The sequence below is a fragment of the Chionomys nivalis genome, chromosome 6 (genome assembly GCF_950005125.1).
Source record: "Chionomys nivalis chromosome 6, mChiNiv1.1, whole genome shotgun sequence".
Classification (NCBI taxonomy): Eukaryota; Metazoa; Chordata; class Mammalia; order Rodentia; family Cricetidae; genus Chionomys; species Chionomys nivalis.
The window spans coordinates 33,689,626-33,833,804 of record NC_080091.1 but is presented as its reverse complement, the minus strand read 5'-3'; positions in this window follow the sequence as shown (position 1 = coordinate 33,833,804).

The following is a 144,179-nucleotide window of genomic DNA, read 5'->3' as shown; positions in this document are numbered from 1 at the left end:
AGAAATTTCAAGGACACAGTGATAACATAGCTTATTTCAAAGATACTGCATAAGTGGCATTTGAATGTGCTCATCACAAAGGAATAAAAATGTTTGAAGAAATGAATATGCTTATAGCTGATTTGAATTCTACACAAGTACATGCATGCAAAGATGCTTCATGGCGATCTATAAATATGGAAGTTTTATATCACCATTAAAACCTAAATAAAAAATGGTGAGTAAAAACATTCATTTAAATAGAGACTTACATATTCAGATCCAAGATGGGGAACAAGTTCCAAACATAATAAAACCAAACAAATCTCTACAAACTCACACCAGGGTCGAATTTCTGAAGACTAAAGACACTGAGTAAATCTCGAAAACAAGAGAGAAATGACATGTATGCATTGGAAAACATTTGGAAGACAGGAGATTTCTGCTAAATCCTTGGCAGTGCAACATAAATGGTAGCACAGAGAGAAGGCACAAAAACAGCTATGAATCCAGAATTCTCCAGGGAAACCTGACATTCCAGAGCATGGGATACTGTAAGAAGCTCTCCGCGTGGCTAAAGTATTTTTACGGAAAGAAAATTATGAGAGAAGGGATCTTCAAATGCAGAAACTAAGGATGAAAAGGTAAACATTCCGATAAACTCAATGCTTCCTTTTCTCACTAACACTCTTAAATAAGTTTGACAGGCAGAGTCAAAACCGTGACACTGTTGGAGGTCACATTTGATGTAAATAGCAAATTCATTTAAGATACAATATAAATTTCATAAGGTAGACAGTGAATTTACTGGAAGTTGCAGACGTCTGTCTGTACTGCCCTTAAGCAGGGTAGAGAGAGACGCTATTAGACTAACTGAAGGCACAGACTGAATACCCACAGCACTTGCTTACAAGTAACACAGCATTGCCTTCAGCCATAGTATGGATAAATCAAAATGGAGGCTGGGTTTCCATTCTCATTATCTAAAAGGGGTTTCATTCCTTGGTTTTGATGAATATGTATTTTTAAAGCTCTAAGTAAATATTTGTGATCCATTTAATGAAATTAAAATGTGGCTTATCTTCACAGAATAGGAAATAAAGTAGTTTTTAGTGCCAAGAATTTTTACAGTATTTTTAAAGTTGACATTCTTTTAAAATATGTGAAGATGAGATTACTAGCATTCCATATATTAATTTTAGTATTCAAGATTCTATTTAGGGGCCGCGCGGTGGTGGCGCACGCCTTTAATCCCAGCACTTGGGAGGCAGAGGCAGGCGAATCTCTGTGAGTTTGAGATCAGCCTGGTCTACAAGAGCTAGTTCCAGGACAAGCTCCAAAACCACAGAGAAACCCTGTCTCGAAAAAGAAAAAAAAAGATTCTATTTAATTTAGCAATAATATATTTAATTTAGTATCCAGAGTCCACTTGTGTCTTTGTCAAACTTGTCCATACGATGTTTTATTCACAGGTGTGTCCTTCACAAAACCTATGCTGACTTCTTCAGAGTGTTTTACAATCGAGAAATCATTCCATTTAGAGTGTCATGCAGTCTGCCCATTTATCATAGGCTTTGGTTTTGTTTACACATAAGGAAACTAAAGACAAGAAAGAAAAGCAAAAAAAGAGCTCAAGTTTATATGAATGGTATCTATGAGGTCAAACCTTGGGTATAAACCTCCTGCTTGCTGGGAAGATTTTGAATATTACTGTCTTCCTCTATGGTTTCAGTAATACAGAATCTCAAACATCTCTTCAAGTGCTTCAAATAGAGCAGAAAATTGACTAATAAAAAAATGACCAAAAGAAAATTTATTGTTCCTCCAATGCCAAGTCAAATATTGCATGTGCATTTTCAAGAAATATTAAATTTTATTTTTTGTGAAATTGATTCTAGTCATTAGATATCCTTAATGTGGTTGCAAGCTGCTTTTTTATTTTAGCTCAATTTTCATTTTTATTGCTTTTAGAAAAATAGAGCATTTATATTAAACTCTCTTCGGACGAAATTGACTAAACAGTTAATGCAGATCATTTCGTGTTTCCCAAATGTGTTATACTAAACCCTGGCACTAGTGAGTGCCACCGCATGACTGAGGAGTTTCTATGTTTCATTTTCTTCTGCTGCTTTCCTATGCAGAGAATGTAGCCCAGAGTAGAGTCAGCTATACATTTGTTTAAACAATTATCTTCCTTTTGTGAGCCACCAAAAGGAAAATGATGAACATGTGACATTATAAACAATGGTTATCAAAGATGTTTATAAATTCAATTATCAAAGAAATTTGCTTTAGCCAAGAGTATCTTTTCAACTTAGAGGCATGGGAGAGACTTCCTGAACAGGACTCTGCTAACATAGTATGATGGCTAGTTCTATGTCAACCTGACACAAGCTAGGGTAATTTGGGAAGCAGAAACCTCACCCGAGAAAATGCCACATCAGGTTCACTCACCTGTGGGCAAGCCTGTGATACAGGCTTTATAATGATGGCTTATTTCTAAGTGTGTTTGTTTAATTCTTACATATTTAAGGTATTTGTGTTTTAGGTTCATATTATTCATTTCTAATTTGAATCTATTATGTTGTAGGAGCAATTTACCATTTCAAGTTTATAATTTTGTTGGTGTTTGTTTCATTGGCTATTTTTTTTTAAAATGTCTGTTGAATATTTGAAAAGTGAGTATTCTTCTTTTGTTGGCTAGCATGTTCTACCCATCTATATATTTCTTTCTACATGTCTCCATCTATCTCTGTTTGTAGATCTTTTTAGGACTCTCTCAGACCTACTCGTGGGGCAACTCAAGTAAATCAAGGCATCTGAGAGTGAATCCTGAGATGATCCAAGAATCTGAGCATTACAGAATCACGGACGTCACATCCCCTCACCTTCTAGAATCATTTATACTGCCCTGGTCTTTAGGAACAAAACGTCTGCTACTAAAATAAACAGCCCTGACTCTATTTTCGGTTGCTTTGCCTAAAGAAACTGGTTCCTGCCAGTAATGGTTAAGCTGATACTGTCAAGAAAACGTCTTCATGTCCTGGCACAGGGCATCAATTTTATGCTTGCTTTCCCCTGTATAGAGGAAGGAGCTACAAGGTTGAAAGTAAAGAATGCAAAAACCTGAGGATAAAGAACCATTAGTTCACAAATGAAGGAGTCCACTTCACATAAAGACAGAAGCCGGCACCAATAGGACATAGGGTGTGTGGTCATTGCATCTCCACGGGGTCAGTGGTACATAAAGCCTCCGCAAATGATGCTACTGAGGAAAAAGTTAAACCACTGCTGCATCAGCCAGTCAGACATCATTTCCATTAGATGCAGTTAATACACTCGACAGGGTCTCAGGCAGCTCCCGTGGGCATGCAGCAGAAGCCTGATTAGTCTCCACCACATAGCTGTGTCCCCCTCATTAAGAGGTCCAGGAATACATTGTTAATGTAGCAAGAAGAGATCATTAAGGGGAACTTCTTAAATAAGAGAATAGAGTCTCTGATCCAGATGAAAGCCTTATGTTCAGTGGGGTGAGTCAACCTCCTGGCCAAGAGACTACCCCAAGGAAGGAGGGACCAACTTGATTAAGAGATAGGCTGAATAACTATTCCTGTACTTTTTCTCTCTGGAGTTCCCACCCCAGCCCAAGCCCCACACCAAAAGAAGGCGATGGGGTTTCTTAGATATGCCCACCTTTCTGATTCAAAATGGTACAACTTTTCTATCATTGTATTTTTTGTTTGTTTATTTGTTGTTTGTTTGTTTTTTGTGTGTTTTTTCTCCCAGAACCTAGGTTTTTTGTTTGTTTGTTTCTTTGTTTTTGTTTTGTTTTCTTATACTTTATACTTAGAAATCCTAGCTTTTGAGTTCCCAAAATGTTTCTGAAATTCAATGTATTTTGACAAATAAAAATCCCAATGTTTCTGGGCAGTGCTGGTGCACACCTTTGATTCCATTACTCAGGAGACAGGTAGGTGGAGTTCTGTTTGAGGCCAGGCTGGTCTACAGAGCAAGTTCCAGGACAGCCAGGATGGTTACACAAAGAAACCCTGTCCCTACAAAACCAAAATACCACCCCCCAAAGAAATCACATTATATAATTGCAATTTTGGTTGAAGGAATTAGATGCCTAGATATTTTGAATAAAAGAAACTAGACAAAGATTGGATCAAACTTGTGCAACCACTCTGGAAAGCAGTGTGGCAGTTTCTCAGGAAATTCGGGATCAACCTACCCCTGGACCCAGCAATACCACTCTTGGGAATATACCCAAGAGATGCCCTATCATACAACAAAAGTATATACTCAACTATGTTCTTAGCAACATTGTTTGTAATAGCCAGAACCTGGAAACAACCTAGATGCCCTTCAATGGAAGAATAGATGAAGAAAGTATGGAATATATACATATTAGAGTACTACTCAGCAGTAAAAAACAATGACTTCTTGAATTTTGCATGCAAATGGACGGAAATATGAGTTAGGTAAGCCAGACCCAAAAAGAGGAACATGGGATGTACTCACTCATATTTGGTTTCTAGCCATAAATAAAGGACATTGAGCCTATAATTCGCGATCCTAGAGAAACTAAATAAGAAGGTGAACCCAAAGAAAAACATATAGGCATCCTCCTGAATATTAACCTTCATTAGGCGATGAAAGGAGACAGAGGCTGAGACCCACATTGGAGCACCGGACAGAAATCTCAAGGTCCAAATCAGGAGCAGAAGGAGAGAGAGCACGATTAAGGAACTCAGGACGCTGCGGGGTGCACACACACTGAGACAATGGGGATATTCTATTGGGAACTCACCAAGGCCAGCTGACCTGGGTCTGAAAAAGCATGGGATAAAACCGGACTCGCTGAACATAGCGGACAATGAGGACTACTGAGATCTCAAGAACAATGGCAGTGGGTTTTTGATCCTACTGCACGTACTGGCTTTGTGGGAGCCTAGGCAGTTTGGATGCTCACCTTACTAGACCTGGATGGAGGTGAGGGGTCCTTGGACTTCCCACAAGGCAGGGAACCCTGATTGCTCTTCAGGCTGACGAGGGAGGGGGACTTGGTTGGGGGAAGGAGAGGGAAATGGGAGGCAGTGGCGGGGAGGAGGCAGAATTCTTTAATAAATAAAAAAAAGACAAAAAAAATAAATCTACATTCAAAAAAAAAAGATTGGATCATGTACAAGATGAAAGCCTCCTGTCAACAACAGCTACAGGTGCATCATGCTGGTACTTTATCAATAGCCAAAATTTCCCACCCCAAACCAGCTCCAACTAGCAAACATTGTTTATCAAATGATTTGAATTTAACCAAAAGAATATTCAATAAATGGATGAGCATTCTGTAACCCATACACACCTGAGCCATGGCTGTAGGCAAGCCCCACCTCTCCTCCAGCACTGCTGAATTCTTGTGCCAGCGATTTGCCAAGGGTGTGCATAAGGGGGCTGGTTCTGGGGCAGCAGCCACAGCGCAGTGATCTGGAAGCCAGCGCATGGTGTTGGTTTGGAGGACAGTGTTTCCACACTGACATGTCAAGTTTCTTCTCAGCCTTCAGCCCCTGAAGTGTTCCGCCTTCTCTGAACTCATCTGGGATTTTTTTTTTAAACTCTAATATAACCGTCCTCAAACCTCCCATTATCAGTGAGACTAAGAACCCCAAGAAGTGACCCCAATTTCCCTGGTATAACCGTCATTGTCTTAGACTGCACAGGATCTATTTCCAAATAGAAAAGAAAACGGTCTTGATGAATGGAAGACTGCCCACCTACAGGATGAACGTGAAGCAAACGTCTTCTGTAAGAAAATAAACTGTGTGACCAATACTAGAGTGGGACATCATGTACACACGACACATGTTTGTTGGTGGCACAAGAAGTAAATAAACCAACGAAAGGAGACAATTATTTGTCTGTCCCGCCCATGTATTAAAGCTCACTGCGTTCCTCTTATACAGTGTTACAGACTTGACCAGGTGAGTTTAAGTGGGGAGTTAAGCTTTGTGAAAATCAGTTTCTCACCTTGACATGGTCAAGCCTGACGGTCAATGGGATCCGGTGTACCCACAATGACTCTGAATCTAAATGAAGTGCCAAACTCCAAGAGACTCAGAACCTTCCAAGCAAACAGCATGGAATGGACCCATTGTATTTATTTCCAACCGTGCATGTGTTTGTAAGGGTGTGCATGCACAGATGTATCTGAAATGTAGGCAAACTACAGATTTCTGAATGTAGGAAAAGTGAAAGAGGGGTTTTATGTATGTAATTAGTAGTAACTGCAATGGATGATACAACCATCTCTTGAATATTTTAAAACAATACGATTTTTGAATAGTGGACCATATAACATGTTTATGAGTTGATTAAAATGTTTATTTTAATGAATGCACTTATATTTAAATTACATTTCCCATAAGTTCCTCAAACATTAAACATATTATTGACTTAAAATAATTAATACCTATGTTAAACATCAATATTTATCTAGACAAATTACTATTTCTTGGTTTAATGTGGAATCCTTTTGTGTAAAGAAGTGTGTATCTTACATTTATGAAATGTGGAATATTGGTCTTGGATATGTTATATTTGTTTATGCTGTGGGATATTTATTTAATGATGCAAAGATGTATTGCATTCTTCTATGTTGCATTTGTTTAAGTCTGTGAAGCTGTATTACTTTGCCTGCCTAGACCACTTGATTGGTCTAATAAACAGTTGAACCACCAATAGCTAGGCATGAGAGGAATAGGCAGGGCTGCCCGGCAGAGAGAATAAGTAGAAGGAGAAAAAGAGAATGGGAAGAGTGAAAGGAGAAGGAGAGAAGGATGCCGGGCCAGCCCACCCAGCCACCCAGCCACCCAGCCGCCCAGCTGCCCAGCTGCCCAGCCACCCAGCCAGACACAGAGAGGAAAAGAAAGCCAGATACTTAAGGAAGAAAGAAAAGACAAGTAGAAATAGAGAAAGGTAAAATCCCAGAGGTAAATCATAGTAAAGGAGAAATGGGATAATTTAAGTAAAGAAAAGTTGTCTAGAAGTAAGTCAAACTAAGGCAGGGCATTCATTAGAAAAAGAGTAAGTCTTCTTGTGATTATTCGGGAGCTGGGTGGCAGGAACTCCAAAGAACCAAGAGAGAAAAAAACCCAACTATTATAAAATATGGATGTTTCACTGAATCATCCTTTCCTTTTATTTTACATCATTCTATGTGTATATATTTATTAATTTACAGTTGTCACCTATCCACATACATATATTATAAATGCTGTTGCTTGATTATTTAGGCAATTATGTCCCAGTGAATAACAGACTTGGCTGTGACCTAGCCTAGGATAATGAGTCTTCATACTAACGTATCCTTTCTCTCTTATGAAAAGTGTGATGAGCAAAACTGCCATTTGGGGAAGCTGCTGTGGTCTCTTGAAATAGCTGCAGTTCATGGCCACGAACAGCAACATTCACAGTTAATACTGTATTTCACAAGTGTTAAGTAGTAGACTGTTGATGTATGTTGATGCAGTCAGTGACCTTACAAGCCAGTTGCCATTAATATAGTGATCTATAAAGAAGGAAGATTGATCCAGGAGAGTTAAATAACATGCTTACAATGTTTGGTGACATCAGAGCCTGGGAATTAACTAGTGTTCTTGAAGATTTCTCTCTGCTGTGTGTCCGTGGTCTGCTGCATGCCCTTGACCTCCAAGAAGTCAGTTCAGAAGTCAGTTCGGACCTGATTGCTATTTGCCCATTCAGCTGCCCAGGCCAGGTGCCATAGCAGTGTTTGATGCCAGTTGACTATACTTACTTTTGGTTTAAATCTTTGCTTAATTCTTTAGTATCATCAAATTTCCTGGGAAGTTATTCCCCAAAGACCATCTCTGGATCTTTGAGTGTACTTTGAAAAAAGAAAACAACAACTAACAGAAACCTCCACACACCAAAATCTCATCCAATATGTCCCTTAGCACCTTCAGTCAACAGCTCCAAAGCACTTAGGATTGTGGAGGATTCCAGGACTGGGTTTATTTGGCATTTCAGTGAGTTAATGATTTCTTTGGCATTTTCTGAGACTTTCAACAGCAATTGCTTTTAAATCTCTCATAAAATTCTTGAAAAGCCTTGGGACATTGTCATCAGAGAGGATAGCACCAGGGCCATATTGCAAAATGTTCTGAGGTTGGAGCCCAGATGCTCGGCCAGGGTCTGAACTTCAAACTGGGCAGCGAGCACCAGAGAACAGCATCCCCCAAAGTGTCATGATCCCCAGAACAAATAAGCACCAAGAGTTTCAAAGATAAAGGGAGTTGAGGAAAACACAGGTAAGGGAGCCAGTCATTTCATTGGGCAGAGGACAGCAGCTCAGACATGGGGAGAGGTGGTGTCATTTTTCTTTGTGTGACTTTGTATGGACAAAGATCAGTGTTAATGTCATATGATTTTTTTTAATCAAAATTATTCTCCATGGTTAAGTTGTTTTGAATGCTGCCATAATCAATAGCAAAGCAATAATAAAAAACTAATGTCTATTTTTGGCAATTTTGCCTGTTTCTAGGACAATACAATCAAATGAATAGTGAAGAATAATGTTGTTTACAAAGAAAAAATTAGACTCCTGCCAAGAAGCTGGATATTAAGGAGTCTTTAAATGTATCTGGTAGAGCTTGAATCACCTCTGATTGGTCATCACATCTAAAGACAACACACAGTGGTTGTTAAAACACATGTGCACATGCACACACGTGCGTGAGCACACACACATATACACACACACACAAACGCGTGTTGCGTACATGCACTCATTCTCAGCAAGCACAAGACTCTTTTCCTGTTTGGTCTTCTAATACTTAGCTCTCTGCTGAACATGCATGCTCCACATGGGAAGGGATGGATGGGATGGATGAGGCAGACATAGCAGCTAAGTGGACCAGGAGAGGTGGATTGATCGAGAACAAAGAGAAGCTAATAAAGTATAACAAACTCAACAGGCAACTCTCAATTTCAGGTTCAGTGTGTGTCCATATGGTGACTGAATGGGGTGTACCACAGGCAACTACAGAAATGATGTGACCGGGAGAAAGAAGAAAAAGAAAAGGAACTCAAAACATAAACTGGATCTGAGAGCTCACACTTAGAACCCCAACATTTGAGAAGCTGAGGAGTATTACTCTGAGTCTGAGGTGCCTGGGCTGCACGGTGAGCCCAGACGTACAGAGTGAGACCCTGTCCCAAAGAGGCAAGCATGCCTATCAGGAACGGGAAGATTCGAAGTTGACTGAACTTGCTTGTGAACATGGACATGACGGAAAGTTAGCCTAAGAAATCTGAACACAGCTCTTGACGATTACTTCAGCTTCTGCACTGAGCTATGGTTTCTAAGTGTGTGGCTCACCTTGTAATTATTACCTCAGATTGGCCCATTTGGAATAGTCATTTATTTTCTGGATTAGTGATGGACAAAGATGGGAGAGCGCTTGCATGGCTGTGCACCATGTCTTCCTTGTTGTGCATCTCTGAAGCACCAGGCTTGCTTTGCTTTTTTGCCTTTGGTTGTGTTCCTGCGTTGGAACATAGTGAGACTCCCTGCGGGCTTTGGACCGAATGACTGCCATGCTTGGTTGTCCTCTTCTCGTCAGTCCTCATGGGCCTTGCCAGGTCGGCACTGGATTAAAGAGCCTGCCCTTCCCTGTGGCTATGGATTGTCAAATCTTTTTGGCATGAACCATTTTTTCTCCAATATTAGTAATAACCAACGTGTCTCATGTGTCATTCAATGATTACTGTGGAGAGCAAGGCCCCTGACAAACTGTCATTAGCTCACCACTCTGCCTCCATCTCCACATTGGCAAATACTCTATTCACACCTGAAGTATTTGGCTTCACGTACATTTCCTGGAAAAGCAACTGAATGAAATTTTGAAATAAATGGCTTTTGGGCAGAGAATTCTCATCACACAACACGAGGTGTTCAATCTTTCTCAACAGAAACCAGCAAAGTTAAATGTTTTAATCAAATTCTAAGTAGAGAAAGAAGAATGCTTAATTCATTCACTTGTACAATTAGATAGCTCTATTGAAGTCATTCAGTAGTTTGACATTATTCTTTAGAAAAGAAAATGAGAAAGGGCTATGGAAAACTCGTTGGCTGATTATATGGGCTTTTACTGTTTTCTTTTCGTTGCCGTTGAGAATCATGTTGTATTCAGTGTTGCAGGAGGGACAGAAGTCCACAGTTTGCAAGATTCTAAGGGCAAGGCTGTCCTCTTGGTTCCGTCACACTGTGTGATGTCCCTTTCAGGTCCTTGCTGTCATCTTTCTTTCTGCATGCATCAGTATGCCCAGGACCAAAGGTTCTTCCCCATCCCTCTGTGAACTGGCCTCTGTACCTACCCCAAGCCATCAGTTAAATGAACTTCTTTGCCTTTGAGCTTAAGGGTATCCCCATTACAGCAGGAACCCAAGAATCCCAGTGACATGGGTCAGTGAAGTTTCAATCCAAAACAATAAAGATGAAAGGTCCCACTTCACTGCCCTTTCTTCCCAATACATAGGGATGGAGGCTGCCTTGAGGAATAGATTTACATTCTCAAGTGGGGCCCAGCACACTCTTACACAGCATCTTCAAACTCTTCTTTTTGGGAACATTGGCAACATGATTCATTATGTCTTTTTTTCCCTAAATTACATATTTCTGTGAATTTGAAAAAAGGGCAGGGCAAACTTCACCTGTGGCACACCTTTTTCTCGTAATTAAAGTTAGTAATCTATTTGCTAAATTCTATCTCCTTCCTCTGTGGATCTAATTAGTGGTCCTTCTCACTATGGTATGTGAGAGCTTCAGTAATGTGCATTATTGATTGTGTCCCTGAATAAATGTGGACTTTTTCCCAAAATGCCTGAACCCTAGATGACTAATTAAGTTGTTGAAAAGCACAAATAAGGTTTCATTAATTGCAAAGGAGTAGATATGTTCTCTAGAAGAGGATGAAAAAGGTTCTTCTGCCTCAGCGTTCCATGCTCAGACAGGACCTGTAGAGGGAATAGTCTTCCCAAGTCACATGGTCTTGACATAGGCTCCATGCCTCAGCGTCAGGGGCAGAGTGAATAAGTCCCCAGTCAGAATCCATTTGTGCCACTATAAGCTTCTTCAGGGAGGACTTCTCATTGGTGTGCCCAAGGGTCTGGCTATGATCTTTTCTCATTTAATTATCTACCTCTTTGGTGCTCATTTGAAAATGTCTCCTGGTATCTTGGCTTTATTTTTTTTTGGAGTAAATCCAACTGTTGGCCTCTGGCTCTTTTGAAACCCACACTTGTGTCCAAACACCCACACAGCATCTCAGATGGCCATGTGGTCTTTAGTCACTTTCGGGATGTCATGTTAGAATCCCAAAATATCTGAGGAAGTATCGTGTGCTATTTCTTGAGGTAATGTGAACTAAAAGCTTATCCAGCCCAGAAGAGGAACCAAAGACACATCAAAGAAACAAGGCTACAAAAGCCTCGTTTAGTGAACAAGATAGTTGTTGGGGTTACTTACAAAAGCATGGATAATTCAAAGGCAGCTGTATTGTTGAAAATTACACACAGAATGGGAGATGATTCGCAAAATCTATATCCTTGAAGTTCCCTGTACAACTTGGAGGCAGTTCTGCAGACCAGAAAGCTTCTTTTCCGTTGAAGTTTCTGTATGTATAATGTTAGAGAAAGACTACCTGAGACTTACTTGTGTGAGAAACATTCTGAGATTTGTTAATTATTATCCTCTTGAGCCTTGTAGGTTCGGTTTCCTTTCTGAGACTTGACTTCTCTCCCCACGGGGTGGAATATTTAAATTCTTACATTTTTCTTCTACTCCATACCCTAGTCTTAGAGAGGGTAATGGCTGTCTTATTAGTTTCTTCTATATGTATCTAAACATTTAGGGACTATGCCACAGAAGAATCACTTGTTCTTAGGATCTTGGCTGATCATGCATTGCTGTAGTACACTTTCCACTTGGGGTGGGGATAAATGCATCCAAGATCAGTTTAGGATGATAGCAATAATGATCTATGGCCATAAACACAGATGTGGAGAAGACAACTGGACAATCACATGACATATATTTAAGCAAATAGTAGTAGTGGCCTCCCCACTGGGCCTTATATAACCTCTCAGTCATGGCATTTTGCTCTGGTGTGCAGTACCAGAACTGGGTTCTCTTCTGTAGGGTAGGTCTTCAGTCCACTAGGAAAACAGTTGGATGCAACTGTAACTGTTACGCCATTATTGCAGCAGTGGGCACATTTTGTCTGGTGTGTTGGTCCATAGCCAATAAGAACTGTTGGAGACAATCTTCCCTCAGTAACCTACATCACACCTTACTCTACTATAGAAGCAAGCCAACAGGGAGGGAGCTTCCATTTCAGTAGCAGCCTTATACTTCATGACTTATGGGGCATCTTCAGCAACAGTTGTTGAAAGGCATCCAACATTAGCTTCTGAAGAGTTATATGACTTCTTGGCCAAACGACTCATAGGGATATAGCCAATGCCTAACACTGCTATTTTTACCCAATAGTCTTGTGGCTGCTGGGAACATCATTTCTCACTGTTGTGGGATAGCTTCATTTAAACTCCTTAGCTGCTTTCTTTACTGTGGTGCTAGTTAGGATTTTGTCAACCTGACACAAGCTAGAGTCATCTGGGAAGAAGGAACCTCAACTGCGAAAATACCTCCATCAGATTGGCCTGTAGGCAAGTCTGTGTGGCATTTTTGTAATTAATAACTGATATGGGAGGGCTCAGCTCTGATGGGAAGTGCCACTCCTGGTCTGGTGGACCAAGGAAGTGTAATCAAGATGGTTATAACTGAATCTGAGGAATAAACCAGTGTGCAGTATTTTTTTCATTGTCTCAGCTTCAGTTTCTGCCTCCAGCTACCTGCCTTGCTTGATTTCCTTCCTTGGCTTCTTTTGGTGATGATCTGTGACGGGGACATGTAAGACAAACTTTTTCTTCCCCAAGTTGTATTTGGTCAGAATATTTTGTCACAGCAATAGGAGGCAAATTAGGTCAACTGTTCATTGGGATGTTTTTACAAATCCATTAGACATGTAAGTTTAGCATTGGGTAATGAAACATTACTTTTTTTCTTCAGTGAATGGGCAGAATCAATGAAGAAGGATCACTGTTATCCATTCTAAATAAGTGTAAGTTGGCCTTGGATACTCAAGTGGATTAAAAAATATATATTAGCAAGAGCTAGTACATTACAAAGAGATATTATCATTTCTATCAGTTGCGTCATCGAAATGCTAATGCTGAGTACTGAAGCTTAGACAGGGAATCTGCTCACTCTAGACTTCCATAGTCCATAGATACTTTTCCATTCTGTGCTCTCATCCTGGCTTGTAATTATTGCCATGGTGCCACTGTATCCTTCCCCATCCTAATGGCCAGAGTGTTTGTCTTGGGGGGCCTGGATTGGCTTAGGCTCAGGGCCTACTTTAGCTTGCTGTGCCTGTGCTGCTCCTGGAAACTCAGCTCTTGACAGGCACTGGGCCAGCACCGTGACTCTTACCTTTCTGTCAGCCACACTTGGCTGCTGAAAGGGCTCTGAGCGGGACAATCTCCACCTTAAATAAACTTTCTTTCTCGGGGGAGAAGGGATAACTGCCCACCCTTAGGTCAGTCTTAAGTTTTGTTTCTGCCTTATTTTATCCTTGATGTCTTTTGTGGACTATTGCTCAGGCTTTGAAACATTCCTGAAACTCCCTTGGAGAGCATTTGGCTTCTTGCTATTTTTCCCAAAGAACTTCAGCCACACCCAGCATCTTTGCTTCTGTGTGACCCATACAGACATCTTTGCTTTCCAAGCCTTCATCCCCTTTACTGACTTTGAGATTTATGAACTGACAAGCCTGGCAAAGTGACTCAACTCTGACAGACTTCTTCTGGCTTGTGAAGACTACATCCTAGCTGGGCAGTTGTGGTGCACACCTTAATCCCAGCACTCAGGAGGCAGAGGCAGGTGGATCTCTTTGAGTTTGAGGCCAACCTGCTCTACAAGAGCAAGTTTCAGGATAGGCTCCAAAGCAGAAACCTTGCCTTGACAAAACAAAGACTACATCCTAGCTTGGGCCTCCATAGAACACCTAGAGTTCTCTCCCAGTCTTGAGGCCCCTGCGAATCAATCTCTATTTGCATCTCCTGTGAGCAAAGTCCTATCTGACCCAGTGGACAGCTCAAAATTACCTCTGTCCTGCCTTGTGTTCTCAGCTATGCTCTTCCTTCTTCCTCTTTCTAGTACTTATGGTTTACATAGTTCAGTCTATCTGGGACTGATTTTCCTCTTACTCCTCCAGGCTACATAGCTTATATCTCTGAGGAGAGATAAGCACTTAGCATATTTGATTTTTTTCTGCTTTATAGCACCCAAAATGAACCCTTAAATGTAGGGTTTCACAGCCTGATGAATCAAGACATGAGAGATTTCTTTCAAATTGTGTTGGCAAGGTCTTCTCAAGGCAAACAATTTGGAGGAAAAAAAGAGAGTATTTCCTGACTGCTATTATCTCTTGCATTAGGCCATTCATTATTAAGGCCCCAAGCTGTTTTCAGGATCATGAGTTTTCATTTTCTCTGCACTAAAAGTCATATCTGATGGGTATTGTCTTAGTCACTATTCTATTGCTGTGAAAAGACACCCTGACCAAGGCAGTTCTTATAATAGAAAGCATTTAATTGTGGGCCTGCTTACAGTATCAAAGATTAGTTCATTATCATCATGGCATGAAGCATGGCAGCGCACATACAGATATGGTGTTGTCGAAATGGCCTACATCCCACCCATTCCCAGTGACAAACCTCCTTCAACAATGCCATACATCTTAGTCCTTTCATTCCTTTAAAACTTCCTACTCCTTGGTGAATAAGCTTTCAAACATATGGGCCTATGGGGGCCATTCTTATTCAACCAACCATTGCTATCTTCTATTACTTCTGCCGTGTTCTCTTCCTCCTCCTCCTCCTCTCCTCTTCCTCCTCCTCCTCTCCTTCTCTCTTCTCCCTTCTCCTTCTCCTTCTCCTTCTCCTTCTCCTTCTCCTTCTCCTTCTCCTTCTCCTTCTCCTTCTCCTTCTCCTTCTCCTTCTCCTTCTCCTTCTCCTTCTTCTTCTTCTTCTTCTTCTTCTTCTTCTTCTTCTTCTTCTTCTTCTTCTTTTTTCTCATCTAATGGATAATAACGAGATTTGGATCCCAATAAAGGCTCTTTAATACAGATTGAACTTTTTCATTCTCTCTATCACAGATGCTGCCAATTTTAAGAAACAGCAAGCAAAACAACTTTGCTTCAGTCTGTATTCTAGTTTCCTTTCCAAGCCAAAGAGAAGTGCAAAAGCTAACAACTGCATGCCTTTTACCTGTTTTATCCAGGCAACTCTTTCCTTGGGAGACAGCCGAGACTCGGTCGCATGACATATTGCCTATAATAAAGGTCATGCAAATGACACCACGGCCTGCTTACAATCATGCCTCATGCATGTTACTTTTGGCAATGCAATGTTTTTTTTTTTTCAATTTTCTGTCACTTCATTCCAAGTAGAGGAACATGCCCATCCTTGGAATCGCCCAGTGACTCTCTACTCACAGGTTGGCTCACCTTGATTGTATATCCTATCACTCATCTCAGCAAAAAGGAACACTAGCCCACAAAAGCAGAAAGAGAGCCATGCTGTGATTGCTCTCATGGATGCTCCACCTTCACCTGGATCAGCCTCAGTCACAACAGGGTCCATCAGCCACTGCAGAAGGCATGAAAACACTCCTTCCTAACTCATTATGCTTCTGTGGATCCTTGTTTGGGCACTCACTGCATTGTAAACTTTTGGGACTAATTTGGGATTTCCTGGGACTAGAGAAGAAGGAACAACTGTCCCCTTTTTCCAAATAGGACATTGGTAGTAGACCCCAAAAGAGCTTCATCTAAGCCTAGCTTAGTTAGATAGTGGATTTATTTGTCTCTCTTGTAGAAATACTTCCTATAGGGGCATGAACTCAGAAGCAACTGTTTCAATGCAAAGACCACCCCAGTATTGGTGATGACTTACAAAAAGCAGTAGTCCTGGAGCACCCCACAGGACTTTCAGTCAGTTCAACAGAGTGGATAGTTTCTTCTCTCCAGCCACGGTTAGCTTTTATATACTCCTGGGGATGGGCTGTGTGGACCATGCTGATTTCAGGAGCTTTTTGAGACGTGCAGCTTGTTTACTTCCTGGGTTTTAACAAGCATCCTTTAAGATAGACTATTTCATTCACGTTAGAGGAGATTTCTATACAAGATCTCAGCTTACTCCATGCTTCTAAGAACCTGGACAAACCATAACAACCATTCATGCTTCTCATCTTGTTCTCAGTCTCCCATACCCAAACCTTCGGGAAGTCATTTTGCTCAACCTTCAGGATATATTCAGAACTGAGCACATTGCAATCATCCTTGGTGTCCATGTGCTACTCAAGGTCCCCATCCTATCACGGCCAGATTACTTTTTGAATAGTCTTTTTTTTTTTTGTCTTCACCTCAGGACATATTAATGTGTGATTCACAGGATAAGAACACTGCAATAGTATCTTACATGCCCTGGAATATAAATCGAAGTCCTCAGGAAATTTTTTTTGGACTGAGTTTCTGCTGACCCCTTTGAGCTCCCCTCCACTCTCTCTCTCTCTTTCCTGATGATGGAAGCTGGGTGTATGTACCTGGACCTCATACTGAGGCATGTCACAAGAGCTGATGTCTTACACAATACCATGTCCCCTCATCTCTGCATATCTTGTTCGTTGCCTTCTTATGGAAGGCCTTAGGACAGGCCTTGAGAACTTCCAAACTGCTGAATGTTTACGGAATTTTATTCATCATGGAAAGCTAAACCGTTTCTTCTAGCATTCTATTGAATAACTGAACAATTTTTCTTTTTGTAACAGAATAAAAGCTGTTATGAGAACTGTAACAAACAAAAACCAATCATAGCAGAAATGTATCCAAAGGCATACCCACTTCCTGCTCACACAAGTGAACATAACCCTGTTTAATGCAAGACATGAGAGTGAACCACAACTGTGTCTGTAACCACACAGCACGGTTCTTGTCCCTGGCTCCAGTGTTTAGGAAACTCAGGCAAGCTAACATGGTTTTCAGTGCCTTGCTCTTCTCATACGAAAGTTGAGTGTAATGTTCATAAAGTCAGAAGATTCAAGACATGCACTACAACCGGCTTATGCTCTACATTGCTACTCTAAGTTCTCCTTTGGGTTAGGAGCACCCATTTCCCCAAATACATGATGAGATCCAATATTTGTATTTTTCAGAAATTGAAAATCATGCTGCACCCCAGGAGGGCTTGTCTTTAGAAATGAGATACAATGCAGTCCTCAAAGGAAAAATGGAGAAATTAAACATTCCAGTTTGCCTTTTTTTTTTTCTGGCTCCAAGAATCTGAAGGTAATATTGGTTATGTTCTTCCAAGCAAATTGTCAGCTTAAAAATTTTTAAATGTGTTTTTAATAATATGTCAAAGTGATTTAATATGACAATGAACCATGTGATCCCACAAAATCCAAAACCAAAGGGAAAGATTTAGGAACATTTCTAACTTACTGAAGATCATGGTTATTTAAAGACTTTAAGAAAAACACAAGCTAGCAGAAAGACTAATATTTTATTTCATTTTCAAGTAATTTTATTAGTTTTGAATGGCCATGAAATTATTTTTCAAGTATTCATAATTAAAATAGATTGATAAATTTGGCCTCTTCTATAGGCTAACGTCATTGGATTTAAATATAACAAGCAAATTGATGAGAGTAGGTAGGAGTCTTCTCTCTTGACAAGAAAAAAGGAGGTAGCATTTTGTTTGTTTGTTTTTGTTCTTCGGGTAAAGGTTTATCCATGTAACAACCTTGGCTGTCCCAGTACTTGCTCTGTAGACCAGACTGGTCTTGAACTCACAGAGATCTGCCTGCTTCTACCTCCTGAGTACTGGGATTGAATGTATTTTTAGTGCATGTTGAAACCAGGTACTCTGAAAGTGGAATTCACACTTTGTTCTTGAAAAACAACAACAACAACAGAAACAACAACAAAAAAAACAAACGATGGGGTGGAAAGATGCGCTTTCAAAAATTGCATCCTGAGGCCTATAACCATCACAGTGTATTTGGATTTTGCTGTCTTATAAGCCGGATTTATCACTTCTAGCAAAATGTTCTCAACAGCTATGGAGAGCCAGAGACAGGCTTTTGTAGACAGCATGGTGACTGATTAGGTGAATGCCTATGTGCACATATAGTATGGAAATTATGTTAACTGCTTTTGAATAACTGTGATGAAACTTGCTGACAGAAACAGATAAATAAAAAAAGCCTACATTTTGGACTAATGGTTTTAAAGAGTTCAGTCCTCAGTTTACCTGCTTCCACATTTCTGGGTGAGTGTTAAGGCAAAGAATCATGATTGAGGGACCATGTGGAAGAGCAGTTTCTTTGAGGGAGAGAGGAAGAAGTAAAAAGAACACAAAAATGGGTGGGCAATACAAGGTACAGCTCCCCAGGGAAACCCCAGTAGTCTGCTTCTATCAGTAAGACCCTACCTCCTGTTTTCCACTATCTTCCAATAATATCACTACATTAATAATCTTTCAGGGGATAAATCCATTAATGGGTCAAAGCTTCAGTATTTCATTGTCTTGGGAAACTCCATCACAGACACAGTTGGGGGTTTACTCCGTTAACCTCTAAGTATTTCTTTCAATTTTTGGTAAAATTATTTTATTATTTTATGTATATGGGTATTTTGACTGTATGTATGTCTGTGTAACGTGCATATAGCTGGTACCAATGGTGTCAAAAATGTCAGATCCCTTAAACAGGAGTTACAGATGGTCATGAGCTACTGTATGTGCTGGGAATCAAACCCCATTCCTTTGGAAGAACAATCAATGTTTTTAACCGCAGAGCAATCTCTCCAGCTGCGTCACCCTGATATGTTTTAATCAAATCAAGCTTATAAAGATTGACCACCAGAATAACTAGCAGTTATTATTATTAGTCAGTTATTAATAGTCAGTTAACTATTCTGAGGCAGTTGCATCTTCATTCTTATTCTCTTTCCCATCTTCTTGCCTTTCTCATGCCGCTGCGCACCCACCTCTTTCTTTATACGTTTCAGTCATCACCTAAATCTTTATGTGAAGAAATAATATTGTAATGATGGCTGAATTGAGAAACTCAGCTCGTTTGCTGTTCTAAGAATCTGTGCTTGTTAAGAAAAAAATTGCCAGGACTGTTTTAGTAAATGTATTCAAGAAGCATCCAAGATATTGGAAGGCTAACCCATAAATGTGAGAAACCCACTACTCTGTTTAAGAATGGCAGATGGTATCCACAAAAAAGAAAAAAAAATACTGAAAACAAGCCTGCTTGGAGTTTCAGAGCCTAGAGAGATCTGGCTTGGGGCAGCTGATGCTACTCATGGGCACGCTCGTTGAAGAAGTGGCACTGCACAATGACTTGAATGTTAGGGCAGCTTGTGGCAGCAATGCAGAACACAAGGTAGCAGCCGAAGCAGGAGTGGGAACAATAGACAGATGGGAAAAGAAGTTTGCTCAGGCTGTGAAGAGAGGAGCCTTCATGTTGAACCAAGAATGCACAAAAGACGTCACATAGTAGAAAGTGTTGCAAGGGATTTGGAGAATCTGAAGAGCCCACCCTTATTGATGTAAGTGATGGAATGGTATGAGGTTTACCAGGGCAAAGGAATAGTGCATTAATGCTCAGTGTCCCAGTGACACATGTGGAGTGCAGGAGAATCCAGGGAATGCTTTGCACTTCCAGGAAGCAATGACCAGAGGGACATGTGTGGCGTTTTCACTACAAATGTGGCAGATGCACACAGTTTGACCATTGTGGCAGCAATTATCTGATGCTGCTAATTAATTCCAATCATCAGCAGGACTAAGAGCAAGGGGTTTCAATGAGCAACCAGGTCTTGGCATGTTTGAAACTGTCTGGTGTGTGCTATCTTTCACCCGCAGAAGCAGTCATGACCAAAGCAAACTTTAATGTGTCCATATAATCTAAACATCTGCTCTCTCTACAGCCCTTACCTAAATGACTAACTAAAAGAATTCATGACACAGTTCCACAGAGTACCATTGCTTACAAAGTCTGCAAGATAGGAAATTGCATCTTTCTTATAGAAAACTTTATGTGTTTTTTTTCCAGTTATTTTTTCAGAGGCTGTGATCAAAGAAGCAACTGAAGGAAGAAGAATTTAATTGTTCTTGTGGTTGATGGCATGGCTCATCATGATGGGGGCCACTGTGGCAAGAAAGCAGATGTGCCAGCTCATCAGACTGCATCAGCATTTAGGAAGCAGAGAGATGAAAGCTGTTGCAAAATCCAGTTTCTCTTTCTTTTATTTTTTTTTTCAGTATGAGATTCCAGTTTATTGAATGATACCACCTATGTTTAGACTATGTCTTCTCACCTCAAATAATCCAATATAGAAACTTTTCTGCAGATGTTTCTAGAAAAAGACTGTTAGTGGTCAATATTAACTATCATGAGTCTACCCTGCTCACTTGCCAGTCACACATATTACTTTCATGTCCTTATAGGTTCACGGTTATTTCATAACTTAAAACTTCAAAAGCCCCCTTATTCAATAATAGCTCAACCACTGTTTCAAAAGAAAAGTCTGTGTCTCTTCTCAGATTCAAGCCAATCTCTTGGCAAATCCCATAGAGTTCCAATAGATGACAGCTCAGAATAAACAGTGTCATTCCAAGAGAAAGAACTATGGGCAAAGCAAGGAAATACTAGTGTTAAGTTGGGAGCATAGGCCCCTGTCCCTCGCATCTATCCCAGCCCCCAGGCCTGGTCTGGACTCCAAATACCAGCAAGCCAGTCCTGACCCTGGGGGTGGGGTCAGGACCACTCCCCAGGATATTTAAGTGATCCCCCAAAAGAGGAACATGTGGTCTCCCTTTCTTCCTCCCAGTGGGTCGCGTTTCTACCGCTTTCTGGTTCCCCCTTGGAGCCACCCGAGAGTGTAGATCTCCCATTCAACCTGAAGTTTTCTTAATTTGGTTTGTTTTGATTTGGCTTGATTGGAAATTTTGCATCAGCAGGGAGCTCACGTTAAGAAATATTCCTAACAATTAGAGCAAACAAAATGATAGTCTCTATTAGAGGAGGCATCAAATTGTAATGTGATGTGGGAGGTGATGTATGCTGTGAATAAGTTTTATTGCCATTGGTTAATAAAGAAGTTGCTTTTGGCCAATGGCTCAACAGAGTAAAGCCATACTGAAAGAGATATATAGAGAGTAGGCCGAGTCAGGGAGAAGCCATATAGCCACCACCAGAGACAGATGTGCCAGAACCTTGCCAGTAAGCCACACCCATGTGACTATACACAAAATAATGGAAATGGGTTAATTTAAGATGTAAGAGCTAGCCAATAAGAAGCTAGAGCTAATAGACTAAGCAGTGATTTAATTAATACAGTTTCTGTGTGATTATTTTGAGTCAGGGTGGCCGGGAAATAAATGAGCAGCTTCCTCTAACACCCCTGACTGCAACTCATGTGGCTCAGCTCAATTCTGGAACACAGACTAGAAGTAGCAAGGGAATGAAGAATAGACAAACACACAGACACACCTATAAAAAGTCTGATAGCATTGTGATGGAGTGGCACCTACTACTGTAAGCAACCAGGAAGCTCAGAGTGTCTGTTAGGTACAGCACAGGCAGAAGTAAGCTTGACTTCATAGGAGATCTCTGAAGGCCAGAAACCTTATTCTGTAAGCATCCTGTTTGAAGACATTGCAGATGTTAGTCTTTGTACCCACGGATCCATCATCCTTAAATACACTTGGGAGAAGATTTTTCAGTTACAAGCCTGTCTTATTTGGAGAAAGGCTTTGCCAATTTCCCAGGGACTCAAAGCCTTGATCTTTGACATGGTTGTACCTGTGAGAACAATCCACATTCAGTCAGGACTTCATTCACAGAGGGCCTCCATTCCCTACTATGTAAAGCTTCTTGGACTCATGATCAAAAGGCTTGGGCAGTCATACCCTTCTCTTTCTTCTTTTTTCAGTATGCATAGCTTCTCTATTGCTGCAGTTTCTACAGCTAACTTAGCATATGTCTTATGGTCCTGGTATCTCCAGAATTCCTGGGGGCTACATTATATTTTATGCTTCACCTTGTCAGCTTCATACAATGCCTTTCAATACCTTCTTTCAGGCATGCTAACCTTGCCATTCATTGGCTGTCTTGATTGGCTTTTAGAATCATTGATACCAGAGTCCATGATAACTCACTCTTGAATCTTTTGTTCCTGGAAAATGATGTGCTGGAGAATTTAATGTCAACTTGACATAAGTTAACGTCATCTGAGAGAGGGAAACCTCTATTTAAAAATATCTCCATAAGTTCAGACTGTAAACAAGCATATAGACATTTTTTTAAATTAACGATTTATGGGGAGGGCCCACGTCATTGTGGGTTGAGTCATCCCTGGGCCAGTGTTCCTAGGTTCTATAAGAAATCAGGCTGAAAAAACCACGTAGAACAAGCCAATAAGCATCATTCCTCCCTGGACTCTGTATCAGCTCCTGCCTTCAGGTTCTTGTCCTGTTTGAGTTCCTGTCCTGATTTTCTCTATTAATAAACAGTGATGTGAATGTGGAAGCCAAATAAACTCTTGCCTCCCCAACTACATGGACAGTTTTGTCACTTTCTTCTGCCAGCTCAAGATGTTACCTTTCCTCTTTGGGTCACAGCAGCAGTGATCTCTGTGATCTGTCCTGGGGGAAACAAACTTCTCTTGGTAACTGATTTTGAGCAAGCAATCTGCTCAACAACTTTCTTATTTAAGGTTCATTTCTTTCAAAATAATATTCGTTTTCAGAAGTTGGAGTTTGCAAATGATTTTATCCTCTGGGGACATCTTATATTTCCTAGTGTGGACTACCCACGAGGCTTGTCTTTAATACTGCTAATGTCTTTGATGTTTACAACTGCGCCTTGCTGGCAACTTTAAACTTGCTTACTTTCCCTTCTTCAACAATCCACATGGTTTTCATATTTTTGTGCTTTCTCTCACAGTAGTTCTGGATAAAAGCAGTGAACAGTACCCATGCCACAGTGTAAACACTAGCTGTCATATACCGGAAGGTGCTATGCAAGATGCCAGGGCAGGGAAGCAACCATTGGCCCTGTCCAGCTGTGTGTGGTACCTATGAACCACAACAATGAACTGCCTAGCAAGACATCCCTAAAGGCGCAACAGTGGTGCTTATACCTCGGCAGTTACCAATAGCTGCCTGATTAGACTCAGGACCAGTTGCATCCAAGGGAAATGTTGCCTGGTACTAGAACCTAGCTATCTCCAGAGCACTAGTGATGGCATGGATCTTAGAGAACCTAATGCCACCGCTTCAGTAAAACCAGCCTAATTCCTAACTGCATTCTAAATCTTCTCCGTGTACCCAAGGATACATGTGTCTCTCATGCCCCACCAACCATCACAGCAAAACACCGCTTGCTAAAATACAAACATCAACTGATCGTGAGGTGCCTAGCCCAAAAGGATCAGTCTGAAACACAGCTCCTATACCTAAGACTCAGGGAACACAATGGAAAAGTGGTGTGTGGGGGGGAGGGGGGGAGTATTGTAAAAGCCAGAGCTCTGGGAAGTCTGCAGTGAGATTGTGTCTCCTGGAAGTGACAGGGAAGTTAAATCCCTGATTCCTTATGGCTTACCTAAACAAGACCTGAACAATTGACAGCAACAATAGATGCTGAAATGTGGAAAGGGGAAATCTCACAGGGCCTCATTCCTAGATGGAAATACTGTGGCAATTAATGACTGAGGGAGGGATGATTAGTCTTTTCCAGTGAAGAGCTCCATAATTGGTTATCAAATACCAAGTGGTCCCTGAAATCACACAAATACACACACACACACACACACACACATGTTCATGCATATAACCATAACCATAACTGGACCCATCAGATTGTATTTATATAATTATGCATGTATGTGTGAAGTAATAATAACCAGAAAAGAGGCCATCAGTTTGAGAGGGAGTGGAAAAGGTCACAGGAAAGGTTTTATTTTTTTTTTTTTTTGAATTTTCGAGACAGGGTTTCTCTGTAGCTTTTGGAGCCTGTTCTGAAACTAGCTCTTGTAGACCAGGCTGGCCTCAAACTCACAGAAATCTGCCTGCCTCTGCCTCCTGAGTGCTGGGATTAAAGGTGTGCGTCATCACTGCCAGGCCCATGGGAAAGTTTTGAGAGAAGAAATGGAAGGGGTTAATGATGTCATTATATTTTAGTATTTAAAAATTAAAAAATGTTTTCCATCTTGATTATAAGTATAAATGTTGAAAGCACATATGTCATATCATTTTAGAACACTCAGTTGTTTAGTAGTTATCATGATATACTAATTCCTATTTTACCACATCATTTTAACTCACTGTTTGAAATCAGTCACATTGAAAATGGTCTTGAATTTCACATCAGCTCCCGGAGCACAGTGGATGCATCCTGTCCTTAGCCCTGTCTAGTGTCTTGTCATTTCTGCATCATTACTGGGCTCCTCTCCTGCAATCATATTTCATGTTGTCACTGCTCCACATAGAAAGGGTGTGCCCACTATGTTGTAATCAGAGCAGGGCACAGCATGGGCCACGCAGAACCCTGGCAGCTTCTCTGCCAAGACACTCCTCAGGGAGCTGTAGGAGAGCCAGCTGCAGTAGCCCACTGGCTCACACCCTTCTTGGGTCTAAGCCAAACACACAATCTTTGGCTTATCACATGTATCAGGTTTCATTTCTGCTTGGCTTTTTTTCTGGTGAAATGTACCCATTATTGTACTTCACAAAAATTCATGAGGATCTGTTCTGTTCTGTCCTGGCATCATGCCTGGAGTTGGAAATGGGAAGAAAGAAGCTGGGGCCTGTCCAGTATTCTCCCTCTAGCTAGTAGTATAGATGCATCCACAGCCTAAACGTTCACAAGAGACACAATGTATCTAAGAAGAAAGTGAGCAGGTTTGGTGGCACTGTCACAGTGTCACTGCACTTAGGAAAGAGCACTGTGCTTATGGGACTGGGAGCTGAACACCAGCCAGGAACAAAACATGCTGAGCAATCTGACTTTTAAGTATTCAGACTATGTGTGTAACGTAGGAAGCTGAAGTCTGCCCAGCCATCCTATCTAGGAACGTTTTGTTTATCTCAATACTCAGTGGTTCTATGGTTTAATGAAATGGTTCTTGGCTGTGATTGTAGCTTAACTAGAAAGTGTGTTTAGTGCAGATGAGAGGTCAAAGGAAGAAGAGAGATACAGGTCTAACAATCATTTATCACTACGAAGAGATCATTGTCATTCACGGGAATGACATGGACCAGAGAAATGTGGAAGAATTTCTCTTGAATTATTAACCTGGAGATTATTGGAAACTGTAGGAACTGTTATGCTATTTTTGAGGTACCACTATTGAAGATATTTTATCTCAGCAAGTCAAGGAAATATAGTAAAAAGTCGCACAGGACATAATTACACAACACTTGCGATTAACGGTTTGTGCTGAAGGGAGGCAGAGAACACAAATCAAGTCTTACTCCCACTTTTTTTTTTTTTTTACATTTTAATCATTGTCTTAGCTGGTGTTCTCAAAAAGAGCTTTAAACATTTTGCAGATATGTGTTGATTCCATTAACAATGACTAGAATCATAGCAGTCATGATGATGGGAACGGAGGACAAAAAGTTCTGACTGATCTGTATTGAAACAAGCATTGTTCTTGAGGTTTGCTGAGGAGGTGAAAGAAAAGAGAATAATCAGATGCTCAAATGGAGTCTTTGGCTGAACTATGCAGATATCAAGTGCCAAAGTTACTGGTTAGGCAAGGCTTATAAACTATGCAGCCAAGAACTGGAGAGCTAACGCCGTACGAAGAAGCTGGTTGGTCCAAGAACAAAAGAAGTCAAAACATGTAGGGAGTATGCATTCGTGCTCTACCAAACAGACAACCTGGAAGCAATGCAACTGGGTTGTTTATGATCAAAGTCCCATGCACAGGTTGGATGAAAATCAGTCCTCATTGTATTGAGCACACATGCCAGGTTCTGCAGGTCTTGGTTTGGGTGACAGCTGTTGGGTTAAATGTTGTTGTGACTGAGCCTTCTCTTCTCTGTGCTCTGAGGCTCAGCTGACCTTGGAGAGATTGGCTCTCACTAATGTCTAGATCGTCTTTCTCATGAGGGCGATTTTTCTGAACAAAGCAGTCAACTTTTCACTCACATCCCAGTCAGGTCTTTGGTAAGAATCTATTACTTATTCCAAGGTCCACTTACCCTAATCAGTCCTGGGTCAGCGACCAGGGAGAAACATTCAACTCACAGCCCTGAAATCAGACAGTCTAGCTAAAACTAAGGCTTCCCACCTCTTCCTTTCCACAGCAATCCCATGGAATACTTATGCCACCTTGTCCCTTAGCTCCGGCTATCACCTGAGCTACTCACCACTCCCTAGCAGGTCCTATGTGGAGTGCATGGCCCTCAGTCGGGGACTATGAATAGCATACTGTTTCTTCAGTGGAGGGAATCTCATGTCCTGCCACCACCACCATACTCCACACTTTATCTAAAGCTGTTATATGTTAGCAGAGTGGAAAATGAGTGACTAACTTGCCGTTTGAGCCCAGAAGGATGATCTCAGTCCCATGATTGGTGCATTTGTGTCTCCAAAGCAATATGTATTTGGGAAAGAGAAGGAAAAGCAGAGCATCCCCAAAGAGAAGATGCCCCTGGCAGAAGACTATTGAAGATACCCAATCTAATGCTTGCTTTTCCTGATCAGGTGGACTGCATTTAAAATCACCATGGAAACACAGCTCTGGGTTTATCTATGAGGCTGTTTCCATAATGGTTTAACAGAGGAAGGAAAGCCCATCCTGATTGTCATACTTAGGGTTTCTATCGCTGTGATAAAACACCATGACCAAAACCAGCTTGGGGAAGCTTCTATACCACTGTTCATCATTGAAGGAAGTCTGGGGAGGAACTCAAACAGGGCAGGAACCTGTAGGCAGGAGCTGATGCAGAGACATGGAGAAATGTTGTTTACTGGCTTACTATTCATGTCTTACTCAGCCAACTTTCTTATAGAAGCCAGAACCAGGGGTGGCACTATCCACATCCGCAATGGGTTGGACCCTTCCCCCTCCCTGTTTATCACTAACTAAGAAAATGCCTTACAGCTGGATCTTACATTTTCTCAACTGGGGTTCCCTCCTTTCAGATAACTCTAGCTTGCGTCAAGCTGACATAAAGTTAGACATCATAATGAATATGGGCAGTAGCATCCCATTGGCTGGGGTCACAGCCTGAATAAAAGTAGAAACAAGTGGAGAGGTTGCATCTGTTTCTTTGCTTCCTGACTCAGGTTGAAATATGACCAATGCCCCTATGCTTCTGCAACCATAAAAGTGGTGGACTGAATCTTTAAACCATGAGTCAAAATAAACTCTGTTTTCCTTGCATTGTATAACTTTCTTTTAAAAAGTGTGTGTGTGTGTGTGTGTGTGAGAGAGAGAGAGAGAGAGAGAGAGAGAGAGAGAGAGAGAGAGAGAGAGTTTGATATGTATCTTCTTATGTGTGACCACAAGCATGAGGATGCCATGGTGTCTGTGTGGAGGCTGGAGGACAATTTTACTGTTGGTCTTCACCTTTGACCTTGCTTATGACATAGCTCACTGCTGCATACTCCAAGTCAGCTGCTCATGAGCTTCATGAACTGTCTCTGTCGTCCATATATCCATAGGAGTGCTGGGATTACAGTTGCATATGCTACCGAGTCTAGGTTTTTTTTTTTTAAAGATAAAACAAACACAGGTTCTGGGGATTCAAACTCAGGGCCTCATGCCTGCACAGCTTTATTTACCCACTGAGTCATTTACCCACCACGTTAATTTGTTTTCATCATATCAGATAAAGCAATTAATACACTGACTAACATCCTTTGTCAGACTCTCCAAAATCAATCATGGTGCCCATCGCTCCTTTTGTTCCATTCAAGGAAGAGACGAGATGTCTGTGATGCTGAAGTTCTGAGATTGTTCAGCTCTGAGTTTGGAAACAGGTCAGTATCAGTTCAGATGTAGGAGAAAATTATCTAGTGATAATAGTTAATATCTAGTGATATTAGTTCTGGTGTCTTCACCTTGATGAATTATAATTGCACATATGGAAGGCAGAAAAGTGGTTTTTTTTTTTTTGCTTTTTAAAAAATGTACGAATAGCACGCTGTGATTTTCAAGTTACAGTGGTAAAATACATATAATATAAAATGTATCATCTTTCCCATTTTTAAAATAGTGTATCTTAAAATTATATTTTATATTTTTATTATTTTTATAACACAGATCTATCTGTGAAGTCAACATGATATTTTAATATGTGTGGGCACCACGCATGGAACAACTCCAACATCTTAGCCATCTTTAATGGTACAGGTCAGTGGCAGGGTTATGTAACCTTTTCTACCAGCAATGTCTAGAATGCTTTCATTCATGAAAGATAGAACTTCACACCCCTTAAACACACACACAAAGAGAAAGACACAGAGAGAAAGAGAGTGACAAATACAGAGAGACAGAGACAGACACACATATCAAGAGAGAGAGAGATGAGACCAAAGGTAAGCATTTTTGATTTGTTTTGTGTTCGAAATTGTATTCACATAAAAGGATCCTGTCTAAAACATGTATAAGAGTCATGCTTATTTATTAGATTTCTGTTTATGTTGTGTAGTTAAAGCTAAACAGAGTCTTTAAAGCAGATTCATCCCATAGATGCTGTCTTCAGTCAAGGGCCATCAGTGTTTCTTGATTGATAAATCCTGATCAACTAGAGTACACATGGTTCTTCAAAAGCTTCCACCACCAGTAATGGAGAGGTGGCCCTTCATCTGCTCCACTGTTTATTACTTTTCAGAAATAAAATCAGTTTATGATGGTGAATTCATGCATGAAAAACATCACACAGCTAGACTACGGAAGTCACTCAGTCAGTTGCCCAGCCCCAACGTGTGTAGCTTGGTGATTTTCAGTTAGATTGGCAACTCTGAAGCTGTGGGGATTCATTTAGGGTTTTACATTTCCATTATCAATTGCATTTTATGCAGTTATCCACCAATAATAAACAATTAATAGAGTTAAGCCTGGAAAACATTTAGTTTTGTCTTTTATGACTCATGTGTCCCTTTGCCCGTGTTCTCTCCTTCCTCATCACCTAGACCTAATATCCAAAGGCTATGGACCCACCCACACTTACAGCTGCTTGCACATGTATTTGTAGGCTAGGATTTGTATATGACGGAGATATACACAGGTTTTTATATTGTTTTGTCTTTCTAAATTTAGGCATCTTGCTTAAAATTATGCTTTCTAAATCCATCCATTAATTTTCAAACTTCATGATTTCAGTCTCACTTTACAGCTGATTTTATATATGTATACATTTTTCTATGTTGTTTTTATTGATGTTTTTATTTTTATTTGAGGTGGTTCCATTTTCTTGCTGTTGCAATTAAAGCAAAACCCATAAGTGTGTGCAAATAGCCCTATGGTTGTATCTTAGGACTGCATCCTCGGCCAGTCCATCTATGAATTCTTGGATAAACTACCAGAGTCAAGTATGAACTTCAGCTTGTGGAACAGGTTAAGATGCTTTTGTTAATGGTTTTGAGGTAGAAAATCTTGAAGAACGATTTAAAGTTTAGAAAGGCAAACTTTTAATAGTTAAGCAAGGGACTCATTGAGGCCAGGAAGCAAAAACAATGGCATCCTGGCTATTGGTGGCTGATGCACCTTTCTTGCTAGGATGGGTTGGTGATCAAAGGTGATGCCTAATTCTTTATACACATTTCTGCCCTCAGCTTCCTGATATATTTAATAAAAAAAAAACCCCAGCTGATTAGTGGGTTTTCAGCCTGAAAATTTAAAATAAGAGATGACTGAGTGTCTTCTTTGGCAGCTGGGCTTCACTTTCACAAATAGCTTTTCATAGACTCTCTTCAAGGTGTCAAGTCTCAACTTCTTGGCAGGACCCCATTAACCCTGGACCCTCAACTGCTACCGAGGTTGCACCTTCACCAAGAGCCTCTCCTGGCCTCTCATAGTTCCAAGTCTCTGCTCTTCACAACCCACATCTTCATGCCTTCAAAGCTGGTACCATCTGGGGGACTCTTACACTACCAACTTTGGCTGCCAGCATGAGATACCATCATGGCCACTTCAGGAACACAGCTTCTGTGTGCTCACTCTGAGGAAACACTTTCCAGAAGAATCTAAACAATGCTAGTTTCTTCTTAATCACTGCTAACTTCTCATCTCCACCATCAAGTTTCCCAGTAGAGCAAGGGTTTACTTCAATAGTTCTGGTATCTTGTTAATCACAACTGGTTTTTCAGCCTCAGCTACCAGAACCACAATCTTAACTCACAATGAAAATGGTCCTGATAAATCTTCAAAGCATCTCTCTAAAGCTTCACGGTGTACTGCTATATTCCATCCTCTGCTTGCCCTCTAGTCTCCAGCTTATTTACCTATTCCTCTGTTGTTCCTCTTTAACTATTTATACCAGTCTATCCTATCGCTTCTTCTTTGAAATTAGTCCTCTTCATTGTCCCTTGGTAATTCCTGACCTGTACACGCATATTCAGATGAAACACACCTATGCATTCATTATGGCTGAGGATGGCTAATATCCCAAAGTCATTTTTATTTGTACTTCCCTGATGATTAGGGATACTGGACACTTTTGAAAATAGGGCCTTCGTTTGCTTTCTATTGCTGCCCTAAGCTTCTTGAAGTACACTTGAAGTACGTAAGTATTATTACTTAAAAAATAAAACTGCTCCAGGAGTCTTCCTGAAGGAAGGGAACAGGAATTGTATTATTTTGGATGTCATCATCTGCTCTGTTCCCTAAACTGTTTCAGTTATTGCAGTATTGATCCACCTCTATTGTTGAGTATTAAAGGTGTGATGTACCCGGTCCTTGAAAGGCTCTGAAAGTTCAACTAGTGAGTATATAGTTGTTAAGAGTGTGTCTGTTCTAAGCAATCTTGTGCTATCTCAACAGTTTCTCACAATCAATTTGAAAACCTTGTAATATACCTTTTCAAGCCCTTCTGGTTTTAAAAGCTTTTTGAAAATGCTAAGGTGTTTTTAAGATGGGTTTGCCTTTAAAACTTGATGTTTTGGTTGTGAGCCCAGCCTTTAACAGCTGAACTGTCTCTCCAATTTGGCCTTTGCTTTCTATTTTTAATTTTTTTAGTTTTTACTTTCCTTTATTTTATTTTTTAATGTTAGAAGTATAATATACCATGGGGAGTATATCTTCTCGTCATCTATAATTACCACTCTGTAGTCCTTTTGTACTGAGATGGGCAGCTCTTTCTCTAGGTTTGGTATGGCCTTCTTCTTCTATGCCCATTGTCTGAAGATTATCTCTTTTCTAGTGCCCCCATAACTCACTCATGTTCTATTCATGCACTTTTCCAAATCTGCAATTGACTTTTGAAGCATGGTTTAGTTCCTCTACCTTGTCTTCAACCCCAGGATTCTGGTTTCAGCATGATTCATTCTGCTGATGAGGGTTTCTGCTCGGGTGCTCCTACCTCTGGGTTTACTGACATTTCCTTGCTGATGTTGTTTTGTTTCAAATTTCTCCAGCAATTTTAACTCTGTTCAATCCCATTTTCATATCTCAGACTGACCCAATTTGTTCCTTAATTTCATTTATATTTTTATATTTGTTCTATTGGAGTATATTCATGTCATCTTTGAATTGTTTGAATATAGTTATAATGATTCATTTAAAGTCTTTGTCCAAAATTTCTTTCAGGTCATTTTTATTAGCGGTCATTGTTATAGGATGAGCAGCTTTTCAGGGAGACATTCTCTCTTAGTTCCTCATTTTATTCTATTTCTGTGCTGAGATTTGTGAGTCTGAAATTTTTTTTTTTTAGCTTGAATTTTCTTTCTTTTTGCTCAAGTCCCCTTTCTTCTTTCAATGAAGGCGCTAACAGTATTCAGGAGGGCACTAAGACATGCTGGAGTTGAACTGCTATTTTGCTATGTTGGTCTAGTATTTAAGGATTCAGGTTCTGTACCACATTTTTCTCTTTATGTTAGCTCTTGTTTGGTGCCTCGGACTGCTTGGGCCAGATGCCTGGAGCAAGTTTTCCCTAACTATGGACAGGTCCTGGAGCTCTGGGCCAAAAGACACAGCTGGAGGGTCCCTGGTAGACAGCCAGAAGGATTTTTGGTCATCTTGGCTAGAGGATGCCTGGAAAGCAGCTAGTAGGGCTTTGGCTGTAAAAGATGTTATTGAATATTTAGTTATTTTTGTATTGATGTGGAAAATCAGGCACATTTATGTGACAGTATGCCTGGATTCTCATTTATTCTCTTGATATCTATCTTCCTAACAGGCAACAATTCAGTATTGATTATCCTGACTATACAATAAGTCCTGATTTAAAAACATGGTTTCATTTTATTGCATTTTATTCTTACTTTTCCAAATTATTTTAATTTAGTTCCTTTACCTTTCCATAAATAATTAATACAATACTTTCTATGCCTACCAAGAGCCCTGTTTATTTATTTGAGAACAACCAGTCTCTTTTCCTTACCCTGTATTCACATTAACAGGATTATTTCTCCATTTGTTTAGGAGTCTGTTTCTCAAGGCTTCTTAAGGTGTCAGCAGCAAATCCTACTCATGTTGATTGGATTATACCTACACATTTTTTTTTAACTTTCAAACAATTTAAATGTTGTTTTACTTCAATTCTCTCATTTTTAGAGACAGGGTTTCTCGGTATAACGGCCCTGGCTATTCTGGAACTCACTTTGCAGACCAGATTGACCTTAAATTCATAGAGATCCTCAGCTTCTGCTTCCCAGTTGCTGAGATTAAAGGTTTGCACCCAACTTACTTTAAATTTTATTACTCATGCATCCATTGTTAGCTTATAAACAGTTAGTGTGTGTGATGAAATTTTAGAGCTTATTCATTGACTCTCAGAGGTTTTTTGTACCTATTTTATTTCCCTGGGCTTTTCTATTAAGACAGCCACTGTATCTATAAATAGTAATATTCTTTGGTCATCGTTGTTGTTGCAAACTCTGGCACTCATTAATTTTTCTTTCCTTACTTTCTCCATAATGTCTAGTATTCTATTGAATAAGAACAGTAAAAGCAGACATCTTTTTTATTTGTTATCTTAGAAAAAGAGCTCATCACTAAGCATTGCAACAGTTGCTGTGGATATTTTAGAGATTTTTCTATCAGTGGAAGGAGTTCTTTTAATTTCTGTTTCTCTGGGAGTTCTATAATGCATTGATATCAATTTTTGTTAAGTAATTTTTTCATTGATTTAAGTATGTGATTTTTTTCCTTCTTTAGACTAAGCATGATAGATTATGTTGAGAATCAAATCATAACTCCAATTGCATATTCTTAGGAAAAACTTGTCTTATGCATAATATAATTAGTATATAACAATTCATGTTACATAATGCATACAATATTGAATTATATTCATATTTTGCTAACAATTTTAACATCCATGTTTGGTAGTACACAGCTCTTTTGTTTTTAGTTTTGTGCTGATTTTGTATGAATTTGGTTTGGGGGTAACATTGGTTTAGAAAATTACTTGTTAAATATTTCTTCCTTCCTGTTAGTTAGAAGAGATTATGTACAATCCATATTCTTTAATCTTTTTGTAAATTCTTCAGGAATTGCTGAGAGTAGAAGTTTATCTTAGAGAATTCGAGCAAATGAAACCTCAAACCCCTTCTTTCCTACGTAAAAGCTCCAGGATGTTTGGAAAGAGTACATTCCCCTTGGAGACTGCACTCTGAGGCTGCTACACCATGTTTGTAACTTAATCTATGCCCAGTCCTTCATAGATTTCCTCTCTTCTATCAGTACATCAAATGTCCCAGGTGATCCCCACTACCTGAGTGATGCAGAGCCTAGAATCAGTCAGTAGCCTGAGGCAACCTTTCCTCTGAATGTCTAAACTCTTCTGAGTCCTTGATTTTGAAGAGTTTGAGACTGAGCTCTCAATCTCTGTCTCATTTTGTTTGATTTGGCTCTACTTGTCATCCATAATGAGGTTAGCTACTCGGAAACCTTTCTCTTCATATTTGCCATTCATAATTTCACTCTTTAAAGAAAGAAAATTCCTAAAGAAATAATGCTCAACTTCTTATAAACAATGAAGATTGAAAGAAAGATGAAAAACGCTTCCGTTTATGAAAGTAGACAGAAACACATCCACTGTGAAGCTCAAATTTCTCTGAATGGTGTCAACAGTTAACAGAATGTTTTACAAAATTATTGTACTAGTTCATCACAACTTATATTGTTTGCAGCCTATGGGGCATATGTGCACCAGGATGGCTATGAATGTGGCTCAACATAGTTTTAGATAACAATGTCATTTTGTAGTGTCAAAAGGATGGATGCTCTTGGTAGAGCTTTCACAACTTCAAGAATAATTACACATCTCTTTTCTAGGGCTTGTTTAATACATTTGGGTCTGCCATTCATTTGTTTAATTATCGTGCATCCTAGAAGACATAGAACAATCTATCAATGATAAGTAAAGAAAGAATGTCTCAAATACATTTCTTGTACGCTTTTATGGCTATTAGGTATTGGTACCTAGAAAAATTTGCCACGGAAATACTGAGTAGAGTTAAGCAATTAGATGCTGCCCAAAGGTATTAACTTACTATTGAGCAGATGCCACTATTTGGTCATCTTTACTTACATCAGAGACCAACTTTATTTACAAGAAACTCCATGGGTGTTGGTGTTGCCTCTACCTACCAATAACCTTTTAACGGCCCAGATATACTTCCTATTCCTTTTTGGAGAGCCAATCCTGCATGATTTGTTTAAGGACGAGCAAAATAATGCTTTTGAATCTTTTTATTAAAAACAGAGCCTCTGTGTGTGTGTGTCTGTCTCTGTCTGTCTGTCTGTTTGTCTGCCTCTCTCCTTCCTCCTTCTTTATTTCTCTTATCTACATCTTCTTTGCAGTGTTTCCCACTCCCTAGCTGCTACATGCTTCCAGAATCTCTCCAACTGCTTTCTTATCAACTCTCCCATCACACTGACCTTGTTTCTTTCTAAGTTGTCATTATCTCCTCTTGCTTTTGTTCTGCTCCAGTTTACCCAGAGTAAACCCTTGTCACTAAGTCTGTGATACCAACTCAAAATTTCTGAGTGCATCTGTTCTTCCCAGTTGTTTTTTCTCCAGCCCTGTGCTAATACGCTAGTAACTGGCCACAGGTGGCTACCAGGTCCTAGAAAAGTATTAAGTGAAGCCAATGATCTCAAGCTTCGTTGACACTGATGTCTTTATTTATTCAGGTTAAAACAGAACTGAAATTTAGTCTGGCTACTAGAAAGTGACTCTCTAAAGTAGCTGAGTATGTGAATCTACCCTTTAAGTGTAAGGCTTTATTTATTTAATTAGTTTTATTTTGTTAAAAAAAAACAGGCTATCTTTTTCATTTTACATACCAATCCCAGTTTCCATTCTCTCCACTCTCCCCCTAACTTCACCCTCTCATTCACTCCCCAGAGAGGATAAGGCATATTGCTTTGAGGCAGGACCAAGGCCCTCCCTACTATATCTAGGCTGAGCAAGTTATCCCTCCAAAGAGAATGGGTTCCAAAAAGTCAGTACAAGCAGTAGAGATAAATCCTGGTGCCACTGCCAGTGGCCCCACAATCTATCCCATCCATACAACTGTCACCCACAATCTGAGGGACTAGTTTGGTCCTATACTGGCTCCTTCCCTGTCTAGCTGGAGTTGATGAGCTCCCATTAGCTCAGGTAAGCTGCTTCAGTAGGTATCTCCATCATGGTCTTGATCTCTTTGCTCATATCCTCATTTCTCCCACTCTTCGACTGCACTTTGGGAGCCCAGCCCAGTGCTTCACTGCGGGTCTCTGCCTCTGTTTCCATCAATTGCTAGATGAAGGTTTTATGGTGACATTTAAGACAGTCATCAATCTGAACACGGCAAGACCAGTTTGGACACCCTCTCCAGTATTGCTTAGGGTCTTAGCTAGCGTCATTCTTGTGGATTCCTGGGAATTTCTCTAGTGCCATGTTTCTTGCTAGTCCCATAATGGTTCCCTCAATTAAGGTATCTCTTTCCTTGTTCCCCATCTCTATCCTTCCCTTATCTTGAGTATCCAGTTCCCTTAAGTTCTCTCCCCCCTTCCCTTCTCCTCTCCTCTCCTTCTTCCTTCCCTTCTCCCCCTACCCCCATGTTTCCAATTTTCTGAAGAGATCGTGTCTATTTCCCCTTCCTAGGGGATCTGTACATGTTTCTCTTAGGGTTCACCTTATTTCTTAGCTTCCCTAGGATCATGAACTATAGGCTCAATATCCTTTGCTTATAGCTAGTATCCACTTATGAGTGAGTACACACCATATTAATCTTTTGGGGTCTGGGTTGCCTCACTCAGGATGGTCTCTTCTGGTTCCATCCATTTGCATGCAAATTTCAAGGTGTCATTGGTTTTTCTTTTTTACAGCTGAGTAGTACTTTAATGTGTAAATGTGCAACATTTTCTTTATCCATTCTTCAGTAGAGGGGCATCTAGGTTGTTTCCAGGTTCTGGCTATTACAAATAATGCTACTATGAACATAGTTGAACATTCTTTAAGTATATACCCATAAGTGGTATTGCTGGGTCTTGAGGTAGGTTGATTCACAATTTTCTGAGAAACTACCATACTTATTTCCAGAGTGACTGTACAAGTTTGCATTCCCACCAGCAATGGATGAGTGTTCCCCTTACTCCATATCTTCTCCATCATAAGCTATCATTGGTGTTTTTGATCTTTGCTATTCTGACTGATGTAAGATGGTATCTCAGAATCATTTTGATTTGCATTTCCCTGATGGATAAGGATGGTGAACATTTCCTTAAGTGTTTTGTTTTTTGTTTTGGGTTTTTTTTTGCCATTTGAGATTCTTCTGTTGAGAATTATCTGTTTAGTTCTGTGCCCCATTTTTAAATTGGATTATTTGGAATTTTGATGTCTAATTTCTTGAGTTCTTTATATATTTTGGAGATCAGTTCTCTGTCTGATGTGGGGTTGGTGAAGATCTGTTCCCAATTAGTAGGCTGCCTTTTTGTCTTATTGACTGTGTCCTTTGCTTTACAGAAGCTTCTCAGTTTCAGGAGGTCACAATTATTTATTGTTACCCTCAGTGTCTTTGCTACTGGGGTTATATTTAGAAAGCAATCTTTTGTGCCCATGCATTGAAGGCTACTTCCCACTTTCTCTTCTAAGTGTAAGTTTTATGGCCTCTAGAGAATGATTCAAATATATGCCTGATGAGAATTCACCATCTAATTCTGATAAGACCCATACATAAACTGCAAACTGGATTTTGAAGACTTGGTGAAGAAAAGTAACACAATTATTATCAATACCTTTTTCAGGCTGTTTAGATCGGTGCACACCTGTCATAACTAATACTTGTGGACTTGAGGTAGATACTTCTCCCTCACAGCAAGACCCCATCTCAAAAACAAATAAATACAATGGCATATGGAAAACAAAAACTTCTATATGGATTAATTTAACATATATTAAATGGCAGTTTGGATGTGCTCAGTTCAATAAAATACATCACTGTATTGCTCCATCTGTTTCTTGTGACTTCTAAAGTGTTTTAAATGGCATACAAAGGTCACCAGATATTTCTGCAGACCATCCTCTACCTGCCAGCCCTCTGTGACATGCTGCCAGGCTCTTATCCTCTGCCGGTAGGGTAAGGTGCTATAAGGAAGCCAAGTTTCACAACTCAAGGCCTCTGATGCAAAGCCTTAACTCTCATCCGCATGCAATGGAGACTCTGTTTTGGTAGACTATTGTACCTCCCAAGCCTTTCTTAATTTACCCTCTCAAAACAAACAATAAATGATAGATAGATAGAAAGAAAGAAAGAAAGAAAGAAAGGAAGGAAGGAAGGAAGGAAGGAAGGAAGGAAGGAAGAAAGAAAGAAAGAAAGAAAGAAAGAAAGAAAGAAAGAAAGAAAAAAAGAAAGAAAGAAAGAAAGGAAGGAAGGAAGGAAGAAAACTGGTCAAATAGTCCTTTTAATTTAGGGATCTGCCCAGTAATGATCTCAGAAGAGCAGCTGTGTCCTGGCCAGGTGGCTTCTTGCCTTGAGCCATCTTCCCACCACCTAAGATATCTAGGATACTTCTTCCTAAGAAAACAATTTGAATAATAAATAAATAATAATGCTATTAAAAGTGCTACTAAAGTTTTCATAAAGGGACAAAAAATTGAAAAATTCAAGCAGTCAGCTCAACAGAAACCACCTCCCCACACATGGGAGTACAGATTGAGTCCAGAAGCACTTGTTTCTGTGTTGGGAAAAGAAATACAGCAAGACATTGTGAAACTCGATTAGATAACAGTGGAATGACACAATCTAAGAGGACTCTTCTAGCTCTGGCATTGCAATTACAGGCATCAGCCTCTTGGAAAGCACTTGTCTTGGCCACACTGTCTCCTGAATTCTGTTCTGATTTCAGAAAAATATTGTAGATTTTTTTAAAAAAAATAAATGAAATTAGGATGTAAATGTTAGCTCAAATTACACTTTTGTTGTCTTTCTAATTTCTTGATCTTAATGGTCTGGGCCTGTGGAGCTGTGGTATTCTCTCTCTCTCTCTCTCTCTCTCCTTCCTCTGCACATTCAGGTACCTTATTTAGCAATTTTAATTTTGTTTAGATATTCAGCAATACAGTCTTTCCTGAACTAATAGCCTGTTCATTCTACCCAGTAGGCTATTTAAAACATTTGTTTAAAAGTCTGTGCAATGAACAATTCAACATCTGTGTCCCTTGACAACACAGCTGCACTCCTTTGTCCCACTCAGAGCTTATTTTTGCAGTTTGCTGGTGCTTATTACCATATATGTTTTTTTCTATCTTAAAACCAAGACCATGGTGATCTCATTCTAAATTTTACCAGGAACCAGTGTAACCTTCTCAACTTGCTGACTACAGTATTTCATACTTCTTTCTGGGAAATTTCCCACAAATAGTCAGAGATACCTAATGGTGTCTCTGCTGCATAATGTTAGCTAGTGTTGGAAGATGAACAGCTTCTAAAATCTTCAGTTGCTATGATCTTCTCCAAAGAACAGTGATTTGGACCTCTTCTCTGGTTTTCCCTCTGAGAAGTGTTTTAGTAATAACTCTCAGAAGAGAAGAAGCCAGCATACAAATGGGTCTCCATCCTAGATGCTGTTCCAAGTGCAGACTAGGGTCAGATCATCCTGGTTTTCACATCAGTTCTGAGCAAAAGGAAGTAAAATAAACTTCTGCTTTAGGGACTTGGACATCACCAACTTGTTTTTGGTTTTGTTTTTAGATCACAGATATTTACTGCTTGTTTTTACCATTTTGCCAAACCCAAGTACTCTTAAAACTAAGTTCAATTTGGTTTTATGTAAAGGTGAAGCAGTGACTGTTGTTTGAGACAAAGATGGACCTGGAAGTCTTAAGATAGGAATTCTTGCCAGAATCATAAACCTCTGATAGAAATAATGGCTTTTTTATTGGCTTAAAAATTAAACTACCCGCTAGGTTATTTAAGTATTAATAAAAGATATTTTGGAAGGATTGTGACTTTTTTCAGATAAACATCTAAAAATTTTTTAAAGATTTTGGTCCAAAATTATTCAGACTCAGAGTAAGGTTCTGACCTAATGAACCCTGGGTTTCCTGTGCAGCTTCATCTTCATCTCCTGTTTACTTCCTGAATGGATTCTGCAAGGAATGCACCGTGCCAGTCTAGCATGCCTCTCATAGTCTGCATGGATTCTGCAAGGGATGCACCATGACTGTCTAGCATGCTTCTCAAAGTCTGCATAGATTCTGCAAGGGATGCACCGTGACTGTCTAGCATGTCTCTCTTCTTGTTGCTCTCCATTCTCAATTCCTAGGAGGAAATGAAATAGCCGCAAATACTTTTAATCTAGAGATCTAGGCTTATTCAAATCCAAGTTATGATGTGTGCTTCTGTGTATGTGTGTACATATATGTGTATATCATATGGATCAACTAATATGTTAATATATTTCCCCAAAGTTTTACATTTATTATTGATACACATATAGCTATGGCATATATTTCAAGTCATAAATATGTAATTTCTAATATTTAATGGATTATGGATTATTACCATACATATTAGTGAGTTTATAAATTTAAATGGGTGAGCCTTATATATAGTTTATGAAACATTATTACTAGATTTATTTATTTTCTGTAAAATACATCATATTTCTGAAAAATAATGGGCAGATTTTTACCCAGCTATTCTTACAGTTTTGTTAACAATACTTATCATGCATGCTTCTACTACTCTCTGGTTGCCTATATCAGAACTAGCTCTCAGAGCTTTCCAACTTAGAAAACACTCTGAATTTTGCCCATCACATGTAGTTTTCATAGCGCTCTGTGGATCATGGAAAGCAAAGCGCTGAGACCTCCAACATGCTAGTGACATGCTTGTGTATAGCTTATGTATAAGTTAATTCAAGTGTCACACTGCATTATGTGTATATCAGATGTATATATCAGTTATTATCAGTGACCACAGGTATGCGTGAAGATTATGACCAGAAAACAGAGCTTCTGTGGTCTCAGCAATTTTAATTAGGCCCATATCAAGTAGTCGGTTGCAAAATAGCTATGTGGTTTTTTTTTTCTCTACTTTTTTTTTTAACTTGAAGGAGAAAAACAAGCATTCCTCAACCCTTTTGAAGGCTTTTTTCTTTTAATTTCTTTATTGTTTGAGAATTTTATATATATGCACATAACGTACTTTATCAAATTCTTCCATTTAATTCCTCCCCATTCTATCTACTGCTTTCCCTTCCTACTTCATGCGGTCATGTTTTCAAACTCACTGAAGTCTCAGTCCAGCCGATCTGTGTGACTCTTTGTCCTTTCAAACAAGCTGTCATTTATCCTTAGAGCAATCAATCAGTTCTCCCGCTCAACGAGCTCCTGTTACGTGCCTGCCACATGTGTGAGCCGCCCCTGAGTATCCACCTGTGACTTGATTCCTAGAACAGTGGGCTCTGCCTTGTAAAGACAGGATGTACAGCTACCTGAGATAAAAATACTCTTCGTGGATAATCCCTCAGGGAACAATGCTGAAGACACTTGACTCGGGATGAAGGAAGAACATTCCAGCACAAATCAGCCATGATGTGACCAAAGTCTAGATCAAGACCTCAGGAAAGAGAATTTCAGAGAGAAGGGTGACTGTTTAGGCAAAAGTTAGGCAACGGGGCTTTATGGGAAGAGAATCAAGAGCCGAGGTTTAAGTTAAAATGGAAATATCAACTGCAGTCTTTGGCGTACATGTGAGGCACCAGAGTGTGGCTTCATCATACCCAGTTTAACCCCATTTCATATGGACTCAGTGTCCTCTTCCTGCCTCTCTGAGCATCACACACACACACACACACACACACACACACACACTCGTATATGTGCGCGGGCACACACACAGTGTACATATACACATGTTGTCAAATGCCAATACATAAAAGTAAATGTTTTAAAAATTACAACGTGAAAACACTGGCAGAGGAAGAGCATGAGTGTCAAACTGTGCATTTAGTAAGTGTAGGGGAATGACATGAAGAATAAATGCAGAATAATAATTAAAAACAGAAGGGATACAAAGTAGACATTGTACACTGGTTTCCAGAGTCTGAGACAGTCCTGGGTCTCTGCCTCGTGGTAAGGGCTGAAGACAGAGGGTATGCCTAGCAACCCAATACTTTGGCAGCAAGGTAAACAACATTGAGGTATTTATAGAGAGAGCACATGGTAAATTAAAGGAAAGATAAATATCAAGGCCCAGATCTGATATAGCTTTGATATTGCATTTCTGATTAACACAGACTTAAAACTATGCTTAAAACTGCGGGCACAATCTCCTCAGTGACAGGTCCCAGTTAGTTGTCAAAATTACACATCACCCCATGTGCACGTTTGTCTAGCATGTTTTGAATGACATGGTGCAATGCCACACTACTGAGAGCCTCATAGTGCACTTATTGGTGGGCCTTGTGGTAGAAGGAAAACCAACATAGTCACTAATTACAAGACAAATACTGTCAGTGATGTCCTTGTCATCTCAGTTTATGACAACAGACATGGGGGGCGTACAGAAGTCAGGAAGGCCAGCAGCAGCAGCACTCACTCACTGATTATGGAGAAAATTATCATTTCTCTTGACTTCAGCAGGAAGACAGTATAATCTAAAGGTTCAAATTCTCCTATGTTAAATCACTCCCCAACCATCTATTTCAGGTCAAATTCTTTGACTCCATAGTCTTAGTTGGAGGTTTTTTGAGTATTCCAATCCATACTTTTATATCTATAAAACCTGAGAGAGCCGCTGGGAAGAAGGACGAGTTGGAGTATACATGCAAGAGTCTTAGCATGTCACTTGTGACAGGCATGCATGGAAGCTTCTGTCTGAAGATGGGGTGAATAAGGGTTTGCAGGCCTTTCCTGTTCTCTGTGTAGGACAGGAAAAGAGGAAGCAAAGACTTGGAACCCACTGACATGCATGTTCTATGGAACAGCATAAATCTCAATGCAGGCTTTGGAACCTGGAAGGTAACCAGAGGCTGCTCCTCTCCTTGCTTATCTCTTTCACCATGGGGGTTTTCTGTTTCACTTCACCAGGTAAGTGTGAAAAATGAGGTAAAAAAAATACACGATTCTTCTAACTACCAAAAAAGTAATATTCTCTGAATTTCCAAAGCAGTTTATTTTGCTGGAGTGTGTTCAAGCTTGTTTGCATGATCAGTTTCTGGTCTTTATTTACTCTGTTCAGCATGGCCAATCTCTCCTAATGCAAACTAATCAGCTCTAAGTCCACATTTTACCAAATGAAACAGGTCTGCCCTAGGTATGAGTATGGTTTTAAGTATCTAATTTCATGTGTGTGTGTGTCAGTGCTCACATGCACACAATGTATTGGGTATGTGAGGTGTGATAAGTGTGATGCATATGATGTGTGTGATATGTATGACATGTGATATATATATATTTATATTTATATGTGATATACGTGTCTCTTTGTGTGTAATTTGTATGTATAGTGAAGGTATATACTGTGGAATAATTCTGTACACTGTGAAAATGTGTTGCTCTCATCGTTAATAAAAAGCTGATTGGCCGATAGCCAGGCAAGTGTATGTGGGACAACCAAACTAAGGATGCTAGGGGAGGAAGGGGAGGGAATCACAGGAGTCTGGGAGGTCGCAAGCAGAAGCAGGGAAAAGCAAGATGGATGTGCCGTAGTGAGCAAAGGTACCAAGTCACATGGCAAAGCATAGATAAGAAATATGGGTTAAATTAAAATATAAGAGTTAGCTGGTAACAAGTTTGATCTATTGACTAAGTATTTACAATTAATATTAAGTCTCTCTGTTGGTTATTTGGGAAGTGACTGCTGAAACACAGAAAATCTCCAGTTACAGGTGTGCAAACGCCACAGTACGCAGACAGAGGGCAGCATTCAGGAGTTGGTTCTCCCCTTCCACCGTGGGTTCTGTAAAGTGAAGGCAGGTCGTGTCATCAGACTTTTTCAGCAAGCACCTTTACCCAACTGAACCAGTAATAATATCCGAGACATAAAGGAGTAACTCTGACTGGGCAAGCAGAAGGTATGGAAGTCCATGTGCATGTAAGACAGAACCTACTTGGAGACGACTGATGGGACTTAAAAACATTTGAAAAATTTGAAGGGTAATTTTTAAATTTTTTTCTTATAACTAATATCAAAGAGTTTGCAGAGAAATCATGGTTTATTATTCGATAAGATCTCCATAGAAGCAAGCATGGTAATATTTACACCCCAAGACCACTCCCATTTGTAAAAATTAAATATTTTCACTGCAGACACAAAGGAGCCAGGTAAGGCGCAGCAATAGCTTCCACTTAGGCACTGTTTCCTGCGGTTTTGCTATCTGTAGGCAAAAAACCCAAGAAGCAAGCTGTAGGTTGTAACTGTGTGCTGTTGTGTGTGCTGCAGGGTACTCTGAGGTGTTCCGTGATGTTTGTCTGGGAAAGGGAAGCCTTCCTCAGAGCGGGGGTCTGTGTGCTACTCCCTGCTAGTAACCTCATAGACACTGGTTGTTAGATTGGCCACTATGACATTTCAGTGTCCCTGTTCACCTCTTACTTTAGGTAAGAGAAACCCCACCCTTTATGATTCCAGTGGTTCAGATCTACCAGAGAAAAACTATAGAATGCTACCTTAAAGTGAAAAGGGCAAAACGTTGTAATAAATAGCAACAGGGCTGCGTCCTGGGCACCCGGCCACCCGCATGGCTTTACCTGAAATAATTACACGGAAATTATATTCTTTTAAACACTGCCTGGCCCGTTAGTTCTAGCCTCTTATTGGCTAATTCTCACATCTTTGATTAACCCATTTCTAATATTCTATGTAGCACCACGAGCTGCCTTACCAGGAAAGATCTTAACCTGCGTCTGTCTGGAGTGGGAGAATCATGGCGACTCACTGACTCGGCTTCTTTCTCCCAGTATTCTGTTCTGTCTACTCCACCCACCTAAGGGTTGGCCTATCAAATGGGCCTAGGCAGTTTCTTTATTAATTAACCAATGAAAGCAACAGATTAGAAAGAAATCACTCCCACATCAGCAAAAAATTTTCTCAACTTCCTAAGGAAAAAAATAACTGTTTTCTGAGGGTGAAAAGATCTACAGAAAGAATAAATTCAGTCTAGGAAATTAAGAAGAGGAAAAAGAGAAGTGTTTGGTACTCTCTCTGAGGTGCCCTAAAATGTGACCATTATGACCACTGGTGCACAAAATTTTTAGTTGCAGAGGGAAAGGCATTAAGTTTGTGCATATATATGTAGAAAAAAAGTCAAAAGCTTTGGTACCATATGTGGTCTCCAGCATCCAGTAGGGGCTTTTGAAATGTGCCCACTACAAACAGAAAGACTACTGTATCCATATAGTTTCTGAGGATGCTGATGTTTTTAAAGAAAATAAATATTTTATTATTATTGTCACTATTCTGAGAAATACTGTTATTAATATTATTAATTGAAGAGATATTTTATATGCAAGGGGAAAAAAGGGCATTTAAGGCAAAACTAGCAGCTAATGATCTTTATTTAGCTTGCGCAATGTCGGCAAGATTGATCAAAAGCCAGGTTTGGATTATGTGGAGAGAGATCTTGACAGTGGACAAGTATTACATGGAAAGTTTGAAGTGGCAACTTTAATAAGACAAAGACTTCAAACTACAGACTGTATTCTGTGATTTTTGCTGTTGGCAACATAGGCTGGAAGCTAGAAAACAAAATAGCATGCCAGTTTTCGCTGATGTTATGTAAGTGGGTCAGTTTGTGAGGTAAAACAACATTCAGTTGCATGCTTGGAGTTAGACGCAATGATGCGCCGGCTGGTGGTGGTGTACACCTTTAATCCCAGCATTCAGGAGGCAGAGACAGGAGGATCTCTAGGAGTTCGAGGCCAGCCTGGTCTACAAGAGCTAGTGCCAGGACAGGCTCCAAAGCTACAGAGAAACCCTGTCTCGAAACACATCAAAACCAAAACAAAACAAACAAACAAACAAAAAGCAATTATGCAATTATGTGTATTATACATGGAGTACTTTAAAACTTGAAAATATTAAAAGAGATACAAAGTAAAAGGAGTAAAAGGGCTTTCCATTTAAATATTAGGAGGGACTAGAGAAATATCTCAGCATCAAGAGCACTGAATGCTCTTCCAGAGGATGAGGAATTGATTCCCAGCACCCACATGACAACTGTAACTCCAGTCCCAAGAGGTCTGATGTCCTCTTCTGGTCTCTGGGGGGTATCAGGCATTTATGTAGTGCACAGAAATATGTGTAGGCAAAAGACCCAGTCACATATAACTAACTAAACAAGTAAATAAATAAATAAAACTGAATGAATGAATGAGATTTTTAAGCTTGCTCTGCTATGCCCAGTTCTACTCCACACTCCAAGGAGACTGAGTGCAATCCGATGACCTGCCTGTCAAGGGAGCCCAGGGGAAGGTTGCCTTGAGATCTTGTTCAGATTCTAAGGCAGGCAGAACTGGAAAAAAATTAAATGAATATTTTAATAGGCCCAATATTTAAGAACAAAATTATACCTGTTGCAAAGTTTTTTAAAAGTAAAAGTGAACATTTGCACCCAAAAGAGAAGTTATTGTAGATTACACAATTACTCAGGACGTTGTAATTTTGTTTTCTTGTTCTAAGATCATTGAATAAAACATTAATGATCTACAGGAAAAAAAAATACACCTTCCAGCTGGACAAGACAATTTCACCCTATTATGAGATAATTAGATTTCTATGACTTTCTTTTTTACTAAGCTAAGTGACTGAACCAAAGAAGCACACTTCACAAGAAACTAAAATGATCACTTCCTCAGAACATAGTGTGACCTCCCTGTTCGCTGCTGCTCTCCTGTCGCTAAGTGTCAATTAACCTCTCTTGCTTAAAAAGATGGACTGAAAGGAACAAGCAATGATCCCATTGCATGTGCAGAATCCCCAAGAAAATGATAATTATCCTAAGAGTGCCTTTAAAAGGATAAATGATTCTGTGTTTGGAACACAGGGATCTGAAGATTTTTGGATGAATTGTTCTTCCTCATTCAGAAATAGTACAGACTATAGAGGAGTGTAAGGTCAAATAATTTTTATTGGTCAGGAATATCTCGCCAGTGTGGTGATCCTATGATCCTAACTTGTATTATAGTGGGCAACAATTTCCATAAATTTTGTGATGCCTTCTATTGAAACTTTCAGTAAGTATGTGTAGCTGTGTAGATCTCAGGACCTTGGTAGTCTGTCTGTCCCTTAGTAGCTTTCAAAAGTGTTCATGTGTGCCTGGAGAGCATGCTCAGCAGTTAGGAGTGCTTGCTGCTCATTCAGAGGACACAGGGTTGGAGCCTAGCATAAGCATGGTGATTCCAGCTCCATGGGATCCAATGACCTCTCCAGTCTCCACAAACACAAGGCACGCACATGATACACTTACGGAAAGGAAGACACTCAAACTCATAAAGAAAAATAAATATTTTTTTTAGCAATTTATGTATTTATTTTGTAGTGCTGGGGGATTGAATCAAGGGCCTCATAAATGCTAGGCAAATATCCTACCACTTAGCTGTATCACCAAATAATTCTTAATTGTTTTTCCTACAGTCGAGTCTGCAGACAACCTACATTGAAAGCTCCTGCATGCTTATGTACGTTTTCCACTCCCACCTCAATTTTCACTACTGAACCCAAAGTTCCAGGCTTGGGCTTCTTCTTCTTCTTCTTCTTCTTCTTCTTCTTCTTCTTCTTCTTCTTCTTCTTCTTCTTCTTCTTCTTCTTCTTCTTCTTCTTCTTCTTTTTTTGTAGTAGTATTTTATTTATTTACTTTATATCTCAACTGCATTTCCCCTCCCTGCTCTCCTCCCATCCCTCCTCCCCAATTTAGACCTCCTCTGTTAAGGCTCAAATAGGGTCAGACCTCCCGTGGGTATCAACACAGCATGACGTATCAAATTGCTACAATATTAAGCACATCCCCTTCTATTACAGCTGGTCAGGGAAGTCCAGAATGAGGAATAGGTTCCCAAGGGGCAGCCAAAGTGTTAGGGACAGTGCCTGCCCCGATTATTAGGAGTCCCACAAGTAGACAAAGTCACACAACTGTCATATAAATATAGAAGTTCCATGCAGGCTCCCTGGTTGCTGGTTCAGAAACTGTGAGTTCCTATGAGACACATTAGTTCAGTATGTTGGTTTTCTTTTCTTTTTAAATTTTTTTTTTTTTTTTTTTTTTTTTTTTTTTTTTTTTTTTGCTGTTAGTGAAATCTATTTAGGAAGTTGTCACCAGTGCCAAGGTATTCAAGGCTATCCCCCACTTTCTCTTCTATCAGGTTCAGTGTCACTGCATTTATGCTGAGATCTTTGATCCATTTGCACTTGAGTTTTGTGCAGGGTGGTAGATATGGACCTGTTTTCATGCTTCTGTACATGCCGTCATCCAGTTCTGCCAGCACCATCTGTTGAAGATGCTTTCTTTTTTCCATTGCACAATTTTGGCTTCTTTGTCAAAAGTCAGGTATCCATAAGTGTGCATATATATGTCTGTCTTTGATTTAATACATTGACCCAACAGGACAGGGAACCCTGATTGCTCTTCGGGCTGACGAGGAAGGGGGACTTGATTGGGGGAGGGGGAGGGAAATGGGAGGCGGTGGCGGGGAGAAGGCAGAAATCTTTAATAAATAATTTTTTTAAAAAAACAATCATGTATAATAAAAACTGCTGGAGATATCATCATCCTTCATCTTAAGCTCTACCACAGAGTTATAGTTAGAATAGCTTGGTGTTGACATAAAAATAAATGTTTTTAAAACAGTATGAGTGGGTTCCTTTGCTTAATCTGATGAAAAGTAATACCTTCACAAACTTCCTAATATAATCTTTCAATATATATATATATGCTAGTGGTAGGTGGGGGAAGGTAGGTTTGTTTTAGTGTGTGTGTGTGTGTGTGTGTGTTGTATTCCAGTTTTTAAAAATGGAAGAACATGCATGTAAACAATTTTGCAACTTTGTTGGGAATATAGGGTTCTAAGAAGGTCATAGGTCATTTGTTCTTCAACCAATAGCAGTGGTCCTGGCCTTGTGCCGTCTTATGTGTTAGTAAAAGCTGGCTTAGGAAGCCATAAAATTTTGATATCTAATCAGAGTATAAGACCTTCATGACCTAACTCTTGCTTATCCTTCTCAGGCTTCTTCATTTTTAAGGAGCTGGGGAGAAAATTATTTATTTGGCTTGCATGTCATGCTCACAGCCCATCACTGAGGGAAGTCAAAGCAGGTATTTCAAAGCAGGACCCAAGGGCAGGAGCTGAAACAAAGGCCATTGAAAGCAGTTTACTGACTTGTTCCTGGTGGCATGCTTACTTTCTTTATTAATTGTTTTTATTGAGCTATACATTTTTCTCTACTTTCTTCTCTTTCTTTTCCTTCTCTTTCTCCTCTCTTCCCTTCGACCCTCTCTGGTGAACCCCACGCTCCCACTGACTCATGAGTTATTGTCTTTTTCTCCTTCCTCTGTAGATCCAGGTATGTTTCCTTTAGAGTCCTCATTGTTCTCTTAGTTCTCTGGCATTGTGGACTGAAGGCTTGTTTATCTTTGCTTTATGTCTAAAAACCACTTACAAGTGAGTAAATAAGATATTTGTCTTTCTGGGTCTGGATCACCTCACTCAGTATGCTTTTTCTAGATTTATCCATTTACCTGCAAATTTCAAGATGTCATTTTTTTTACCACTGTGTAGTATTCCATTGTGTAAGTGTATCATATTTTCTTTATCCATTCTTCAGTTGAGGGGCACCTAGATTGCTTTTAGGCTGTCCTTGAGGTATGGTTGATTATCCATTGGGTTTATACCTAAAAGTGATATTGCTGGGACTTGATGTAGATTGTTTCCTAATTTTCTGGGAAATCACCATTCTGATTTCCAAGCAACTGTACAAATTTACAGTCCTACTCAGAATGAAGGAGAGTTCCCCTTACCTCATATCCTCTCCAGTATAAGTTGCCATTAGTGTTTTTGATCTTGGCCATTCTGAAAGGTATAAGATGGAATCTCAGAGTTGTTTTGATCTGCATTTCTCTCATGACTAAGGATATTGAGCATATCCCTAGGTGTCTTTCAGCATCTGAGATTCATCTGTTGAAAGTTCTTTGTTTAGATCTGTACCCCATTTTTTTAGTGGATTATTTGTTCTTTTGATGTCAAGTTTCTTGAGTTCTTTATTTATTTTGGAGACCAGTCCTCTGTCTGATGTGGGGTTGGTGAAGATCTTTTCCCATTTTGTAGAATGCTGTGTTGTCTTGTTGACTGTGTTCTTTGCTTTACAGAAACTTCTCAGTTTCAGGGATCCCACTTATTAATTATTTCTCTCAATGACTGTGCAACTGGGATTATATTTAGGAAGTGGTTTCCTTTGCCAATACATTCAAATGTACTTCCCACGTTCTGTTCTATGAGGTTCAGTGTGGTTGGTTTTATGTTGAGGTTTTGATTCATTTGGATTTGAGTTTTGTGCATGGTGATATATATAAATCTATCTGCATTATTCCACATTTGATATCCAGTTACACCAGCACTATTTGTTGAATATGCTTTCTTTTTTTCCATTTTATATTTTTAGCTTCTTTGTCAAAATCAGGTGTTCATAGATGTGTGGATTGATGTCCAGTTATTTAATTTGATTCCATTGGTCCTCCTGTCTGATTTTACACCAACACCATTCTGTTTTCAGTACTGTAGCTCTATAGTAGAGTTTGAAATCAAGGATTGTAATGCCTCTAGAAGTTCCTTTACTATAAAGAATTGTTTTGGCTATCCATTTTTTTTTCTCATATGAAGTTGAACATTGTTCTTTCAAGGTCTGTGAAGAATTTTGCTGGGCATTGAATCTGTAGATGGTTTTTGATAAGACTGACATTTTTACTATGTTGATTCTACCTATGCAAGAGCATAGGAGATCTTTCCATTTTCTGTTGTCTTCTTCAGTTTCTTTCTTCAAAGATTTAAAGTCCTTTTCATGCGGGTTTTTCACTTGTGTAGTTAAAGTTACCCCATGATATTTTATGTTATTTGTGACTTATGAAGGGTGACATTTCTTTGATTTCCTTCTCAGTCCATTTATCATCTATATAAAAGAGGACCACTGATTTTTTGAGTTAATCTTGTATCCTGATACATTATTAAAGGTATTTATAAGTTGTAGGAATTTCCTAGAAAAAATTTTGGGGTCACTTATGCATATTATCATATTTTCAGTCAATAATAAGAGTCAGGAAATAATCAAATTGATATCTTAAATTAACAAAACAGAAGCAAAGAAAATAATACAAAGAGACTAAAAGTTGGTATTTCAAGAAAATCAACAAAATTGACAAACTATCCAAAAGGCAGAGAGATAATATCCAAATTTTTAAAAAATCAGAAATGAAAAGGGTACGTAACAACAGACCTGGAGGAAAGCCAGAAAATTATTAGGTCATACTATAAAAACCACTACTTCACAAAACTGGAAAACTTAAAGGAAAAAGATAATTTTCTGGATAAATATTACTTACCAAAACTAAATCAAGACCAGATAAACAAGTTAAATAGACCTATAACCACTAAGGAGATAGAAAAAGTCATCAAAAGTCTTCCAACCAAAAAAAAAAAAAAAAAAAGGCCAGAACCAGATGGTTTCAGTGCAGAATTCTACAAAATTTTCAAAGAAGAACTAATACCAATACTCCTCAAATTGTTCCACATGATAGAAACATAATGCACATTGCCAAACTTTTTTTTACAAGGCTATGGTTACTGTGATACCCAAATCACATAAAGACACAACTAAGAAAGGGAATTACAGACCAATCTCCCTGATGAACATTGATGCAAAAATACTCAATGAAATATTGGCAAACCAAATCCAGCACATCAGAAAAATCATCCACCATGACCAAGTAGGCTTCATCCCAGAGATTCAGGAATGGTTTAACGTACAAAAATCTGTCAATAAAATCCACCATTTTAACAAACTGAAAGATAAAAACCACATGATCATCTCATTAGATGATGAAAAAGTCTATGACAAAATTCAACACCCCTTCATGGTAAAAGTCTTGGAGAGAACAGGAACATACCTAAACATAATAAAGGCAATATGTAGCAAGCCAATAACAAATTAAATTGAGAGAAACTCAAAGCAATCCAACTGAAATCAGGAACAAGACAAGGTTGTTCACTCCCTCTCTATCTATTCAATATAATACTTGAAATTCTGGCTAGAGCAATAAGACAACAAAGGGAAATCAAGGGGATACAAATAGAAAAAGAAGAACTTGAGCTTCTTCTTTATGAGCCAAGTGACACCTCACTTTGTTATTACTGTGGTTCCTAAGCACTTTCTTTTACTCTGTTCCTATGGTCTACTTTGCGATCCTGCCTAACACAAAGTGCACTCCTTCAGGCTGTGACTGTATGTGTTATTGAATTTCTGTCTACTGTACCTAGTCAATGCAGGCCATTGTGTGCTTTCTCACCCTCATAGCTGTCGGTGTTGCAGGAAACCGTTTGTTCATCCTGGCCACTCAGAACTGAAATAATTACACAGAAACTGTATTAATTAAAACCACTGCTTGACCCACTAACTCTAGCTTCTTATTGGCTAACTCTTATATTAATTTAACCCATTTTTATTAATCTGTGTATTGCCATGTGGCAGTGGTTTACTGGGTAAAATTCCCAGCTTCTGTCTCTGGTGGCTCCATCACATCTCTCTGCCTCCTTTCTCCCAGCACGTCAGTTAGTTTTCCCAGCCTTCCTAAGTTCTGCCCTATCAACAGGCCAAGGCAGTTTCTTTATTCATTAACCAATGAAAGCAACACATAGACAGAAGGAACTCCCACACAATCTAGGTCACAAATTCCAATCTTACCAACAGGGTAGATAAAAGCTGTTAAAATTTATGGGCATACATATTTATTTGTTTTTATTGTTGTTATTAAATAACTGATACTGAGGACTTAAGAAGAAGAATGTTTATTTATCTTACTGTTTGGATGGATGAGAGGCAACCAACATATCCTTGATGTCATTAGGGTCCTTTTTGGTCACATGATCTCATGTTATAAGATACCATAATGGTGACAGTGTTTGGGATGACTAGATCTTTTCAACAGAAAGCCACAGAAGGATAAACGTCAGACACTGCACATCCTCAGAACAGGGTCAATTGCTCGTAGAATTGGCAGAAAGGACAGAGGCTTCCTTTCTAAGGATAATGCCATTATTTGATGAGAGCTGTTGATGCTCAAGTAAGGGCAGTGACATTGATGATCTGTGTTGTCACTGTCTTGGCAGCTGCCACACCAGCTCTCCTGACCCTCAAGGTATTGGGGTATCTATCTATGAAAGCTCATGATATAGAAACTTTTAAGAAAAGAGGGGTGAGCATTTACTTCTAGCCCCACAAATACTCCAATAGTTAACTCAATTTCATCCCAGTTCAAAGACTCTGGCTATAGTGTCCACAGTGCCAGTGTCTTGCATACCAGTGCGCTGAAGGGATATTCTTATATTCATAGACAGATTTCCCAGTGAAATTCTAGATGCAGTGACATTTTGACTGTGGATTTCAGTACCAAGGAACTAACTGTGACTGTATACGGTAGAGAAGGAAGGAGCCACTAATCTCATAAACTTCTGCTCAAAATCCCTAAGGAGTCCAATTTATTGTGTTGTTAGACAGAAATATAAAGCTGTACTCTTACATGATTACAACATATTGGCAGAGAGAGGGATGAGGAAGAGAGCAAATTCTTACACAGTCTGCCAAAGTTTTCAGGTCTAACAGATGGCAGTGTGGTGGCGTGAAAGAAAACAGCCCTCACAGGGCAATGGTACTATTAGGAGATGTGACCTTTTTGGAGTAGGTGTTGTCTTGACAGAGGAAGGGTGTCACTGTGGAGGTGGGCTTGGAGGTCTTCTATGCTCAAGCTATGCCAGTGTCACATTTTCTTCTGCTTCCCATGGATCAAGATGTAGAACTTTCAGCTCCTTCTCCAGCACCATGTCTGTCTGCACACCACCATGTCCCACCATGATGATAATGAACTAAACGTCTGAAACTATATGCTAGCACCAATTAAATGCTTTCCTTTGTAGGAGTTGCTGTAGTCATGGTGTCTTTTCACAGCAATAGAAACCCTAACTGAGACAACCATTAATTTTGCTGCCCTTCTAGCTCTCTATTATAACAATAACAAACATATAAAGTCACAGAGAAAATGGCCTAACGCAGTCATACAACCACAAAGTAGTGGATTCAACACTTGCTTAGAGTTAGGGTAACTGTTAAACTCAGTGACACTGAACTGAGACTCTCAACAGCAAGAAAAGTGAAAAATAGAACTAAGGTAGACCAGACCTCTGCTGTCACTCCAAAGGGTGTCCCTAGTGCAGAGTGACAGGAAAGAAAAGAAGGCAGGAAGGGGGTAGGTGGGAGGAAAAGAAGAAAGGAAGGAAGGAATGAAGGAAGAAGTAGAGAAAGAGCTCCAGGAACAGAAAACAAGTAATTGAGATAGAGCTCCACATTTTGAAGCAATTGGAAATGAAACAATTGATGTGTATGCTGGGAATCATTGGTTTATGAATAAAGCTGCTTTGGTCTACTGGAAAGGCAGAATAGAGCTAGGCAGGAAAACTAAACTGACTGCTGGGGAAAAGAAAGCACAGTAAGAGAGACACCATATAGTCGCCGAAGGAGAAAGCTGTAAACTGCTAGCCAGAACCTCACTAGTAAACCACAGCTTCATGGTAAAATACAAAATAATGGAAATGAATTAATGTAAGATATAAGAGCTAGCTAGCAATATGCTTAAGTGATTGGCCTAGCAGTTTTGTAATCAGTACAGTTTTGGAGTGATTATTCAGGTCTGGGTGTCTAGGAAATGAACAAGCAGTCTCTGCCAACAAACAGTTCACCCCTTCCCCGCAAAACATGAATTCTTAAAATAAAGACTGAAAAAAATCATTGACTTTTCACTCTATAACAACATACATTCTAGATTAACATCAGTGTGTACTGGAAACCACCAGCGGGCAAATCTGCGTGGATTCAGGCAACACCAAGGCTCACATTACAACTGAGGAGCTCATCAAACCAAAATTGTCATGTCCTGTGCCTTTACAGGAGTTACTGAATACAACAAGAACACCAATGGAAATGTTTAATTTTAACTGTAAGAATAAGTGTCTTGACTGATTATAATCAGAGCACTTAACTGTCTTAGGATGTTATATAGTTGTTATGACTGTTTTGGCCCAATGAACAATACATTAAACTTAATTAAAAGTCTTTTCACTTTTAATTGGCTTGCCAAAAGGAAGCTCACAAGTTCCTCAGTAAAAGTAATAAATGTGGTTCAATGTAAATTAAAACAGAGACTTCAGAGAGTGGGAGGTGTGTGAACTTGCTGCTTCTTCTCTAGATAACCCGATTTGAACTTTTATTACACCTTCAGAGAATAAATTGTGCCTCAATATAGATAAGCAATTTTAAATTCCTGTTACCACCTACTACGGATTCCCATAACCCATTCCCATACTGACTACATTTGCCACTCAAAGTTGCATAAATGATGTAGAAAAGTGCTTCCTTCAGCCCACTACTCCAGAAGTTGTGGAGTATGGCACATGATCAGCATAGATTAAACTAGGGTCTCCTGATGGATGACATCACCATGGCAAGGTGTTTGAAAGAGGGAGAGATGCTGTGGGAAGACTGGAAATAGGAAACATGAGAGGTGCCAGAATGGCTGTGTTCATAGCAATCTCTCTTGGAGGAGCTCCTGACCCTAAAAGAAGAGCCTTAATCTCTTCAAAAGATCATACTCACATAACTTTATTGCCTCTCAATTGGCCTCAGGGCTTAAAGGCACATCTTAAAGGTACCACCATCTTACTCCCATTGTCACACAGGAGCTCAAACTTTCAGTGCTCAAACTTCTAGGTGACAACCTGTATCCAAACCACAAAACCATCCAATAATCAAACCAAACTACTTTCTGCTAACTACTTGACATGTCTGCCTCCAGATTTTCACAGAACCATCCAATAATCAAACCAAACTACTTTCTGCTGAATAATAAGTTGACATGTCTGCCTCTAGATCTTCCAATTGCTGTCTCATTTTACCTCCCAAAGCTTACAGTTCATACCCAACCATCTACTCATGAGCCCACAGCCTGCCTTCTAAGTAGTCTTGGCCTACAGGATCTTATCCATGTTTTCCTTTTCCCAGAAGCACAGGTATGATTTTACACTAATGACATATTCCTTTGAGGATGTTCATCTGATCACTCATTAAGGACAAGTCACTCAAGGTCCTTTAAAACCACAGTGGGCAAGGCCCACCAGCTCCAGTGAACTCTTTCCTCATATCTTATACATTTATATAAACCCATTTATTCTTTAACTTGCAAAGCAGATCTTGATTGGGGTACCCAGAAAAGGAGAGCCTGCAATCTATCTTTGTTGTAAGAGACATTCTTATTAGCGTCCTTGGGGACTTTCCCATGCAGACCTTAACAAGCTTGTCTTATGTTTTCTGGACTCTGCCCATATGGTGCCTGTAGGATTGCAACCTAGGAGAACATCCTTAGCTGCATGTCACGCATCATCAAAGGTGGCCTTGAGCTGGTGACTCTCCATATTCAGTTGCCCATCCTTGTAGAATATTATGTCTTGACAGCATTCAGCTGTTGAAATTTAATTACCAGCTTGATGATATTTGAAAGGGCAGCCTTTGGGTGATGGTTATGTTGTAGGAGTGATGCCATCCCAAATGACATTAGTATTCTTGTGAAAGGAACCCCAGCAAGCTCCCTTTTCCCTCCATTGTACAAGGACACAGTAAAGGCACAGCTTTCTAAGTGCTAGAATTCGAATCTACCCCACCACAATCCTAAACTTAAATTTCCACCTAGAGGATTGTGAGAAGAAAATTTGTGTGTCTAAGTCATGTGGCTAAGGTAATCTTGTGTGTGTGTGTATGTGTGTGTGTGTGTGTGTGAGAGAGAGAGAGAGAGAGAGAGAGAGAGAGAGAGAGAGAGATTGATTTATGTTTCTAAGCCCTCTGATTAAGGTGATGAAGTGTGTGTGTATGGCTTCCATGTATTAGATAAAATTGATACTTTATCTTTCTTCTGATCCAAGGCCCTCTCTTTTTCATCATCTCCTGTATGTTTTAATATGTTTAAAAAAACCTTCAAAATGAATATTAGCTCAAAAGAGATGGGAATTTCAAAGAGATGGGTGTTTGATCTGAAGTAGTCCTCCATAGTCTCCAGCATTTGGTTGGTTCCCTGTACTTTATGCTGTTTGGGAGATATGCTCTTGCTTGAGGAAGTGCATCCCTGGGGACAGGCTTTGAAGTTTCAAAGTCTCATATCTTTCCCAGTTCATTCTTCCTACTTCCTGTCTGAAGCTCAAGATGTGAGGTAACATCTACTGCTTTGTGCCAGACCTCCCTGCACTGCAAAACTCGTATCCCTCCAGAACAGTAAGCGCCAATAAATCTTTACTTCCATAGGTTTCCTTGATCCTGGTGTCTTATCACAGCAGCCAGTAGGAAAGTAACTGATGTAATTGGTGAGCCCCATGTGTCTGGTCTTTATTGTGAAGCTTCTGGAATAATCCATCCCACTGATGATTCCCCAGTGTATCTTCACATCCGTTTCTCCTGAGTTGACTGGAGTTTACACAGAGACTACTACTTATAGACTACCCTGGATGTTACTGGAAAATAAACAGATGGAGAAGCCTATGATGTCAACATGTATTGCTCTGAATGGCTCCTCATTGTCCTTGAGGGCTTGTGAGCTTGTGGATTATGCCCTAATAAGTATTCACATTCTTCTTGCTGGGACATGCTGATCCTGAGCTTGACCATGTGACATGATTTGGCCAATACTCAGAGGACCTGAGGCAATTCTATGATTTGCTGCCTGTTTTTACAAAAGGAACATGTCATGTCACTCAGGGAGCTGCTATTCCAAGTGGCTGAGAGACAAGCAGAAACCCAGACCCATAATGAAGTCCAAAGCCTCTCACGGGTGAGAACAGGTACTGTTCATCATCTTGCTCTAAGTGAGAAAGAACTAGCTGTCTCCAGAAAGTAGTGGTTATTTCATGACAATAACTTAGCCACAGACGACCAAAACTGTGCCTTTAAAACTGCTTCTGTTGTTTTAGGGAAGATCAAGAGTAAATGATACAGTCAACATGTTATCTTCATCTTCTCTCATGAATACCAGCTTTTCTGGTAATAATAAAAGCTGCAGCTTTTCTGAAGCCAGTACTATATATGTTCCCTTGTCATGATTTCAAAGATATGTTTTTATTACTTTTAATTAAGTAAATTAATTATATTTTAATTAATTAATTATTTTAATTAAGTGTCTGTCTGTCTGGTCTGTGCCTCTGTGTGCAGAAGAGAACATCAAAGTCCCAGGAGCTAGAGTTATAAGCAGCTGGGAACTTAACTCAGGACCTCTAATAGAGCAACAAGGGCCATTCCTGATGAACCATCCTGAATCCCCCATTATCAACATTTAGGTATAGATCCACCACTTCTTTATATAATATACCATCATTACTTTCAACTTCCTGATGTACCAATTGTGGGCATACTCATTCATTTTTCTGTATTTCTATGTGAGTTTTTATTTCCTCCAAGTAATTATCTCAAAGTCTACAAACTTACTATCTAAAACTAAAACACCAATTTTTGAAATTCTTATTTTTTAATGTAATACATTAAATCCTTGTTGATCATTAATTCTGTGTCTGAAGACTGTTCAGGTGGTCACAGTGTTGCCAGGGTGCCCCTCCCAGACTCACTATATGAGAGAAACTACTCCTCACTCACTTGGCTGGCTGTGTTTTATGTAATTGTTTACTCACACATTTAATCTTGATACACACAGAGAATTGTGCACCTGGTTTTGTTTTGTAATTATTTGTTAACTGTAATATAAAATTTTATATGTATAGCTTATTCAAAGTTGTTTGAGGAATACCAGTTTATTCTCTTTAACATTTTTTTCTTTGGGGGGGTTAATGTTTTCACATGATTTCTGTCTGCTTATTTTGATCATTCTTGAAGCAGATTAGCTTGACTGCAGATGAAATAAAGTCAATGTGTCTTTTCCTACATTTTCTCCCATTTGAATCACACCAAAAAGGGCAACCCCAACACTGTGCTTATACCTTAATGTTTTTGTTCTCTGTTTAACAAAATAGATTTAATACATAGATTTATTTATTTATTATGTATGTAAGTGTTTTTGCTGAATATATACAAGTGCACCATGTGTGGGCCTAGTGTTCCAGAAGTCAAAAGAAGGCATTAGATCCTCTGAAACTAGAGTTATAGATGATTGTGAGCCACCATGTGGGTGCTGATGATGAAAGCACAAGAGCAACAAGTGCTTTTAATTGCTATGCCATTATCTCCAGCCCTCTTTTGCTCCTTCTACATTTAAATAATGAATCAGTAATGATTCTTTAATATAAAGCACAGGGTATTAATCCATCCAAGGCTTCACTCAAAAATGTGCATTATTTTTATGTATATGGTATGACCCTTCTTATGTTCCAAAAAAGTTTTTGCATACTTGAACAGACACAGTTTTATTTATTGTTATCCTTTACATTTCTTCTTACTCTTTGTGCCACTTTAGCACATTACTGAAAAGCTTTCATAGTGCTAGAAGGTGCAAGGCATATGGAGAAGACAATAACAATCAATATTATCCACATGTGATCCCAGTGAGCTACAGAAATGATCAGCCTGGGAAGAGATGGCAGCTGGTACAATAGTGGCACAGATGTCATGAGAGAAACCAACCACTTTCTGTTTGGATTTGAAGCCTGCTCCACAAGATGGAATCCACAACTAGCATTGTTATCAGGGCTAAGAACCTGGCACTAGACAGGGCTTAGGCCTTACGGGAGAACTTACAACTATTACTATGCTAAATAGATGTGATATTAAATTGACTCCTAATGACTTAATACCCATAGTGAATTGCTCAAACCTCTTCAAAGAAGATCCTTTTTGCAGTAGATGGTGATTAACATAGCACTTTTCTTAAATTCTTGTGCTTATAGTTTTCAACTGAAAAAATTTTAAGTTCTTTAATGATAATAGATGACCTGAATTCTTTAATTTTTTTTTTTAATTTTTGGTTTTTCAAGACAGAGTTTCTCAATAGCTGTAGAATCAGTCCTGAAACTAGCTCTGAGAATCAAGCTAGCCTAGAACTCACAGAGATTTGCCTGCCTCTGCCTCCGGAGTGCTGAGATTAAGGCATGAACCACCACTGCCTGGTTGACTATTTAATTTGTATAGTTTCAGTACCACCTCAGATTTTGTTTATTAGTGGGGTCATTTTGCATTCCCCCTGGGATCTCTGTTTGTACTGTAGGTGGTCCAGAACCAGAAGGGCCAAGCAGAGGCAGAACTGAGCCACCTTCTGCATGTGGGTGCCCAAGTTTTTTTCTCCCCTGGTCATATGGAGGATTCATCGTCTTTCCCTTGGATGCTGAGTCATAACTGTCAGTTCCTTGATCACCCATGGGACTTCTCCTTCTCTGCCTTTTCTTTGAGCTTCTCTGGGCTCTCAGTATCTAATGAGACTCTTCTCTCCGAGCTTACAGCCAACACTTTTGACCTTTTATTTACACATGATCTTTGATAGTCTTGACCAGAGACTGGCATACCTATTTAAGACAGATGTCCCCTGTCTCTTCTTCAGAATAATCAATACTTTGAGGCTCCTCTAATCAGATTATAAGACTTAGTAACCAACCCCACTTGTAAGTCATCCAAAGAGTCTCTGAGTTTGCCTTCCTTAAAAACAAAGCAAAACACACACACACACATACACATGCACACACACACCTTTTTTGCAAACAAGATGTATGTGTCGTTCTCTCACAGAAGTTACTGGAAGAAGAAGTAGTCACGACCCCCATCTTTCCCAGAACTTTTGCTATAGTACGCTGTTCTCTTTTGGATTTCACCCAGGTGTGCTGTGTTGCCTACCCTAGTCTGGTCTTGACTGGCTCTGACTGAGTGCTTCCAAGTTCTAGAATGGTAAGCTGGGGATCTAGGCTCTCACTCAAGTCTACTTGATTCCATTATCAGGGCATGTCTGCTATGCCACTTGGCCTCATTTTTCCCAAGTCTCACAGAGGACTTTTTAAATTTGTTTTCATGTGTGTGGTTGTTTTGTCAGCATGTATGTCTAGATACCACATGACTACATTGCCAACAGAGGCCGGAAGAGGGCATCAGATCCCCTGGGATTGGAATTGCAGATAATTGTTAGTCTTCATGTGGGTGCTGGAAATTGAACCTGGGCTCTGGGGAAGAGCATCCAGTGCTCGTAACCTCAGAGCCATCTCTCCAGCTCCTCATAGAGGATTTCGAAAGCTTTTTTCTCATAACATCTAGAAAGACATTAAAGGCAGACATTACAAAAAAAAATGTAGTTTAAAAAATGTGTCTTTCTGACTTTAGAGAGTCCACTTCATCTTCTGAGCCTCAGTTTCCCTCCCTTCAAGATGGGATTTAGCAGTTGCAACTTTGCAAAAAAAAAAAAAAAAAAAAAAAAAAAAAAAAAACAAGCAGAGCTGGTGAAGATCAAAACACCCAGAAGAAAATATAAATGCCCTGCTAGCCAGAAGGCATTTGTGCAGCTGGATGTCTAGGAACCATTTTATAAAATCCAGAAAGGCCCCAGGGAAACGCTAATAGCACACACCCTCCTGCAACTTCTGGGCCCATGTGTTGCAGTGTAGCCCTACAGAGTGACCTGTGCTTGCTAATTGTCTGTTGATCCTATTAAACAGCACTGTACAATAACTTTGTAAGCATGGGCCCATACTTGATCAGCTTGACTCTTAGTTTTGTTTCTTCTCTTTGGGGTAGCTCATTCTCAGCCGCTCTCCATGCTCTCTGCTACTTTCCCGAGTTCTCTTTGTTCCGACTTTGGAATTTCACATTGCAAATATGTTGTCTTTCACAACAGACAATTGAGACGCATGCTGTTAAAAAGTAAATGTTTGGGAAGAACTCACTTGAGAAAATGGGCAGAGAGATTTGCGAATAGCATGAGGTTACATATTCGCCTAGAAAGAAGGAAGGGCAGGCCTGGGACACTGCAAGGGACATGGGAGGCAGCAGATGAAGCTTTGCCTCCCATGCAAGTTTACATGACCTCTCCACACCCAATGGGGAGTGAAAAGCTTGCTTATCTGGGTTCCTTAGCTAAATAAAGATGACATAACTGGAGTTGCACAGGGAGGCTGACATCCACCCAAGCACATTAGCTCATGTGACTTCAAAGTCTTTTCTCCCTGCCCTCAGGTCCCACCCAGATGCCACTTTGTCCACGTCCCAGGATCTGCCAGATTTATTTCCCTTCCTCATTCTGCACTTCTTAGAGGAGTCGCGCCGGGTGCTGCCTGAAGCTGGGAGTTGAAAGAAAGGACACACAGTGATTTATGAGTGTTTACTCTAGAACTTCGGGGTTGCAAACAGGCCATTGCAGGAAGTGGAGCCAGATCCTAGTAGAGACAGAATAATGACTTCCACAGATCCTCAGTAAAACCCCAGGCACATCATAACCTTCCCAGTATCTCACATTATCCTGACTCTCCTGAATGCTTTGGTGCTGCGGCCACATATCCACTTTCTCCTCACATCCAAGCTGTGGATGCTTAAATTCTGACGATGTTTGTTTTCATATCTCTCCATCTCTGTCTGCATCATTAGGCACCACCAGTTTTTGTCCAGCGTCCAGTGATCGACTCCCTATCTCCATCCTCTGTAGAGTTATGTTTTCTTATGAGTCTTAGTCCCATTGTCCAAGGCATGGACTCGGAGCAAGTTTTTCTCTCTCCACTAACCTTAAACCTTCTGTCTGGAGGTATCTGGTACTTCTCACAGGACAGGTGACTCCAGGTACCATTTCAGGAAGAAAGACTGAGGTTTGAAAACACAGACCTTCTGGGTGTTGTAGTGCATATTCATCCTGGTACTTGGGAGGCAAGTCAGGCAGATCATTGTGAATCCAGGGACAGCCTGCTCTACATCGTAAATTTTAAGCTAGCCAGGGCTACATAATGGGTCACTGTTTCAAATGGGGGGAAAAAAGACAGAACAGAAACAAAAACCAAAACCACAGATGTGATCCCACTTCCCTTCAAGAGTACTGTGAAGATTGGTTTAGCCCACCTATGAGACAGAAAGAATGGAGGAGTAGAAAGTAAATTGTGAGGATTTATTCCTGCCATCCTACTTATAGTGGGTAGTGAAATTGGCCACATCAAGGCTGTGTCTACCTGGTCTTCCCATTTGAATTAGTGCACACATAGAATAGAGCAGAGGATACAGTTCATAACTTAGAAAGAAACACTGGTATAGAACTAGGCCTCCTCTGTTGTGGGAGGCCACTTGTTCATTTCTGGCTGCCCAGACTTGAAATTAAATCACTGCTTGGCCTATTAGCTCTGGTTTCTTATTGGCTAGCTTTTACATTTTAATTTAACCCATTTCTATTAATCTGTGTATTGCCACATGGTTGTGGCTTACCAGCAAGTTTCCTACTTGTCTGTTCCCAGTGGCAGCTACATGGCACCTCACTGACTCTGCCTATTTCCTTCCAGCATTTAGTTTAGTTTTCTCCACCTACCTCTATTCTGCCCTGTCAGGCACAAGACAGCGCCTTTATTCATTAACTAATAAAAGCAGCACATATACAGAAGGACTTCCTACACCACTCCTCTCTTTCTCTTTCTAGCCTATCATGGCTATTATTCAATGTCAACTTAACAGAATTTAGAATCACACTGAGTACTAATAAAGGCATTTACAGAGAGGCTTAAGTAGGAACCAAAAAGACACCATGAATGTAGGAGTTCCTATATTCAATACTGAGAAGGTGGGCCGAGCTTAAAAATCCAGCTCTCTCGCTTCCCAGCTGCAAATATAATGTGACTAACCACCTCATGTCCCTGCCATTCCGCCTTCACCACCAGCATGGTCTGTGCCCTCAAACTGTGAGGGAAATAAGCTTTCTTCTTTAAGCTGTTTTTGGTAAGTATTTCTCACACCAATGGGAAAGGTAACTAATACAGAATATTGATGCCAAGGAGTAGGATTACTATTGGTGTGGTAAATCTCACAATGTGGAATTTTTTAGAAGTACTTTACATTAACAATATGGAAGGATTTGGAGTTGTCAGCAGAGAATCCCTGGAACACTATAAACATAAACTTATAGGCAGTTCTGGTGGGAGTTTGGAAGATAGAAAGGTTGAGAAAAGTATGGACAGTGAAGGGCAGGCTCATGAGGTTTTAGAGGTGAACAAAGACTTTTGGGAATGGGATAAAAGTAATTCATGCTACATCCTGGAAAAGAACCCAGCTACATTCTGCCTATGTACTGAAAGTCTGAAGGAGAATTTTTCTAAAAATATTTTGCTAATTTGTTTGGTGGAAACTAGTTCATGACAGAATTGCATCCAGGTTGTGGCATGGTTGCTGTTCACTGTTTTTACCCAGATTTATAGTAATAAAAAGCAGCAAATAGAAGAAAAATCATTTTAAAAAAGCTGACTTTGGAACAGATCAGGAGTCAGTTTAAAACTGTGGACAAGGAGAGAATAGACAAAGCATATTTATTAAAGAGATTAATGCTATTAAGGAAAAATTTTGCAGTCTACACTGGGATGATAGGAAAGGTAGGTAACTAACCACTGAAGTGTCCAGGTTAGGAAAATGCAAGTCCACGTAAAAGGCAAGAGACACCCAAAGGGCTTTTTACTCAGAAAGAACTGCTTAGGCAAGTATTTTTTCAGACTCAGCTGCCCAGACACAGAGAGGCTGCTGCAGCTGCTGCAGAAGGGGGCTGTGGAATATCTTGAGGTAGCAGTGGAGGTTAGCAGCATCATTTATGTGGTGCTAGTTTCTCAGGTTTGTATAATGCAAGAACGGAGGGCTATAAAAACTTGCAAAAAAAAAAGGTTCCAGAAGTTCACTGAAGACATGCATGACAGAGTCAGATTCCTAAAGGAAGCCATGAGAGGCCATTCTAGGAAGTTATAAACATGAAACTGAAGGCGCAATGGCCAACAGCAGGATGTTGGAGGTGCCAGACCTTGAGAGATCTGATGAGGAAAGTTACAGACACAAACCAAGCTGCTCCAAAAGAAGGCAATGTGTGCAACAGGGGGCAGAAATATGTTGGGTGACAGGGTTACCCAGGGCTCTGAAGCCAAGATGATGGCACCAAGAGGCCTGGATGTGAGACAAGGAGATATCGGAATTGGTGTGTGTGTGTGTGTGTGTGCTGCTAAGTTTTGAGTTTGGTAATGGCTTAAACCCAGTTCTGGCTAGATAAGCCTCCATTTCTCCTTTTTGAAATGGGAATGTTCATTATTTGACATTATATATTGGAAATATTTAATATAAATGACTAAATACGAATAAAAATATTGGTTTTGAATTATGTAGAAGCTGTCAGTTAACTTAGAAGTTGCTGAATATGTGAGCATTGTTGGAACTTTTAAGGCCTTGGAGAGTTTGAGAGATGTAGTAGATGTTCATGGAGCATGAAAACTTGGGGTCCAGGGACTTGGTTTTCTTCTCTTGATGAAGAATGAAATGATTTTTTGGCTGTATGTAGAAAATTTATCATATTATATGAAATCATGATCTTGTTGATGACTTTATTTGGAAATTAAATATGTCATAAGATGTGGTTGGGTATCAAATTGATGAAGGGCAGATTGCATATCAAATTGATGATGGCTAATTTTTTGTTTGCAACCTGACTGTATTTATAATCAGAGCTCTGACACATCAGGAAGTGTGTTTACAGAAAGGATTCATCAAGATAAAAAGGCCTGTCTTGTGTGTGGGTGGCAATATATACAATAGTTAGGGTCCTTGACTGACAGGGAACATGTGAGTGGGCTGTCACAATTCATCCCACTCTGATTTAGGATTGTTGATTCAATGTGACCAACTACTGCATACTCCTTTCTCCATGCTTTCTCCAGATTATCCTTTCGAATTGTGGCCAGAATGAACCTTTTCTTCCTTATGCTGCTAGCCTTGAATATTATAACAGAAAAACAACTAATACACAGTGCCTCCTAGTCATTAAGGTCTTTAGACGATTGAAAACCCAGAATCCTCCTGTTCCAATTCTGTTTTTTTTTTCCCTTCTTCAGCAGACAATGATCTGCAGAGTGCAGCATATTGAGCTGACTACTACTGAATCTTCACCTTCAAATATGTCACCTCAGGGGACTCAATGATCTACAGAGTGCACCACACTGAGACAACTACTACTGAGCCTTCATCTTCAAATATGTCACCTGAAGGGGGTGGTGGTGGTGGGATAACCCAGCCCATCATAATGACTCATTCTGCATCAAGTATATATGTGATTGCGAACTTTTCCACGATGTTTCCTTCATATGAAAATCAGACACATGATTAGAACTCTGGGCATTACCGCTCATTCATCTCAGATGCACTGAGGAGGGTCACTCAATGTGAACAACAAGGACATCATGCCCCATGGCCATATCAAAATTCCTCCCAACTATATTTTCATAAAACTAGAACAACTAACAGATACATGAGCCAATTTTTCAATTTCCTCATGAACCATGCCCTGAAATTTTGTTCTGATTTCTCTTATGAAAGATAGCATTAAATAGAGATAATTTTCTCAGGTCAATAGCCACTCTGATGCTGTGATTTCATTTGGTATAAAAACACTCCCTCTGATAATACAAATGTGATTACTACTTTGTGGAATTTTCTTCACTCCATCGTCTACAACAGAACTGTTACTGTTTCCTGAATGAATCCCCTATATCTAAGGTGTGTGTAGTTTTCACACTACAAACAGGCCATTATAGGAAGGACAGCCAGCAACCTCATTTTCTCAGGACATTCGCCGATACCCATTGATGTTGAATTTCTCCCCTGTATTTTGTGCTGCTCTGTTTTTTCATCCTTCTCAGAGGGTAGGAAAGTCCTGTAGGTCATCAAGGTCACTGTTCTCAGACATAAGGTTGGGAAATAGGATTGCTGTCTCTAGAAAACAGCACAGGGAACATAAATAGGACCGTGACTCTTCTCTCTAACTTGGCTGCAAAGAGCTGGGCTTCCTTCATGCCTAGTTTCTTTTTCCAGTAAAAGTAAAGCTTCACAATAGGAATTTGGGTAAGGAGTGACCAAAGTGGAAGAGAATTGGAGAACCTGAACAATGAAAATAAAAATGTAAAAGTTATTTTAAATACTTCCCTAAATAAACAACAGCAAAATTGTCATAGTCCCAAGTTAGAAGAGCAAAGATATAATAAAGAAATGCATTTATGGTATTTTCCAAGTTATTGTTCTTAGAAATTATAAAGGCACACTTGATTTGAGAGCTGGGAAACTCGCTATACTCTTTTGTTATTGTTGCTCTTGTTTTAAATAGCTTTTTTCCATTTATTTTACATACCAACCAGTTTTCCCTCCCTCCTTCCCTTCTGTCACCCCCACTTCCCATTTACCCCCACCTCCCCATCCATTTTTTCTCCATCTCCACTCAGAATGAGGAAGGCCTCCCATGGACTTGCACAAAGCATGACTCATCAAGTTGAGGCAGGACCAAGTTTCTCCCCTTACCTTGAGGCAGGGCCAAGTGATCCAGCATAGGGAAGAGGTTATCAGAAGTCAGCTAAACACCAGGGAGAAATCCTGTTCTCACTGTGAGAAGCCTTACTAAGAGAGCAAACTACACAATTGTCACACACATGCAGAAGGCCTAGGTAAGTCACGTTCAGGCTCCCTGACTGTTGGTTCAGAGTCCATGAGCTGCCTCTACCTCAGGTCAGCTGTCTCTGTGGGTTCCCCCATCATGACTCCCCTCTCTTCTGCAAGACTCTCAGAGCTCAGCACAATGATTACCTGTGGATCTCTGCCTCTGCTTCCATCGGTTACTGGATAAAGTATCTCTGATGATAATTAGGGAAGTCACCAATATGCTTACAGTAGATGACCAGTTTAAGCATCCTCTCCACCACTGCTAGGAGTCTTAGTTGGGGTCATTCATGTGGGCTTTTGGGGAGGTTTCTTGGCACCTTATTTTCCCTAACCCCAAAATGCCCCCATCAAGACATCTTTTGTTATTCTCCCCCCTTCATCCTGCCTCCACATACTTCCCACACCCAGCCAGCCCAACCTGGTCTCTCTAGTTCCCATACCGCAATCCTTGATGTGGGATTCCCCTCTGTATGCTGTGGGAACTCCTTCAGTCAATGGTCTTTGACATTCTGACCCACTTTGGGTATGGTCATGGGTACTATATATGCAGAGGTAGGGGCATGGGCAGTTCTGTTGGCTGCTTGACTTGGTTCCTGTTCCCTACTCATGCAGAGGACTACTGATCTGTGAGTCTACCCCTAAATAAAGAGACCTGTATTATACTTCATTTTGAGTTAGTGTGGAATACTTTATTATAATTGACTATATCTGGTACCCAATGTGGGGCAGCTACATCCACATAAAATCTGAGAGAGCTTGAAAAATAACTATTTATATGTACTTTTGTTCTTGTTTAAGGTATTATGTTTGTGTAGCTCATTTAAAAATGTAATGTATAGTTAAGAAACACAGATTAATAATCCTTTAAAATGTATTCATGTTAGTTATGTTTTCTAGAAGTACAGAGATATATTTCAGATGGATAGATATTCTTCAAATCCTTCAAAGACTTACAGACTATGGCATTTAAAATATTTTAAGAACTTAGACTTTTCTTGACAGTGAGACATGTCTGCTTCTGGCAGCATCAATTACTTCAAGAGGATGATGGGCATTGAAGCCTGAGGCCCCTTATAGAGTTTGCTAGCCATTTGAGCAAGAAACTGCTCTTGCCTGAATTGCTTGATAATATGTTGTATAAACCAGACAAGCAATCCCCACAGAAAAATGACTGCTAAATTTGCCTAAAGAATGTGAGACCATCCTTCAGAGTTCCTGCTTCATGAAATAGTCTGCCAGACATTCTGTATGACACAGAAAAAGGTGACTGACAAACTGCCAATATTGGCTGAAATGTCTTTGACATTTCCTGTTTCATGGAAAAGTGTGCCAGGTGCTATGAGCCTATAGGTTGAAGATGGATGCTCCAATATTACAGAAGAACTTTGGGTAACTGTCCAGGCAGCAAGATGTTTCTGTCAATTCTAGAGTTCTGGAAGTTGTTTACAATGCACTTCATATTTACTTAGGTAATATTATATCCTCCTAGGAATTTTGATGGAGTTTAAGAACAGATAGTTATAGTTATACTTTTTCTTAGTTGTGATAAAAGATAAATTAGATATAAAACTTTACACTCTCAAAGATAGAATAGATGATAGAGTAATTTCTTTAATTTGCCAAATGTAAATGGACCAAATATTATAGCTATAATTCTTGCTTGATAACAGTTTTGCTGCATGTAATCTTGGTATATTAAAGTGAAAACCTTCCTTTTTATTTAGACAAAAATGGGGAGGTAATGTGGAATTCCTCTCTGTATGCTGTGAATATGTTTAATTACCATTGGTTAATAAAGAATCTGCTTTGGGCCTATGGCATCACAGAATAGAGCAAAGCAGGAGTTCCAAGCAGAGATAGAAAAGAAAAGAAGGTGGAATCAGGGAGATGTCATGTAGCTGCTGAACAAGTAACATGATGGCACCCATAAACCACAGCCTAGTGGTGATACATAAGTTAATAGAAATGGGTTAATTTAAGATGCAAGAGTTAGTTATTAAGAAGTCTGAGCTAATAGGCCAAGCAGTGTTTTAATTAACATAATTTCTGTGTGATTATTTCGGGTGTGGGTGGCCGGTAAACAAATAAACAGCCTCTGCCTACACATCTCCTCATCCACTGCTGACAATTTACCTAAGATGTCTTCTCTACTTTCCCCACACAGGGAAATCCAAGTATCCCTCCTTGGGTCCTTCTTGTTTTTGAACCTCTCTGTGGCCCTCTGTCAGATGTGTGGTTGGTGAGGATCTTTTCCCATTCCATAGGCTGCCATTTTGTCTTGTTGACAGCAATTTTTTGCCTTACAGAAGCTTTTCATTTTCAGGAGCTCCCATTTATTAATTATCCATCTCAGTGTCTGTGCTATTGGTATTATATTCAGGAAGTGGTCTCCTATGCCAACACACTAAGGGCTACTTCCCACTTTCTCTCGTATCAAGATTGGTGTAACTGGGTTTATGTTGAGATCTTTGATTCACTTGGATTTGAGTTTTGTGCTTGGGGGTAGATATAGATTTATTTGCACTCTTCTACTTGTTGACATACAGTTATGCCAGCACTATTTGTTAAAGATGCTTTTTTTTCATTGTATTATTTTGACTTCTTTGTCAAAAATCAGGTGCTCATAGCTATATGGATTTATGTCAGGATCTTCGATTCAATTCCATTGACCCACATGGCTCTTTTTATCTGGCTATACTCTTATTGGGTCTAATGGAGCATCGCAGATTCCTTGGCCTTCCTGAGTAAGATGACGGATGATGACAAGTTTCCATCCTGCCAGTATGTCTCCATGACTTCTGTATGCAAATGCTCTGTAGGATGTGCTGTGGACACAACCAGATCACTCTCTGCTTTCTGTCTATGGAGGGCATGGTTCCTCCAAGTCACAAGAGTAAGGTTTTCCAGGGCTCCCTCCTCTACTTGTTTGAGAGGATTCGATTTTATAAAGTGTTTCTCTGTCTCATTTGAGGGTATCACATATGTATTCCTTTTGTTTTCTGCCATAGGTGAGTTTTACTAATGAACTTGTAAATATTAAAACATTTACATCCATAAACACTAAACCTTATTGTGGGGATGGAGAAAATGCTCAGCAGTTAAGAACGCTTGTTCTTGCAGAGGCCCTGAGCTTTATTCCCAGCACCCACATGGTGGCTCACAACTATCTGTCTTCTCTGACCGCCACAGGCATCAGGTACATACGTTGTACACAGATATACCTTCAGATAAAATACTCATACACATAAATAAGTAATAAATAAAAAGCAAATAAATAATCTTTTAAACATGCTCTTTTCTTTTAACTTTTGCAGACATTCTAGGTGGTGTTTTAATGTTCACTTATATTATTTTCTTTTATATATTTTACTGTCAAGATTTATGTCCTTTCTCTTCCTTTGTCCTTTCCTAGACAGAGTCTCATTATATAATCTTGGCTCCTAATGTAGACCAGGCTGGCCTTGAACTACAGAAATCTGCATGCCTCTGATGCCCTAGTGCTGGGATTAAAGGTGTGCACCACAACACAATACTTTTAAGAAACCAAGAATTGCCTCCCTCCTGTGTATTTATTCTCTATGCATCAGCAAATGATCAATTAGCAATTGCAATATTTCAAATCCTGCCTTAAGGCAAGACAGCAGAAGCTGACTTTTGTATTATAAGATTAACCTGAATTTTGTAATTATAATAAACCTTCTCTGGGTCAGGACAAGTCAGAAGGACTCTTAGGAAGTGTCTACCTAACCTGGATGGTGACATGCTTTTGGGCTAAATGGGGATATGAGAATCAAATATGAGCACACTCTGAATGGTTGCCAGTATGATTTCTGTTGGATAAGAAATTAGGTCTGAGAGAAACGGCTCACACACTTAGATGGCGATAATAGTCTCACCACTCCCAAGAACTGCAGCAATGGAACACTTGCATAAAAGAATAGTTTGTGCTTTGGGATTTCATGAGCAAGATATCTATAACACACTGCAAGGTAGCCACCAAGGGCAGATGGGTATCAAAATATGTTCTCCAAGGGGAAAGATTTGGGATTGACCTATAAGCAGGGGATTATGAACAGAGTTGATAATTATCAGCAGAGATGCTGGTCCTCGGTCACCATGGAATGATTCCAGGACCCCTCCAAGAAACCAAACTACAGAGATCCTGGAGACACTTGTACAAAATTTGCTTATTATATAACAGATTTGCATGAATTTTATACCATCTCTATGTTATAATACTGATTGTTTTTATAGTAATGATCAAAAAGATCATCTGTGCATATTCAGTACAGAATTAATATTTTTCTGAGTATTTCTGACCTTCAACTGGTTACAATCATAGATGTGTAACATGTGGGTATGAGCGGTTGCTGTATTTAGAGACACCCAGATCCATACAGTTACTACGGCCACCAAGTGTGTTAGTTACCATACAAAACAAATGACCATGGAGGCCCATAGAAAGAAGGGATTGTGAAGCCAAAGGGTTCAGAGTCCATCATGGTGGGAAGGCATGGCAACAAGCAGCAGGCATGGTGACCAAGGCCAGAAGAGGAGAGAGATCACATGTTTAACAGCACACACGAATCAGAGAGGTCAAACTGAAAGCAGGAGAGGCTGTGCTATCGCAGAGCCCACCCCATAGTGACGTAACTCCTCCAGCAAATCTGCACCACCTGACCCTTCCCAAACAGTGTCAGCCACTGGAAGTTAATATTTAAATAGCCGAACCGATGGGGAGCATTTCTCAATTAAACCATGACACTAAGGAATTGCTAATGGGAAGGCAGGCAGTCACCAGCCCTGATTGCTTGTTCTTTCTAGTTCATAGGGCAAAGTCCAAAAGGTGCCATCCAAGGAATCCTACTCCCAAGCTAAAAGTCAGTAAGGATAAAAAGGAAAGAATCTGGGAAGCACGTGAAGGAGCTTTCATGGAGCAATGGTTGCTCCCATCTCGGCTGTCCTCTGCAGGTGCTATGAGATATGCTTATGAGAATTCACTATATTTGTCTTGAACTTCAGCTCTTTCCTGTATCCCATTGTCCTCATCCCTTTTATTGAAATTGAACAATATTCTTTTAGTTTGCTAATTGATTGTCTAGACTGTTTCTTCATCTCAACACTTAGTTTTCTTCAGTGAACAATTTTTCTTCTGATTTTCTAGGATTTCAAAGAATTCTGATTGGTTTTTTTTTCAATGTAAAAGTCTGTTTACCATAGGGTTATATTTAGATTTTTTTAAAAAGAAAAATATGCTGTTTAAAATCTTAATCACTGTGAAGGAAAAAGGAACTGAGCAGTTAAGAATGCTTACAGCTATTCCAGAGACTTGAGTTTGTTACCAGTATTCAGGTGGGGCATCTCAGAATTCTCTAATGTGCCCAATACCCTCTACAGGTCTCCCAGGTCATCTACACATGTGTTGCATATGGACACACACATAAATAAGGGTTAACATCTTTAGAACTCTTTACTACTGAAAATGCCTCTCCAGAGCATTTTGTGGGTCATCAGTTGTAGGCCGTGTATTGTCATTGTCATTTGTTATTCGTGCCTTGCTCTTCATTAATGTCCCTCCCTGTGTGTGTTCTAAGACTTTATTTTTTGATGAGAAGTTCCGGAACTTGAGAAGAATATTCTACTTTTCTCACTTGAGAGAAACAATGAGACTGTCTGAGTACTTTTGTCACTGAGTCTGCGTCTGATGTCCCCAGCTTGAGATGAGATATATTGATGGCTGCACTAGGTTGCATCTTTTCCTATTTGCAGAATATAAATTTGGACCCCTTCCCACTTTCTAACCAGAGCTTTAAAAAGAGCCACGAAGAGCTTAACTTTTCTCTCTTTTTATTAAGCTGTCAGGTCAAGTTCATATGTTCTGGTGTCACTGGGAGCTCAGTTTTTATTGACCCCTGAGAAGGACATATGATACCAGTTTTCTTCTTGGGATGACTCAAATCCTTTCTGGGTTAGCCCGGGTTCACCTGGATTTTGGTGTTTTCTTGTCATTTCTACTGGCTGGGGAATTGCCATCTTCCTTTGGGGCCTGCTTATCCACCAGCTCATCTTTTGGCACTGTTAGTGTGTTGGCAGGAGTCTGTCAAGGGAGTGTAATCACTGCCAATGTTCCCCTGGGGGCTGAGAGAGTAATAGAGTGGCCACAGTCCTGGTGGAGATCCTGTTTCCTTCCTCTCATTTGCTTCAAGCTGATGCTTCAGTTTCTGAAAGTTCTGACCACCACACTGGGCAGAACAGAATATGACTCAATTATTTGCTGGGAATCTGCTTCCGGTTGACAGGAAGGTCCCACTTGACTGCACAGAGAGACCACTGGCCCCACTCTCCTGTCCAGAGAGATAGGTGTAAGAGTTAATATTCTAGAGCGCTAATAAAACATCATGATTGAGACAACTTGAAGAAAGAAGATCTTATTTAAGCTTATGGTGCCTAAAAGATAAGAATTCACCACCATCTCATCAGGAAAGCATGACAGGAGGCAAGCATGGTGGCTGGACCAGAGAGCTGAGCATTCTCACTGACCTGGAAGCCCGAAGAAAAGGAAGCTACTGGAAGTGCCATAGCATGGGTTTCTAAACTCTCAAAGCCTGCCTCTAGCAACATCCTTCCTCCAACTAGGCTGCACCTCCTAAAGCTCTCCCAAATAACACCAACAAATAAATAAGGATTGAATATTCAAATGCATCACTTATAGGGGCTATTTTCATTTGACCACCATGACATTGTAGGGGGGGTTCTGAAGGCCACAGTGCAGAAGGATAAGAGAGACCAAGATGAGTGAATGCATGGGGGGGGAAGGTATAGATTGGCTCCAGGCCAAAGTCCAATTAGAGAGGTCAGAGACAGTAAAGATAATCCAGGACATAAGACCTAAGGTCAACCAATGCCTCAACATCAGGACCACTACAATTTCAGTTATGGCGCAGATACACAAAAGAACTTAAATCACAAGACAGCTAGGAGATAGAAGCAGTGGATCCACAGTTGAGAGTTCACTCGCCTGGGACTAAGCAAGATGATGCCAAGACAGCAGTACCTCTTGCCTCCCCCATTATTCCATCATCCGAGGAGGACGTGTGGTGGCCCAGCACTCAGTGATGAAGGAAAGACTGGAACTAAAGACCTTTGGTTTGATTTAGTCCGCCAGGCAGCTAGAATCAGCAGCAGCATCTAGGCAGCATGAGATTTTTCTTTAAAAAAATAAAAAATAAAAAAATGCCTAAAAACAACCCACAACATTTGTTTGGGGGATTAACAGGTTTTTTTTGTTTGTTTGTTTTTGTTTTTGTTTTTTTTTAAGATTTGTAGCTCTCAAAGTGCTTTTAAATGACTTCATATTAGGCAAGGTGCAATTTTAAAGAACATTTTAAGTTAGGAAGTTTGAATTTTTCAAAATAAAAACACCTCAACAACACTCTAAGCACCCGTCAGAGACCGTCTGAATGGCTAGAGAAAAGCAACACACAGGGGTGTGCAGCTATATGGGCCGTGTATGAATGGTGTGCTCAAGCCATGGAGGCTGAATTCAGAAGGGAAAGGCATGAAAATGCTTAGCAAAAGGAGACAGCATTGGGGTCAGGTAATATGTGGTTAATGCTGTCTTCCTGGAAGCTAAGACGAGCAGGGGGTTGTGTCAATGAGTATCCCTGGGAATCTGTATGATGGAAGATGCGTCAGGCTGGCTATGTGGGAAGCAAGACAGATTTAATTGAAGACATGTGCAAACCATCAAATCTGCTTAGTCTTATACCAATGTTTTCCTAGGCGTCCTCCAAACTAAACACGCTAGAAAGATCCGAACCACTCTGAAATCTATATTCAATTCCTACCAGAGTCTAGCAATTTTCCTTTAAAATGTCCGTCATACCAATCACACATGTCCTGCTCATGAAAAAAATAAAAAAAAAAAAGAAAATAATTGTTCTTTTAGCCAACAACAATAGCACCATCTTCTGATGCTTCTATCAGCGCCTTGGCTTCACTGGAGTTGAAGGAAAATACATGATTGCCCTGAAAGTGAGCAGGAGCAGCAGAGATGGTGAACCAGAGGCAGCACCTGTGTCCACGTCCACCAGCTCATGGTGACGTCTGAGCTCAGCTGAAATAATACAGCTACAAGGGAGGTGTCTGGAGATGGGTGGCCCTCCGGTGACCTCTCTGGGGCAAGAACTGTGTGTTTTGTGACCCAACCGAGGAGACGAGCGGTGTGTACTTTATAAACTCCTGAAATCACTATGTTAATAAGGAGGAACGGACAAAAATTTCATCAAATTTCAATTAGTTTATTTAGCTCACATTTCCTGGATCACACTCAGCAATCAATAGCAGGAGTAGGGAAAGCAAGCAGGCTTGGCCTGCCCAACCAAAATATCAGCTTGAATAGCAAAGACGCAATAGTGAATCATGTGTTACCTACTAAGGGATGAATCAGGTCCACTTGGAACACCAGAAGAAAGAAAAGATGACTGTAGAGATGGCCCCCAAGGGCTGCAGGGGAGAGACACCGCCTAGGCTTAGGTCTTGAAGATGAAGTGGAATTTTCCAGGAGATTATGGGCATTGCACACACAAAAGGAGGATAGAGGCAATACAAAACTGGAAAGAGAGGGATGGGCTCTTAAGAACCATCTTTATCAGCTAGTACTCAATCAAGTACTTCGACTAACAGAAAGTCATTCTCATAGGTTTGGAGGAAGCAATCTGCCAGCAGGTCTGTTCTTTTTGTGATTCTGCAGGACCTTCTCCAGACCCCATCCTTCAGTCCTGGTGGCTGCTGACGCTCCGGATAAGCAGCACTCTGGTCTCTGCTTCCTTTGTCACCTGGTGTTCTCTGCATGTGCCACGGTCAGTCTTCCCTGCTCCTCCGTTTCCAAGTCCATGTGTCTGGCCATCGGCTGTGCTGCTCTTCATCCTCCACCTCAGCTTCCCATCATAGACTTTGCTCCCTCCCTCCTGGACCTGAGTTAGCCTGTGAAGGCCCAGCGTCAGTGCCCGGGGATGAAAACACGCCACCCTCATTAAAAACTAAACAGTTTTCAGTGCAACAAATGCTTAATAAAAGAGAAAATGAAAGTTAAATCAGACTTTAGACTTAAAAATGCTGGTGTTTGGACTTCCAAATAACCACCATGGGGCCCGAACACCCGCCTCGAAACCCCAACTGTGTATGTGGGGATAATGAATGGAAATAGTCCAGGCCCTATTTAGATTTTCCTGTTTCTGAATATTGTCACCAGTTTACAGTGTTATTCCTTATTAATTGTCTGGGGAAAGTTAATATTTTGTCAATAATATGGACTTTAACAATCCCCAGGATTACTGTGTAAGTGAAGAAGAATGAACAACATTCTCATTGAAAAATACAGATTCCTACAGCTATATGGTTAGCATAACTATTTCTGTAAGGGGAAAAAAAAACTCTCCATATTTTGAGTACCTTGACAGGCATTCTGGGGAATCACTGTGTATGTAATAAGCTTACTTCTTCCTTTGCCTGGGCCAGGATGACGCTCGCTGAGCTTTGGTAGCTCTCGTGAAGTACACATGGCTGATTATCAATGCTTTGTCAAAAATGCAAACTGGTACAGCCCCTTTGGATGTCAGTATGATGATTTCTCAGAAAATAAGGAAACAACCTTCCTCAAGACCCAGCAATACCACTTTTGGGTATATATCCAAAGGATGCTCAATCTTAACACAAGGACATGTGCTCAACTATGCTCATAGCAGCATTGTTTGTCATAGCAAGAACCTGGAAACAACCTAAATACCGCTCGACCAAAGAATGAACAAAGAAAATGTGTTACATTTACATAATGGAGTACTACACAGCAGAAAAAATAATGCCTTCTTGAAATTTGTATGCCAATGGATGGATCAAAAAATAACATATTGAGTGAGGTAACTCAGACCCAGAAAGACAAATATCATATGTACTCACTCATAAGAGGCTTTTAGACATAAAACAAAGAAAACCAGCCTACAAATCACAATCCCAGAGAACCTACACAACAATGACGACCCTAAGAGAGACATACATGGATCTAATCTACGTGGAAAATTGAAAAATACAAGATCTCATGAATAAAGTGGGAGCATGGGAACCATTGGAGAAGGTTGAAAGGGAGGGGAAAGAAAGGGAGGAGAGCAGAAGAAAATGTATAGCTCAATATAATAATTTAAAAAATTAAAAACAGAGTGTCCTGCAGTGAAGAAGCTGGGATCCTGACCTGTGACTCTTGGACACAGGACAGGTAGGACACTTTGTAAGTCTCAGTTTTGATGCAAGTTGGAAATTGGAATAAAATATCTTATTTGTACACTTCTTTTCAAACAAGAAGCTCTGAAAACAATGACAGACAAGTAATGTTCTTTCCTAGTTACATTTCATCCCACTTTATTGTATTTTATCTTTTTATTTGTATAATTATCCTCCCTGAAAGCCTTACAGTTTTTTTATCTAGTCAAAGTCATTTTAAGATTCATATTAGGAACAATGCAGCTATGAGTCAATAAATGATTAAAACATAAAACATTTAAAATAATTATTTTAAGTAGGAAATGATTATGAGATTCTTTTTCCAGGCTGATTTTGGCCATTGCTTCTCCAAGGAGACAGTTTTTGGGGATTTTTTTCCTTAAAAATATTCTTTGCGGATTTCCTAAGTGTATAGAAGGAAACACGAAAATATCTCCTCCCCATTTCCCCGCTTCACCTACCGTGGAATCTCTCCCAAATATCCCCCTCCAAACAAACCGTATCACTTTACAAATATTTGAAATAAATAAAAAACACCACACACCCAAGTTCTCCAAATCCAATGTCTATACATCCAGAACAGGCATTCGGAACCTGTTCTGGAACTTCAAGGTAAGCTCAACTCTTTCAATAGTGAATTCAGCCCAGATACCATCGCCAAAACCAAAACCTGTTATGCTCTTAAAGTATGTCAAATTCTACAGTGACACACTTTAATTTTAACTAGAAATGTAAGTCACTATTATATTCCTTCACACTAAAGAACTGGGTTCAGTGCATAAATGTATTCCTAGAAAACAATTAAACTTAAATGTGCTATCTATGCATTTATGTTCTGGAAATGCTCCGGAATTTCAAAACTCTCTGGCTAAAATAAAGGGGGATATACATAGTGTAGGAGTAGCCCAAGTTTCAGAGGCAATCCACTCATTCACTCAACAGTTTATTCATTCAGTAACTGCATAGGAGCCATTTCTCATTCTTCACTTTGGCAGTCAAATGCGAACTGTTTAGCTTCATCTCTGAACGTGTCTCCTCCCAATGCTGTCTCTACATCTTTTCTTATGTTGGTACCTTCACACCATTTTTTCTGGCTACCTACCTGGGGGCAGCCACAAACACATCCTCCCCCCTTTTTTAAAAAAAAAAAATACAACTCTGTCTTCTCTATCATCTCAAATGGGAACCATCTCTTGCTCAGGTCCCTTCGCCAAGCTGTAGCCATGCCTCTGTACTGGCTCTTCTCAGGCTGGAGTAATGCTTCCTCCCAATACTCCCCCTCCTTGTGGTCTCAAGGAATGAAGCCCCGGGCATCCTTCCTTGTGTCTGTACCCTCTGAGAAGAACAGGGAACCTCATTCCTACATGGGCATGCAGTAATGCTTCTTGACTTGAGTTCACTTCCTACTGCAGATGCGCACTGCTCTACACATGAGCAAGAGGTCGCATTCCTGTGACTTAAGAAGCTCAGGGGTCATTGGTTCCAGAAAGGAATTGTCATCAACTGGGCAGAGCAAATCTGAGAGGGACAATGAGTCTGAGGAGAAAATAAATGTGTGAGAGAGAGAGGAGCCAGGAAAAATGTGGAAAGGAGAATGAGGGTGACCACCCCTTTCTTTTACGTGGTTTGGATCTCTCTGCTTGCTTGTGGTCAGGGCTCAAGAAACAGGTAACTTGGGAATTGTTTTCCTGGGAACAGTACAAGGAGCAAGAAGCCTTTCCAGAAGAATCCTAATCCTGAATGGAGGATGACTGTCTTGACTGCTTCTCTTAAGAAGGGTCAAGGAAGCGCTGCCACAGGCCTCTGAGAGAGCCCTGTCTGCCTACCACTGGTAAAGCGGAAATGCTCCATGCCACTGAAGCGTTGGTCTTCATTCCTCACACCCACGGGGCATCCAGAACTGCCCACACCGAGTTCCCACCAAATCATTCAGGTATGGGGAGCAGAGAGGTGAGAGACAAAAGTGAAGGAAGTAGTAACTCATGGACAGGAAGTGATGCTGCGTCTGTCTGAGGGATGTGGAGACTCTGACTATGTCTTGCAAAGCCGTTTCATTTTTCCTATGGTGCAGGCAGAATTGTCAATCAGTACTTTTGTAAGAAGTCCATGAAAATGATAGCTCAGGAGGTCTGCCATGCCTGCCATCCCAGTAGTTAGAGTGGGAAACTGAGTCAGGAGAATGAGGACTTCAGGATTAACTTGGGCAATATATCAATCTAGCCAACCTGGTCTACCTATATAAGAAAAGGAACAGCAGCAGCAACAACAACAAAATGGCAGGAGGTGGAAGATATATATCTCCGGAAAGAGATAGAAGAGTTGATGAAACTGATTTGTTTAGTTTGTGTTCATCAGTGTACTAAAACCTTACGGTATGCTCTATAAATATGAATATTATTACATGTTAACCAGAAAACTTAAAGATACCTAAGAAGGTGGAAATGATAACTAGACGTTGATTGTTGAATTAAGGCAGGGTACCACAAAAATTTGTATAATTACAATAATAATATCAAATGGTTGAAGACCATTACTGATTGAATCAAGGGTCCTGTGAGGTGCAGTGGACTGCTCGGGTCTCGAAGGGAGACTCGGTAAAGCCACTGAGATGAGCTGGAAGATTATAGATGGATACAGGGTGGAGGCACAGGATACAGAATACAGACTGCTCTTTTGTTCCCGGCAGCCTAGACCTGAATAATCACAAAGAAGCTATATTAATTACAGCACTGTTTGGCATATTAGCTCAGACTTCTTAATTAAACACGAGGCTGTGGCCTACTAGTAAGGTCTGACATCTTTCTCCTTAGGCATCTACATGGTGTCTCTTTGACTCTGCCTACTCTCTTTATATATCTCTTCCAGCCTGGTTATATTCTGCCCTGCCATTTTTATGTGGATGTAGTTGCCTCATTTGTAAGCAGAGACTGCTTGTTCATTTACCTGCCACTCAGACCTGAATAATCACACAGAAATTATATAAACATTACAATACTGTTTGACCAATGACTCAGGCATATTTCTAATAATTCTTATGTCTTAAATTAACACATTTCCAATAATCTATGTATCACCATGAGATTGTGGCCTGCTGGTAAGGTTCTGGCCGGCATCTTTCTCTTTTAACAGCTACATGGAATCTCTTTGGCTCTGTCCACTCTCTCTATATATATCTTTTCCAGTCTGGCTATATTCTGCCCTGCCATAGGCCAAAGCAGCTTTATTCAATAACCAATAAAAGTAACATATATGTAGGACATACCACATCATGAATGCATACATATGAATGTACATATGTAAGTATCTATTGATTAGGTTGGATGTTGGCAAGATCCATATCTATTATATTACTTCTAAAAACTAAGGCATTTCTGCTATTAAATAGTTTTGCTTAACTGTAAAGAAGGACAGTGTTACAGCACATGTTGTCTGGGGAGCAGATACTGTACCTGAGTTGTAATAGACTCTGCCACAGGGTCGCAATCACAGAAAAACATTTCACCTTGCCCACTCCTAGTGACAATTGGATCCAGTCCTAAATTATCCACTGGTTGTGTCCCTTTTTTGTGTTTTATTATAATTCTGTCTGTAAGAAATTCCCTTCTTAGTAGCATAAACTGCCTTTGATGGCTCACTGGCCAACAGCCCAGGCAACCTCACATTGGTCTTCTCTACGTTTCTCTCCCCTGATGTTATCTATGACCTAGAGATTTGCTATTATGGTTAACTTAGACTGTCTTCCCTAAGTCCCAGCATGCCAGAATGAACAAAAGAAGCCGTATTATTTTTCTCTTTAACCTGAAAGTACACAACTTAAGAAAATGGGTTGGACTCTGAGGTTTCTGACACAAAATTCCATCGAGCAGAGGTCAGGACTGTACCCACGGTGTAGCTCATGCAGTTGCCAAAAGCATTATTCACCTCGTTTTGGGTTCCAACGGCATTCAAACATAGGATAGAAGGAGTTTCAGCAAGTTAGAACTCCACAGCTTGGGTGATGTTGAAACATGTTCTTTCTCAAAAGCTAAGTTCATATTTTCTTGCCCAGAAGGGAAAGAGAAAAAAAAAAGAAAGAAAACAGCAAAAAGCAAACAAACAAAATATCCCCCGAACCAAAATCTAGAGCACGGACTCAGCTTTCTAATTATCATAATCGGTGTGAATTAGCACAGGAATACAGTGTCGCCAGGCACGTTCTCGCCTGTGTATGAAACATTGAAGCTTCTGGAGTCAGGGTATTAGTCATGCATTGTACAACTCCTTAAACATGTTACAAGCTTATGCAGCATCCAGGGGGTTGCAGCTGGGACAGTCAATGCTAGCCTGACTTGTTACCAAAGCTAGATTAAGTCATGGGTTGGCCTGCTAACTGTTTTTGAGGAATGCTTTGTAAGATTACACCAGGGTCTCTGAAGAGCATGGGCAGCCTTTTATACAGGAGAGAAAGAGGCCTACAGCCCGAGGCTAGCTCTCCTAGTGGATTACACAGAACAAACTGAAACAGTCTAGAAACAAGAGCCACAAAATGGGTTTCTTCCCAACACTTGCTGGAAAAGCCTTTTCCTTTCTATGTTCCACTTTCTACAGAGAACACAGCTGTCCACTCTTACCTCCAAAAGGAGACTTTAGGGACTGGAGTGCAATGTGGAGTCTTTTCTTGCCCTTGAAAGTTCTTGGAGCATAAACAGAGAGCATCCCTCAGCCTAAAACTATGAGCATGTCTAGCATAGAGCAGAAATCATCACAAACCTACCAAAAGCATGAGGCAACAAATCAAGCGTTATTTTACATCCCTTTGAGAAGGCATTTGCACATAACACCCCTATCTAGTCCAGACTGACAGTGCTACTTACTCACGGAAGTCCCTTACATACCTTACAAATCAGGTTCTTAATGCATGACGTAGCTCCCATTTAAAAGTGATGGCTATGAAAGCAATGGCTGAGTTAACTAATTCACTTTAGCCACGTCATCACACATATGCATATTCAAACACCATGTTGTACACTGGGTGTGTATATTTATATGAATTAGAATTAGGTCTTACTAAGACTGGAGGGTTTTGTTCCATTTGGGTCAAAAACCGGTTTCAGAGAAGAACACACACATACATATCCTGAAATTCTATTATGCTTAGCAATACTGTGCTAGTTTATTTCAATTAGCATTGCAGTAGGATTGTTCCTCATTGTTTTTTTAATAAATATTAATGACTTTATATCTTATTTTGTGGCTTAATAAATTTACTTGGAAATTGTCTACAGGGATGTATGCATCTAATTTTATTAATAAATTTATTCTGTAATGGTAATAATACAATTTCTCAATAAGTTTGTTCTGCAATTATCTCATTGCTCCTATTGTGGATTATATATTGCATATATTTTGACAGAGACAATGGATAAAATGTGTAGCTATTAAGAAGACATTTGCTGTCTACAGAAAACTTATAGAAATTGCTATTAAAACTCCCCGTGTTTGGTCCTGTCCTTTATCTCCAGTTTCCAGTCATCACACAAGCCCACACCTAGATGATATAAGTCAAGACAATAAGTCTACACTGTCCTGTCTTCTTAGAGTAAGCAGTACACAAAGACAGTTCTAAGTCCTACCGATGTGAAAAATATGGGCAGTGTGGGGAAACAGAATGAACTGGCACCCCTCTCTTCCTCTAGTGAAAAGCAGAGGCAAGCAGGAGTGGGGTAAAAGCAGCAGAAGCTGTACTAGTTAGTGCCACACGGGTGGATCTGAGTGAACTTGAATGTCTCCCACATTTGTCTGCAGTGAGGGATGGCTATTCAGCGTCCACTTGGCTGATGTGGTGGTGTTAGATCCTCAACAGAAGCTGCACACACACACACACACACACACACACACACACACACACGTGTACTTATAAACACACACACACATGCATACTTACACATACACACATGAACACACACACTTAAACACATGCGCATACATGCTACTTGCACACACAAATACATACATACTTAAATTAATGAATTATTTTACATGGCTTAGGTAATTCTTTCTAGCACCACAGAAGTGGTTCTGAGTGCCCTGTGTGGTGGCGGGGGCAGAACCAATGCAAGCTGTGGAATGTGGTGAACATGAGAAACCAGCCCAATTTACCTGAGTTCCTAAAATCACACTCGATGACTGAAAAAAAAAAGTTGGAGGCAGCTACTGGGATATTTATCCACTAGAAAAAAAAATGCTTTATTTTATGTGCATGAGGGGGGATAAGACTACAGTGAGAACAAGTTTCCCTCAACCAAGGTCATGAAAATATGATAAGGTTATGTTGTTTTTTGTTTTTGTTTTTTTTGTTTTTCGAGACAGGGTTTCTCTGTGGTTTTGGAGCCTGTCCTGGAACTAGCTCTTGTAGACCAGGCTGGTCTCGAACTCACAGAGATCCGCCTGCCTCTGCCTCCCGAGTGCTGGGATTAAAGGCGTGCGCCACCACCGCCCGGCGATAAGGTTATGTTGTGTATTATAATCTCAGAATAGCCATTAATAAACTCTTCAAAGTGCTATACTCAGCGCATTATAAATTAGTTCAAATAAAATTCTGATATATGGACAAAACACCAAGAGGAAAGGAAGGAAAGGAGAAAGGAATGAAAAACTAGAAAATGGATGAGAAGCCAATGATTTAGTAATTTGTGCTCTTGTTTATTAATAAATGTGTACAGAACATTTGACATGGCTGTGAATATTCCCGAATGACACAAGGCATAACATTAACATTGGGACAGTCTTTTTATTTTCTTCCCCATGGGAGTTTATGAGATAAACTACTTTGTGATGCGGTATGTCATGTGATTTACCACCCCATGTTATTCCAGTAGAACCCATGAAACATAAACAACAGAGCTCTACACAGGCCTTGAGGAATTAGTAATTAAATGTATAGTAATGGCCAAAGAAGAAGGCCACAATTAAACTACCAAAATAAATAAACAGAGTTTTAAAAATGAAGGCATATACCTCATAGTTTTCAAAATAAGTAGCTTTTAAATGGCTATATTACAAAAGAAGGCTAAAATTTATGGTATAAATTTCTTTCTTAAATTGAAAATGTGAAGTAATGAATCACAAAATAAATATAAGAAAGGAATAGTCATTAAAAGTAACAAAATAATACAAAGAAAACAATCTTTTATTGCCTAATCAGGCTTATCTGAATTTGCTATATGTATCTTACTTGATAGATGAAAAGTAATATAATTAAATAATATAATTGAAACATTTTTCTTTGATAAGAACAATAATATGAACAAAGTGGATGTACTTTTAGGCAGGCGGATGGAGACTGGGGGCATTAATCATTCTGTATAGAATGGAAAATGAGACATAACAACAGACCATATGACTCTGAAATTATGTTATTACTATTAATCGTATGAGAATTGCTATATTATTGTGGAAACCAATCAATGCAGCAACTTAAATTAAATGAACACACATTTTGAAAGGTTCAATTTCCAAAGAAGAATAAATGAAATCCAAGTAGCCCTGTATCTGTTAATGAAATCAAATACCTTCTGAAGCCTGTCTCAAATCCTGATCCAGTCTGAGTGGTCTCAGCCAAGAATTCTGTCAAATGTTTAAGAAAGAATAAATACTGTCATGCACAAATTTTGAGAGCAGAAAAGGAACACTTTGCAACTAAATTTCAAGTGACTAGTGTTATTTGATAGCAAAAACAAGCACGATCCCATGATTTTGAAGTGTATTTCTAACTATAGTTCCATGGAGGTGGGCATAAAATCCTTTAAAATAAAATCAATAGAATCCAGCAAACTATAAAACAAAAACACAATATGATCAAAAAAGGGTCAACTTAGAAATATAGGCATGATCGTCTTGAAATTTCAAAACAGTTAACAGGCCTTTCCTATGAGGAGAGACAGGGATATAAGGAGACTCATATATTCTTCCGCCTTCCTCCACAGGTTACATCAGTGCAGTGCAATGTCGCAGTCAGGAACATGGCTTTGGTGTAATGTGTACGCCATTCTTATTATCTTCAAGCCTAGAAATTAGCAGTTGATGCAGAAAAAACATTTCTTCCTTTTCTGAGTTTTGATGTGAAAAAAGAAATCTGTAAAAATGTCTGGATGAAGATCAGCTGGTGTCATATCCTGCAATATTCAAGAAGTTACTAGAAATTTTACATACATCTGTTCATAGTGTCACACATCAATGTGTTTCTTAAAGAAAGGGAGTATAATCCACATTTTCACAATCTATCACTTAGTTTCCACAAAAATAAATAGTAACCCACTAAACAAAGATGTTTCTATTCTTGACTTATCTCTTAAAACCCTAGTGTGGAAAAGGCCATTTTATATGTGCACTGGTCACCTGTATGGCAGCATGTTTGTCTTCATCCAGATACACAAAAATTGCTGCTTCCTGTACTGTCCAGCTCAACAAAAATCTTAACATCATTCTTGAGACAGAGATAGGCACTTATTTATGGGCTTTTTATTAAGTTCTCATGGGAAGGCTGAGAGTCAAAAGCAAGATCATTAAAATGAGCTCATCACTCTTAAGAAGCAGATAACTTGCTCAGATAAGATCTTCAATGTCTGTGCCTTCACTTTAAACTCAACTTGAACTGTGCCTGACCCCTGGGAGGCTTGGTCCCCACCCTGCCAGGCTTTCTCTTCTCTGTTCTCATACTTCCTGATAGGAACCAAGATGTCAACATGTCAGCAACTCTCCATCTTAAAACTGTATCCGTCACTGTCTCTTAAGCCAGATACAAACACGAAGAGAAGTCCTAACATACAGATGATTTCTATCAGTGTTTTCTGAGATTTCACCTGAATCCCCACTCACTGAGTTTAAAGCTTTGTGCACTGAATATCTTTGAGTGTTTGGAGAAAATGGCTAAACCTTGGTGATGTCATCTTGCTATGGGTGAACAAGTTCCTGAAGACAGCTGATATGCCTGCATATGATACCATATGATACACAGGGTTTCAGTAATACAGTCTTCACCTGTCCTGCCTGCCACATCATGAGTAGGCCCTCCACCTCTGTGTAATAATATCAACCACATAAGTCCCCAGATAATAGCATCTTCTCAGAAACTGGCTTTTTCTAGTTTCAACTACTTTAGAGACATGCTAAGAAAAAAAAAGGGGTGTCCGGTTATGATTAAGAGAGGACACTACTGTGTAAGCCAGATCTGATGAGCGTGGGAGTCCACCCAGTGTTCAGATCTTCCCTTCTCAAGTCCAAAGGCTCCACAGAGCAGGCTGGCTCGTGACTTATCCATGAAGAGCCCTTCTCAAAAAATCTGTCAGCCATGTCTGGGGTTTCTGCAAAGAGCTTCAGCACTGTAGTTCTGAGTCCCAAAGATTCCTCGCAGAGTTTTGGGTGCATGGAGTCAAGTGTCTATACATGGAAGTCAAGAGAGGATGAATACAGATGTCTACAATGAACACATGTCTCTGGGTGGAGCCAAGGGAGAGATGATCCATGGCCAGTTAGGATTCCATATTTGCTATTTAGAAACAATGGGAAATGAATACCAGATTTCCACAGTAAGTTTATCTGTGCACTATTCCTGTGTCTTCTGGTCACCTTTGCTAAATGGCAAACACCCACAGTATGCATTTTCCATCCCATAGTGTGAACTCTGTTAAAGTTAATTGTTCTGAAGTCAAAAGTTTCCTTTTGTTTGTAGTTACATTTCTGGAAAACAATGAATAGCTCTAAAATACGACATCTAACTGGATATGCAATTTGTCTACCCTAGGTAACAGTACAAGGAAATGAACATAAGTAAATGAACATAACTGAACATAAGAGGTAGGAAGAGAAAAAGAAACAATGATATTGTCCTTCGGTGTGTACTCCCTGGCGCTGTTTCCCCTGGGTTTTCCAGTGGGAGTGAGACGGTATGTGCACTCCCTGGCTTCCTGCTCTGGAAAGCAGTCTTCAGAGCATCAGTCTTTGGCCATCAATTAACCAACTCCAAATGCACAAACTTCAGCACAAGCATCCTGTACAAAACCTCTCTGGCAAAGTGTAGAAAGCTCATGTTACTAGATCCCAACAAAGATGTCCTTCTCTCTGTAAGAGTCACTTATTTACTTTTTATTAACCTTTTATAACCTTTTATCCCTTTTCTCTCTATATACCTTTTAATAACCTTTTATTCCTTTTCTTTCTATACACCAGCTTACCTTTCTAAAAAGGAAACAATGCTTAAATGTACTTCAAGAGCCCCTCACCTAAGCAACAGTCCTTCACCTTCTAATCATGACTTGCCTTGTACTTTTTGTCAAGTTGGTTCTTTGATCCATCACAGATAGATTTAAGTAGGTATATAGATATGTCTACTGAAAAACAACTTGAGAAAGCAATAATAATTTCACATGCTTTCTCTTGGTTTCCAACAGCTTTCCTCACAGTGAATTATATAAGAAATTGCTCCAATGTGGAACATGCAAGCGTTTTGAGTATGGAAGAGAAGGAAACATGCAGGGGAGCCTGTAAGGACTTTGCAGAGGGTATGGCAATGAAAGGCTCAGTGCCTGAATGTGGTTATCTGGGTTGAGGGAGGTGATGTGCTTGTTGGCCAACTCCTACCTTTCTTGGTTGTCTAATGAGAGAAGAATGTAGAGTATCATCATGGAGCATTCCGAATCACTTCCTTATTGGTGATTAATCATTTGTCACAGCCTTCTTTGGTTTAATAAAGACTGGCACATTCATCACCATACACCTTGGGAAATGACAAAGACAGTTAAACTGCCTTCATAACTGCTAAATTTGTGTATTTCTTTTTATTGTCATGTGTTTATTTTTCCCTCTGAATGAATTATGAGATCACAGACTGAGCATCATCTTGTCAGATGTAGCTGTGTTTTCTGTAATCTCTTGAAAAATATTTTAATTGATTCCATCCATAGAAGGTAAGGAATGCCTATTGGTATTGTGCAACAAAGGGATAAAAGTGTCTCTATTTGTAGCTTCTAAGTAACGTCTGATACATAAAGCTATTAAAATCAGCTGCATATTTAGATAAAAGACAAAAATAGGTAGGAATATAATACAAACATATGTAGGTAAATGTATAAACAAATTCCTCCACATCTGAGGGAAAAAAATTAAAGTGTGTAAAGCTTAAGTAAGCAAAATAATTTTTAATGAAATTGTAGGGATTCAGTAATGAGACATAAGTCAATGATGAAATCAGTCCGCTTCCATCTTGGCTTTGAATGCCATTTTATAGTAAAGACAAATTAAGCTCATTCCTGTTTATGATTAAATCTGTTTCTCAAGGATTGGGGTTATGCCCTACCCATAACCTTAACTAGAAGTGGTTCTGTCCTGTCTGTTCCAGGAAATGGAAACCATGCTTTTGTTTCCAAAGGTTGTTATGACTACCTGTTGTTGTGACTACCATATCATTACCACCTTGATATGCTGCTCCTGCTTATTTGTCTATCAAATGCCCCATTTGGAAATTCCCTTATTCATGAGCCATAAAAACCTTTATCTTACCCATGTCCAGTGCTTACGTCTTCAATTTCAACTTAGGGAGAGACAATCTGTGTACATGAAGAAAAAGCTTGATTGAGTTAATTTCTTGCTTTAATTAACTTGACCATGATGATTTGTGTTGGTGATCTCTTTCCTCACATCTGTGGGACTAACATCAACACAAAAGACAAATCTCAACCCAAAGAAAGCAGAAATAGCTTATTCTGGAGCCAGATACAACTGACCATGGCCTGGGAACACAAATGACTCTTAGCCTTTAGGCTGGTGAAAACTAAAATTCTGTTACTACATTCCAACATGTTTTTATCTTCTATTCAGGGGATATTTATTCTGATACAGAGAGGGGCAAAGAATGGTTTCTTAGTGGGCTAAAGCTAGCCCAAGAGAATTGCAATTAAGCTTTGAACCTGAATCGCCCCAACCTCTCACATGACTGATATTCTAATCAGTCAGTTGACCTTGGCAGATTCGGTTTCTTTTTAAGAGTTCTTATTCCCCCTCTCCATGCGGATGACTATATGATTTTCTTTGGGTTCACTTTCTTATTTAGCTTCTATAGGATCACACATTATATGCTTAATGTCTTTTATTTTATGGCTATAAACCGATTATGAGTGAGTACATCCCATGTTCCTCTTTTTGAGTCTGGGATACCTCACTCAGGGATGAGAAATATGAGAAGGGGAGGATGGGAGGAGCTCGGAGGATTGGGATGGTTGGGATATAGGAAGGACGGATACGGGAGCAGCGAAGTATATATCCTATCTAAGGGAGCCATCTTAGGGTTGGCAAGAGACTTGACTCTTGAGGGGTTCGCAGGTGTCCAGGAATATGTCCCCAGCTGGTACCTTGGGCAACTAAGGAGAGGGAACCTGAAATGACCCTATCCTATACTGATGAATATCTTGCATATCACCTTAGAACCTTCATCTGGCGATGGATCGAGGTAGAGACAGAGTCTCAATTTGGAGCAACAGTCTGAGCTCTTAAGGTCCAAATGAGGAGCAGAAGGAGGGAGAACATGAGCAAAAAATCAGGACCACGAGGGATGCACCCACCCACTGTGACAGTGGAACTGATTTATTGGGAGCCCACCAAGGCCAGCTGGTCTGGGACTGAATAAGCATGGGTTGATTCCGGACTCTCTGAGCATGGCGGTCAATGAAGACTGATGAGAAGCCAAGGACAATGGCACTAGGTTTCGATCCTAATACATGAACTGGCTTTGTGGGAGCTTAGCCTGTTTGGACGCTCACCTTTCTGGACGTAGATAGAAGGACCTTGGTCTTCCCGCAGGGCAGGGAATTTGGACTGCTCTTCAGTATCGAGAGGGAGGGGGAATGGAGTGGGGGGAGGAGAAGAGGAGTGGGGATAGGGGGAGGGAAGTGGGGGGAGGGCAATATTTGGGAGGAGGGGAGGGAAATGGGAAATGGGGAGCAGGTGGAAATTTTAATTAAAAAAGAATAAAAATAAATAAATAAGTAAAAAAAAAAAAAAAAAAAAAAGAGTTCTTATTCATACTTACCAAATTCTAGTCATTTGGCTTGTAGATGAAGGAAACAGTACCAGAAAGACAAAGAGAACTGTTTACCTCTGTGCCTGTAAATATAGTTGGCAGGACGTTTAGAAACGTCTATTTTTAGACTCCTTGTTTAGTGTGAGTTGTGTCTTTCAGTTTTTAATCTCTGTGTCTTACATCCATTCTTATTGAAATAATTCTCTTCCTGGTTTATACAAACGCTTCCCTCATTAAGAGAAAGGTGTGTGTATTTTCACAAGCATTAAATTTGTACCTATTATTTGTAACAAGAAATGCCTACCGTCATGTTGATTTTGTTTCCTTTGTAAAAGCAGCATAAACAGACATGACTTTTCCCACAATTCCAGTGGGGCAACTGTCTCAAACTGAGGAATCCAGGATGCGTTCACTTTGCCAGTGTTATAAATCATTATCTGAATGGAATCTAAGGAATGTGTGAAACCCTACAGCTGAGCAAATGAAGGGTAAGTATTTAAATGCTAGACTGCACATGATATGGGTTTTCCTGGGGGCAGATGGAGACAGCATGGTTCCAGCATTTTGATGGCCTTACCAAGTCCTTTCCTTTCATGCATGCTTGGCATCCTAATTCCAGTATTAGTGGTCAGCACACTTCAAACAGGAGTCTACTTGCTTGTTTATGGAAATCATCTTAATTATTCTATATTCCATCTTAATCATTATCATATTCTGGGAACACAGCTTTCTGTTCCCACCTTTGAACATCAAAGTACATGAGCTCTGATGACTGTATTGGATATCTGTTTCTCATCCTATGTAGGACATTGCCAAGACAATTATTAGACAATTATCAGTTACTAGATCTGGGCTTCTTCCATTGGACACACTCAGTAAAGTGTGGCTTTTCTCCTAGTAAAATAAAATCTATTATTCTTACTCTTCCTGTCACTGTTGAGGAAGAGACCTGCCATTTCTTCTTACTGGTGACTTCTTACCCTCTTCACAGCCTATACCAATAGATGCTTTTTAAAATGCAAGCAACTTAGATTCTGTTAGGTCCCAAAGAAACCTGGGACAAATGGATAACTGATCAGTGTCTGTTAACATATCAAAGTGGATGCTGGCCAGCTCTTCCAGCATCCCTTAGTACCTCTGACTCATCCCAGCACTCCTTACTCTGCCCCTACTCTAAATATCTCCCTTCCAGCAGGATCCCTATATAACTAAGCCATTTTGGCTATGCCAGTTTCTTGGTCTCTTGGCCTGGTTGCTTTTCTTGGTCAGCAGCTCCTCTCTTGCTCTCCCTACCCATTTCTCCTCCCCTCATCCAATTTAGTCTGTTGACCATGTCCACCCTGTACTCTTCTCTCTTTCTTCATTCATATTGTACCAAAACCCAGAAGTGAGCTCCCTTCCAAGAGACTTGGACACTCTGAATCAAACTGATGATTTGATTCTCCTGAGGTATTGACAGATCATTAGTTTCTGCTGCTGGCTTTTGTCACCCACCATATTTGATTCCAACCTTAAGAATAAAGAAAAAAACACAAAAATGATTATTATGTAGCAGCTGTAAATCACTGGCAAGGGGTGTGTGAAGGAAGGCTGTTGGCTATTCTGTGGTATATTCTCAACATTTAGGTGTTGAGAAACTGCTACCATTATTTTAAGAATGCCAGAGCTACCAGCACAGTCTGAAGAGAGAGGTTAAGACAGGGTTATCATCATCTCAAGGCTCCAAGATCAGAAGTGGGTGTCTCTGGATGCATGCCTCAAGCAAGTCCCTTAGGAAGCTTCAGAAGACTCCTCAGTAATGAGACATGTTGTGTTTTAGAAACTAAGAGTGAGAGCTGTTGAACCAGACTTCCCTGAGGCCTCAGTCATCAGAGACAGAAAAGAAATGCCTTTGTGCAATGATATTTCATTTGTATTTTAATAACTAAAGCTTGCCTGAAGATCAGAGAATAGAACAGTCCCACTGGTCAGCCTTACAGACCAGGCAGTGATGACACACACCTTTATTCCCAGAAGCCATACTAGTTTGTCATAGACGCTAGACAGTAGTGTTACACACCTTTTAATCCAAGCCCTGGAGATGATTATAAGACAGGAGGAGACACTTCTCAGACAGTCTCATTCTCAGGATTCCTGGAGGCAGGACTGCCATTTTAGATTGAGGTAGAAGTAAGAGCCAGTGGTTGGTTGTTTTGCTTTTCTGATCTTCAGGTTGAACCCCAATATCTGTCTCTGGGTTTTTATTAATCTTGCTACCATTTTGTCCATAGGAGTAACAACATTAACCAATGTGGACAATTGTACAGACCTTTCTAGTATTTTGTGAAAGCTCACCCCTCAGTTTACTTGATGTCCAAGTGAGTCCCTTTCTTCAGGATGATTCTTCTTATTTTCCAATGGGGAAGTGATGGAAAAACTCACACGACTTCTCCGGACATAGTCAGCAGGGCTAGCAACTTAATGTCCAGGGACTGGACATAGTCAGCAGGGCTAGCAACTTAATGTCCAGGGACTGGAACATAGCGGAAACATGGAGGTCCTTGTCCATCAGTTATTAGGACTGTCTCAGCAGACCCTGGACTGAGCTGGGATCCGGGTGATGGTCAGCTTCATATCTGAGAAGCCAATCCCAATGCTTTAGTCTCTGCATAGCAGCCCTCTGATTCTTCTCAGCTCTGCCCAAGTCAGGGTGAAAGAGTGACATTTGGACTTAAATGTTCTGTGCCAATAGAGAAACTACAAATACCTGAGGCTCCCACAGCCAGTTGCTGGTAGGTGTACCTGGATTCTCTACACAATAGAAGGCGCAGGCTTCCCCTGGGTTTATGAATCATTTTGTGTTTGTTATTCAAAGGGCTGTATGCACACTGTGCCATGGACTCCTGAATGTCATTGTTTGCTTAAGGAAAGCATAGCCCGCTCTTTTGTAGACACCTTCTATTTTCCCCTTCTGCTTCCTTACAGAGTTTACACCAACTTCCTCTTTATAAAAATGGGGAATTTACCAAATATGGTTTTGAAGGTCAAACATGTGCTTATTACTCTGCAAGTGAAATAAAATTAGAAATGACTGAAATGCTTCAGCGTCCTGCAACTTGTCTGCTGAGGTCACAAGGCTAGCATTCCACCCAAATTCCATCCCAAATAGTTCAGATAGAGGAAGATAGCTTAAGCCCATCCGTTCCTCAGTGTGATGGGGGCCTAATTCATTTCTAAGCATTTCACATATAATATTAGTCTTGGTTCCAAAATAAAACCTTCCCTGAACAGCAGTGAGTCACTTAGTGGACTTTTGTTTTCCTAATTTTAGTTTGTCCATGTTTTTAAAGTCAAACAGGTGTGTTTTCAGGCTTGGCTTTGATGACAAACTCAACTTTCAAGTGGTTACGAGCCCTGAATACACATGAGAATAGATCCCACTTCTGCATCATGATGCCCTTAGCTGTGTGTTCTGCAGCTCCACCCTACCTACAACTCATGCACTGGACATGCGGATCCTGTCTCGGGAATAGTAGCTTTAACTAGTGTTCTTTTTGAGCCTGACATAATGGTCATTTCACATGGTTAACTGGAGCTCTGCTCCTGTGTGTGAGTGGACTCGTGCCTGTCTCCCCAACCTCTTCCTATTGCTCCTACTTCCATCTGCCTGCCCCATTCATCAATTATTTGTCTGTGTTTTATATGTCAATATCTTATAATAAGAATTTCTCTATAATATAATGTGAGGGCTCACTGGGTTAGCATGAGGAGTGGAGCTGCATGAGGCTGACCATAAACTCTATGGCTGAGAGGTCAGGAGTGAGCACAGGCCTCCAGTGGAGGAGAAAATGATTTGGACAAAGATGGATGGGCTCAGGGGAAAGTCCCAGGAAACCAGGGCTCAAGATGAGAATTCGAGGACAAATAAAGGTATACAGAAGTATGGAGGGACTGAGAAATGATGCACGCACGCGCGCATGCACATACACACACACACAGAGTTAGAAGAGGCAAGGGGGTCAGACAGCACAAAGCCTGTGTGTTCTCTCGAGGCTTTTAGACTTGACATTGAGCATCCCCGGTGTGCTTACACAGTATGAAAACAGAAGATCAACTCTGAATTCTATAAACAATCTTTTGCAGGCAGAACAGAAATAAGTTTGTCAAATATGGTTAACAATGGAAAAGAGATACCAATATTCGAACACAACCCTGGTGCGAGGGGGTAGGGCTAGAAGCAAGGTATACACTGAGAGAAGAGAGAGATCTGCAGACTGGATCCTGCTAGGAGATGGGGAATGGAACTGTCAAGAGGCTGTCGGAGTTTCTGGCTCAGTCCATGGAATTAAACATGATTATTTCACCAAAGTGAGGAAAAGAAGTGAAGTGGTGAATATTGTTACATGTGTTGATTATAAGGTTTCTCCTGACCTGTAGTTTATTTATAGTACAAATAATAAAAACCCAGGGACAGATATTGGTGTTTAAACTGAAGATCAGAAAACCAACCACTAGAGAGACCTTTTACCTCTACGACATTTTCAGACCTGAAGGGTGAGATCCCGTCCCCACGAATCCTCTGACTCCACACTCCAGTGAGTTCCTGTCTCTTCCCCTTTATATTCCTCTCTCCGCCCAGCCATATTGCTATTGTCTCCACCTCCCTAGTGCTGGGATTAAAGGTGTGTGACTCCCAAACACTGGGATTAAAGGTTTGAGCCACCACCACCTGGGTCTGCCTGCCTCTGTCTCCTGGGTTTAAAGGTGTGTGCCCCCACTGCCTAGCTTCTAGTGGCTTAGCTTTGTATTCTGACCCTCAGGCAAGCTTTATTTATTAAAATACAAATAATATATCACGGCAGTAGTTAGAAATATCATGTCAACAGGTAATTGGAGGTGAGTCTAGAGGTCAAAAGAAGAGAAACCATCTATCCTGAGATAATCTACAGTGCATACATGTCACTCCGGAAGTATGGAGATGATTGCAGAAATTGTGGGCATGAAATGAGATGATCAATACTTGCAGTACTCATTCAGTGCCTAGATCCACCCTGAGTGTTACACACACATGCTCAACACAGTTACTCCTCATTATGGAACCAATAGAAATTTTTTTTTTTTAAATCAGGGCAACTTTGGTACATGGAGACTAAGCCACTGGCAGTCTCCTATGTAAGAGTAGCAACCTAGCCTAGAAACTGCATTTCCATTCCCTCAAGGAAGTATGAGGTTGCTTGCCTTGTGGGAGCTGTCCAACTAATATGCATGGAGCACATGAAGAAATGAATGAGCTTAAAGAAGAAATGAGACCCTCCCCTGCAAGCCCAGCTCTGGAACACACAAAGTAAAGGACATCATGAGGGTCTCTGATCAGAGTGACTCAGCCTCCCCTTCAGGATGTCTCATCTTTCAATAGATGTGGAAGTACCTCCGCTATGACTAAAATGACTGAAACAGCAGGCCGTGGCCAGATGAAGCTTGCCACCTTGCTGGTGATTGGTAGGCTCTTTTGTCAGATTTCCGTCACTATAATAAACACCCTAGGCATTTTATTCTGTTTATAGAAAAAAAAAGGTTCTTTAGGCCCACAGGCTTGGAGGTTTTAGTCCATGAGGATTGGCTCACAGTAGGATATTGGGCTGAGGAGACTGACAGGACCCAGGCACAATCACAGAGGCGAAGTAGGAGGTGAATCTAGGGTAGGAGGACCAAGCCCATGGATTCTCACAGAAGAAAGCTGACTGTGAGATCAAGACCTAATAGCACAGTGTCCTTGTTGTTCTGGGCTCTTGTTTTTATACTCTTTAGAGTGGACCCCAATACATCCATCCTTAAGAGCTGAGGTGAGATTTAGACTTTCCTATGTCCTTACCCCTGAGCTTGTTTGCAGATTGTTTGCTGTTGTTTTTCACCAGGCAGTAGAAGCTATAGGACTGTTATATAGGTCCTTGCACCCTTGGCATTATTCATGGAGAAGGATCTAGATTAATTATAAGCCACAGCACAGGGGCTAAGTCGCAAGAGTCGAGGGAATAGTGTTGGAGGACAAGTTGGAAATCAGTTTTTGCCAGAACCTCATAGCCAGGACCTAGCAATAGGAAGAAGGCAGGTGACATTTCTGTTGACATGTATTTTAGGTAATCTTAGATGTTCACACATGACCCTTTATGTACTTCCAAAATTACTGGTTTTGTTTTGTCGTTGTTTTGTTCTTTTTTGTTTTGTTTTTGGTGCCTAAGAAACCATTACCTTTACCTTCACAGCTTGGTTTCTAGAACCTTGGCTTCTAGAACCTTGACTAGGAATTTACAAGACTGACTTAGAGGCTGGGGTCCAGCTAGTCAAACAGTGACTGTCTACCAATGGAAACTCCAGTAATTCAGCAGTTGTTCAGTCGATGAAGCTGGTGTCTCAGTTGGTCATCAGTGTACCCCGAATCCTGAAGAAGTAGGTTCTAAGGCCAGTGAAGGAATGTGCTTGCCAGCAAGAGTGAAGACAGATGGATAAAGAAAGAGAATGCATCCTTCTTCCACGTCCTTACATAGGCTGCCACCAGAGGGTGTGGCCCAGGTTAAAAGTGCATCTTCCCACCTCAAGAGATAAAGACTAATGGTGTCTCTTTCCACCTCAAAAGATGCAGATTAAAAATGGGTCTTCACACTACAAATGATTTAATTAAGAAAATATCCCTCCACAGGTGTACCCAACTATGTCGGTTTTAGTAAATTTTCAATGTAGTCAAGTTAACAACCAAGACTAGCCCCCACAGATGGCAAGGTAATAAATAAAGGACAGACAGACAAGCACAGATGGAGTAAAGCTGGGGTCAGGTGGGCTTCTCTAACTTCTACCCCATACCCTGGAACCTCAGCATATTTATTATATACAGCACACGAATGAGGAGATTAATGAGTCTTGGTGGGAGGCCTCCAGAGGTGAAAAGTCTTAGACCATACGTATCCAGGAGGAAGCTAGTCTTTGCTATTCTTTGCATACACTATCAATCATAATTCATAAACACTTACACTTGGACTCCAGAGAAGAGCTCTGCCACCCCTCTTCCATCTGGCTCTTATAGATAATGGCTTTGCCAAGTGTCCCATGGGAGTTCCCCGCATGGCCATGCCCATGTCAAATAGACATTCCCGCAGGACTGATCTCGCACAGGGCTGTGTGCACGCGCTACAAGCTAATGTATGTGAGTATTGTACGAATAGTTGTTTCACCTCCGTTTTCAGAAGATGATAGACTTCAGAAGACACCACGGGGAACTGCTGAATTTGTTCTGGAAGTTAATAAGAACCCAGGCCATAAAACTATTCTGTCCCCTTTAAATTCTTCCTGGGAATACATGCATAGGTATTTCTATAACGGCAGCGAGGTTGAGAAGCTATTGCCATGGCTGCCACCTCATAAAACTATTCTGTCCCCTTTAAATTCTTCCTGGGAATACATGCATAGGTATTTCCATAACGGCAGCGAGGTTGAGAAGCTATTGCCATGGCTGCCACCTCTGGGACTTGGAGCATTTGCTGAGGAATAGAGAGTAACTACACATGAAGAAAGCAACTGTCAGTTTCTTCAAAGCCATTAAAGACTGCTCGGGATGGTGGCACAACCTTTAATCCCAGCACTAGGGAGGCAGAGGCAGGCGGATTTCTGAGAGTTCAAGTATATATAGTACATACATACATAGTATGTCCCAGGAGAGCTTGGATTACACAATTAGATCCTGGAGAAAGAGAGAAAGGGAGGAAGGGTGGGAAGAAGAAAACAAAAAGAAGGTTCTATCTTTGGAGCCCCAACCAAAAAAAAATCTTTAATTTAACATCAAAGAATGTCTGAGCTGCAAAAAGCCAAGGATGAGAGCAGTACAACTTGATACTTGCCAACGAACCAGGGAAACTGTGTTTCATTTCAAGTTACCCGATTGGATCAACACTCATTTTCCTGGCCCAGCTCCCTCCCTGGTTTTGAATTCTACCTTGAATGCTCATTCTTCTGTGGCTTTCCTCCTGCGAAGATTAAATGTTAAATTAGTGCATTTTTCCTTGCTGATTTAGGATTATTCTGCTAATTTTCACCCTCTCATGGATCTAAATAATTATTAAAAATGTGTTTATGTAATCAGTGTTATAAGTCTACAAAGTATTATTGTTCAATATCTTGATAGAACTTGTTCTGAAGAGGTAACCATGAGTAAGGAAGACGCAGGTGAAGCCAGACTGCAGGACTTCAGCATGCCTTCCAAAGGCAGTGATGTTACACATAACCCCAAGGAAGAGGGCTGAGGAAAAACAGGCCAAACCACCAGACTATCCTAAGCAAGGAACTCAGAGCGCCTCCCAGGATAAGCAGTGCCCATCTGGAAGTAGGAGACTGTTACAAGAAAGTATTTTAAGTGTTCTGAGAATGTAGTTGAGGTCACAAGCTTTGGCTACAACAAACATGAAGGATTTAAGGACTAGAAAGCAGCTGATCTACAGGGCCCGGGGAAAAATGTTCATAATTACTAGTAACTGTTAACTAACTCTAATTCCATCTCATTTTCCCTTGATACAACACACATGTTTACTACAAACAGAGGAGAAAGAACAGGGAGGCACAGGAAGGGGAGGATGGAGTGAGAGTCTAGATATAAGGACTGGAAGCTGGTGAAAGGGCACTCCCAGTGAGAGCCTCGTCTATACACACTGCAGCCAGTTCCCAGGCTGGCTGCTGAGGTGCAGATGGAGGACGATGCAGAATTTACAAGGCCATTCAGAAGTTCTCAGAACTCCACAACCAGGAAGTTCCAGCACAAGGGCCTGATCCACTGTCCTTAACTGTTCACATTGCGTTATTTTCTGATGGTTTCCTGGAAGAACGGATACCATTTCTTAGGAAAGGACCGTAGGAATTTTGCTTGCCTTCAGCTCTGGTCAAGCTGCACCACCAGCATTGTCCAGGGATGGAAGAGAAAGAAGGCATGCAGAAGCGCAGGCATCCCTGAAACTGGCCCAGACCTTGGGGACCTAGTTACTCAGCGACAGGTTGTCCTAGGAGCTTAAGAGACTTGAGCCCCACAAGCCAGTGTTTGCATCAATTTCCACATTCACTCAACTGATTGAAGTCACACTTCAGGGTAACGAATCCCATTCGTCCTACAACAACAATAACAACAGCACAGGAAGGCGAGGATTGTGTGGGAGTCTAGACAAGCCCTGAAAGCTGTGGAAGCTCAGCAGTTAAGAACACTAGCTGTTTGGTTCCCAGCATCCACATGACAGCTCACAGCTGCCTTAACTTCAGCTCCCAAGGGATGATACCCTCTTCTGACCACCACAGACACCTGTACTCCTGTGAAATGGGCTTGCACACACATATGCATGTGTACACACAGATACACACGTACAGACCACACACACACACACACACACACAGAGAGAGAGAGAGAGAGAGAGAGAGAGAGAGAGAGAGAGAGAGAGAGAGAGATCTTAAAAGCAATTCAAACTCAGTCCACTAGGGGTTCTCCCTCTTTTCCATGGCAATGCAAATGTAGAGCCCAGGACTGGAATTCAGGAAGCCTGTTGGTCACAGCTGGAAGATAAATGCCGAAATTTCATCATAAGTGAGATGTGTGAGATTAGAATACATATTAAAGACATTTTGACAGCTCCTGGTGCCAGAGGGGTACTTTAAGTCTAATTCAAGTCTGGGTTACTGCAGTAACATTCAACTGGTGGAAATAGAAAACTTTGAATTAGAGAAACCTTGTCCCGGAATGTGCACTTTCCTGATGTGTGGAGTAGCTGTAAGTTGCCAGAACAGCTAGGGAGGGCTGGAAACAGCTGAGTGCATAAAGTAGTCGGGTCTATGAGACGCAAAGAGTCTGCCTCCAACAGACTCCAAAGTGGGTACAGCTCAGAAAGCTGCGCATGTGGTGTGACCGACTGCTACATTGAGTGTGAAAAGGTAAAGTGAATGGTGGAACATGTATCCCCGGATGGCCACCCCATGAGCCGTCCTTCTGGTTTAGTGACGACTACAGGAACCAGAGGGTCTGGAAATCTCTTTTGGCTAAGTTAGAGCACTGTTTGTTTGCTGATGATCTTTCTGTGTATGGCCCTGTGTCCCTGTAGATGTTGATTCAAGAATATGGACTTTTCCACTATGTAAGAAGATAAGATTCAGAAAAGCCCTGTTACGGTATGGATCCTGAATGCCTTTGAAGGCTTATGTCCCAGCCTAAGGCACTGTTGAGAGCCCAGACACCTTCTTATCTCATTCTTTGCAACCTGGCTGCCATAGAATTAACAGGCCTCCCATGCCAGACACCAGCTATACTGGATTAGCTGCCAGTATGGTCTCGGCTATATACACTACAAAAGCAATGGTTCTATTTCCGTAATAGAGTTTGATCCCTATTCCATTCTAAGGGAATCAATGTTAAGATCCATAACAAAACCAAAAGTTCGGCACAATGAAAACAGAAAATATGTACCTATTCTGTTGTGTGCAAATCAAGAGGCTGGACACAGCTGGAGTTCAGTGTTCTATTGTTTTGTATTGGAATATTTGATGAACTTTCTGAACCTTCTGTCTCTGGTAACTTGAGAGATCTTAAGGGCCTGGGAACCAAAGGGTGCTGGTTGATGCTGTTTTTATGGTGAGGCATTAAAAAAAAAATAAAAAGAAGATAAGAGTTGAGAAACAAATTGGCTGAAGGAATCAGAAAGGCCACACATTTCAGGCCCTCACAAGAGATAAGGAGAGCAATATCTCACCCCAAGGTCACCACTAATGTGAGGAAATGTTTTCTAAATGCTTTTCAGCCTTAGTATTGTAGCAAGAATCTAATGAATGCTATGCCTGTTATACCCAGCATGGAAAAACTCTGAATGGATGTCCATAAGAAAAATGTAATTTAAAATGTGGTATCCAAGAATACGATATTTTGATTTTATGTAATCATTCAAGAAAAAGGTTCTAAATGCAGCTTTTCTCTTAAGTCTAATAACTTCAGTTTAAGTTGTCATAGAGCTGAAGGAAGATTAGCAATGACATTTGGTAACTTTGAAGCCTATCTCTCCAAGCAGTGAGAGGGTGCAGCTTTAACATTAAAAACCACAAAGGGAAAGGTCGTGTGAATTATCTGGAAGTAGTCTACTACCAGAAGCACAACTCTTAAGGGAATCTTATCTATACAGGTATAAAGTCATATACAACCTGACTTTATATGAGGGGGCAACTTAGAGCAGGGAATGCTCCCAGATTTCTGGGGTCGAGAAGGCAACACTAAACACGGGTGATGTAAGTAGAAGGAAATTCTCCACACAGAACACCCAATAGCAAGGAAGTAAAGTGACCAAAGAGGCTCTGACAAGATATAAGGACCAGAGAACGTCTTGGTTATTTTTCTACTGCTGTGAAGAGACACCATGGCCAAGGCAACTTATACAACAAAGTGTTTGTTTGGAGTTTATAGTTTCTGAGAGTTAAAGTATGTTAAAGTATGTCATTCTGCGGAGCATGAAGCACATAGGCAGGCAGGAATGATGATATAGCACTATGAAGTAGAGAGAGAGAGAACTGAGAATGGCATGGGCTTTGGAAGCTTCAAAATCAGCCCCCAGTGACACACCTCCTCCGCAAGACCACACCTTCCAATCCTCCCTAAACAGTTCCACCAACTGGGGACCAAGGATTCGAACATATGGACCACTGGAGGCCATTCTTACCCAAACCACCACAGAGGATATGTTCAGAACATTTTTTTGGATACCAGGTAACAAGATTTCAAAACATATGTCCAGGGGAAATCCAGACTGCTCCTTTCCAGACTGTCTCTGTGCAGCTTCCTTTCACACAGGTTTACATTGCGCTTACTCCAGCACTGCTTCACTGTGATATAGAAATGCATGATAAGAACGTAGGAGATTTTGTCTTTTTCGTTCTCCTTCCATCTTCCATTTTCTCCAAGCAATCTTGTACCTTGAGTGCTATGTATTTTAGACAGGATTTGATTTAACTTGGAGGGAGAATGAATGTGTTTTTTTTGGAATTATAGATGTAGATGCTTTGATGTCCCTTCCAGCTACACACTTAGGTTAGTATCTCCCATCTCATCTCTCTGCAAAGGTAAACACATCATGGCCCTATGTATTACTTTGATAAATGTACTTTTATAGGAAATGGTATGTATCATTATGGGTGGTAATATTTAAAAGCTGGTGTGTGTACATTCACGTGTGTGTGTGTGTTTGTATAATTGATGAGCTATTTTTTCCTCTGATATGGCAGCCAGCTACTGTCCAAACAGTGAAGACTTTGATGTTAAAATCTCAGAATACACAGGGCATGGATCAGAATGCTCAATTAACTTGAAATAGATGTGCAGTCTGTGAGAAAGCAAAACTGAACTTCGTTGTTTCAATTTCTCCAGACTGGGGTCTGTTTGTTTCTGTAGCAACATTCATCCTTTCCAGGCAAGTAAAGTGCCTTTGGGAGGAAAGCAGTCTTGTGGGTGTTTAAGGAAAACAAATGCACTTAGGGTATTTAAATCAGGCAGAGTTTTGAAAATTACAATTTAATGTCAATACTTCACCCATACACAAAATAACCTTAGAATAATTATTCCTTTGTCATTCCAAAGGAAGTTCTCCCTTGCACGTTAGGAAAGGACTTTTGCTTTCATCTACTTGTCACTCCGCACATCATCTCGACAGTATCCACCAAAGGTGGATGAACATAGTACTGTACACGAGCAACAGACCGCTCCGGAGTGACAAGGGCTTTCATATCACAGCAGGAGACTGATTAACTCAGGAAAGCCTGCACAACCTGCAAATGACACACATGACACGCCTCTCAGCAACATACTCATCTTCACCCGAATGAACAAGAGTCGTTAAAGCCAGCAGCGAAGACGAAGAAATGAGGAGCGAGAAACCCAATCTTGGTCATTTTCCTAGAGAGAGCATCTTCTGTGCTCCGATTTGATACTGTTTACAATACTTAAAAAAAATAATTCCTTGACTGCACCTTGCATGAACAAATCTCTTGGAAGAAGGACTCTGCACATCTTCCTGGCCTCCTTCACATCATCCTTCCACCAAATCGTCTCTCGGCTAGATCCATCTAGCGACAAGAGGTGGCTAGAGTGGCAATGGCAACAGCAGCCCTAGCAGCAGTGGTAATGTATTGGTGGGATTGTTGGGATAGGAACAACAATAGCAGGAGCAGCAACATAAGCAGCACTGATGGGATTGAGGGGCAGGGAAGAGGGGCCGTGACAACAGTGTCGGGGCAGGAGGTGTCTCTATTAGCAGCATCAGGAACGGTGGCTGTGTTAGCAGAATGGGGCCATGGTAGTAAGAGTAGCAGCAGTCACATCATTTGCATTAGTATCATAATTATCACCAATATAGGATATGGAGTAATTTTCCCCAAAATTTGTCAAATGAAAATAAAATAGACATTGTTGGTGAGTTTATTGCCTGTATATATTGTATGTAGTTATTGTACTTATTGTATATAGTTTTCTTACATTAGTTATAGCCTTCTTTTATTTTAGACAAAAAGGGAAAATGTAGTGGCATTTCAATTTTATTTTAATAAGTAAAATTTACTTGAGGATCAGAAAAGTAAAGCAGCCACAGTGGCTAGCCTTACAGACCAGAGAGCAATGACAGCAATGACACACACTTTTAATCCCAGTAGCCACACTAGTTTGCCATATCCCCACTAACTGATGACAAGCATTCATAACCCACAAAATGACCCAAAACAATCTGCCCTACCTCTTGGGACTGTGGGTGTTGTGTTCTCTAAACTGTTACCTGTTATCTGAGGGCAATGATTTCCCTAGAGGACACTGATAAAATTGAGATAATGGTCAAGTAATGAGAAAACTAGCTATATCATTTGATGTTCAGCCTTTGCGTAATAGGAAAGCACAAGCCTTATCTAAAGTCCCAGATAGAATAGTCCGTGAGGCTGGAGCATCTTAACTAACAGCCTTGAAGTTGTTCTGAAAGCAGAACTCTGAAGAAACTGAAATGAGGAATTCTCAAAGGGTGGATCACCAATTTCCATTGGTGTCTGGTCCTCTTGCTCTTAAAAACACATAAACTTTCAAAGGTAACATTCATATCTACCTTAACACAAGTATGGATTGTATGCTGTACACATGCCAGCCAAAGATGATTTTTCATCTTATGTTTGAGCAGGTAAAAGACATCTGTCAACTTTATCAGCTTGTTCAGACTGTATAACTAAACTTCTATCCAATACCTTATGAAAGGATGGCATGTAATAAGTCATTAAGATTCTGTAACCAGTAAGATGAATCATGGTTCATCCAGTCTCAGGGCTGTTCCCCTGTCAAGGAATCAGCACATATGTCACCTGTCTTGGAGTTTTTCTGGTTTATTTCATTAGGTCTTTAGCCAAGATTTTCACAGGGTCTCCCCCAATCAAATTTGATCTCTATTAATTTGAAAGGAATTCACAGCCTTTTATTTTCTGTGAAAAGAAAAGCATGACTTTTCCCTCAACATAGTACATATACTGAATTCCACTCTGAAGCCAAGACATCCCTAAAGAATCTAGACTGGTTTAATTCAGCAGTAATTTCCACAATCCAATGTCTCTCAATGGCTGTCATTTGCTCATGAGCATTCAAATATTCAAAGTCAACAAAGCGCCATAAAGGATTCAGATTCCCTGTGTATTTTCCATCTTTATGTGGCTTATTCTAAATATTACTTCACTCTTTCTTTAAAGGCTTTACTTAATTATTTTTAAACTATTTATTTTTTCCATGACTGTCTATCCCCATTTTCTGAAGCATGATCAATAAAAACTCAGTGACTGATATTGGGGTTCAACCTGAAGACCAGACAAGCAAAACAACCAGCCAATGGCTCTTACCACTACCTCAGTTTGAAATGGTGATCCTGCCTCCATGAATCTCAAAATATTTGATATTGTTATAGATTTTCGTATATTGATAAAAAAATTAAAGTTATTTTTTGTTATATTGTATATGTTTCTTCTCTTGATTAAGGTATTATACCCATGCAACTCATTTAAAAATGTAATATAAAGTTCTAGTCCTTGATAACTATTATTACAAACTGTTTAGGATAATTAAAAATGAAGGTTAGTAGTTAGTCATCCAAAATAATCAAACTCCTAGTCATATTAGGTATATTTAGGTATATTTTCAAGTTTAAATAGGTATAGTTGAATAGATAGTTGATCTTCAAATGCTTCAGAGATCTACAGAATATGACATTTAAGATGTTTAATAACATATGGCTTTTCATGACAGAAAGATGCATCTCATCCTGGCAGTACCAATCTACTTCATAAAAGGATAATGAGCATCAAAGAATCTTCATATGGAGTTTGCATAATTGTAGTAAAGCTAGACATTTGGACAAGAAACTGCCCTTACCTTGACTGCTGACAGTATACTGTACAAACTGGACCAGCAGGACACAAAGGAAAAAAACTGCACAATTTTTCCAAGATAAGATTGGACAATCCTTCATTTCTTCACCAAGATACGAAAGATGATAGAATATTTTTTCTGAATTTTCCAAATGCAAATGGACTGGATATTGTTAATGAAATTCTTACTTGGTAACTGGTCTTATTGTATATAGTCTTACTATGTTAAAGCTAAAATTCTCCTTTTTATTTAGAAGAAAGGAAAAATGTATGTAATATTTGTTTAAATATGCTAAGATGTTTTGCATTTGTTTAACTATGTAAAGATGTGTTATATTTGTTTAACTATGTAAAGGTATATTGCTGTTTTTCCTTGCCTACCTAAGGCACATAATTAGTCTAATAAAAAAATGAATGACCAATAGCAAAGGAGGAGGTATAGGTGGGACTTCTGAGCAGGAAGAATAAGTAGTAGGAGGAGTTTAGGTTTGAGGAAGAAAGAAAAGAAGATGCTAAGGAGACTCCAGGGACCAGACAGACAGACATAAATAAAGCAGGAAAGTAAGGCATTCAGAATGAAAGAAATGTGAAAAGCCTTGAGGCAAAAAAAGATTAAATTAAAAAAACTAGAGGAAGACACCTAAGTTAAGGCCAAACATTCATAATTATTAAGTCATTTCCATATCTTTATTTGGGAGCTGGTTGGCAGCCCAAAGAAAATTCCAACTACAACCTTCAAGGTTATGCCCCCATGCAAATGGACGGAAATAGAAAACACTATCCTGAGTGAGGTGAGCCAGACCCAAAAAGAGGAACAGGGGATGTACTCAATCATATTTGGTTTCTAGCCATAAATAAAGGACATTGAGCCTATAATTCGTGATCCTAGAGAAGCTAAATAAGAAGGTGAACCCAAAGAAAAACATATAGGCATCCTCCTGAATATTAACCTTCATCAGGCAATGAAAGGAGACAGAGACAGAGATCCACATTGGAGCACCGGACTGAAATCTCAAGGTCCAAATCAGGAGCCGAAGGAGAGAGAGCACGAGCAAGGAACTCAGGACCGCGAGGGGTGCACCCACACACTGAGATAATGGAAATGTTCTCTCAGGAACTCACCAAGGCCAGCTGACCTGGGTCTGAAAAAGCATGGGATAAAACCGGACTTGCTGAACATAGCGGACAATGAGGACTACTGAGAACTCATGAACAATGGCAATGGGTTTTTGATCCTACTGCACGTACTGGCTTTGTGGGAGCCTAGGCAGTTTGGATGCTCACCTTACTAGACCTGGATGGAGGTGGGTGGTCCTTGGACTTCTCACAGGGCAGGGAACCCTGATTGCTCTTAGGGCTGACGAGGGAGGGGGACTTGATCGGGGGAGGGGGAGGGAAATGGGAGGCAGTGGCGGGGAGGAGGCAGAAATATTTAATAAATAAATAAATTTAAAAAAGCAAAGTTATGCCTCCCAGACACCTATTTCCCCCATCAAGATACAAATTTCTAAAATATCCTCTATCCCTAAAAGTAGTACCGCTAGCTGAACCAAGCATTCAATGTGGGAGCCAATGGGAGACATTTCACATTGCACACAGAGTTGCTACAGTAACTGCTGTAACAGCAGCAGCAATACTAAGTCAGTACTCAGCAGTGGTGGTATGAGTATTAACAGAATCACAAAAGCAGCAGTAATAGCAGTTTGATGCATCTGAACCATGATATGGGGTGCTCTTCTGTATGTGTTGCTTTTATTGATTGATGAATAAAGTTGTTTCAGCCAATGGCTTAGCAGAGTAAAGTCAGGTGGGAAATCCGAACAGAGATAGATATACAGAGATAGTAGGTGGAGTCAGGGAGATGCCACGTAGCTGTCAAAGGAGAAGGACACCTGCCTGAACCATACTGGTAGGCCACAACCTCAGGGCAATACACAGATTAATAGAAATGGGTTAGTTTAAGTTGTAAGAACTAGCTAGAAATACGACTAAGCTATTGGCCAAACAGTGTTGTAATTAATACAGTTTCTGTGTGAGTATTCGGGTTCTGCATGGCCATGAACAAACAAGCAGTATCTGTTTACAGAACCATGCAGTCATCAACATGATGTTCCCATAATGGCAAGTATGGCATGTTATAAGCACTTCAGTATTTTCCATGAAGGAAGTCATTCTATTTTCATAAAAATGAGAGGACCTAGTATTCTACTACCATGACCATTTTGCAGAAGAGATACCACAGCTTACAAAGACTAAGCCCAGCGATCCAGAATTCTACTGTTTAGGCACGATCAGCTGAATTCCAAGAGAAGTTCCTGGAACTCAAAGCATCCTGCCTCTGAAAGACACCGTAGGAAAGAAAAGCTATAACACTTGCAACAAGAAAACCTTCCAGACCATTTCCTGGGACTTCCTGCAAAGCCTCAGATCTGATGGCAGGGCTTACCAGAGCAGGGACGTATTCCCAGAAGTCCAAGGTCACTCTACTGTTGTAGTTTTATGTCCAAGGACTGTGGTCCTCAAGGTGTACAGTACTACGGAATCTGGGCTAGTGCAGTTCCCAAAGCATGATAGCATCCTCTGGAGTGCTTGATGGAGATCAGAGAGCAGGATGCCATCTGGATTTGTGAGTCTTAGATGTTGAGCAAGTCTGGTAAGGGGCATTTCTGAGTTTCAGGGCATGCCCACACTACTGATCAGAAACACTGAGAACCACATCTCAGTTCTCCATAGATCAGGAGTTGACCCCCCCCCCCATGGTATGACGTTCATGTTTCTTTACAAGAGATTGATCAGCTGGTTTGCCATGAGGGTGATATTCCCAGAGTTCAGACGCTCCTTGGCAGGCATGACACCATGGCATGTGATGGGCCCTGTGGAAATGTGTCAGGGGCTCTTATGAGTCACTTTTGTTTGTTCTGAGTATCAGCAAGGAAGACATGGGGTTCTGTGTAAGTTCTATGCATAAGGTATGTCCCCCCGTCCCTGCCTGTACACATGGACCATGTCAGGTTATTTGAACATGGTTGAGAAACACTTAATTGAAAATAGAAGCTACCACACTGTCTCATGACCTTGACCTACCTTTACAACTGTGTCCTCCCTCTTCAATTCCTGACATTCCTTTGTTCTATGGCAACACAGTAGCTAGCACTGATTGGGCCTTTACTCTGTCATAGCCGTCTCTTTCCTGTCAGCACAAAACAGCCCTCCCAGTCTCTGTCTTGGTCAATAGCCAGCAGCTCCAGAACATTGCGTTCAGTGTCCTCTCTGAGTTCTTACCCCACCGTGTCCCTGTTTGCATGGTTGCATCCCTCAGGGGGTTATGTGTTCCTGGAAATAGAAACTGGGTCATATTCTCTGAATCTTTAGCACAAAAGACAACACAAGTTGTCTTTCTATAAACATTTATTGAATTAATATTTTCCATATTTCTAATCTTTAAAAACAACAAACTCATGATCGATTGCTCTAAGCGTGGAGGGTTTCGGTTCTGACCAATTGGCACGTGTTTTCCAGCCATCAGTCAAGACTGGTAGGAGGTTCATCTTGGTTGTATTGGCAAGCAAAGAGGCACATTTCACATCTGATCTGAGGAATCCATGCTTCTGACATGCTTGTGGAGTCTAATCACTTCCTCGGGGAGTTTTCCCTCTTAGCTGTGCTGGTTCAAAGGAAGCACGGCCAGGCCAAGGATTGATTGTACTATACCAGCCATCGCTGCTCTGCCGGAAGAGTGACTTACGCTGTACAAGATGCGCTTGCATTGATTACTATCTCTGCAGAAGTACATCTGCACACCAATTAACAGTGATGTTTCATAGGTCTGGAAACGAAAACTAAAGTGAGTCTGAGGTACTGCTGCAAGGAATTGGGGCCCTTTTCCCGCTGAAATCTAATGATTCCACAGCCAGGCTTGTTACTTTAAGCCTAGACTCTATTGTGAGCAAGTGACAGCATCTTCTAAGGCACACCAGAAGGCATAACTAATATAGCCTTTTTGAAATGGCTTCTGTAACCATGGTGCCTAAGTAAAGCCCACGGTAGCAAGAAAGCCATGGGAGCTGGCTCAGATCTGTATCTGTGAATGATAAGGAGGTGGAAGAGAATCACGAAAGCCACACACTATGGCTGTGGGCATGAAGACACTAAGTTAGCCGTGCTTCTCAGAAGACAGGAACCACACTTTCTAATGCCTTTCTATGTTGTTCTTGTTCACTGCAATGTTGGAGTTAACTGTGATCCCTGAGGTTTTGAGGGAACTCCATGTGTTGGCAGAACACATGGGATGCGCACTACCTTTCGTATGAACCTCCAAGTAACCTCTAGGATCCCCTTCTCCCAGCCTCAATAGGCAGCTCACACATTTGCATGGAATGCTGGTACACACAGGCCTCCATCCATCAACACAGGCTGCTTGTCTCCTTAAGCACCTAGACAACTGGGGTCTGTAGAGGGGACAGACGAGATACCTCTGTAGGCACATCGGTCAGTTACGGTTGAGCCCACCTCTTTCTTTCACCATCTATACCCAATATCATCAGGATCTATTTTTAAATAATGCATTTTATTCTTCGAAAGTTTCGTATATTTATACAATTTATATCAACCACATCCATCACTACTACCTCCCTCCAATTCCCTTGAGGTCCTGATTCATTCTTCCTCCTAACTTCCTGTCCTCTTTTTATTTACTTTTGGTTAATAACACTTTGAGTGTAATTAGTGCTAGTCATATGCACAAGCATGCAAGGCCATCAACTAGAGTGTGGGCAACCCACCAGCAACCACGTCATCAAAACAGAGTTACTCTTCCTCCCTCAGGAGCCATTAACTGCCAATAGCTTTTCTCAGAGGGGTGGAGCCTCAGGACCTTTCCATTCATGCGATAATTTTGACTGGCTTGATCTTCTGCAGGTTTTAGGCCCACAAGAGCAGCTGTTCTGTGCAACTGCTATATTATGTCATGAAGTCCGTATCCCACGGCTCTTCTCGCCATTCTCCCGGATCTTGCATTCCTTGAAAGGGGGATGGTTGATAGAGCTAAGCACTCAGAGTTGCTGATACTCAGGACATGAGAGCACACACATACACACACGAGTATACACACACACACAGAGAGAGAGAGAGAGAGAGAGAGAGAGACAGACAGACAGACAGACAGACAGACAGACTTTGAGCCAGGTGCAAAGAATAAATGATATACATGCCTCCCTGGTTGGAAGGCCTCTGTCTTTCCTCCCACACGGTGTATCAGGGTATCCCCATTCACAAATTCCTCCACATGGTGCCTGACTCTTTATAGATTGGCACCTCCCCATAGATGATGAGGTATTTATAGGCAGAATGTATGTCTTGTTTAATTTTTTTTAGCTGCACTAATTAGGGCATTGTCTAACATACCGGAAGTTGGCAAATAGTCCCTAAGAGTGCAAAGGAAGGCACTCCAATAACAGGATGTTTCTGCCAAAGGCTGCATTACTTTGTGATGGTTCCTAGGCTTCTTCAGTCATCTTGGTTTGGAGTGGCTGGAAATCGAGACACCTAGGGCTCTTGAATCTGTGGATCAGGGACCCTAATCTACTCATGCTACAAAATTGGGGACATTTTTTATTTCTATGCAGACTTTGCTGCTCATTACATTAGGGAAATGTTTTCTTTGTTTATGTTGAGACAAGGTTTCCATTTAGGAGCCCATGTATAGTCTGGAACTCACTCTGCAGACCAGGTTGGCCTCAAACTTGTAGAAACCCAGCTGCCTCTGCCTCCTGAGTTCTAGCATTAAAGGAGTCACCACTGCCTAGCACAATAGAGAATTCTTAAATGTTCGTTTTCCACTCACTCCCGTCCTTCTACTCTCCAAGACATTAATACTAAATAGACTTCTCTCCGTGATCATATATGCCACACATAACTTTTACATGTTCTCCATGTATGCAATATTTTGTATACATAAGATAGTATCTGGAATATCCTTCATTGCCCATATGTTGAAAGTTTGATCTACATAGCTCTAGTAGGAGGTGACCCAACCTTTAAAAGTTGGGGCTTACATAGAAAGAGACAGATCCCCAGGGATGTTCTCCTGAAGGTGTTATCAGAATCCTGGCACCTTCCCGTCTTCCTTTTCTTCCTTGCCACTTGGAGGTGAGCAACTTCTACTCTGCACCCTTATCTTGATCTACTGTGCTGTGACAGGCTGATGGGCCCCAAGAACAAGTAACCAAGACACCTCTGACACCATGAGCCAAAGTTAACCTTTCGCTCTTTAAGTTGGTCATTTAAAACACTTTGGTATAGCAATAGAAATGACTTGCACAATGTATAGAATTATGTATTTAATATGTATGCAGAATAAAATTGTATAACACAAAAATATGACACATATTTATAACAAATCACACACATTTACATGTATAGTCACACACTTATACTTTGCACACATATATTAACATGTACATCTAGTAAGTAAAAACTATATGCATATGTACATATAAAATATAAATATATTTATATATATATATATATATCACAGCTTTACATTCAGATAAAGAGTTTATATCAACTTTGAAAATTGCAATAAATAACAGATTCAGAAGTGTCTAAGTTGCTAAACACCTTTGTAAGAACTCCATGATGATGTCATGTTAATCTTCACTCCACTCTGAGAATGGCACTCATATAAAGAGGACATATGTTTTTCTATATTGACCTCAGACACAGCTTTCTTTTCCATAAAAAGATGTATACCTCACTAATCTTGGAAAAGTGATATCATTATGAAAATTAATAGAATTTCATAATTATCAAAATGACTAATAAATATTTTTCTATAGCTATGTCCATATTCAGTAAGATATCTATGTGTGTCTTTGTTCCTAACTTCTGTCTTGACTTCCTTTCTGCCAGGTCTGGCTGGGATTTATGTAATAACAGTGATACCTTTACACAATACCGGTGTCTTTGCTGAAATTGTCTGACCCACGTTCTAGTGATGTTGCAATCAGCCAGGAGGCTCCTGCAAGGAATGAGACTCAGCAATAAAAAGGAACACAGTGTTGAAATACACCCATCTTTGACAGGACTCCTGGTACCAGTGAATTTTATCTACCATTTCCAAATGGTGTGGTAAAGGTAGGACACCCTGGTTCCTGGTGGCCAGGATTGGGGTGTGGGGTGAAGCCTCTCTTGAAAGATGAAATGTTGCAGTAGAGCGATTTTAATTTTGCAAATCCTGTTTTGGGCAATGTTTCTCAAAGCTATTGATATGATAAAATGGCATAGATCTTCCCCCCCAAGCATTTGTGCGTGCACAGATGAGTCCACATATGACTGGCGAAACTCTGCAGAATCTGTGCTGTACCAGGGTTGATTTCAAGTACTGGCTCTTTACCACGGATGTATAAGATGGAGATGCTGAGGGCGTACTTACCATCACTTTTGCACCTCTTTGCAGAAATGTTCTGTGATCCTATAACAATTTCCAACAGCATTGTTACTCCATATTGGATATGGGTCAACAGCATGAAGGGTGTGTCGTCGCACAGCCTTCACTATAATGACTGTGAGAAAACCAGAAAGATGAATACTCCTTGCACAGCAGCCTCACTTATTTGGATGCCTAGGAAGTACCATTATTTGATTGACCCAAGGTATCATTAGACATATAAAGAGGTGGCTGAACTTCCTCCTTGATACCCCAGGGGGGAACTGTGTGCTCAGCGGGTGGGTGTTTAGAATCCTATACTCAACAAGAAAAGGAAAACGGCATCCATTTCTTCCTGTTGCTCAATCTGTTGGGATTAAAATCCTTAATTAGTTAGACCAACGCGGTTCCATGTTTTAAAGACTTACAGAAGGACAGATTTCGGCCAGTCTGTCTTTTCTGAAGCTTAACGTGGCAGGATTGTGATCTATATGTCAGGCACCATTCTCCTCACTGCTTGTGATTTCTAATGTGAGCCAAAGGCAAGATTCAGGTTCCTTAAAGTCTGTGCCTACTCTGTCAGAGCAGTAGACAGAAACTCAAAACATTCAGGAGCAGGAAGATTGTCATTTTACATTTGCATGGTGTTTGGAACTAGATTTGACAGGATGGCTTAGATCTTGAAGTCAAAGGAAAAGTTTTCAGTGTCTTTTTTCCTATTTACAGCTTGGATATCAATGATGCTCTTTTCCAAGGGACAGGATGCTTATTTAGGGGGAAGGTTAAGAATTTCATTGTGGGCTCTTTTTAAGACTTAATGTTCAGCAATTCAAAGTCATGCACATCAGTAACTACAGCATAGCCCTTCATACACCGAGCCTCGTGTGTACCGTGATGACTCCATAGTTACACCACCTTCATTCACTGGTCCTCTTGACCATCCACAGTCAGTATCCACAGAGGAAATACAGGCATGCAGCCCAGAGCCTGGAGTAGTTCCCGGGGTGACTTCAAACACATGTCCCCTTTCTTCTCATGACAGCCCTGGGATTTAGACAGCAGACTCTTCGCTTTCCAAATGTGGAAATGGAGCTTCAAACAAGGCTCACTCACTAATTTTTATTCAATTGCCAAGTGCGCCAACATCAAAGCTAAGTACTAACCTTGCTACCTCTGCCTCACAAGGGTAATAATTCCTGTGGGAACTGATGTCCTGTTTCCAAGTTCTGGCCACTTTCAAGAGCCCTGGTGGTGGCTATTCAGATGTCACTCTTTGGACCTGATGAGCTCAGGAAAAATCAAGGAACACAGCCACACTAGGAAACCATTAGTGGGAATTGTGGACTAAATGATATTATCATGTGACAAAAATAGAAGGTGTTTATAAACTGTAAAGTGCCATCGAATATAAGGGAATGATTATTTCAAATTTCCAAGAGGGATGGAAACATTCTTTGAGAAAAGACTTTTAATATTTTCAAATTGTCAACTTGACCTTTCAAATAAAAAAAAAAGCTTTTATTTTCTTCTCTTCATAGGAAAAATCACATGACCTTTCCATTAAAAACTCTGTAACATCCGAGTTGACAACTGTAAGTCATGTCCAGGAGAGCTCTGGCCATGCTCTCGGCTGGTGCTGGGTGGATGCCAGAGCAAGTTAGGACAAATGAACATGTCCACACCAGCCTCTGAACATCATCTTCTGGATGCTCAGAGCCTTCCAAAGAAACCATCACAAAGTTGCACTGGGAGTGTGGGGCCTTTTGCATCTCAGCAATGTGGGCACGGGAGGAGGTTGCACAGCTGGCAATGGCATGGCAAGCAGGTGCTTTGCTTTATTCTGAAATGGAAGAGCAATGGTACCTAGAGTTTGAGGCCATTGAAAGACATCTTCAGTTGTCTCCCTGGGGTGTCTTTGCATTGACCTACAGTAGGTCATTTGTGCTGGGGACCACGAGGAAAAGGCAACAACAGCCATGGAGTTTTCTAAGTTACTCCTCTTCTTGTGGGGGGAGCAGGTCACAACAGACTAAGAAGGTGATTCTTGAAGGCTTCCAGGAGCTCCGGGAGAGAAAGAAGGAGATGTCTCTATCTACATCAGTTTTCTGTAAAAATTAGAAAAGGCAAAAAATAGGAAGAAACCATCACACTTGACAGCAAGGAATGAACCAAGAGGAAATAATGGGAGCTCATAGGAATAGCTGCACTGCCATCATAAAGTTTTCCCCCTCTCTACCTTATTTCAGCTACACAGAACAACACTTTCGAAACCGGCACTGTGCAGAGAAAGCTACTTAGATAGAACAAGAGCTCGGTCCCCATGAGAAGTCGCCACTGGCGAGGCTAGCGAGCTTCAGGCTAGTTCCACCATTCCTTACAAACCACATCGCTGCTTTCCACACTGGCTCTCCACTATTCTGTCTTGGAAACAGGTAGGCTTGTCGGAGGATTCTCAACTCTGCAAGAGCAGGTCTGGATTCCCAACAACCTGGGCCACCCACCCTCCTCTTTGATTTTATAAAATGCAGCTCTAAACAGGGTAAGCAGCACAGTCTTTCCAAAAAGGATTCAAATTCAGTCATCTGTGAGAGTCTTACTGGAGATGATGGACATGTTTGCTTTGAAAGACCTAGAGAAAGTGATGCATCTTTCTCAGCCTGAGAAGAAGGCTGTGCCAGATGAACTGGACGATAACCATGTGGTGTATTCAAAGAAGAACAATGTGGTTAGTGAAATCTACACTCACAAGCATCTATATTGGATCATAATCAAGAAAATGACTTGTTTTCCCCCATTTCCTGATAATTTAGCCTTATGGAAGCTACAAGTGACCACGGATACTTCTCAGTCATGTGAGGGGTTCCTAAGGTTGTGTTTGTTTGTTTCTTATGTTACAGTCATTTTTCTTGTGAAACCCAGTCCATATGTTTCTAATTTATTTACACTTACTGTAATCCATCAAAGTGCTATTTAATAAGCTATTTAATGTCCAAAGAGCCTTCGTCACAAGAAGCTGTGTGTGTGTGTATTTCTTTCATCTTGTGGTTCAGGAAGCTTTGCTTTCAAACAAGGTTCTAAGTTTGGAAAAATGTGACCTTCCACTCCAATTCTGCCTGTAAATTGGGCTAAGAGGGGTGAACTTGAGCAATTCTTCAGTGAATCTAGCCAGTTTTTCTAAAAGAGGAGCATAAGGTCAACCCAGTGCCTCCCTACTCTGTAATCGGAGCGAGGAGATGGACTTGTTTAGGGGAGAAAGGACAATAACCTATGCTCTTATTTAAGAATCTCTGGTAAATGTCAAGCAAATATTGAGTGACAGGCATTTGTGCAGACTTTGACATGTGAATATGATCAAAATACATAATCCCATTGCTAAGAAAGCTGTTTTATGTGCCTCTATGCACATATGTGTTCTGCACATGACTTTAGGTTTGTGTGCACAATAAGGTATACACATGCACATCTGTGTACCCATGCATGTCTACATGTGTGTTCATATGTTTGTGCATGTACCTCAGGGTGTGCCTATATCTGTATGTACATCTGTGCACTTGTGCATGTGTGTATGTGTGTTTGTATTGATTGTTTCTTGGCTCTTGACTAAGATCAAGTTTGTCTATGGTGTCCACACATGTGTATCAGTGTCTATGTGGCTGTGTTACTGTCCGTAGTCTATGTTATGGATAAACAGAGTAATGGATTTCGGAACAAAGCCCCGGCACTGTTTTTGCAGGTGCCTGCCAGGACCTCCAGCTGATTTTACCAATGCCTCCCTCTTCAAGCCCTGCTCAGCTTCTTCCTCTGGCCTGTGCTCGCAGCTCTTCTGAGTGAGAGTGGACTCTTCTTTGGAAGCAGAAACTCCTCGCTGCTATTCAGCAAGTCATCAGGAAGCAACTCCACACAATTAAAAAATGCACGGCCCACAGGGAAGACATTTTCACAAAGTGCCCTATACAGTTCCACTGTGACTTTCTTGGGCCACAATGCAGAACGAACAAGAAACCCCTGGCTTCTGTAGACTCCAGCTTGTACAGTCCAGTCTTACAGTTTTATGCATGCCTTGTACTAATCCAATAAACATTTGTGGAGAGTCTGGGTTGTTGACCAGGTAGCAAAGTATATAAAAATAAAATGATCTGTTTTTTCCTGCAGCTGAAGAGGGTTTATTCCTATAAAAGGCACAGTTTTGAAGAAGAAATGTTCCTACCAACCAATACAGAAAGTTCTGAGCAATTTTATACTCATTTTGTTTAGGCTTGATAACAACTCTTTGAAGCAATACTGGGACCTGAAGTCCAGCCAGGCTAAATAGCTTGCCCCAAATCATGCAGATGTTTCCAAGAAAAGCCAAAAATTAGTCCCAGATCCCTTGCTCTGTGCTATCTCACTACTTGCAAATTTCATGAGATTACAGGGCAAAGGCAAATTAGAATGGCCTCAGTTAGAGCTGTCAACTCCCAAAGTCCTTTGGGCCATCAAAAAGTGTCTGGAGCACAAGAAGTTTTTCCTCAAGCCTAAGCTATGGGACCATTCGATGCTACGACTTTGCTCTTACAGGCAGCTATGTTAACTTTGGGTAGGGCCAGGGAGCAGCCTGTCCAGTAAGCCTGACCTGGACCAGTCGAGCCTAGTGTTGGAGCCTGACTTGGCCAGGTAGAATAACAGGGGACTCGCTATTCCCAGCACTCAGGTTTGCAGCCATGGCAGAGGTGTCTTTACATTTTGAGAGACATTCTCAGTCTTCTTCACAATGAGGCACTAGCTCGTCTTCCCACCAACAGCATAGGTTCTACATCTTCACATCCTAGTGTACGGAAAATAATAGGTACAGGAAAATATGACTATACCTGGAGTTCTTTACATACACAAGCAGAAGGACATACATATAAACATTAACATATATGTAGTAGGAATATGAAACTATATATGCATATATAATAAGCACTCTCTATATCATACATTTCCACCCTTTACAATGCCAATATATTGTTCAAGCCACAGAAAGTCTTTATTAGCCAGCTGACAACTACACCAGGTGTTTGGGACACAACTTGCAGTTCCAAGCCTTACTCATGTGAGCTTTTAAACACGCAAACCACATATATCCTGGGCTGACACACCTCAGTTAGCAAAAGCAGTCAGACAGAAGTAGAACTACAGAACCAAAGGCAAGGTTAGTACATTTAGGGACTTTCCTAGAACTGTGGACTTTGACAGATTAGGTCTTTGTTCTTGTTTTGGCTGGTGTTGCTGCCTACATGCTGGGATCCAAGGCCTGAATGGTACTTCCATCATGATAGCAGTGGTGCTAAGGTCCGGGAGCCTTTACAGGCATCTCTTCAAATGCTAACTTCATTTCAAATAATGTCACAGATTCGGTAACTGTATTATGGTCTCTATGTGTACACACTTACTACGTAGGTGCATACGTTTTTATACATATACATACCTGCACACGTTTGTGTGTGTGTATATATGTGTGTGTGTACATATATATGTGTGTGTGTAGAGAGAGAGAAAGAGAGACAGATGTTGTGGGAGGAGCAAGGATAATCAGTTCTATGGCAATTATAGAAGATGGTTTCCTTACAGAGTGCTAATATTAATTCACTCTAACTGATAATTAAGTACTCATTTTCCATATAAACAATTATTTCCAAAAGTTAAGTGTTCTACAGCAATACTCTTAGGGGCATTTTCTATTCCTATTTTTTGAACACATAAAGGATTGGGGCAGATCTAAATTCTAGACTTTGTGGGACCTTGATCAGAACCAAAGAGTATGTCAAGATTCTAGGTGATGCTGTTTGGAGCAGAGATCAAAAGGAGCTTGGAGGAGAGGTGTATTCATTTTCTTTCTGTTGCTTGGATAAACGGCAGCAGAAAGTTGGATAAGCAACTTGTGGAGGAAAGGATTTCTTTCATCTCCCAGGTCACAGTCCATTGCTGAGAAAAGTCAGAGACTGCAGTCAGGGAAGGACCCTGGAGGCAGGCACTGAAACAGAGACCACAGAGTAACAATACTTACAGCCTTGCTCCTCAAGACTTGTTCAGCCTACTTTTTATACAACCAAGGTCCACCTGCCAAGAGTGATATCACCTCAAATACCCTGGGCTCTCCCACATCCATCACTAACCAATCAAGAAAATGCCCCCAGAGTTGCCCAAAGGCCAATCTGATGGAAGCATTTTCTCAACTGAGCTCTTTTCCCTGATGATTCCAGCCTTTGCCAAGTTGACCAAAACCAAGTAGAACAATAGGCCAATCAGCTTTTCAGCTCATTCAGTTCTCCAGGAGCCTGGGAACAGGTGTGGCCTCTCAGGTGTAGGAGGAATTGTGTGATAGTCCAGAGGTCATGAACTCTAAACAAGGACAGCAGATTAATCTATTGAATCCAGATGCCAGGTGCTGTTGTTTAGCATTCTTTGATGGGCTGATAGAAAGCTAGTCTCCTGAAGATTTATGTTGAAGTGTTTTTTACACTATGATTGCAAAGGTTCATCCCATAGGAAGGCCTTTGTGAATTAGTTTTAGGGATATCTAGAGGGATGTGCCTAGTCTATGTTCCAATGGAAAGAATAGATAAATCACTTACAACCTAATAGAAATGAAAGAAAGAGATAAACATCCCATTTAATTTCTAAAGGTTATTCAAAATTACCCAATTGTAATGAGAATCTTAAACATTGATCCAAAATGATAGGTCAGGTATTACTTGCATTAATGATGGTTTTCTAGGTGGGTTGTCTGAACTAAGATTGAACATTAGTTATTGGTTTTCTAATATAAACAAACAAAACAACTTTAAACAGTCTAGGGCAGATGTGAACCAGATGTATAAAGAGGCAGAAACTTTGCTGAATGAGCCAATGCTTGGCTCCGGAAGAGGGTTCCCATGGCCATTGAGAAGTACGGTGCTCTAGAACTCACTCCGCCATTTCCTTGTATATTCAAAACCCTGAGGTCTTACCTTGTCTCTTTTCTTTTGGTGGGAAATCTATTCCCCAAAGTTAAGAGGAGGTAGCAAGAGTGGGAATGGATTTTCCTGAGATTCACCGGGGAGACACCATTAGCATAGAGAACAACAATTCACATTCATGGAAATGGAACTGGGCATTGCTGTGCTCAGCGAGGACTAGGGAACACAGTCTAGGAGGTAGCTGCAGAGACATCCTCCTAAAATCGTTTTCTCTTATTTTTCAGATTATAAAATGATTACATGATTTCCCCTTTCCCTTTCTTCCCTCCAAACCCTTCCCACATATCCATCCTTTCTCGCTTTCAAATTCATGGCCTGGCTTAATAGGACTCCAAGATGCTAAGAGTAGCATCAATGCGATATTGAGTCTCGAGTCCCCTCACACACAAATTCTTCCACTGCTTGTGTTGTCTGCGGAAAGCTACACATCCTCTTTTCCAAGTTATCAGTTCCAATGCCCCATTCAGGGCACTCGTTGGGAACCAGGGAAATCATGGACACACTTATTATGTATACCACTGTAGTAAACTGGTCTTCACAACTATGAGGTTAATTACCTTTTAACAAGTCACACTGGGAGCTGCAGATACGGCTCAGCAGTTAAGAGCACTTGTTCTTACAGAGGATCCTGGTTCTGTTTCTAGTACTATGTGGTAGCTCACAGCCGTCTGTAACTCCAGTTCCATGGTGTATGATGCCTTCTTCTGACCTCGTCATGGAGCAGGCATACACGTGTACACATACATATGTGCAGGCAAAAGAAGCATGCACACAAAACGAAATAAAATAAATGAAATAAATATAAAAATATAAACAAACTAACTAATCAATCAGTAAAAGTCACAAAGCAAGACCGTTCAGTAGCATAAGCCTGACGAAGGGCTCCTGGGAAGCTCAGGATCCAGAGACACACTGTTCTTAGACTAGAGCCGACACAAAACCTCAGAATACGAAGAAGAAAAACTGCAACATCGGGACTGAATGGATGACATGGAAGAGTGAGAGAGCAGTCCCCCAGTAAACATGTCCGCAACAGGAAGCAGTTGTTGGTTCCTAGCTCTGTTGTCATGGCTGCTTCATTTCCCTCATAGAATACTTTTCTAAACTCAGGCTTCCCCCAAGTAGCTCAAATCAAGCAAGTTACAAAATAATGTTTTCTGTGAACAAGAATACATTATTATTTTCTGTGTATTGGACTTTTGTGGAGGTCTCTCAATGTTCCTGGGACTTGAGCAGAGTGGTTGGAATCCCTCTGTCTTGTGTCATTTACTTCTGACTAAATCCATTGTCTTCCTAAATGTCATTACTAGATCAACACCCTGCCTTTTGCTCTGGAGAATTCTGAAGTTTCATTCTGATGTCTCTCGCATGTGGTGACGGTTTTGTTTAACATAGAAGAGAGTGTGGTATTTGAATTCAAAGAGACTTGTCTTCCCTTACTTACAGCCACCTCTCATGGGAAGTGGAGTGGCTTCCTTCTGTTTATGCCCTCATGTGTGTTCCCTGTCAACTCACTGGCCCCTTATAGTCTGTGCTGGGATGAACGAGCCTTCATGTGTGAATCTGTCTACTGGTTCACCAAACTGAGTTAAAACACAAGAGCCCTCAGCTGCACAGCTGCCAGAAGTGTGTGTCTTCCAAGCGCATACCACTTTGGAAAACAGGTCCAATGCCCTTAATTATTTATTGACTCCTTTAAGGTGGTTGATGGTTTCTCTTTTTTTTTTTTTTTTTTTTTTTTGGTTTTTTTTCGAGACAGGGTTTCTCTGTGGCTGTGGAGCCTGTCCTGGAACTAGCTCTGTAGACCAGGCTGGTCTCGAACTCACAGAGATCCGCCTGCCTCTGCCTCCCAAGTGCTGGGATTAAAGGCGTGCGCCACCACCGCCCGGCTGATGGTTTCTCTTTTACCAGGAAATATTGCTTCCTAAAATCCTGGAAGTTTGGCTGTTTAATATCCACTTTTTGCTGAAGGGTCTAAGTCCTGACATGAGGGAGCAACTTTGGTATCCAGCTAGGGCCCCACATATCTGATAAGGGGCTCTGCTCACTGCGCTCCATACTTACCTCTGTCTTTCATTTTCCCAGAAAGCAAGCCCAGATGTGTTTCACAGACCAGCTACGAGAGGACCACTTCTCTGAGCCTTTTTAACTCCTTCTCATCCAAATCACCTGACTGACGCCTGCACATCGTTCCTGACACAGTTTGTTTCCATCTTTTGGGGAGAGATCCAATTTCTCCCAAGGTGTGAAGTCCATCAAAGCCTTGCATGCACCCCTGTGAGGAGGAAACCAGGTGTTACTGGATTGCTGAGTCCTCCTGAATCAGCTTCCATGTTGTACTTCCATGTTCCACTGTGCGGTTTCTCCTATTTATTCAGCCTCCTACTCACCTCGCATTCACTATCAAATTCATTTTATTCTATTTCATCATGAAACACAGAGAAGGAGAGAAAGAGAAAGACAGAGAGGAACACATATAATATCTACATCTTACTCCATTCCCTCCTTCTCTGATAGATATATAGTACAGACTGGATATCTACATGGAACAAAAATATATATGTCATAGTTTCGAAGACTGAATGGCTAATGTCAAAGTTCCAGTGGGCTCTATTGTCCAGTGATGTGTGCACCCTGCTTGAAGATGTCACCTGATGCCACATACTCTGGAGGGAAGAAAGCTGAGTCCTCATAGAGCACAAGACAAAGAGGATAAACTCCCTCTGCCAAGCCCTTTAGTAAGGACACCAAGTCTCATCATAAAATGTTCCTAACCTAACAGCCCCCTTAAGGCCCCGTATCTATTTTATGACACAATTTTTTATTGATTCTTTGGGAATTTTACATCTTGCATTTCAATCCTATAAACCTCCCAGTCCCTCTATATCCACCCCTCACCCTTGTAGGGTCCCTCAGAAAAAGACCTTCCCCTAAATTAATTAAAAATAAAAGAAAATAACACAAACCACCTTGCTTCTCTGTGAGTGAGACCTGAGTGTTGGCTATCATGTCCTTGAGAGACTGTTAGGCAATCTGTGAAACCCGTTCCTGGTGACAGGTAGTAGCGGATTCCTTAGGAAAAGTGAGGGTATGCAGAATGTAACCCTCAGCACTGCGGAGAATCGCATGATAGTTCATGTCCCCATCCCCCAGGAGATATGCTCAGAACCATTCACATCGTCCAAATATTGGCAGCGCCATCACTGGATCTCCACCAAAGATGCCTGCAGATATCTTGATGTTGCTCCTGGACATGGAGATTCTCAAGCTGTCGTTCCACAGGACCAGTCCCTTCACATGCTCCTGCAGGACGTGGATGGGGTAAATGTGAGGATGGGCCAGCACAAGGCCCAGGATGTGGGTCTGGGTGGGAACTGAGATGGTTGATCTGGACCACTGAGACCAGCCCCCTCAGGTAAGGGGCAGAGCTAGCTCTCCTTGACCCATGCCACTGAGGCCAGCTCTCCCACTCCAGGAGTGAGGAGTGTGACCAGCTCTATGGCTGCAGTGTCCAGTGAAGGGTGAGGCCAGATCTCCCAGAGCCAATGAGGGAGCAGTGGCTCAGCCAGTCCCTCGGATTTCAACAGCCATGTTTCCTATGATTCCTTGTGGTAACAGGGGCCTTGGATAACAACACAGACCACATCTGCAGCAGGACCACTTGGCATATTAATCTCTATAAAGACATCCTCCCACTGTTAATGGTTTCCTGCTTAATTTTTTGTGGTGTCGTTTGATGTACTTTGTTTTCAATTTGATACATTTAAGATGGTATTTTTCATTATGATATTTGTATCTTGTGGACAAAGTTTTTCTTTGAAGTCATGAAGAAATTTCCCTATATATTACTCATGGATTAAATCTTTATATGTGGAAGGAAAGACTTTGAGAAATTTAGAAGGTGTGTTTTTATATTTGCATCAGTAGAACCCATTCTAGCGATGGTGTTCCTTGCTCACTTCAATAATGCCAAGCCTCCTTTCTCAGGATGGAATCTCTGTTCCTTGTGGATTTTAAGGACCTATGTGTAATTTGGATTCTCTATTCTGCTTTGAGTGGTTCTCTTTACATTTTTGCCATTGTATTATAGAAAACAACTCCCTACCCCTTGTTGTTATTTAGAAGGCCATTTAAAGCACTGAACACCTTATCTAGTTATACAAAACACCTTAAGGATTTGAGAGGAGTCACCACAAATCCACAAATGTCTCCTTTTCTCCATCACTAAATTTTCATAAGACTATGAACCCTTTTGCTTTCATTAATACTACTTTACTTTCTTTCAAAATATTTTAATTTTATCCATATACTTTGTACTGGTATTTATTGAATATTCTTATGAATTTTAGAATATTATAATCTTAAGTAAGACTAAAATAATTTAAAAGTCACATTTTAAATTCATTCGATTAATCTTGCTGTTGTTGAAAAATGGTTTTCTCCCGTATCATTTTCAAACCACAAAAGTCTTTGGACTTTTATAGAAAGCTACATCTCTATAACCCCAGTTTGCTCAAGACATGATACTTTTTGGATTCATTGCTGAATCTGGAATTCTAATGCTCTGTTTAGAGTTTTTGACTGTATGTTCTACCTACTTAAGCTATTTGCAAACTTTATTCATCTTTAAAACACCAAAACTTTGCACAAAGCAAGTGGATTCCAGACATCTCTATTCCATGCGCTTTGGTTTCACAGTTTTTAAAGAAAGCAAATGCAATGTTTTGGTCAACAAATTTTAGTTTGAGTTAAACTATATATTCTCATATACTTGAAGTACAATACAGTAGTGAAGCTTTCTCGATAACCTAAACATCCCAGAATATTTAAGGGTTGGTCTGCTTCATGAGAGATTTCTCTCTGAAAACCATTCTCAGCTGTCTTGTTTTGTTTGAGATCCATTTAAGACAGAAAACTCTTCTTCCCTCACCTTGTAAAAAAAAGAAGAAGAAAAGAAAAAAAATACTAGTGTGGAACTGTTTTGCTTCAACTCTAAAGTTTGATGTTATTTTTTATTGTTTTTATTAAGCTATATATTTTTCATTCCCCTCTCTTCCTGCTCCCTCCCTTTCCACCCCTTCTCATGATCCCCATGCTCCCAATTTACTTAGATCTTATCTTTTTCTACTTCCCATATAGATTAGATCCATGTATGTCTCTCTTAGGGCCCTCATTGTTGTCTAGGTTCTCTGGGATTGTGAATTGTAGGCTGGTTTTCCTTTGCTTTATGTCTAAAAGTCACTTATGAGTGAGTACATATGATATATGTCTTTCTGGATCTAGTTTATTTCACGCAATAAGATATTTTCTAGATCCATCCATATGCCTACAATAAACACAAGATAGCTAAAACAATCCTGTATAAAAAAGAAACTTCTGTAGGCTTCACAATCCCTGACTTAAAACACTACTACAGAGCTACAGTAGTGAAAACAGCCTTGCATTTGCATAAGAACAGACAGGAGGACCAACAGAACTTAATACAAGATTGGGAAGTCAATCCACACACCACGGAACACCTAAATTTTTCTTTTTTCTTTCTTTTTCTTTCGTTTTTTATTTTATTGAGCTATACATTTTTTTCTGCTCCCCTCCGTGACTCTCCCATTCCCTTCAACCTCTCCCATGGTCCCTGTGCTCTCAATTTACTCAGGAGATCTTGTCTTTTACTACTTTCCATGTAGATTAGACCCATGTATGTCTTTCTTAGAGTCCTCATTGTTCTCTAGGTTCTCTGGGATTGTGAATTGTAGGCTGATATTTTTGTTTTATATTTAAAAACCACTTAAAAGTGAGTACATATGATAATTGTCTTTCTGGGTTTGAATTACCCCACTTCATCCATTTGCCTGCAAACTTCAAGATGTCATTATTTTTTTTCTGCTGTGTAGTACTCCATTGTGTAAATGTACCATATTTTCCTTATCCATTCTTCAGTTGAGAGGCATTTAGGTTGTTTCCAGGTTCTGGCTACGACAAACAAAGCTGTTATAGACATAGTTAAGCGCATGTCCTTGTGGCACAATTGAGTATCTTTTGGATATATACCCAAAAGTGGTATTGCTGGGTCTTGGGAAAGGTTGTTTCCTAATTTTCTGAGAAATTGCCATAATAATATCCAAAGGGGCTGTTCCAGCTTTCACTCCCACCAGCAATGCAGAAGTGTTCCCTTTACCCCACATCCTCTCCAGTATAAGTTGTCACCAGTGTTTTTGATCTTGGCCATTATTACAGGTGTAAGATGGAATCTCAGAGTTGTTTTGATTTGCATTTCTCTGATGACTAAGAATGTTGAACATTTCCTTAAGTGTCTTTCAGCCATTTTAGATTCCACTCTTGAGAGTACTCTGTTTAGTTCTGTACTCCATTTCTTTATTGGACTATTTGTTCTTTTGATGACCAATTTCTTGAGTTCTTTGTATATTTTGGAGATCAGTCCTCTGTCTGATGTGGGGTTGGTGAAGATCTTTTCCAATTCTGTATAATGCTGTTTTGTCTTGTTGACCATGTCCTTTGCTTTACAGAAGCTTTTCAGTTTCAGAAGGTCCCATTTATTAATTGTTTCTCTCAGTGTCTGTGCTACTGAGGTTATATTTAGGTTGTGGTCTCCTGTGCCAATGTGTTCAAGTGTACTTTCCAATTTCTCTTCTATGAGTTTCAGTGTGGCTAGCTGTATGAAACACATGATTTTTGACAAAAATCAAAATATATAAAATGGACAAATGCATATTCAACAAATGGTGCTGGCATAACTGGATATCAACATGTAGAAGAATGAAAATAGATCCATCTCTCTCGCCATGCACAAAACTCAAGTCCAAATAGATCAAAGACCTCAACATAAAACCAACCACACCGAACCTCATAGAAGAGAAAGTGGGAAGTACACTTGAACATGTTGACACAATAAGCCATTTCCTAAATATAACCCCAGTAGCATAGACACTGAGAGCAACAATTAATAAATGGGACCTCCTGAAACTGAGAAGCTTCTATAAAGCAAAGGCCACAGGCAACAAGCCAAAATGCCAGCCTACAGAGTGGAAAAGGATCTTCACCAACCCCACATCAAACAGAGGGCTAATCTTTAAAATCTACAAAGAACTCAAGAAATTTATCATCAAAAGAAAAAATAATCCAATAAAAAATGGGTTAGAGACCTAAACAGAGCTCTCTCAACAAATAAATCTAAAATAGCTGAAAGACACTTAAGGAAATGCTCAGCATCCTTAGTCATCAGAGAAATGCAAATCAAAACAACTATGAGATTCCATCTTACAACTGTCAGAATGGTCAAGATCAAAAACACTGATTGATGACAGCTTATGGCTGAAGAGGATGTGGGGTAAAGGGAACACCCCTCCATTGCTGGTGAGAGAGAAAACTGGTGCAGTAATTTTGGAATCAGTATGGCAATTTCTCAGAAAATTAGGAAACAACCGTCCTCAAGACCCAGCAATACCACTTTTAGGTATATACCAAGGAACTTCTACAACTCATAAATACCTTCAGTAATGTAGCAGGATACAATATTAACTCAAAAAAAGCAGTAGCCCTCCTATATACAGATGATAAATGGGCTGAGAAAGAAATCAGAGAAACATCACCCTTCACAATAGCCACAAATAAGATAAAATATCTTGGAATAGCTCTAACCAAACAAGTAGAAGACCTGTATGACAAGAACTTTAAATCTTTGAAGAAAGAAATTAAAGAAGACACCAGAAAATGGAAAGATCTCCCACACTCTTGGGTAGGAAGAATTAACATAGAAAAAATGGCAATCTTAACAAAAGCAATCTACAGACTCAATGCAATGCCCATCAAAACCCCAGCACAATTCTTCAGAGACTTTGAAAGAACAATACTCAACTTCATATGGAAAAGCAAAAAACCCAGCAGCTTTATACTTTGGCCTGTCTTTTCTCTCAGCATATTGAATACATTTCCCAGTCTTCTGTGTTCTGTTGGGTGTGGGAGGAACTCTGATGCTGATATGTACTGCGTTTGTTCATATTGCTCTCCTCTTCCTCTCTGGCTTTGGTCCTTACATATACTAATTCTGTCTTTCATTAAAAACACTGAATATCTTCTTACTAAATCATGATTAACTTTTTCAGTCATTTTTTTAAATTTTTTTATTCATTTTGGTTTGTTGATATAGGGTTTCTCTGTGTAAGAGCTCTGACTGTCCTGGAACTCACTCTGTAGACCAGTCTGGCCTCACACTCACAGGGGTACAACTGTCCCTGCCTCTTGAGTGCTCGAATTAAAGGCATGTGTCACCACTACCAGGCTTTCATATCTTTTTAAATTAAAAAATAATTCTTATACAATAAATTCTTATCTTAAACATTATTAGTTCTGGATATGTTTTAATTTGCTGTTCTAAGTTTTCAGCCCCTAATATCAAAAACTTTTCATTTCATTTCTACAAGTTTTGGTCTTTTTCTCTCTATTTGACTTGATATTCATTCAGAATGCTTCTTTTAAATTACTGAACGGACTTTGTAAGACTTCTGTGTCAGATATTCCAATACCAGGATGCTTTGAACATCTGGCTCCTCTTTTTCTTTTCTAGACGCTGAAGCTTATTCATGACTTCTTGCTGCCTCATATCCTATGAAGCCTTTCTTTTTGGTTTGTGAGTTCATTTTTCCCCCTTGCTGTTGGAATTTTATTGTTGGCAATTGTTCTGGCTCTTTTACCTCTCTTCCTCTCTTGGACATTTTCTCGGGCTCCAACTTGTCACCAGGCTTTGGATGACTGCCAGGTCACTTCTCAGCTTGGGATTTTGTTTGTTTATTTGAGGAAGATAGTATAACATCATGTCCGAAGCACAGCAAGGGCAGGGTTCGCAGCACCAATTCTCAGGGAAGTTTTGTTTATTTTTTTTTTTCCTAACGAAAGGCTGGGCTGGGAACATCCACTAGTTTCACCCCACCTTCGTCAGTGGCTCTCTGTCCTGTGGGCCGACTCTGACCTTCTTAGTGACCCAGACTTAGTTCACAGGAGGGTGTCTTCTCCCACATCCTCCCTGCACTGGTCCTGTCCCCGCTGTCTGACTCATGATTACATATACTTCTTAACAACTATCTTGAATTGGTTTTTGGAAGATTTTTGTCTTTGTGTGCAATTTTCCCTGGGAATTTTAAAGAAAACACGAGGGAACCTCCTTGACATATACGATGGGAAAGATGCAGGAGAAATTACAATTCATTTTAATTAACTGTGAATTAACAGTACATTATGATAGTCTCTGGATCCTAGCATTGAGGTGGAATAGGCACATTACAGGTGCATGGAAGTTCTTGCCAGGCTCTTGGGTTCCTCTTTGCTCAGCTCTTGGGCCCCCACTCTCCTCATTTGGTAACATCAGGGAAGGCTCTCTCTGAGTAAAAGTTCTCACATCTACTGATGTTGGAGGGCTGCTTTTTGCTTTGTTTTATTTGGTTTGTGAGGTCCTTCTGTCTCTGTGTTGCTTTTATTGGTTAATGAATAAAGAACTGGTTTGAGCCTATGTCAGGGAAGAACAGAACTAGGCGGGAAAAACTGGACTGAATGCTGGGAGAAGGAGAGCAGAGAGAGGGGGAGATACTATGGAGCTGTTGCTGGAGATAGACGTGCTAAAACTTTGCTGGTAGGCCATGACCTCATGGTGATATACAGATTAAAAGAAATGGTTTAAATTAAGATATAAAAGTTAGCCAATAAGAAGCTAGAACTAATGGGCCAAGCAGTGTTTTAATTAATACACTTTTGTGTGATTATTTCAATTCTGGGCAACCAGGATGAACAAGCAGCTAACCCAAACATTTATTGTTATTTTCTTCTCTTCTGATGTAATTTCCAGAGTAAAATGAACACATAAACATATACTCACAGTACAGTTTGGGAGATAAACAGCTCTGCTGAAAGGTGCCTCTGGAATGGAGCTGATTGTGGGCACTTCCTCAAACCCTCCAGGGGAGGCAGAACACTGAATTCAGGGCTCTTCCGCAGCACCCTCGGGAGAATTTCCTCTCCACTCTCCTTTGACACGGGGAAGCGAGATCCCAAAGGGCCCATTTTCTCCTGTGCCCCATAGCTTTCTCCATCTCAAAGCTAGGACCCAGAGACATCAGGAAATACTGCTCATTCATAATCACTGAAAACAAATGCTCTTTCTCCTGCATTTTCCCCATCTTATATGTCAATGAGGTTAACTCACAAATTTCTTTAAAAATTCCCATGGAAAACTACACACAAAGACAAAGTCTTCCAAAATCAACTCCAAAGCTTGGCTGGGAGAGTGAGAAGTGTGTTTTTGCACACTGGCTGTGCAGTTTGCTCTTGGACATGCACTTCAGGAAGTTATGAGGTGCCTGTGTACATGAACCCTATAAAATTAGACTGCAAGCATAGTGTTCCAGAGTAGGTAAAGTTCTTTAGCATAAAAAGCTCATTTCAAAATGGAAAATTTCAACAATAAATATCTTTATCATACATTTCACCATGTTAAAAAAAAGCACTAAATCATTTAGAATGTTTAAAATGAGATAAGCCCCAACACACACATGCAATATACCACAAACACACATGTACACACACATTCACATATATATGTACACATATACACCACACACACAAGCACATTCAGACACCTTCAATATATACATATATACCACAAACACACATACACTCACATATATACATATACACTGCAAACACACACACTCACATATATACATATATACCACAAACACACACACTCACATATAGACATATATACCACAAACACACACACACTCACATATAGACATATATACCACAAACACACACACACTCACATATATACATATATACTGCAAACACACACAATGCACATATACATTCATATATGTATATGCACTATATACACTCTTATGTTCACAAACACACACACACACACACATGCACACTTCCATACCACTTAATGAGGCAGAGAAAGAAGATGCAGCTACTCTTCTTCCTCACTCCTCATTTCCTCTGTCAGACAGAGAGAAGTCCTCAAATTGTAACTGTTTCAAATGTTCTTGGAATTATAAACTTAGAAGCATATTGGTAAGGCTTAGAGAGAAATGGCCCCACCAGTGGATCAAGACTTCCTCTTTCTCTCCTCTTCACAGCTACTTTCCTGCTCCCACCACTAAGCTGACCCGCTAGGCAGATAACCTGGCATCAACCAGGCAGCCCAAGTTCACCTGATTCTATAAAGCAGATAACACAGATATCTGCTTTAACCAAAATAGGTCTGCACTGTGGAAGCTCTTGTTTCACACGGGATCAAGGTATCAAGTAAAGAGATCAAAGTCACGATCCTGGAGAATGCTTGGGTTTGTACCCTGAACAATGGACACAGAAGAAAGTCAAGTGACTCACAGACATTTATTCCATAAAATAAAAGCTTTCAACTTCATTACTATGCTATTAATACAGTATGTTCAGGCTCCCCCTAAAGCACTGAGATGTTCAGATGCTGTCTTGAAGCATAGATACTGGAAGGAAAGGCATCTCTGTAATGTATAAGAAGGGACATGAGAAAAACAATGGAGTGTGTGGTTGCTGGATCATAACAGCACAATGGAGACAAGTGTTTCCCATGCTGTTAAATGGTTCTTTACTCATAAAACCCAACAGGTGTTTCCCAAAGCATCTTGGTACAACTGGTCCAACACAATCCAAATAAGGCTTTACATGTTATGTGATAGCTCCGACGTGAAGATGGGCTAGGCATTCACTTTCAAGAGCAACGCGTGTTAATTAAATATACAAGGCTGCAACGCTGTGCTGCTTCTGGAAGATCTTGCTTAAGCACACCATTTTCCTCAGATTCCAATGGTGTTTCAATCCACAGGCACTCTGGCCAAAGTCAGAAGCAGACAACAGGTGGTGATTGATCTTGGTCACAATATCAGCACCGTGGCAGGTCATTGGAATCTCTTCTCTGGGGGCACAGCTTTTTAACAAAGAGAATGTCCAGAGCATTACCACGGCCTGCAGCTGTCTCAAACATGAACTGTCCATTGCATTGTCTCACAGTCTGAACAAGAGGATTGAGGAAAGGGGCCTTGGAAAGCTGCGAGACTGAGGCAGTGTGACGGCTGAGCCAGTGAACTGCTGCTGAGTGTATGAAATGAGACTTGAAGAACGAGTCTTACTGCAGATCTGACAATTAAAGTCTCTCTCTCTCTCTTTCTCTCTCTCTCTCTCTCTCTCTCTCTCTCTCTCATGCACACATGCATGCATGCACTCATACACACACACACACATAAGCACACATACATATAGCAGGAGAACTTGGTATTTAGCAGGCTACAACACAGAAGCCATTTTCTTCCTTCCCTACAGCCCTCACTCTGTCCTAGGGTCTGAGACTCTTGGTATCTGCATTTCTCCCTCAATATCTTCTTATTTGGCTTTGATTAAGGGGCTGAGGGATTTGAGAACAACTTCAGTGTTTTCATGTCTCCATCTTATGTAACCTTCCTGGCAGGCTGGCTCAATCTGGCCTTTCCAGGTTGGAGTTCTCTCCTCGCCTCTGTGACAACATCCTGTTTTCTCACGGCAACACTTTGGATAAAGTGTTCCATATACCTTTTATAGACATCTGCTGTGTATTTTTGTTTCTGAATGGTGCTGATGTGTATCCTTCAGGTTTCTCCAGAGAAACAGAACAATAGGATGGAGCTGTCTACACACACACACACACACACACACACACACACACACACACACACACGTATATGTATATAGACAGCTGGTCCTCTTCTCCCATGGGTTTTATATTTGTGGATTCCACAAACAATAGATCAAAAATGCTTGTAAAACATGTTTCTATACTAAACAGGCACATAATTTTTTCTTGTTCCTATTCAATGCACAATACTCTATGACAACCATTTACCCAACACATTGTAGTAGTCATTCCAAGTCAGTTAGAGCTGATTTATAGTGTATTGGCTATCTCCAAAGAATCTGCAAACATAGCAGTACTTCATACAAGGACCCAAGCGTCTGTGCAGGGGATTACCCATAGAGGGAGGTCTTGGAACCAGATGGAGAATGCTGAGAGACAACTCTATATGAACAGGGAAAAAGAAAATGATTGACTTTGTAGCCTCGGCTCATAGGACTTTGGGTGATAGCAAGTCTGAAATCTACGGTTCTGGTCAGCAAGAAAGAAACAGAGGCAGGATATCTTGACAATTGAGACAGAGTTGCTACTTCTCCAGGAAAGCTTGGGTTTTGTTGAATAGATGACATGTGCAGACATTGTGGTGGGTCCTCTCCCAACTTGGAGTCAAATGAAGATGAATGAGAATGTTAATAACATCCATTCATTCTATTTACTGAACCTTATGGACTAAAGTTTTTGTCTCAGTCAAGTTGATACATAATTTTAATCTTCATGGCGTGGACCCTCCATACTATCTCAGGTATATAGTAGCTACTTAAGAAAGGTGTGATATACAAGTTGGCCGGCCAAGTCCTGAAGATGTTATTGTCTCCATGCTTAAGCCACATTTTTTTTTTTTTTTTTTTTTTTTTTTTTTGGTCAAGGCTGGTCTCTTAAACACGGCTTATGTTTGAGCTGCCCAGAGAGGTAGATCCTAACTTACCCAGAAAAACTGAAAAACTGAACCTAGGAGAGTTGGTGCCCCAAGAGGCCTGGATGCCTACAGCCAGACATTTTGGCATATGCCGTAAATGAGCTCTAAGCTGCAGCAGTACAGCTACATGGAAAGTCTAATAACAGCAGAGATCTTGGTGCCGATGGTAACTGTGATGGCTGTGGCCTGTTTCCTGGCTCTCCTCTGCTTTCTGCAAGTGAGTCTGTGGTGGGATTAGGCTACTTCAAAGAACATGATAGTGCCAGTTTAGAATACATGGTTCTTCAGACGCATCTGTCCTGCGACCCCAGCCTACCACTGATCTGTTTTGCTTGCACATATGCAGTGAGGCATGAGGCACTTGCTGCCTTGTGTTTCCAGCAGACTCATGGTCGTGTACATTTTCCACCGAGCACAGCACTCCCGTGTCAGTCAGCAATCTGGACTGCGGTGGTCTGGACTTGAACTCAGATCCTTTCTCAAGCTACCTTATTTTAGAAACGTGGGACCTCCTCTTCCCAGTCTGAATAGAAAAAATTACTCTTGAACCTGACTAGGATCCTTTCTCAGCCTCCAGGCCAAAGTTTCAGTGGACACTTCAGGTACAGAAACCCATCGGAGGCTAACACTCAGTCACAGAGCAAGCACCGGTCTTAAGTTCCTGGACTAAAGCATCAAGACCTTCCCTTCTCCTTCCTTAGACATATTTGGCCACACAGGAGTTATTGCTGTGTAGTCTTCTCTTCTGAATAAAGGAGAGCAGGTGTTGTGAAGCCTGGAGGGAACAACGCTGCCTCCCAGCTGGTCCACACAGGTTTCCGTCTTGTCAAATCTGGCCTTAGCAAGCTCCACTCCATACACACCCAGCACCATAGTCTCTAGAGACTCTTGCTCTGTGGGCTGGCCTTACCCCATGATTTGCTCTTATATGTAACTAGAAGTAGTTATCTGTTGCCTCCAAGTACAGAAGAAATAGACAATAGATAAATAAAATGAAGACGCTACTTAGATCAGGCTCAAGATTTAACCCTGCAAATGGAGGGAAACTTCTGATTTTCTGCTGGTCTTTCATTCTTACATTCAAATGTATTAGTCTTTTCAAGTTAAGCTCTATAGATAGATAGATAGATAGATAGATAGATAGATAGATAGATGATAGATAGATATAGATAGGCTAATTAGGTAGATAGATATGCAAATATCTAAAGTGTATAGTATAAAATGTTTCATTGTAGAATATTCTTATAACTATAAATGCCAATTCCCATATAACATGGAAAAATAAGTCAACTCACTTTTACATCACAGGTAAACATTGAAAGGAACTGTTGCTTACTGTGTCTAAATGGAAGGGCTTGTCGATCCTGGGAGAAGAAGAAGGAAGCCAAACATAAATTCTTGGTAGTAGATGAGTTGTGATTGAGAGGAGGTGATTAAGGTCACTTCTGGATAGTCCTAGAGGGATGGTCTCTAGGAAGTAATATTGTGATTAATGCATTGCCTGAAGATGTCTGAGCATCTGTGTAAACTGAAGCCAAGGGGTGACAACCCGGCTGTCAAAGCAAAAGCGACCCAAAAGCTCCTGATTCACCATCAGCTGAGGTCTCGGCAGAGATCCTAGGATTATTTTTTATCAAAGTCAAAGTAGAAGAAGGTAGAAGCCTGGCTTCTTCCCCTTTGCCAATTGTGTTTGTCTTAGTTAGGGTTTCTATTGCTGCACCGAAACACCATGACCAAAAAGCAAGTTGGAGAGAAAGGGTTTGTTGACTTACACTTCCACTTTGCTGTTCACCACTGAAGGGAGTCAGGACAGGAACTGAAGCAGGGCAGGATCTTGGAGGCAGAAAGCTGATGCAGAGGCCGCAGAGGGGAAGCTGTTTACTGGCTTACCTTTCCTGGCTTACTCAGCCCACCTTTTTATAGAACCCAGGACCAGCAAGTCCAGGGATGGCACCCCTACCGGGTCCTCCCACATTGATCACTAAATGAGAAAATACCTTTCAGCTGGACCACAAGAAGGCATTTCCTCAGCTGAGGCTCCTTCCTCTGATGACTCTATAGCTTGTGTCAAGATATCACACAAAACCAGCCAGTACAGTGTTGATGTGTGTCAGGTAAATCTTGCAGCTTTCAAATGGAGGCTACAGCAAAGTACCCACAAAAGACATGAAAGGACAAGGGTACTGTGATGGCTAGCTTTGATTGTTAACTTGCCACAATCTGCAATCACTGGGAAAGAGAATCTCTCAATAAGGTATTCTTGATTGGCATGTAGGCATATCTGCGGGAGACTGTCTTAAGTCAATTCATGTTCAAAGTCACAGCCCAATGTGGGTGGCACCATTCCTCGATTGTACAATAATGGGAAAATGCACAGTAGAATAAGCAAGCAAATGAGCGTAGGTACTTTCATTTCTTGACTGTGGGTGTGATGCGGTCCGCTGTTTGAAGTTCCTGGCTTGACTTCCCATCAATAACAGATTGCAACCTGGAACTCTCATTGAAATAAGCCCTTTCTTGCCTTCGCTGTCCTTTGTCAGGATATTAAGTCACAGTCTCGGAAACAAAACTAGAACAAAAATTGGTACTGAGGAAATGGAGTAATTGCTAAAACGTAAGTTGACTTGTGGCTTTTAAGTCTACAGGAAGTAATTTGTTAGAGATGTGTGGAAGCATTTGACACTTTTAGACTAGAAAATCTACTGAATGTGGTAGATAGAGCTTAATGGGCCATTACTTGGAGCCTGAAAAGACAGTAATGCAGAGAGAAATGTGGACAGTTGAGGCCCACCTCATAAGATTTTAGATAGGAACAAGGACTCGTATAGGAACATGCACTATTCAAATGATATTTCAACTAAAAATGTGTGCGCTTGTCAGCCTGGGGCTGTAGAAGCAGCTGTGGTTGTCAAGTAGATCATTACTACTGAAATGAAATCGCCCATGATGCATTGGGGCAGCTGGAAATTGTTTGCTGGGGCCAGCATACAAGAGCTGATACATGGAACATCCATGCTGCCCTGGCAAGTTGAAGCACCTTGTTTACATACTCTGAAGCATCTCTTCAGTAGGTAGTATGTCTACCTGTGTGATAATCAGACATGTTCTTTCTCCCCACCTTCAGGCAGGATGAGCCAATTTGGTGCTTGGGTGTTGCCTGTGGACAGAGCCACTTCTCTCTGTGTGCTACATTCATGGGAGTGAAAGAATAACAGCTGTCATTACCTGGGCACAAATCTTAGGCACATGACTGAACCACACAGTTGATGGGCTGTTGCAAAATACGCCTTTTACTTTGTAATGAAGATCACCATTGTGTCATGTCAACCTTAGATGCGCGTGTAAAGATCTGAATGTGTGTGTGTGTGTGTGTGTGTGTGTGAAGGTTTATATAAGCACTCTTCCATGCAACAGAAGGGCGACATTCTTGACACTGAAGGAAGTGCACACTGTTAGGGATAAATGAATAAAATCACAGGAAACAAAAGATACAGGAACATGTATATACACAGGTAAGCTATGTTTCCTGTGTCTGGTGGATCCTCGTCTGTGGGGGTGGTACTGGAAAGTACACGATTGCTCCCTTTGGAAAATGAAATATTTTTATTAGATGGAGGTATGAAGAAAGTGAAGATAACAGTGTGCCATGAATCTGCCCTTTGTAAGCACAGAGCAGAAAGACTCCAGCCTGAGGAAAATAAGGGAACTATGCGCACTACAGGGTCTCTAGGAAGCCCTACGGTCTACAGCATGTAATGCCCCTTTCCTAGGGTGATATGAGCATATTTCCTATTTTAACATCATCCTACAAGGCTTTAGTTTGCAATTTAATTAGACTTTAATTTTAATCAAAATCCCTTACCTCCATGGTATCTCTTGATTAGGAGTTTCTTATACCTCTTACTGATCCTTCTCTGAATATGGTCAGTTTGTAGCACATTAAACTTTGTCATCAGCACAATTATTTTTTTATATTGATCTCCATTTGTGATACAAAAAAATCGTATGGTTAATGATGCACACGCTGTACAAGAAAAGAAGTGTAGTGATGACTAAGTACATTGAAGAGATGCTGGGCCTCCATCACGTGCACCTGACCCAAAAGACCAAGTTTGCTCTTGCTAGATCATCACTGTACACAAATGTGTGGAAAGCTTACCAGGTAAAGATATTCTATCACAATTTAAAATAAAAACAGTAATATCTTTTTTCTTAGGAGTTAACCTTCCAATATTTTTTTTTTCATTTCAAGCTCCTTGACTTGTGTCTATGTGTACTGAGATGAGCATTCCTTATTTGGAAATTCTATCTCTGGACATACTTCCTGAAGGTTCATAAGGCTATTCAGAAATCCCATTAACAACCATGCCCTAAAGGGGCCGATGCCTTCGTGACTTTCCCGAGGCCAGCGACTTCCCAGCTAGTTTGTCTCACCCCCAGCACATGCATAGTTTGCTCCTGAGCTCAGGGCTCCAGGAGCAATGAGTGGTAGAGTTAGCTTCAAAGTTGTAATCAGGACTTTTAGAAAGAAAAACACAATAGACATGTCAAGTGAAGTTCTGATGTGAAAATTGCCATAATTATTAGGGATAACTGCATTTGAATTGGCAAGTCCTCAAGAACAGCTCATTCTTGGCTCCGTTTCTCCCCTGCCTTGAATCTGAGACTCTCAGGAGTGCAAAATGGCAAGTCTACACATCAGAGGCAGGGGCATTTTTTGTTCATTTGTTTGGTGGTTTAGAGTGAAGGCATCATCCAAGCTGTTAGCACAGAAGAGAAGACATTTAGGATTACAACTAATGAGACATGGACACAGCTTGGTTTGTGTTATGTACAGTAGGAGATATCTGGGCTTGATGTCCTTCCTGCTCACCTTCTTTTCCATGGTCACAGAGCATTGCTCTTCTCAGTGCTGCCTGGGACCTTGTAACACAGTTATAGCTATAGTTTTATAGTTATAGTTAAGTTATAGCTGCACTATAACTTTTTGTTTCTTCACTAACAAAATCAAAATGAATAGAGACTTCTTTCATGCTCCGCGTTCTGTCTTCTGCATACCCCTCTTGACTTTTTCAGGGGAACATTCACGGACACCATTCTGCAACCCCCCCATACCGTTCATACACACTATTAAGAATGGGGACATCAAGCCCACTATGGTGTGCAGAGATTTCTATTGAAGAGATGAAAGAAGGAATGAGAAAAATCTGAAAAGGGAGATAGAAAGTTCTGGAAAGGGGCAGATGCTCCAGGGAAAGTGTTCAGGCTGCTGGACAGCATGAGAGAGAAGCACACCCTAAAAAGAATGAGGAGCTTACATCAGCAGAAGCTGTGGAGACCCAGTTCTCTACAAATGCACAGACACATTTGTAAATATTGGATCCCACTCTAATCAACGCTCGCTTCAGCGTGTATTTTATCACACAAAGTTAAGTGACTGCTCTGGAGTCTGTTAAAGACAACTATCACTCTTGATTCTTATGACCACAGTAGAAAATGAAGAAGAAACACAAAATACACAGTCAACAACTCGACGCCAGAAAGAGTGAACTTCACTATGCGGAAAATTCAAACTCCACTACTGAAAGGAAGGGGAAAAGAAACTGAGAAAAGTGAAGGAAATCTGACTTGGGTTTGCTGTGGAGAGGACATAGGCATCACCTGGTGCTGCTAAAAAGACCCAAGAGGAGGATCAGCAAACAAGCCAACTGCTGGTTTACTTGCTAATTCCATATGTGTATTTGGTTTATTTATTTGTATTGATTCTATGTGGATTTCACATCATATACCCTTTTCCCACTTATCTCCCCATCCCCTTATATCTCCCCCTGCCCTTGCAACCCTCCCCAAAACAAAACAAAATTTAAAAGAAAGCCCCAAAACCAAACCAACCAAACAAACAATACAATACAATACAATACAGTAACTGCCTAATAAATAAATAGGAGAAGACTCTTGTCATGGGAGCCATAGTGTGGCCTGTGAGTCACATAGTGAGCCCTCCAGTCCATTCATCTTTACTTGCAAGTGCTTATTCTCACAAGTCATTGATCTGGTTCCAGGACTCTGGCTTCCGCTACACCACCAATAATGGGCTCTCACTGGGGCTCCTCTTGGATATACTATTATTGTCTTTTGTCGTCGAGATTCTACTGTTTTGGATTTGTAGGTTTGTCTCCATCACATGTTCCAACAGTTCCTAGATTAGGCGGATGTTGAGATGGACCAATTTGTAGCCCTGGTTCTGGGCCTGAGTGGTAGATGTGTTGATCAGCCTGCCAGCTGCAGTCTATGTGTGTGTGTGTGGTATCGGGGGAGGGGGGGAGGATGGAAGCAAAGAGGAGAGAGTAGAGAGAGCTTTGTGAGTCATCAGCATTAATGTTAGAAGAACAACTTGCGTTATTTAGAGTGTTCTCCTCCCCATTCCTTTGAGAAACATGAGAATCAATAATACATCATACCGTATGATCCAAACAGACTTAAGAGTCTTGCCAGGCAGGCACTAAGACACAATGGCTTAGGCTCTATAGGAAGCAGAGTAGCACTTTGGAGGAAGAGGCTTTAGGAATTAAGAGCCCTTGGTAGGTTTAGAGGAGGTAATGACATCAGAGGCTCCCTGCTTGAGAAGGCTATGTAGCAATTGGGGGAAGATAGGTCTTAAAAGAAGCATGCAGTTTGGGAGAGCACAGAAGGCTCTTCCAAACAGTTGACTTGCTCAGGCAGAGTGAGCCTCAGGCCATCAGGCAAATAAAGAGCCAAGGCAGTTTTCCTTAAAGAAGCCACGGGTTCCAGCACGTTCTCTAATGGGCCATATCTTGGCTCTGGCCAATGGGAGGGCTACTGGTTCCTAAGAAGGTGAGGGAAGGTCAGTGTAGAAGGCAACTGACCTGAGACGTCCCTATCTCACCACCTTAGAAGGACCTCCAGTGTTTCTCTAGGTCTTGCAACGCTGTGTCTTAAATGACTACATCAAGTGGCCTCCGAGCACCCTAGGGAGTCTAACTAGTAATGGGGCAGAGCCTCCTCGGTGGAGCTGAATAGGCTGACCCACCCTATAAACCCTAGAAGCTTCTCTTGAGAGCCTACATGGAAAACATTGAATAGAAGTTACTGGAAGAGTCCAGGTACATGATCCCAAAGGGGCAGGTCTGGAATCCTCTCTCCCTGAACTAAAAATGCCATGAGATGTGAGATGCCAAGAGATTCCACTGAAAGGGAGATGACCGCGTCCAGAGGGAAGTCTGCCCACCCATAGCCTAGATGAAAGTGCACATATGCTTTAGAGCAGAGGTTCTCCAGCTGTGATCGAGACCCTCTGAGGTCATTCCATTTACATCATGGGTTCATACTTTTTCAAGATACTTACGTTATGATTCATGACAGTAGCAAAATTACAATTGTGAAGTAACAACAAAAATAATTTTGTGGCTGGGGGTCTTCACAACATGAGGAACTGTATTAAAGAGCTGCAGCATTAGGAAAGTTGAGAATCACTGCTTTAGAGCCACTGGTCTCTGGTCTGGTTAGCCATGCTTTGGTCACAGGACAAGAAACAATTTATGTTTTGCCTTCACCAATTAACAAGTTAAGATGGAGCGCTGTAACAGAAAGGAGTACTGAGATCAACCCAGTTGGAATACAAACTCCATTTTCTGACTTTCTGCTCAAAATCGAATCCAGGCCTTACTTCAGCATCTAAACTGTGAAGACCATGATGTGATCCAAGCTCTCTCAACGAGGACCCACAGCTGGGGTCAGTGATTGCACCATACTGACTTGAAGCCAACTGCGGACTCCAGAGGGGTGTGCACCGAGGGCAGGCAGACCAGTAGCTTTCCTCAGGTCAGGGAAGATGGCCTTTGTCACCATGCCTGCTGAGACCACAGCTAAAGTGCCAGCAAGGAGTCGCACTAAGGCAAGATGAACACACAGCTAGGAATAGCTCTTAGCTAACGCCTGGCCCTGGGCAGGGCAAGAAAAAGCACTGTGGAATAAACCCAAATGGAGTGTTAAAGGTTAAACATAAAACACGTTTGCTGTTTTTTAAAGCATTTAATGGACATTAACTAAGGAATATAGTGGCATTTCAATTGTACTTTATTAAATAAAGACCGCCTGAAGATCAGAGAGTAAAGCAGTCCTGCTGCTTAGCCTTACAGACCGGCCTTTAATCCCAGTAGCCATAATGACATGCATCTTTAATCCCAGTAGCCACACTAGTTGCTATCAAAATCCAGTGGTGCATGCCTTTAATCCCAGTGGTGCATGCTTTTAATCCCAGGCCTAGAGAGGAAAATAAGACGAGGAGCAGTGGCAGGGGGGTGTCAGGGAGGGGGACAGCTGGAAAGACAGCTCTCAGACACAGTCTCATTCTCAGATTCCTGGAGGCAGGATCGCCATTTCTGACTGAGCTTGAGGTAAGAGCCAGTGGCTGGCTGTTTTGCTTTTCGGATCTTCAGGTCGAACCCCGGTTTCTGACCCTGAGGTTTTATTAATAGTACATCAAAGGAACAAATAAGAACCACACACAAGGGTTCTGTTTTAATGAGCCTTGGCATCTGAAAGGAAGGGAGAAAATGAAAAGGATAAACAAGTGTGTTGTATTATTATTTGAGTATTGGCAAGACCCAGAGGTCAAGAGACACTGACATTGATAAGTTTGTCACTCACAGTAACAAGATAATGCCACTTGGGAGGCACCAGGGCACATCAGAAGGCAGGGAGACCTCAGGAAAACATTAACAGGGGGCCATTGCTGTGGCTTCTGCAAAAAAAGAACGGGTGAGGCAGGGGTAGCAGACTTGGTCGTTGCTAGTTTTGGTAGAGATTCGTTGAGGCTATACTGTGCTGTCTGGCACTAGGCCACAGGTGGTTAGGGTGGCCGAGAGTGGCCAGTGTGAAGGAGAGTCACAGAGAAGGTAAGGGGCATGGCCTGGTAGGTCTCCTCCTGAAAAGGTTCATTCAAGACAAATCTTTTACTGTCTCTAGAACTGGCTACCCCCAGGTAGAATGGTCTCAGGAGTTAATGAAGCCCAGGGCAGTAACACTGTCTGAATGTCTGTCTGTCTGCCCCGAAAAGGGCACCAGTGTGGAAATGGCTACTTGGTTGGGAGGCGGCCCCAGAGCTGTGGATGAATGTGAAAACGGGAGCTGTCAATAGTAAGGAGGGGAGTGGGAACTTTGAAATTGGGCGTGGGGTTTGAAGGAGGACTGTGGGGCCTGCTGGATGTCTGGGGTTGTCAGGAAAAGTTACTCCAGGAAACTAAATAATAAGGACAGGTCAAGGGGCGGAAGAGGCGGTGCGCGCCCGCCTGCTTCCCTGAGAACTGGGATAATGATCAATAAAGTATCATTCTGACCCACAGGGAGTGCACGGGTGACTGGCCTGCTTACGTCAGGGCTGCGGGGCTGCGTGCTGGTTCTCAGGATTGAGACTTCAGGGTGACATCAGGATTCGTACAATGAGCCGGAAAAGACGTCGAAGGCAGGAAGTGGCAGGGCTGTGAGGAAACAGTCAAGTTATTCTAAGGTCTTGCTTACATTTTCCCCCCTGGAAAAGTCTGTTGCCAGGAACACACCGGCACTCTGGCAAAGATGTCTGGATTGGCTGCAGAGCCATAAATGCATTTTACTCTGTCTCTGAGCCCAAGACACGCAGGAAGACCTTTCTCCCACAGAAGCC